This window comes from Ostrea edulis, chromosome 6, assembly GCF_947568905.1.
Source record: "Ostrea edulis chromosome 6, xbOstEdul1.1, whole genome shotgun sequence".
Taxonomy (NCBI): Eukaryota; Metazoa; Mollusca; class Bivalvia; order Ostreida; family Ostreidae; genus Ostrea; species Ostrea edulis.
Window position 1 is genome coordinate 29,326,210 of NC_079169.1, and position 108,839 is coordinate 29,435,048.

Here is a 108,839-nt window from a genome sequence, read left to right on the forward strand (position 1 = left end):
GACACATCATGCATCTTTGCGGGGAAATAAAGCACTCAATCATGTTAACTGCTCGAATGCATGAAAATTAATTAATAATTCTTGGCTTTTAGATTCTTTATATACTTCCACCACCACCACCACCACCACCACGCAATTACCGGTCGCATTGCTCAATGGTAGAGAGTTCGCTTCCTAACCGGGAGCTTATGAATTCCATCCTCCTCATGCCATGGCATCGCCAACCTAAGACGTAAACATTGGTAGTGATTGGTCCTCCAAATACACTGCATTTAAGGGTCAATCGGAAGGCCCTATGGCGGTAGGCGCCCTCACTGCTACGGATATAAGCACTAAGCATAGTATTTCATTTGCAAGTGGTGTATATAAGAGTGAAAAATTCTTGACGAGTCTTGAAATAACCAGCCAACTACTACCATCCACACCCTACCTACACTTTCGTTAACACCACATACCACAACCCTTATTTTCATTAACACCACATACCACCACTTATACACCACGTACCACCATCCACATTTCCATAAACACCATTTACACACAGCTAATGACACATCAGATGCTAACACTTGTGTTTTTAACACCGTTTTTTTCCCTACACCAATCACCCCACTACCTATACAGGTCTGAGAATTGATAGTTTTACATATCAATATCAACGAAATAGATATATCTCACATACTAACACCCAAATTTTCATTAACACCATATACCACCAAATATGTACCAAATACCACCACTTATACACCACATACCACCGCTCACATTCTCTTGAACACCATTACTGGCACAGCAGCTGTCACCACTCATATTTACTTTAACAACGATCTGTGTCTACCCTACTCTAAATTGTATAATCATTATCAGATTGTTCATTATCTTCACTTTTTCATGAAAACCCCCCAGATCTATAGAGAGCAACATGTCAACACATTTCGCAAAAATAAATCAAGTAAAACATCGTGTATACATTTCATTGGCACAATTCAATTGGAGGAAGTGATGATGCAGACTTGCAACTTAGATTACATTTTACCGTAAGCTGGTACAATACTCTTACGAATAAACATGTAGCATCCTCATATTGCCAACTTATTATTTTTTCTGATCATCCGACATTGAACAGTAAACTTAGATTTGAAACTTAATATTTTACAGTAGATCACGAATGAGAATTGTTATTAAGTGTTATTCCCCGATTTCTACCAATAAATTGGAGCATAAACCTAACGCGAACAAATTTGTGTAAACTCATTTTTCCATTTAATAAATGTGTAAACTTCAATAAAAAGTTTTTATTCTTAAAATCAATGATAAACTCTTTGCATGTTAACCGAATTCAGTTTTATAGAACTACCGAATAGCTGAGCTCATTGTTCACAAAACAACTCGGAACAAATCATAAATGTTTGCCATAAATGCATCGCAAGAACTCGTAATAAACCGTAAATGGCTCGTAAATACTCTTAAAACGTTCTTAAATAGCTCTTTAAAGTGTCTAAATCGTAACAATCTGTGTACATTTACGGATTTGTGGAATGCGTACATATAAGGATTCGTAACAATAATCCGTGAATGTGTAAGTACATATAATGTACCGTAAGCGTTCTGGCCCCCCAAAATAGGCTGAAATATTATCCGCGAATCTTTGAATGCTCATTTATTAGAATGACACTTACACCACAAGATACATGTGCACGGATTACACACCCAAGATAAGTCTTTCATACAAAACCATAATCAAAGCGGTGTATACATTTACTGTCAACTATCTGTTGTCAAATGAAGAAAGTACTTTGATGAAAGTTTAGATATTTTAAATGTTTTTCACATACACAATTAGTTATTTAGTAGCAATCCTTTTTAAAAGAACAAGTGTTATAAATGTCTTGCAAAGATATCGGTTTAAAAAAATCAGAAAATAATTGTTTTCCAAAGAAATTATATAGGCCTAGTTAGCACAAACACTTTTACTCCTCTGATGATTTAATGAATCAAGAAGAGGTGCGGGGGTTGAAACCCCACTGTTTTTGGTCGCGAAATTTTAACCAAAAATGTAATTTTAGGGTCTGTAACCTTCTATCCTTTGGTCGAAAATGGTACCATAGCCGGTTACAACCCTTCTTAGAAATTTGTCTAGGTCTGTCCCTGATAAATATATAAATATTTTAATAAATGACAATCAATGTACATTACAGCTGAAATCAAATCATAATTAAAAGGTACTTATCTTTCGTCCGAAAGTCCAGTACGAAGGTAACGCGTCGTCTGCCCGGTAACTCAGCGCCACAAAATATAATTTGACGTTAATACTGTCATCATAACAAATAGGTTTACCTTTTAATTTTAAGTTAACGTCATTTTCGGAGCAGACGGTAGAGTGAGTCACCAAACTGCAATTGATAGCAGCGATAACATTGACGATGACGCTCGATCTGGACCCAGCTTGAAAGGTCCCGAACCCAATACTATTATTTCCTGACAGCTTGAATTCAACGAGTGTCACCAATTTTGGTTTAGTCACATCACAACGTCCTTCTACCATTTCTGAAGATTTCATGTCTCTATTCGTATCGATTCTAAGGTAATACGAGTTTAAATGATCAAGGTCAAAGTATCAGGGGTCATTTGACCTTGATACCAGTTTGTATACTCTTTCCATTTTCTGAAGATACCATGCCTATGTCAATTCCGGTTCTGAAATTATTGCAGTTGATATATTCAAGGTTAATGTCGCTTGACCTTGATACTAATTTGTAAATTCTATTATCCTTTCAACATTTCTGAAGATCCCATGTCTGTATCATACCTGGTTCTGAAGTTACACCAGTTTTAAATGTACATTCCACGGTCAAAATTCAAGATCACTGGAGTCCTTTGACCTGGATATTAATTTGTAGGACATGATATTCTCTTCGTTTCCGGAGCTCCCGTGATGATCCGGGTTAGAATAGGTCCTCCGTATCCCTTGCATGTCATAAGAGGCGACTAAATGGAGCGATCCTTCGGATGAGACCGCAAAAACCGATGTCCCGTGTCACATTAGGTGTGGCACGATAAAGATCCCTCCCTGCTCAAAGGCCGTAAGCGCCGATCATAGGCCTAAATGTTTTGCAGCCCTTCACCGACAATGGCGACGTCTCCATATCATATGAGTGAAATATTCTCGAGGGGGACGTCAACCAATATACAATCAATCAATCGTTTCCGGAGACCCAACAACTTGATATTTTGTCAAGGTATATCTGTTGAATTTTGGAATTAATTTTCCCATAAAGTTCTATGTTAGACCCCCCAACCCCATTTGACCCCAACAAAATCTACTAAAACCCCATTCAACCTGAAAACAAACACATTTCTGCACAACTAAATACATTGGCCTATTGTATATCAGAATATCTAATACTTTCATTCCCGGGATACGGAGAACAGCTACGGAAAAGAAGATGGATGCATCATCACTGTGTACAAGCTGATGACGGTTAGTATATATTACGGTCATAACAAAATGGCAGCTGATCTCATCGGTAAGAATCTTATAATCACTATTTTAAACGATTGATTATTCATTTGCATCATTTACAATAATTATCAGTATCTAGTGCAGAATTCTAAATCAAATGTCAGTCACTGTAGTTTTCTCAAAAGCAATTTACGCTTATTTATCGATAAAACGATCTCCAAGTTTTGTAGTATGATGACCGTCAGAAGCAATGTTGATCTTCACTACCCTGCGATGAAATCCAGCAACGACACCTTTTTCGTACGAGTTATCATGAAGGCTTATTTCATTTCTTGAATCCCGTGGGGATCCGGGTTAGAATAGGTCCTCAGTACCCCCTTGCTTGTCGTAGAAGGCGACTAAATGGGGCGGTTGTTCGGATAAGACCTCAAAAAACTGAGGCCCCGTGTCACAGCAGGTGTGGCAAGATAAAGATCACTCTCTGTTCAAAGGTCATAAGCACCGAGCATAGGCCGAAATTTTGCAGCCCTTCACCAGCAGTGGTGACGTCTCCATATGAGTGAAATATTCTCGAAAGGGACGTAAAACAATATTCAATCAATCACTTCTTGAATCGGAGTATACGATCATCATGGATATTTGTACGGCATCATACTACAAGACTTGTCAAAAAGATTGTCGTCCTGGTTATTACACGACTTTTAAAAGATGCAGTGATTTTTTTTGGGGGGGGGGGCAAAATGCCACCGATATTCGGCTGTTTCCCCTCACTAAAATTAGCTATTTTTCCCCAATTATATATGTATGTTTTTCCCAATTTCAAATCTAGGAAAATTAGGCCATTTTAAAAAAAGGTTACCGTATATTGTTGACATAGAGTAAATACATTTTTTTCTTCAGTTTTATTCTCCAAACCACTGCACATGCAAAAGATTTTGTAAAGAGTATGTAAAACAATAGAGGCATCCATATAACCAGATATGCAGCGAAGTATATAGTTTCCAGATACACATTAAGTCATATTGTTGACAACCGCCATTATATGTAGGGTCAGGCTAATAACAGAAAGTGGCCAAAAGTATAGGGTTTTACTAAAATCCGAAAAATACAAACAGGAGAGACATTCTGGAAACTTGATTATTAATATAATATTTACAAGATTATGGGTACAAATGCTGATGAATTAATAATTTATTATTTTCTTTATGAAATTAGACAATAAGTATTTCTTAGAAAAAGTAAATAATATCTATACAAGGTGTGACTTCCAATACATATTTAATGTTAAATAATGATTTATTTTATGATTTTAAATCAGATCTGAAATAAACCTCAAACAAAAAAATTGTTATTTGATTATTTTATGCATCTTTACCATTTTAATTTACTATGAATGATTTTTCCCAATTTGAGGAAAGTGTCGCTATTTTTCCCAATACTTATCATTTCCATTAGTGGAACTCTTCAAATTAAAGGCGCGTAAAGTCGTGCTACTGGGACATCATACGTAAACATTACTTTAGGCATACGTAATATAAATTATGGTATCGAATACATATTATAACAGACTGCAAACCACGACACTGATTAAAATTCTAAAGGCAAAAGGAATTGATTATTCTTGCAAGAAAACAGACGAACTTATTAAACTATGTAAAGGAGTGCAGGTACTAAATCTGCCAAATGTGACCATATAAAGCATCAATCGCAAGAAGAACTGTGAAGGGAAAAACCAATATGCACATCCGATACAATAACTTTTCTTGTAATTAATGGGATTCATATGTTATTAAAATTATTCTGTCAGATTATGAAGACATTCTATTTTATCATACAATTTGGACAGGTTCATATGGCATGGACTTTGTAATCGTTAATGTACCCCCCCCCCCCCCCTCTCATTTTCAAATATTTTAGAATAAGTTATATACATGTATTTGCCAAACTGCAATTTTATTTTTAGACGTTTATAACACTAATTAACACAACAAATGCGTTTCTAAACTGCATGTAAGCTATTTTGAAAATTACAAAATATTGATTGACTTAGGACAGAGAAGATCGTTGTTTGGCATTTTTATAAAAGGTGTAGTAGAGTTTAAAAAAACATGTAACATCCTTGATAAACTAGTGTTAGAATATTTGTAAAATGCAGTTTGACCAATGGCTATTTTATTTAAAAGTACACCATGTACTTTAACTTTAAAAAAGGGGTGTGTGTGCTATGAACGTTTTCGTTTATGTCCCAGTAATCTCGCACTTGCTCGCGAGACTTGTGCATTTTCTTACCAATGACGCACAAGAGTCATCAAAGCGCGATAACTCTAATGTGCTGGTAATGAGAAGTATTCAAAAGGAGGGGTGGTAGTTTGAAAAAAAAATCACTGAGATGACATTTGTAGTAAGTCGTCGAAAACATGTCGATAAGATGTCAATTGTATGCTCAAAATAAATAGTTTTTGACGATATCTTTTTATCTAATCGACCAATCCTCTTAATAAAATTGGTTTTGAATGTCACGATTTGTCTTCAAAGACGGTGTAATCAAAATTGTTTTCATCCAATCATTTTTCATATTGGCATGATGGCGTAAAAGCTTGAAAACCTGGAGAAAGCACACGCATGTCAGTCACTGTGGGCAACCACAATCCGATCTGACCGTCAATAACGAGGATAGAACCCGGTTCCCAGAGATGAAAAATAAGTGTGTTTATTGTGACCATTGCGATACTCACATCCTAGTCACCGATCACAGCCATTAAGATTTAGAGCTTATCACATTGGGTGCTTACTCCTCCTAGGCACCTGATCCCACCTCTGGTGTGTCCAGGGGTCCGTGTTTGCCCAACTCTCTATTATGTATTGCTTATAGGAGTTAGGAGATTGATCACTGTTCGTTATCTTCACCTTGCATTATGAACACCAAACGCAGTGCGCTTTACGAGAACTAAAAACTACCATCGATAATCAAATTTGAAATATTTTTTCATGCATACTGGAAACAAATATTTCTGAAAGATATCCTTATTTAAAGTACTACCATTTAGATATTTAACTGTGCCTGAGTTGTCTTCCTTACATAACTTGCTGGAGAATTCGAATTCATATTGGATGAAAATTGTCTTCAGTGGTAAATGTCAAAATAAAATCAAAGTACTGAAAGTACTGAGAAGCGCTAAGCATTTTTATGTTTTAATCATCCCTTTGGATACTGTTAATTTTTTGAAAGAAGTTGAGGCTCTATTTTGCAGAAATACTGGTACTGGAAATGTTTACATGTTTTGGAGGTTAAATAGCTTAATGAATACCGATTACATTCAAGAAAATCAATAGCCTCAAGTAACATTTTCAAGGTGCAACAGTAAACCTAGTTAAATATGGTTTACTCATTGCTAACCTGTACAATGAAATTCATTAAAATCGCTGTGAAGCAGGGATTCCTCAAATTATTGAGCAATATTTTAATGCAGTATATAAGTGAACCTGGTAACTTATCAATTTCATGATAACTATGTGTCATGGTGATGCACTTTCAATGGGAAGTTGTACTAAGCAACAGACACAATACTGACTTCACAAAAGGAACATAAAATTTATATTACTGCTGTAGAGATAACAGAATAGTCAAGGGGACTTACATCTGCATGGCACTTTAAAACACCTCTAATGTTTTCAGGGGTTCTTATTTGCTCTGCTGTCATTTGTACTGATTAGTTGGACTAATGAATAGATTATTGGTTTCAACTTCATATTTAATTTTAGGAATAAAGTGAAATTGGAGCAGGAAGATCATTTACAGAACAAAATTCAACACATATACAAATAATGAGAGCAAGTTCTATTACAACATCTTTCAAAGCTTTCTTTTGTGAAAACAAAATAAGTAATGCAAAAACAAAAATGAAAAATTTTGTAGAAAAATATTTCAATCAAGAATCTTTTTATCCCCTCTGGATGAATTGAAGGACTGAAAGGGAAATTGAACAAGAAGATACAGGACACAAAAATTTCAAATGAGAACATTTTTAAGGAAGAAAAAAAATCACCAAAGTATGAAATATATTTCACTCAGGTTTGCTGACAAACTAAAATTATATGGGGATTTAGGTTGTTCTCAGCATAATTATGCCTTGATCTGCAGCAAGAAAGGAGGTGCTGCAAGAAAAAGGCAAAGAAAAAACCCCAACAATAACAACAAAAAGCAATTCACATACAATACTAGTAAACTAAATACATTCCAATCTCAAGCTGCAATGCACAGTTAACACACACAATACTAGTGAACTAAATAAAATAAAATCACAAGCTGTGTTGCACAGTTAACACTGCCAAACTACTCTGTACAAATCATTATAAAATTCACAACTTTAGGCAAATGCTACTACTTATTGAAAATGTCAAAAGGTGTCAATGATATTTATAAAATTGCATCAGATAAACTTTTATTGGGAAGAAAGGGGGGGGGGGCACCTTTGCAAAAACCAGTTGTGGAACTGGGGAAAAAAAAAGAAATAATCGTTTACTCATTTACACAACACTGAAAAGCGTTATTGAGATTGAAGCAGAACAATACTTTCTTCAGTTGTAATTTTTTTTACAAAGTTTATCCTAATATGAGTGTGAGTAAAAAATCTCTGCTCAAAGTAACAGTCAAATTCATGTTTAGTTGCCATGTAATTAAAGCTAGATGACTTGATTCTTTGAGCAATCTGACCAATATGAATATCTGAGTTTCTAACCTTAAATATCCATCATGTGAAAAATACTCCATAGATATAAGTATTTTAGAGTAGTAAAGAATTTACGAGGAGAAATATTAAAAAAATATTGTATTATAAATCAAAGAAGATGGCATTCAGGTCTACTTGGACAACCATAGTTTGGAGAAATAAGAATTTACATAATTTACATACAATGTCCTAAGAATATCAATAAATGTTGAAAAGGGTAAAATTGAAAACAATGTTTTACCAAATAGATTCTGAAAGGCAGGTTCAGAGCATAAATTAAGACATGTTCAACCCTTACTCACTGATACTAATGTATTGCAAGCATGTTTAAACATACTGAATATTCAACCCCATCACATCTGTTATGCATTAAATTCAAATTGAGGCCTTAAGGGGTTAAGTACCTGACAGTAATTGTAAAGCAAATTATTTTAAATGCCCAAACAAATAAAGAATAATAAGATAAATCCACTGATACTACCATTAATTCAAAACAAGCTCAAAAAAATGCACTCTCAAGTCTCAAAATTCTCAAATTTGTGTCATAGTTCTCAAGACTGACTCAAAATTCTCATTAATGTCTCATATAAAATCAAATATTTCAGAAAAAAATGTTATGTCAATAGTCGCTATGTATTATTCACAACTCACATTTCTCATTAAGACAAGAATGTTGTTTGATATAAATGTTGCTCTATATCTGATTTTCCAAAAGTTTTTCTCAAAATTCTCAAGTTATTTATATCTCATAAGTCTCAATATTCTCAAATTTGTGTCATAGTTCTCAAGACTGGCTCAAAATTCTCATTAATGTCTCATATAATATCAAATTGTGTCTCATTGATCTCATTATTCTAAATGTATGTTTCACCCATTACGAATTTGCTTCGACAAGCTTGTTCAAAATCTCGTACTGGCAAACTAGTTGACACCGTAAATGAACTAATATCAATTGTTCCGCCTTATAAATGCTTGTATTGACCTTTTCTCGGTCTGATGACTTCTTCTCCGCCTACTTAATTGTTCTTTTTAGTTGACACAGCTCTCAGGGTTACCCACGCTAAAAACCTCGCTCTCTGGTGTGTAAATAATGTACCACTCCGCGTAATACATTTCGAAATCGTATATAAGAGTTATAGAAAAAAAAAGAACATTAAATTTTTAAATAGTTTCACAAGAAAATGATTAAATAAAAAACAAATACAACATTTATGAGAAAATAAAGTTCATTAACACATATTTTAAGAGAACTATATTTCACCACGGAGCCCTTGCGTATATATCAGTGAACCCCATTTTGTTTACACAATTCTATCATGATCAATAGAGGGCGTTGTGAGGGGTGCGTTCAAGATCTTATCGGCTAGTCGGATTTCAAGTACAGATATGAATATTATTATCTTTATTCATAAGTTTACTACCTAGCTTCTATGTATGGAAATGCAGTAAATATTTCACGCTAGGTATCAAATCAACAATTAACACTTGGCATCAAATTAAATCCTATACACCAACCGAAAGTATTGTTTTCTCTCTATCTTTGCGTAAAATCTTACATATTCCTTTTTATTTGCATACTTTGTTCCATATACATATATATATAGTTATAAATGAGATATGTGTATATAAAATTAACACTTTTAGGACAGGCAAGCTGTTCTTCAACCCAGCTAGCATATATTTACAAAGTAAGCAGCTATGAAATTGAACGCAGCCCTGATATATATGGTCGCTAGAGGTCGTTGATTGAAAGATCATGGAAATCATCATGGAATCTGAAGATGCCCTATAAAGCGCTTGCGCATGCGTGCTTACCGCTTAAAAAAATGATAAGACAGAAAACATTTCATTTGAGAAAGTATTTTTAATATATTTTTTTTTTCAAAATGTAACAAGAGTAGAAGAAATTTCATACATCATTACTCTCTATAAAAATATCACAGATGTAAAGGTTTCAAATGAATTGTGTGAAAGTACATATGTAGTCCTGGAATAACGTTAGTATCACATGTTTGATAAATACATGTAGCAGGGTAATTGTCACCATCAAACACTTCCTGTCATAGAAAATACAGTGGAATGAATATATTTCGTGGGGACTCAGTTTTCATGGAGGACTTTATTAGCTTGTATACTATTTCCGTGTATACGATCCATATCCATAATATTACATGCCAAAGATATGATAAACTCTTGGCAAGACACAACAAATGGTTGCCACAAATTACAATGATCCCACTGCATTATTGGTCCACCTTCACAAACCAGAATTCAATACACACACACACACACACACAAACTGATAAAACCTTAGCTTCCCAAGATAGCTAGTCTTTTGGTGCTCTAAAAATTAAAAAGGGTTTTGTAAAAACAAAACTGAGTATCGTGTCATCTGTGAACAAAATGGAAAATGACGACATTAAGTCTATTTTTAGGCAGACGCAATATATCTATATGATTTGTTTGGGTTATCCATCATCATATTTGTTCTGAAGGTATGCAAGGGAAATGAACAAATAAACAACTACAGATCAGTCATGCAATTTGTGGACGGATTCTTATAAAAATATCGCAAAAATGCTTTAATACCTAAAACAGATGCACAAAAATAAATCATGATAAGTTAAAAAAAAAAAAGGACTGTTTCATGATAGAATAAAAAAAGTAAAGTTTCATTACATAATGAGTAATCTAGGTTAGCGATATATACAGCAATAAAACAGTCATTGCATTTTTATAAAATCAGTCCCTTTAAAAAGACAATTGTTCAATGTATTTGCATAACAATTTACACATACATATTGATACCACAATATTGATAAATTTTCCAACAAGAGGGTCATGGACCACAACACTTACCTGAGTTATATTGGCCTTGCTATTCTAAATCATCTGATATTTAATAGATAGCTTATACCCTTTTTATTCTCACAAAAATCAAACTAACAATTCCTGTTTTAACCCACCCCCAGCACCACGTGCCATGGTTAGTTCAAATATCAATCTACACTATATTGGAATGCTTGCAACTTAATCATAATCTTAAGATATATGATTGATTATGACCCATAATTCTTAAGAAAAAAGATTTTTAAAGAATTACTTTGCATTCTCATGTGAAATATCAGCAATAAGGGATCGACGTTTTACGTGGGAATGCTTAAAAAGTCTTTAGAAGTCTTTTTTGCAACTTAACCCATTGGTTCCGGGGAAGATAAAATCTGACTTCTCTACGACGACAATAACGAGGACGATAAAAGACAACAGACATATTTCAATCTAAAGTCAAAGTACATGAAATATAAAAAATATACTCTGTGTTTTGTTGAAAACTACAGTATTGGTAACACCCCTGCAATTGACTTCCATGAATTGTATATTATTTTTGCTAACTGTCTCTGTTATGTTTGTACATGGAAACACAACTACATGCATACAAATCAAGTGTTACTTCAGATATAAATAAACATTTTGATATGAGAATTGATTTCCTCATTGGGAAATCATTATGCTGGTAAGACGATGGAACCTTGTATGTCCTCGTAGTTCCCACCAGCTGCTATGGCACGGACAATCATGTAGACCTTAAGTCGCGAAGTACTGGTAACAGATCCTGGCATGATGAATGTAATACTGGTAGCACGTGTCTCTTGCCACTGAATGATGTTACTTCCGCCCAGTGAGGTCCCAGCTGACACTTCAAATCGCAGAGGATGCTGGGAACTAAAGATTCCATCCCATGATACAACTAATTCTTTGTGAGTATTACGCCATGTGACAGACAGTTGTTGGGATGCTAGAAATGGAGGAAATACACAATGTACATGTATAATAAAACTAACAAATAGGTTGTTTATTTGCTTCACAGGAGAAATCAATCATATTCCTACATGCATGTAACATTTTATAAAGTAAGCGTGATATAATTTGCCTTTGTTGATAAATGTTGTTACTGTAGTCATATGGACAAAATAAAATATAGAGGAGGAATTCAGATTGCTTTTGATTTAAATTCATCATTGTAAAATGTGTACTTGCCATCTTTAACTGGCTTAGCAGTGTCTACAGTAAGGTTGTAGAGGAGGGATTTGCTTCGCTCCAGCAGTTTGTTGATGGCTTGAAGAGTAACATTTACTTCTCCAGTACCGAGATCCACATTTCCCACACTAGCGAAAACTACCTCTTGTGAATCAGACAATAAGAGCCCTTCGTCATCCAAATTGTACTTGTTGCTTTTTACAGAAATCTATAAAGTAATGAAATATATGGTGAACATCATTATGTAAAGCACGGTCTAACTGGGGTATTCTATTTACACAACTGATAATCCATGTAGAAAATTTGTATAAAAATCGAAGAAAGACCGGAATTCAAAGAATAAGTACAAACTACGTGTTTTAGATGTAAGATAAGATTCACATTCAGCTTACATAGGACCCAACAGCTCCTAATTAACTCTCATTATATTGATTAAAGCGTCCATTGTATGATTACTCATATGTATGACGTACTTATTGTCAAGCTCAATTGCATATGGTTTACATAAAGGCGCATCTAGGGGAAGCTTCTGTAGGTAAATAGGTGGGAAAATGGTTATGAGTATTAATTAATTTAGAATGAAACCATATTTTTAAGGGGAAGGGGACTGGATCACTTAGAATACTTTTGATTTCCATTAGTGGAACTCTTCAAATTAAAGGCGCGTAAAGTCGTGCTACCGGGACAACGTAAACATTAGGCACACGTAATACGGCATTGAATACAAATTATAAAGAACTGCAAATCACAACACTGATCAGAATTATAAAGTTGAAATAAATAAAATTATGTTAACAAGAAAAAAGACAAACTTGTTAAACTATGTGAGGGAGCACAGGTACTGAATTTGCTAAATTTGACAGATATAAAGCATCAACTGCAAGAGCAAGAAGAACTGTAACGGAAAAAAACCAATGCACATCCAACATAACGAAATTTTCTTGCAAATAATGGGATCCATATGCTTTTAAAGTTATTCTCTCAGACTATGAAGATATTTTATCATAGAATTAGCGCAAGTTCATATGGCATTGACTTTATAAGTATACATGCACCCCCCTCCTTTTCCAATATTTTAAAATAAATTATCCATCTCTCAAACTGCATTTTAAAAAAATTGTTACGTTTATAACACTAATGAACACAACTGATATGTTTCCGAACTTCATCTAAGCTATTTCATAAATTACAACTGTCGATGGAATTCGGATAGAAAACATCGATTTTTGAAATAGATGTGATACATTATGTAGCGTTCAAAAACACGTTAGTTTTATATATTAGTGTTAGGTTTTTTTTAATGGCTATTTTACCATATGACACCACGTTTATATATATATATATATATATATATATATATATATATATATTTAAAAAAAAGGGGTGGGGTGGGGGTGGGGGGGTTATCAACGTTTTAATTATGTCCCGCTAATCTCGCACTTGCTCGCGAGACTTGTTCATTGACGCGCAAGAGTCATCAAAGCGCGATAACTCTGACGGGCTGGTAATAGGAAGTATTAAGGAGACCCCACGCAAGAGGCCTTTAGATAAACTTTCTCAAGAATTACAGAGACGGTAGCTTAATTTGCCACACCCGGTCGATCACTCGGCTTTAAAGATTCTGTTGCACAAACTGAAATAGTTGAAAGCGATATTCCCATTGAAGACATGCGATAATTGAGAAAGACAATCTATACGAACACAATCAAGAGGAACATCGTGACAATGGCGATAAGGATACACAGGTACCGATTGACATGATCATCTAACACATAGTTAACAATATATTTATAAAATTGAATGAACAATTTTCATTTAATTGACCATGCCCTGTTTTTGCACCTTTGATATATTTTCAAAATCGACATCCTCTAAACTGAAAGTAGATACAATTGTATACACTTGTGCAATTTGATGCATTATGCATTTATTTGATTAATTATGTGGTATTGTTCACTTACTTAAACCTACGATGTTTTTCTTAACACTACGCAACATAAAATCGATCAACATACACGTGATCTAAAACAACAACATCGATTTTTCATAAATCAGGCGAAAATCGGCGATATCATCATGTTAGAAATCTTCACTAAATTTAAAAAAAAAAAAATTTCGTTACGCAATCGTTTGTCTTTTTAGGCTTTTATATGTAAAACTTATACGGTACCAATTTTGATGCACCAGATGCGCATTTCGATAAATAATGTCTCTTCAGTGATGCTCAACTGAAATGTTTGAAATCCTAAATAACAATGGAATTTTAGAGCTATTATAGGAAAAAAAGCGTGCCAAAAAAAGTGGAATCAAATTCGTCTAAGAATAAGAGCTATGCATAAGGGAGATAATCCTTAATTTTGAAATGAATTTCTAAATTTTATAACAGTAATTAAATATACATCCGTATTTTCAAGCTAGTAACGAAGTACTTAGCTACTGGGAAGCTATATAGCTATATAGAAGAAAGTCCATTTATAGTGAAAATGTTACCTGTAGGAGTCCAATAAGTTGACAATTGCTGTCCATTATTTTTAATAAAGTACAGATACTGTCCGTTCTTAAAAATAATGGACAGTAATTGTCAACTTATTGGACAGTGCCAGGTAAACCCAATAACTTATTAGACGTCTACAGGTAGGCTGAAAATAAGAGAAAGACAACACATTTTTCAAAGAGATACAAAATTAATTTTAAATTCCCTACAAGTAAGAATCAACACAGATATCGGAAAAATCATTGAAACACTTAAAAACGATATTTCCCCTTAGTAGAATTCTCTGCTCCAACTTTAAGATTCACATTGTTTTATATTCCATTGGCATATATCGTATCAAACTCTAATTTGAAAGATATATTTCCATGCTGTATTTGAATTTCGATAGATCCAGAGGCACATTCCGAAACTTCATCACAACGCTTTTATATGTTTTCTTTATCAGCATATCCTAATTCTGAATTATTATTTTCACTTTCATGAATAATTGCATTGCATTCCACGAGGTGGGGGTATTGGGTTCTTTTGGCTGGCGTTATATATTCCAGGGTCATTATTCAAGTAAAACTGAATCTGAACTATCTGGGAATTTTCAAATGTTCATGTATTTCGATGGTAAACATTTGATTCCATATTGCGGCCCAATCATACCCCTGGAACATTCATTTCAACATACTTGCATGTTAATATGTCAGATCATGGCCCTGTTATTTTTGATAATCCGAATTAAAAACATTTCTCGTGTAAAGCCATCTAAAAATGATCACCTATTGTTACTCCACTTCCCCTCTAATCATATTTCATGAAAACTGTTTTACTACATGTATATAAGTACATTTAAAACTCTGATCATCTACTGTATCCCCTGTACTACCCATGGGGTCTGCAAATTGATCAAACTTAAAACAGCACATCCTGAGAGTGACTGCATATCAATGTTACTATTAAGGGAAAGATCTTTAGGATTTTCCGCATAAATTCTTTTACAAAAATGTATTCTGAAGTTGTAGTCCCAACATACTCTGAGTCTTTGACTTCCCAAACGGATACTCCGTGTCAACTTAGTTTGAAATTGTCCGAATGTTTCTTGAGAAGATGCTATTATGGAAAGTTCTTGAAAGCAACGACCACATCGTCATACAAACAAATTTTGATCAAAAAGGTTGCCTTGAAATTTTAGTTCAGGTAGGATAAAAAAAAAAACTGTTCAAACATTTGTATACAACAATGAGAGTGATTTAAATTTTCTCACTTCATTACATTGAAATGCATTTTATGTCACCTACACGTAACTGTGTTGGTGGAACAGTTGTAAAGATGTTTGCCACAGCAACATAAATCCATTGCTTAGATATGTGTTTCTTAATTTCAGTTAGGTCGTTAAGTCTACTTCAAACTTGTCCACCATCCTATAGCGTAGAAATCTGAAATACAGATGAAAATACCAAATCTTACTTTGTACTGCTGTACGCCAGTCCTGTCCTCCACTCCACTCCAAACAATCCTTAGATTGTTAGTAACACTCTGATAGAAGTCCAGGGCCGGGTACTCTGTTACAGACAATGGCAGTGTCCTTACAACAGCGGAGGCCATGGATGGTGGCTGATCATAAATTGTCACGCCATCAGAAGATGCACTGGCCAGAAGTCCCGCCTTATTCTCACACTGTATTGTTGAGTACACCGTCTTTCCCTGAAGTATGCTTGCATCAAAATCTTTGAATGTCCTTCTGTCTCCAATCTTAATTTTCTCAAAAATTTGCACTTCGATGCCTTTTGGTTGATATCCTAAAATGACATCGACTCTTCCTGGTCACATCATATCCTATATGCACGGTTATTATTTGAGCACAGTACCCACTACTTATATTTTGATTATGCTTTAACTCCACCATTTCTAACTACCTATACCTACATCACATTTGAATCGTGAAGATAACGAACAGTGATCAATCTCATAACTCCTACAAGCCAAATTTCACTCCTGAATTACAATTTTTTCATTCAATATTGATCCCTTTTAAAGCACAATTGCATTCTATTCTCCATCTAACCACGCGATGCACATCTTTAGAGATCTCATTAACAGACCCACTACTAATAATTCTAGTACTTTCTCCTCCCTTCCTTTTTCCGCTACCACAATTACTTACCTATTGCCCATTCACAATAATCCAATCCAGATTCATCATCCGTCACTTTCCAGTTGACATAAACAGTGTTTTCTTTCCAAAAATCGTTATCTTCTCCTGTAACATTAGAATTAATCAGGAAATTCTTAGTGATGTAATATAATACATGTATCCACAAGACAGGGACCAGTTTAATGGTTAAATATCTTACTTCAATATTGCTTGAATATTTTTCGGTTCATTCTATAGTTTCATAACCCATCAATGTGCAATAAACTATAAATATTTTATTGACATTTTCAAATTCAAAACAGAAGTTCCTAGACTGGTTTTTTTTCTATATTTATGCACGTATATATACTTATGTACCTAGGAAGTCTCCATCTAAAACTTCCTCAATGACGGGTGGGGTAAGGTCAACTAGAATTTTATCGGAGTAAGAAACACCCTGCAAACCAACAGAATTCTTGGCTACAGATGTGACGTAAATATACGTGTTATGCGTCAATGTCACTTTGGAATTAAAGGCAAAGTTTGACAGTCCCACACTCTGAAAGTTCTGTAGCTGCGTTCCTCCTCTTGTGAAACCTGAAGTTTAGAACAGATTTTGACAACTTATTAAATTTAGAAGATAATATGCGATTTCGTCACTTGGAAATACTTCTACCAAGGGCTCACCAACAATTGCATACATGTTGGAAGAATTGAAATCTATATCATGATTCAACTCAACTGAAGGATATAAGAAGGAACCCAATACTAGCACATACAACATCAGTTTTCTTTTGAAAGATGGCAGCTATTTTATGCAAAAGGGCACTATGATGCTTAGTTAAGTCGAATTGCAAATCCCTTATATTCCATAGGTTTATCTCGTATTGAAATGTGGGTTTAGTTACAGGTACAAAAAATGCCAGAAGTGGGAATTGAATGTTGAATAATAAATGTAGATAAAGACATGTAATTGCTTTTACCTATAGCCCACATATATTCGGTGATGGAGCTTACATCTTCCACAAAGCTCCAGGAACCATGGATGGAGCCCCATTCATGTAAAGAAACCACATGGGCTTGCACCTGTAAACCACTTGTTCCATTGTTCTTGTCCCTCGTTACATGCTCAAATGCTATATGGTCTACAAATATTCCAGTCTTGTCATCAACACTGCCTATTTCAAAGTTAGTAGATGTTTTCATTGCCGTAAAGTAAAATGTATGTTTGTGCCATGAAACTTCCTCCCTAACTTGAGAATTTTCATTGCCATCCCCTCTGTAAGCCTTGGTGTAGATGAGGAAAACGTGCTTCTTGTCTCCAAGTTGTATGAAACCTTCTTTGTTTGACTGTGTGGAGCTGCTAATGGAAAGATGGCTGGAGAAAAAGCTTACTCTATACAGTCCACCAACCACCAATCCATTAAGATATTGGGTCACACTTCCCCTGATAAATAAAAATGACCGTCCGTCCCTAGCCAAATTCTTCCCAGAGGAAACAACTGCAACACATCCTGAGTAGGATAAATTCCAACTGTTGGGTTGATAGTCCACAGTGATGTTGCAGATGTCAGTTGTATTGACAGCTGATGACTGCAACACATTTGAAGCTATTTCAAAAGATGGATTGGACAAAATGTTGCTTCCACTGTGTAAGAGATATTCAGGTTCTGGTGGGGTATGGTCAAGGGTCACACCATCAGACACAACGACACTTGATTTGTAACCAACATTATCAACAGCATATACTTTATTGTAGTAAATCTGACCTGCAAAATAAAGACCATGCTTTAAAGGGAAAGGCAACGCAAAGCTTGTTTTACATAATAAATGATAAGATTAATCATATGATAAAGATTTGTCATATTATTCTGTTAATACATGGTCTAGATAGGCCTCCGTACTAATTTTAAAACGTTAAAAATTAAAACTCCCGCCATCTATAGAAGGTTGTCATGAAGCGGAACTCTTTTGTATTCAAGACCACAAAAATCAATAATTTTGACATCACACCTTCTATTCCGGTTTTGATGAGATTCTATTGATTGAATATTATTTTACGTCCCTCTCAAGAATATTTCACTCACATGGAGACGTCACCACTGCCGGCGAAGGGCTGTAAACTTTAGGCTTATGCTCGGCGCTTATGGCTTTTGAGCAGGGAGGGATCTTTATCGTGCCACACCTGCTGTGACACGGGACCTCGGTTTTTGCGGTCTCATCCGAAGGACCGCCCAATTTAGTCGCCTCTTACGACAAGCAAGGGGGTACTGAGGACCTATTCTAACCCGGATCCCCACGGGATGATGAGATTCTAAGATCATCAAAGATGTGCATGTGGTAGAGTTTAAGAATATATTGTAAATAGGTGGATGCCTTCTTGTCAAACAGTTAATTACACTAATGCGAAGGGGAGATGTGAAAAAGGTGTTTCCCCCGAAATTCCTGACCCAACAAGATTATTTGAGAACAAAATACTATGTAAACTGTGGATCCATCATTTGCGTAATGACAAATTGAGATCTGAGACATGTACATACCCTGAAGCGTACTACTACACCACTTGCACGGAACGAAACGAAACGATTCTTGCACGGAACGCTGAACGCTTTGCACGGAACGAAACGATTCTTACACGGAACGGTGAACGGTTTGCACGAAACGCTGAACGCTTTGCACGGAACGATTTGCACGAAACGCTTCCCATTTCCTGAACGGTCTGCACGATTTGCACGAAACGGTAGGCGTGGCTTGCACGCTTTGTAAATGATTGTGAATGGTTTACATGAAACGGTAGGCGTGGCCTGCACGCTTTAATTATGACTAAACAGTTGATAATAATGATTAGTAAAATTAAGCACTAAAATTTTACATTTATTAGGTTTTGGTCATTTTTGGGAGGAAGTGAAAGTGGATTTTTTAATTCGTATACAATAATTAACGGAAGTATGCGTGAGATAAAAAGAAACATACAAACAAACAAAATATGGGATTTATCGAACTCCGGTAAATGTGCTTTGTATCAACATTTTATTGATGGTATTGATGTTCGATTATTGATTGACAAAACAGATATTAATCATGTATATACATGTACGTAAGCAAAGAATGAAAATTTTATCACCTAAACAAATAAAAATTAAAAATATCTTTACTTTTAAACACACTTTTAGAAAATCCGTACTTTCATTAAGAAAATAATGAAATAAAAATGTGCTCCCCTACCTAGAATGTCCATACTTCACATTAATAATAACACGATTTTTTCTAACTTGATAAATGCTTTATTACACGCATGTATTATATATAACAGCTTTTTGCCTTTATATTTTGTATACCATTACATAATGGTGATGAGATACAATAAATTGAATTGAGTACATGTAATTTTGAAATATCACAAAGTATACAGTTGACAACGATTGAAATAAAAACGTAGACGTTTTCTTGTTTATTCAGTGACTTACAAACTTGCGCATCTTCTAAATGAAAGTTGTAAAACAAACGTACTAGGTTTTGGTCAATTATAACATAATACGGGGGTAAAATGTATCTCATCTCCGCTAGCAATGGGTTTTGGGTCAACTGTGACTTCGTGGACGAATAATCTTGGCTAGCGAAGATGGAAAAATTTGCCTACATAGTCTGCTTGCATAAACATGTATTATGAAGGTTAAATCGAAAAATTATCCAGTAAATTCAATGATGTTGTAATGCATATAGCTTGTATTTATTTTATTTTTGACTGAGAGGGATATAGACATCTAAGCACGTAACATCGTTTTTAAAAAAAAAAAAGGGGGGGGGGGTCATGCATTATTCCTAACCCGTGTCAGCGGAAAAATTTAATGTGTAAAGAAAACAATATGGGACATTAAAAAAATATATCACAATGAAAGGGGATGGATAATTAATCAGAAAGAAATTGTACTTTCAAGATTTATACTGAACGTATTAAACTACCAGTATCTGGATACATTCATGAATATTATAATCAATGATTACCAATGCTCTCTCTCTCTCTCTCTCTCTCTCTCTCTCTCTCTCTCTCTCGCTTTCATTATCTAATGCAACTTTTTAAAATGATTTCATATAGCAATTAAAGATTTTAATAATCGATAGCGTATATGAATAAAAGCAAATAATCGTTAAGTCATTTCTGGTTTATATTGGTATTAGTCTTTTCTCATGAACTAGTTGCATTTGACACCGAGGTTTTACATCACAGGCACGTAGAATCGAAGACGGTGTAATATGAAAGCTAGGGCGACCTACCCACTGCGCGATTTAAGAAATTGAAGTCGGAAGGGAAAATTGAGACAGTTTCAGACTACTACCCCCCCCCCCCCCCCCCCCCCACACACACACACATGTACAGGTTTTCGTAATCGGACAAGCACCATTTTTTGTTGTTATCTTCTTGCTTGTCAAGAATTTTACCCAACTTAACCGGTAACATACTGATACATTGAAAAATAAAAAATAAATGTTTGTCTGGTTAGCGGTACGGTAGCGGTACTATGATGTATGACTATAACAATGACCTGTGTATAACTTGTACATTCCATGCAAATTCGAAGGGTTTTTCACCTCAGTAGAACAATTAAGGGTCAGTTAATCCGTGTATTTGAAATCAACAGATGCGCTTGTCTTCTTGCGGAAAGTGTGAAATGTATTGGGTCGGCGCAAGATACCCGTGATGTCGGCGCAAGATACCCGTGATCTTAGACTAGATCTGATATCGCGCCGAGCCAATATATTTCACATTTTTCATAAAAAGTCAAAACCCAGACTAGCTAACCGTAATTTAGTTATACTGTGACAAAGAACCTAGGAATTTGCATGGTAAATGTATATATACTTATTATACAAAAATCATTGCATTATCCAGACACTCCCGATGAACATTTTTTTTTAATGAAAACCTATATCAAAGTACATTGAGCATAAGTCTCGGTCAAACGTAATTAACTCGGGATTTTAAAAACAAATCATTCGATGGTTTGTATTTTTGCTTCTATTAATTATGTAATAAATTAATTCCAATTTGTTAATGAGAGAGAGAGAGAGAGAGAGCACATCGGTAATTATTAAATATCCCTATTACTTGTTGTACATGTACAATGTATGCTTTTCATTTACTGAACATACGAACTCACATTCAAAACAGGAATTAACTGCAAGTACGCATTATTTAAATATAGAAGTTAAGAATAGTTTAATGAACAAAGAAAACTAAAAAAAAAAAATATTTCAAAACCAGGTTTTCTCAAAAAAATAATATATAGTGTTTGGTATCGTTGGGATTGGCTCAAAATGCTGATAAACAATATAAGTATCAGGGGGAGGGGTATTAACATCTTCTTTTTTTAAAATTAAAATTCCACCCTTATCATGATTATTTGGCAGCGGTGTGTATTCGCAAATAACACACACCGTGGAACATAATTTTTTTTCGAGAATGTTTCGAATTTTCACAGTGGATAGTTCAGCTTTGTTTAAATTCAAAATAACTGATCGAATTCTGAGCGACAATCTACGTCCACCTTTCTTAGATGCTTTAGCGGAATGACTTGCACGATTCTCGGGGTGTGGCTTGAACGGTCTGCACGCTTCCGTAGGCGTGGCTACTGCACGAAACGTTTCTTGCACGGAACGATTCTTGCACGAAACGGTTTGCATGCTTTGCACGGAACGGTGAACGGTCTGCACGGAACGGTGAACGGTTTGCACGAAACGAAACGATTCTTGTACGGAACGGTGAACGATTTTCACGAAACGCTGAACGGTCTGCACGGAACGGTGAACGGTTTGCACGGAACGAAACGAAACGCTTTGGAGGTGTAGTAGTACGCTTCAGGGTCTGTACATGTATGAAGAAACGAGTACCATCTGCCTGGTCTGCGACTCGACTGAACGTTTTCTTTTCTTAAATTCCTCTTGTGAATGAACGGGCTCAAATCTATACGACTCCAAACTTAACTGTTTGTGACTTGTCATGTTTACAGTGCTGCTGATGAAATAATTCGGAACCGACGGTATGACGTAATGAAATAAACTTCACTGGCCGTTCTCTTAGCGGCGGGTAATTTGAAATATAAGATAGGTTAATATTGATTAAATTGTTAAGCAAGGATTTTTGCTGTTAAAGACTGTCATTTACGATATCAGTAAGTAATACTTTATTCATAAAGGCAACAATGTGGTTAGGGTTGCCTTTCCCTTTAAGTGTTGTTCATAAAAATCGCTACTTGAAACCACAACCCACACCAAAAATTAATATTTAATGAATATATAGTCTTAACCGCATTTGCGAGAAAAAAATTAATTTGCATAGATATAACTTCTAGAATCCATTAATAATCATTAAGTTTCAGTTTAAAACAGTTAATTGTGACATATTTGCAATATAAATACCTTCTTGAAGATAATTTAGGGCTATAGTGTTTTAGTATTCATAAAAGTCATATTTTTGTCATTTCCATACTCTGATTTAATGGAGTCTCCAATATTCTAGACACCGATGTATGCAATCCTACAGTCTCCCAACCACGATATATACACTCCACATCATCATGCTTCTTGGCAATATCACGGGTGGATCCAACACACCAGTTGTACAGTTTTACTCCGGAACCAATGTCTGAGAATCCATGCCAGTGTGCAGCAACTACATTTGACTTGTTTTGGAATTCAAGGTCGTGTAAACCTGTAATTAAGAACACATGGCTACATCATGTATGTTTTGCATCTACAGATTGTGGTGCATCTTCAAAACAACATAGTAAAATTACACACATGTGCTAGTAATATTTTTCAATCGTGTAATGTGGATATTGAAATTAGTTTCTTTGAACTATATTTCATTCATAATCAATGATCTATTAATTTGTCTGCAAAGATATATATATATATATATATATATATATATATATATATATATAAAGCACTAAAATGACCAACGACACGAACAACGAGATTGTCAAATTTTCGGGACGAACCGTCCCTTCTTAAGGACAAACGAAAACAATTACATAATGTGGTCAATATCAACAGAGCATAATAACAAAAACTACGGTTGTGAAGTTCAAAAAAATTAAAATAGATGGACTGATTGTAAACAGAATTGAAAAAAGAAAACAATGCGTTCAAAAATGGTCATAGTACCACTGTTAAGGACATGATCAGACAAGTAGGTCTAATGAAGCTTAAAATCTAGTAAGGGTTTAGCCCGTACTCATCCTGGTGAAGTCAGTAGGTTTGTTGATACCATGTGGTTCAAATGACTTCAACCTGTGCATCCAGAATTTTTCCTTCTGCTTTCTTTCGGTATCTGACCAACTAGGGTCATGATCAATAACCACTACTGTCATGTCCTCCCATCGGTGGTTATTGCCATTGAAATGTGTTGCTACTGGCAAATCTTTTTTGGTTCTGATGGAGGACCGGTGGTTGTTGACCCGTCTGCGAAGGTCTGTTGTTTCTCCTATGTTCCAGGGTTCCATTGGTCACTACGTATCATCCCGCCCTCAAGAACATCAACGGTATTCTGAAGAAACACCTACCCATTCTGCATGCCAACAAACGAATGGCTGGCGTTTTTAAGGAACCACCGATGGCATCCTTCAGGCGTCCCAGAAACCTGAAGGACATGATAGTAAGGACCAAGCTGGATAACCCTTTACCCAATGGAGGTTTCAAAATATGCTCAGACCTCAGATGTCAATTATGCAAATATAGCTCAGACACTGAGAGTTTTAGCAGTCCTGTCACGGGTCGCAGTTATAAAATATTGGGAAACGTTTCCTGCAAACCCAATAACTGCATCTATCTCATCAGTTGCGATTTCTGCCAGAAGCAGTACATAGGAGAAACAACAGACCTTCGCAGACGGGTCAACAACCACCGGTCCTCCATCAGAACCAAAAACGATTTGCCAGTAGCAACACATTTCAATGGCAATAACCACCGATGGGAGGACATGACAGTAGTGGTTATTGATCATGACCCTAGTTGGTCAGATACCAAAAGAAAGCAGAAGGAAAAATTCTGGATGCACAGGTTGAAGTCATTTGAACCGCATGGTATCAACAAACCTACTGACTTCACCAGGATGAATACGGGCTAAACCCTTACTAGATTTTAAGCTTCATTAGACCTACTTGTCTGATCATGTCCTTAACAGTGGTACTATGACCATTTTTGAACACATTTTTTTCTCTTTTCAATTCTGTTTACAATCAGTCCATCTATTTTAATTTTTTTGAACTTCACAACCGATTGCTTACATGTAAACCCATTTATCAGTTTCCGTGATTCTATGTTTTTCTTACACATCTACCCTAGACATGATCAGTACGGGAATGTCTGATGTTGATTCAATTTCCTGGGCTGCCTATTCTTTGTTTTTGTTTGGAGTTGGTCCATTTTGTTAACTTATTCAAACTTGTTGTTTACATTATCTTTCTCTCAAACTTTGTTCATCTCTTACTTCGTTTACATAGCTTATTTTCATTTATTTATTATTCATTTATTTTATTTTTTTTTTTGTATTTGTTACTTACTATTATCTTTTATAAATTATGCATGGTTAAAATAGAATCTCTCTGGGTACGAGTTAGCTTTACTATTTGTCAACGTAATTGGGTTAAATCGTTCCACTTGAGATTAATTAAGTTTATTGTTTTTCTTTTCGGACATTTTGGATCAGTTCTTTGGACGAATAAGGCATGTCCTAATTCGCTCCACTTTTAACATTGATTGGCAAGCCTAAAGACCAAAAACATGTAGTCTGCGTTGTAAATACGTTTGTAGATTAGTGTAGTTGTAGGCTAGATGTATTTATATGTAGTTTTTGTTATTATGCTCTGTTGATATTGACCACATTATGTAATTGTTTTCGTTTGTCCTGAAGAAGGGACGGGTCGTCCCGAAAATTTGACAATCTCGTTGTTCGTGTCGTTGGTCATTTTAGTGCTTTGTATAATTTTTTGTATTTGACCTTGTATCCATGTTGTGGATCCGACACTTTGAGGTGTCGGGTGTTGTTGGAACTTTAGTGCTTTTATATATATATATATATATATATATATATATATATATATATATAATAATAATAATAATAAAAGTCAAGAAACACAAAACTCGAATAACATTTCACTGTTAGCGCTTTCGGCTTTAATGGCTCTTCAGACAGTTATAAAATGAAGTAACTGTCTGAAGAGGCATTAAAGCCAAAAGCGCTAACTGTGAAATGTTATTCGAGTTTTGTGTTTCTTGACTTTTATTATTGGATGTATTTACTGTATCAAATACGAATTCTTTTTTACAAACTATATATATATATATATATATATATATTGGTTTTCAATTTTTGTATTCACCTGAGGATGGATGTTAAAATCCAGAAAGCGCTAGTGTTTTAATTTATTTTGGAACTGCATATTTTCCTGCTTTTTTATTCAAATATATATATATATATATATATATATATATATATATATATATATAACATACATTTGGTACCGTTTAAGTTTTACATTATGACCCCTGGGTCGAGGCCTCTGCTGGTGGACTGTTAGTCCCCGAGGGTCTCTACAGCCCAGTAGCTAAGTACTTCGGTACTAGCTTGAAAATACGGATGTATATTCAATTGCTGTTATAAAATTTAGAAATTCATTTCAAAATTAAGGATTATCTCCCTCATGAATAGCTCTTATCCTTGGACGAGTTTTGCTCCACTTGTTTGGCACGCTGTTTTTGGCTGTATTTAGATCTAAAACTTCATACTAATAGTAATTTCGGATTTCAAACATTTCGGTTGAGCATCACTGAAGAGACATTATTTGTCGAAATGCGCATCTGGTGCATCAAAATTGGTACCGTATAAGTTTTACATATATATATATATATATATATATATATATATGCATTTCGCAAATTCTATGGTCGTTCTAGCGATCTAGTTTGCCAATACAACCTATCATTGGTTAAATACTGTCTGACATGTTTCATACCGATTGTTAGGCCGTTCTTGACACACTGATTTTTAACTACGCATTATTTCGTTTAACTGATCAAGATATAGGGCTCACGACGGGTGTGACCGGTCGACACGGGATGCTTACTCTTCCTAGGCACCTGATCCCACCCCTGGTATATCCAGGGATCCGTGTTTGTCTAACTCTCTAATTTGTATTGCTTATAGGAGTTATGAGAATGATCACTGTTCATCAGTAATATTATTGATATGAACAGAAATGATAATAAACAAATTACATCTCAAATACTCCCTTTCCAAGATTAGAGGATATCTCTTTACCAACGAAGTAAGAACTCTTTATGTGTGTGTGTATGTGTTTCTATAAGTGTGTGTGTGTAAAAGCGTACACCCGGACACACCAGAAGTAGGATCAGATGCATAGGAGGAGTAAACATCCCCTGTTAACCGGTCACAACATCCATGAACCCTCTATCATGATTAAGTAGATGTAGTAATTCGTAGTTACATTCAGTGTGTAAAGAACGACATAACAATTGGTATGAAACACGTCCGTAGTCGACTCAGTGATGGATTGTATATGTAAATAAGATCCTTATATTGACCATATAATTTGCAAAATGCTGTTTTCAAAAACGATGTTAAAATCTTTATAACATTTATTTATTAGTCAATATCTTGCCTCGGTTGAAAACTTGGTCATATGCAGAACATGCTCTCGATTATAAAATTAGTTGAGAGACATCAACACCATATGTGAAAAGGATATATAGCTACACAAATATAGTAAGTTGACGATGGCAAAATGAAGTCAACCCGTTTGTCATAAAATAGGTGTTTTAGTTTGCAGTCAAGGTCTATGTTCGATAATACATGTATATCCAAATAGGAAGCAGACATGGGTGACTCTTGCATGTTATTTCAAGCTCACTGATATACATGTATATTCAATTAACATGAATGAATATAGATATTATTATGGACGGATAAACGTCGTATGTTAAATTTCGAGTTGATGGCCACAGCAAAATATTTTTCGTCTCGTGTAGAACTTTGGAATAATAAATATAAGGATATGAAAACAGGTCAGCTAACAAAAGAGCACATTTAGCACCTATGGAAATTCCAACATAATATTGTTAGACCTGTGCATCAAATACCATGTAAATATTGTCATTTATGAACTCCTAAAGCTGTTCAATATCATCTTCAGAGTACATGTAGACTGGTGTTTAACATGGTTTTGAATCACTGGTCACAATACAAGATACGATTATTTCCATGTCCCATTTTTTATATATAAAATTAAACGCAGCTGCCGATGATGTCAAAAGAATTGTCCTTGATTTATCTAAACGTTTTGTTGGGATCCATTTGATATACACCACTTCTGCTATATGTTGTGGTACAATACGTCATAAGTTCATTTGCCATTAACATCTATGTTCATTATAATATCCAAATATGAAGCAGTTATCAAAGACTCTGTGGTATGTCTAATTTTGACATTACACACAACTCTGATCTTACGCATACGTGCTCTTATGTTGATATGAAAAAGATGATGCAGTTTATTATTGATAATATCTACGTTGTTTTAAATGGACAAGTTTTCCCCCACAGTCTTTTGGAATTCCGATGGGTATGAATTGTGCTTTTTTATTACCCGAAATGTTTTATACTCTTATAAGGTTAGAATTCATCAAAAGCTTCTAAACAAGAGGAACAAATATCTCATCGATTTATGCTTTAAGAGATTAATCACTTTTCGTTATCTTCACTTTTCATTAATTCCAAATATGTTCATAAAAATGATCAACTTGTAGCAGGATTTCTGTACCTATTCCATCAAACACAATTCCTTTCATGGGTTTGGTCTTGTCTGGTTTGAAGCCGTCAGATGATTCTGTGTGATGAATATCTGAGAATCCATAGGCACGGACATTACTGTAGTATGTGATACCTGACAGCAGATCGGCGGATCGCATAATGTCGAATGACGTCTGAGTACCTTTCAGGTCCTCGCCAGTGTCCATAATGTCATGACCTTTAAAACATATCAAATTCATCTTATAAACCAACAAACAGTACCAAGAAAATGATTACTTTCGTTGTGATACTGCATTACATTGTAGGAAACTTAATGAATATCATAAGTTATTTTTTGTGTCTGTAAACAAGTATTTCAAACACGAACCTCCAGGGTATGAACTGATATACAGACGGAATGTCTTAATTGCATTCTCAGCATCCAGGAATTTATTCTTCCACTCCACCGTGAAAGGAAAGCCTCCCTTCATAAAATCTTGATCAACAAACTTAGTTCCTAACATTCTTTCTCTAACCTGCATAAAGAAGTAAATTCAGATATATAGTGTACACACATATTGTATTTTCACCACTACATGTTTTACATCAAAGATATAAGTGATGTCTCAATGAATTTCTGATCAAGACAGTTGTGACATCTGACAAGGACTGGTTATGAAACATTTTACTTTTTTCGATATTCCTAACACAGATCAATTTTGTTTTTATTTGTAACCTCAAGATACGAGTAATGCAAGGTGAAGATAACGAACAGTGATCAATCTCATAACTCCTATGAGCAATACAAAATAGATAATTGGGCAAACACGGACCCCTGGACACACCAGAGGTGGGATCAGGTGCCTAGGAGGAGTAAGTATCCCCTATTGACCGGTCACACCCGCCGTGAGCCCTATATCCTGATCAGGTAAACGGAGTTATCCACAGTCAAAATTTGTGTATCAAGAACGGCTTAAAAATCGGTATGAAACATGTCAGACAGCATTTGACCCAATGCGAGGTTGTACTGACGAACTAGATCGTTATAACGACCATATAATTTAGAAATGCTAACTTCAATCGAGACTGTTGAAACCCCTGTACCATCAACTTGTTTGTCAGTAGCTTACCTCGATTTAAAAACTGACAATACGCAGAACAAGCTCTTGCATATCGAATCAGTTGAGATATATAAACACCATATGCAGGTGATAATGGAACATTGCTACATAAATATGGGAAGTTGACGATGGAGAAGCTGAAATCATCCCGTTTGTCATACAGTTGAGTTGTCAGTTTGCCGTTAATGTCTACTTTCAATAAAATATCTAAGTATGAAGCAGAAGTGGACGACTCTGTGGTGTCCTTTATTTCGAGCTCACAGGGATATATCAAATCGACATATGAATGAAAGCTATTATTGTTATTAGACAAAACGTCATCGATATATCTAAATGTCGAATTGAAGGCCACAGCGAGAGATTTTTTCTTCTCACGTAGAAGTTTTTGAATAAATTCTGCTTCATATGAATATAGAAGCAAGTCAGCTAACAAAGGAGCACAATTCGTGCCCATGGGAATTCCAACAGACTGTTGGAAAACCTGATCACCAAAGACCACGAAGATATTGTCAATGAGGAACTCTAGAACTCTAGCATATTTTTTATTTCAACTTCAGAGTACTTGTGCGTAATATGATAAAACGTTTAGATTAAAGGTGAAGATACCAGATATCAGTATCTTTCCTCGACATGAAATTTTAAGATTCTGAAATGTATTGGTGCATAGACCAGAATACATGTACAGTGTACAACTTACCGCACTGCCTCTTATGTTTGTTACTGCAGGTTTCTGAATTGCAATAGTGACGCCGTCAGATTTAAACACTGCATAAGTATTTTCATCGTACCAAACTTTCAAGAAGAACGAATACTTGACGGTTTCCTTCAGATAAATATCTACAAAGATGATATCATATTTTATCTAAAACCTTGATATTATTATCAATTTGCAAGCCTAAAATTTAACGTTATAAGTATAAAAAAGAAATTGAGTAAAGGACTAAAGGTATCAGAAATCACAAAAGCTTCCTTTTATTAACTTGCTCGAGAACATACCATGTTTTGTCTGATATACTTGTTTCATATTGCGTGCAGCATCATGCCATATTCTATCAGTTGCCTGATTAAAAATTCCCTCAGGGTCTGATTTTTCTGTATACCCCACGCTCCATTGGTACCTATTGATGAAAATAGTAGGTATTTAGTTTAACATGATCAACTTTATTAGACAAATGCCAATTTAAGTACTCACTACTTTGAACATTAATCTATAAAAAGGCAAACCATAGAACCTTTACAGCAGTTTCGATCTATGATTTGTTTTTATATTCTAGTGTGAGGTTTCCCCCTATACTTTCAAATGATACAATTTCATTGTGAAGTCATATTAGGGGAAATCGATTTGAAGACATTTTTTGTTTTCATCGACGGCAAACATAAATATAAGTAATAAGATACAATGTAAAATTTATACGGTACCAATGTTGATGCACCTGATGCACATTTCGACAAATAATGTCTCTTCAGTGATGTTCAACCGAAATGTTTGAAATCCGAAATAACAATGAAGTTTTAGAGCTATTATAGGGAAAAACAGTGTGCCAAAAAATGCCCCATAAAGGGGAGTCAAATTCGTCTAAGGATAAGAGCTATGCGTGAAGGAGATAATCCTTAATTTTTAAATGAATTTCTAAATTTTATAACAGCAATTAAATATACATCCGTATTTTCAAGCTAGTAACGAAGTACTTAGCTACTGGGCTGTAGAGACCCTCGGGGACTAACAGTCCACCAGCAGAGGCCTCGATCCAGGGGTCATAATGTAAAACTTACACGGTACCAATTTTGATGCACCAAATGCGCATTTTGACAAATAATGTCTCGTCAGTGGTGCTCAACCGAAATGTTTGAAATCCGAAATAACAATGAAGTTTTAGAGCTATTATAAGGGAAAACAGTGTGCCAAAAATGCCCAGAGAAGTGGAGTCAAATTCGTCTAAGGATAAGAGCTATGCGTGAGGGAGGTAATCCTTAATTTTGAAATGAATTTCTAGATTTTATAACAGCAGTGAAACACACATGCTACACGATCAAATATACTAATATAGGATATGTTATGATCTTGTAATTAACTGCGTTCATATCCTAACAAAGTTAATATCAATAATAGCATATTTCTTGAATAAACCTGTAATATCACATGTTGATCAAAAAGATAAAGAATGGTAATGAATATCATAAATCCAAAAATGAAAACAATACAAAATAAAAGAGTAGGGTAAACATGGACACCTCAGGACTCCAGGGAGTAGTTAATTGCTAGGGCAAAATTTAGAAAATCATTTCAAAATTAAGGATTATCTCCCTCATGCATAGCTCTTATCCTTGGGCGAATTTGGCTCCAGTTTTTGGCACTCTAGTTTTCCTTTTAGCGTTTACAAGTTTATTGTTATTTCGGGTTTCCAAACTTTCGGCTTGAACATCACTGAAGAGACATTGTTTGTCGAAATGCATCAAAATTGGTACCATATAAGTTTTACATCAGATGCCTAGGAAGTGTAAACATCCCCTGTTAAATGGTCATTCCCACTGTGATATAGAACATCTACATGTATTTCATGGTTTTTTGTGTTTTCTGTCATGTGCTATTTCGTGTATATTTGCAGAAAACTGATACATTCTGTAATTAGTCCATGTATTTTCGGACCTAATGATGTGAAATGTATATCTCCCTTTTTGTCATACAAGAGAATCTTATATCAACATGAAACACCAACTCCCAACATTTTTGAACTTCTGCACTAGGATAGTGCAAGGCTACACTACATATCATCAAGTAAATACCTGGAAAACTACTTTCGTATCTTTTTTAATCATTAATGCATGTATGAAAAACAGTGAGCGATCTCAAAAATCCAATAAAGAACACACAATTGAGAGTAGCGCAAACACATGTTTCTGGACACACCAGGGATGGAATATGTTGCCTAAGAGGAGATAATATCCCCGCCGACTGGTCACATCCACTGTGAACCTCACATCCTCATAAGGCAAATGCATAATCCGTAGTAGATTGATGCTGATTTTACAGGAGACTGTTGAAATCTATGTAGCATCGACTTATTTGTCAGTAGTTTGCTTTGATCTAAAGAATTACACGCAAAACATGCTATTGCATTTCGAATTAGTTACTAGGCTTAGTTACTAGGCATAAACACCATATGCAGGTGATAATGGCATATTGATATACAAACATGGGAAAATGACGATGAGGAAGATAAATTCATCACGTTTGTCAAAGTTCATTTATTAGTTTCACATAAACGTCTTTGTTCAATAAAATACCCAAATATGAAGCAGTTATGAAAGACTCTGTGGTGTTTCTAATTTTGAGTCCACTGTGTTTAATTGATCTTGAGGAATGGTTGTGTAAAGGTTTAAAAAATCGTACATTTTGATGCTGTTAAATTTGGAAAAAAAACTTTGTGATTTTAAAATTACTAAGCCTTCTTTGAAAATTTTCGACAATAAACACCTAATTTACACAACTTTTCTCATGTGCTGTGGTACAATACGTCTGAAGTTTCTCCTTCACATCAGTTGATATTTTTTGAGGATTAAAGATAGGGTCTTGATTGATCAATTACTGGATCCTGGAAAGTATATCAGTATGTGATGGTTATGGTGAAGTTTGGAATCCAGAATAAGTACTCTAACTCATTTTCATTCACTCCATCGTCTGAGATGTCAAATGTGTTTAAAATTTAAATGTGATTTGGAGAATGTCGTCTTTGAAAATGAACTCAGTTAGATTACCAAAATGAGTATTAGTTAGATTACCAAATGAAGAATTAATACTACATTCGATTATGATACAGTTGGTATATGTTCTTTAGAAAGATAAAGGTTGCTACAAGCTTTGTCATCTGGAACCTTGACCTTCATTGTTTCATACATTACATATGTCAATATACATATATTTCGGCTTGAACATCACTAAAGAGATATCATTTGTCTAAATGCGCATCTGGTGCATCAAATTTGGTACTGTATAAGTTTTACATCCAACATACAGGGTGCAAGATATACCTCTATTAGTTATCAAATAACTTGAGTTTGAATTACATTTAAACTCTTACATACAAAATCCATTCTTGCATACAAAATCCATTTACCATTGTGGAGCGCTCCCAAAATTGTTGACGATCGCCCAGCGCCCCTGTAGCACTACGTTAGATGGAGTGTAATCAACGTCATCCGTTCCACTACCAGCTACATCATACACTTGTAAGATGTTGTTTCCATCTAAAAATAAGATATTGACAAATGAGTACCAGTGCTTGTATAGGTGTTTTTCATGAAACTAGAAAACTTCCAAAGTCAAAACTCTTACCTCTTTAGAGGGTCATTTCCCGAATTGTATACTTAACATTTGCCCATACGAGTGGCTACATACTATTTGATGATAGAGGAGTAACACCTAGCGTAAAGTTTCTTAAATGAAAATTCCACACACTCACTAAATGATAAGCACCTCTCTAGAAGGTCATTTTATTGTATACTTGACCTCTATACATGTGAGTTGCTACTTACTATTTGAGGATATGTCCTTACAAGCTGTTTGTGGGAGGTGACAGACTTTGTCCTGGGGGGCACAGACACAATGACCCTCACAAGTCACAGCTTCACATCGACGAATCAAATACAGGTCTCCTCCTGGGATCTTCTCAAACTGTGAGTGGATGATTGCACTGCTCAATCCAACCTATAAACATTCAAACATAATAAATACATATTCAGGGACATCTTGTTTCAATCTACATATTCAGTACAGTATTCTGAAGTTGAAAATCAAAATATACTGGGGTTCCTCATTGACAATACCTTCGTAATCTGTGATGATCAGGTCTTCCAACAGTCTGTTGGAATTCCCATGGACACGAATTGTGCTCGTTTGTTAGCTGACCTATTTTGAACAACGGCCTAACAATTGGTATGAAACACGTCAGACAGCATTTGCCCCAATGACAGTTATATTGGCAAACTAGATCATTATAACGACCGTAAAATTTGCGAAATGCTGACTTTAAACGAAACTGTTGAAACCGCCTGTAACATCAATGTGTTTCTCGGTAGCCTATCTAGATTTATAAACTGATCATACGAAGAACAAGCTCTTGCGTATCAAATCAATTGTGAGATAGATATACACACAATATGCAGGTGATGATGGAATAATGCTACATGAATACATGTATGGAGAGTTGAAGATGAAGAATCTGAATTCTCCCTATTTTCATAAAATTTAGTTCTTTTACGATATGACAACATATGTTTTGTCCCATGGCTGTTTCGTTAATCGCTACTTACCCAAAGGATTAGGCGGGGAATTTATAACAAGATATTCACAGATGAAAAGATTTTTGAATTGTAAATATAAACAATGAATTATTAGTTTTTGAAAGCTGTAATCTCATAACGCACGTTATTCAATTTGTATGCACACACCCTTGCAGTTATAAAACTACATCTTTCTAAACTGTTAATTCATTATTTAATCGATTGCACATATACAGAGATGTAGGCACTAACGTTATTGACCGCCCACATTTAGATATGGGAATACATGAACTTACTTGTTGATCGCCCATATAAAAATATGGGAATACATGTACCTACATTGTACTTGTTGACCGCCCACATGCAGATATGGGAATACATGTACCTACTTGTTGACCGCCCACATGCAGATATGAAAATACATGTACCAATTGCTGACCGCCAATATCCGGATATCAAGAGAAGTAGGTACAGTGTACTTAACTATCAGCCAACACGCATGTAGATATATAGGTAGTTACCTTGTTTACCGCCCACATGCTGACATATAGGTACTTCTGATTGGCATCATAGCTACTGGTCTTCACTTTAGATGTCTGCACGATGCCCTCATCATATTTATCATCTCCAGAGCTGGTGTATTGTACTCTCGTTTCCTGGCCTGGCTCCTGCAAATATAACAGCAGTATTGTTCTTTACAGAAAACACATTTTAGCAAAATACGCAGATGACCTACACCATGTACATTTGAGATATTTCTCTATTTACTGCTCTGACCAAATCTTTGTAGGATAAACAGAATTTATATCCCTAAGCTGGTGATATTTCAATGTCAGTGAAATATACTCATTGAGATATTTCACAACATTCAATCAACCTACCTCATTCAGGTCATTCCCCATGAAAGTTGATCCCACATTGATAAAGTAGTGGGAAATCTTAGAGTGAAGGTCAGCAAAGCCTAACCAAGCCAAATTAATGGCCGTTTTCTCCCACGTCATCCAGATATCACTGTGTCTTGTTAAATTGGCTGCATGATCAGTTTTAACAGCAAACATTCCTGTTCAATTTAGAACATATACATATATCAAAGACATTCAAAATAAATAAGGTTTTGTGGGAACTACCCAATGTTTGCTTTCTGACAACAACTACCTCGGAAAACGTGACTAAAGAAGAAGACTGTAGATAAGATTTTATCACATTTATAAGTAAGTCAAATTCAGTATACAGTTGTTATTGATGGCATTAAATAATTTAACTGTCATACTAATAAGAGAAATTGTAATAAATTTTAGATATTCAAAGTGATATCAGAAAATATATAAAATATTACATCTATTAGTAATATGTTATGAACTCAGTAATTTACTGGACATTGGCACCAACATCATCATGCATTTTATCAGACACACAACGATGTGACAGTTTGCAACATCTCCGATCTCCAATATCGTATGTACAACTCAGATGTACCGGTTTGAATTTGTTGCATACCTCTGGATGGCGGGGTTGAGTCCACCAGTGTACCTTTAGTGGTCGCAGTTGTGCAGATCTGCGCACCATTACAGGAAATCAACGTCACATAGTACGTCACACCATCATGTAATTTTAGACCAGTCAAAATAAAATCTCTGGCAATCCCATTCACCTGCAGAAAAATATAACCACTGTGTTTAGGTCATCACATAAGATATTGATAAGTGTCGACAAATAAAGAAAGTATATATGAAGAAATTAGCGTATACTGCGTTCAGAGAGTATGTGTTAATATTGAAGTATAGAACGTAAAGATAGAGAGACTAAGTGATGGATTTTTCTGCAAATTTGTAGACTCTTCCTTATGAACTCCGATAAGCCATATAGGAGAAGTGTTCAGAAACTATTTTACACACTCTACCTCAGAGATTCACTATAAACTTTTAGGATAACAATTAGACCCCACTTATTCTGACTACGGATTACTCCATTTACCCAATCAAGACATAGGGCTCACGGCGGGTTTGTAACCGGTCGACAGGGGGGGGGGGGGGTGTTACTTTTTCTAGGCACCTGATCCCAACTCTGATATGTTAAAGGGTTCGTGTTTTCCCAACTATTTATTTTGTGTGCCTTTTGGGAGTTATGAGATTGATCACTGTTTGTTATCATCGCCTTTCATCTATCAAATAAGCCATATACAGGAGACGTTTTCACAAGCTATTTTATATTCTCCATCTTTACTATATCCATTATATCTTTTAGGAAAATAATTGGATCCTCCCATCCCACCAATATGCACATTTACAAATGACAATGAAACATTGTACAAAGTTTCATGTCTCTCCGATAAGCCATGGAGAAGGAAAATCGTTCACAAGATTTTGCGATAGAGTGAAGGACGGACGGACAGAAAGTACAAACATCAATATATGCACCCAGGGGTGCATGAACCGAGTTGCATGGGATACATTGTAAAGTCAGGAATGATGTGGCATAGTTATAATTGTGAATATTCGGATTTAAACTTTTAGAGTTATCATGCAGATCCAGATATTTGTAAAATTTTCAATCTTTTTTCAGGACTGTGACCTTGACCTCTTTTCTCCAAAATCAATAGGGGTCTTCCTAACCTGCTATTCAACAATATAACCAAGTTTCATTTGATTCAGTTTTAAACTTTTCGAATTACTGTCCAGAAACCATATTTGTCTGAAGTTTTCAATCTATTTTCGGTCACTGTGATCTTGACCTTTGACCTTTTCCTCCAAAATCAATAGGGGCCTTGCTTTGCTGGTATCCAACAATATATCCAAGTTTCATTTGAATCAAATAAATATTTTTCGAGTTATCCTCCTGAAACCAAATTTTTTTGGAATTTAAAATCTATTTTCGGTCATTGTGACCTTGACCTTTGCCCAATTTTCTCCAAAATCAATAGGGTGTTCCTTACCTGGTACATAACAATATATTTAAGTATCATTTGATTCGGATTTAAACTTTCTGAGTTATCATTCGGAAACCAAATTTTTCTGAAATTTTCATTCTGTTTTCGGTCACTGTGACCTTGACATTTGACCTATTTTCTCCAAAATCGATAGGAGTCTTTCTTACTTGGTGTATAACAATAAATTGAAGTATCATTTGATTCGGATTTAAACTTTCTGAGTTATCATCCGAAAACCAAATATTTCTGAAATTTTCATTCTCTTTTTCGGTCACTGTGACCTTGATCTTTGACCTATTTTCTCCAAAATCAATAGGGGTCTTCCTTACCTGGTACAGAACAATATCGATAAGTATCATTTGATTCAGATTTAACTTTCTGAGTTATCATCCGGAAAGCAAATTTTTCTGAAATTTTCATTCTATTTTCGGTCAGTGACCTTGACCTTTGACCAATTTTCTCCAAAATAATAGGGGTATTCCTTACCTGGTACCAAACAATATATCAAAGTTTCATTTGATCAGATTGTAAACTTTTCGAGTTATCATCCGGAAACCCATTGCTGACGCCCAACCGCCCGCCCGCCTGCATCACCAAACCAATAACCGAGTTCAACTTCGTTGCAACTCGGTTAAAAACAATATGTCTCCCCCTGGAAGAGGGGAGACAAAATAAAGTGTCCAAACATTAAGGCATACTACAATCACTTGGCTGGGATAAAATCCGCGTAACCATGTGACGTCATAATTGAAATGAGTAATTCAGTAAGTATACATATTTTCGATTTTCTTTTCTTATCTTTGTTTTATCAATACACAAGATAAATTACTTTGCTACAAAAATCAAGAGAATTGCGAATGTCCTACTGATGTTGTGTAATTTGTTAATTGTGTCATGTAAATATCGATAATTTATCAAATATTAACAAATACACAATGGATTTCATATGTAAATCACTGATAATTCATCGATATTTCGAAGATATGTTGCTTTCATTCACTGACAATTTTGCTCAAGGGGGGTGGGGGGAATCCATGAAGCATGTGGATCCGACATCCTCTGTCATACAAATAAACTGCAAAAAGAATAACACTACGCCACACACTTTTAACGCCTCAATGGACACCGGGTGAAAGGTTATAAACTAACGTGCTTAAAACATCCGTTAATAAGTAAACTCTCAAAGGAAACTCTACAACACCTGCCAGGTGCAATTTGTAAAAATAAAACTAAGATGGTTTCCTGCAGAAAGTCTTCCTGAATGCAGTGGGATTTTAGTTAACTGTAACATTCTCGATAAATTGTGGATGTTTGCCATTGTTACTCCATATTAGAGTGTCATGCATTTCCGTTTTCTATTAAGGTAAGTTCAAAGTACATCTATAAACACCATGTGATAACTTCATACCGAAGCACATGCGCCATCTAGATAGGATACGAAATCTAATCATGTGGACACCCAGACAAGCATTAAAATGTTACCGTTAAGTAACTTCCTCTCTAATAGGACAGGTTTTAGAGACAACAATTTACAAAAATATATGTGGCATAAACTGTCTTCAGATACCTGTATAGTTTGTATTTTTGTGTACAAATTTTAAAAAAGCATTTTACGACATTTGTGTACTGTATTTAAACTTCATAACTACCGCTACATACGGTTCCAGTAATTACTCACAGTGTCATTAATTTCATAATCCCCATAACCATACCTGTATACTAGTCACAATGCACTGAAGTAAAGGGGGTTTTACTGAATTATATATATCATTACTTTTTAACCTACTCAACTCTATTTTACAGTCTAAAACGTTGTTGCAAGGGTAGAGAAATTCCTGATTTTTGGTAGAGGTCTACATGCTCTTTATACCAATAGATTTAGTTTTTCTTAAAACTTTGCAAGGGACAAAAAGACGATTTTTAAAAAATGCATTTTACTACGAGTCATAACATCCCATCCTAGAACAGAACTTTGACACAGAACCATGAATTCATACTTCTGGTAGAGGCATACTTGTTCATCACACCTACATGTACATGCACCTTTAGTCTGCTAGATGTCCCTGAGTAATTTTTCAGAAGAATATTTTTAAAGATTGTATAATGTTTTGAGATAATGGCCCACGTCCTAGAACATTATCTGATCCAGAGACTGAATTTCACAATATGGTAGAAACTTTCCTCGTCAGCAATTACTATGTAATCGGTTTGATTGTTTAATGTCCAGGAGTTTAGGGAGGGTTTTAAAGATATGCTAAATATATGCCATAAAAAGAAATAAAGACAGTGTAGTCAAATTGTTTAAAAAACCTAAAAAAAAAATATATGTAGAAGAAATCAAAATAAAACAATATATCTTTCTTTGACAGAAAAGTATGTATAAAGTAAACGAAATCAAAATAAAACAACATGTCTTCCAGTATTGAGGGGAATAAAGGACACTTTACCTTGGTGGATGCCAAATCAAACTCTCCTCCAATGTGAGACTTAACAGAGAGATACTGTCTCTCTATGTGTGAGTCAGCATCATTAACGGACCACTCCACTTTCATCAGAGTCCTGTAGAATTGAGTATCTTGTACAAGACTGAACACTGACGCAAACTTTGGATCGTTAGAAATGACAGGGGCAGTGATGTCTACCACGAATCCGTTGGACGTCGAATCAGTGAACAAACCTGTCATAGAAAATGTCAAGACATATATACACAAGTATATTTAAGGTAACTGATTGACCCGCTGCGACGTTTTGAATCTTTTGTATTCAGAATTACAACTTGTTTTATATATGACATATGATTTGCTAAACATGCTACGATTTAAAATATCAGACTTGCCAGCTTTGTTGTATGCCCTGACAGTAACATAAATACGCTTGCCAACCGGAAGTTCTGAAGACATATTGAAAGACATCGCTGTCATAGTAAGATGAACTTTCCTTTCCGACAGGATATCATTTCCTCCGGGGGAAGTTCCTGCCCACCAAACATAGTGGTCAAGTCCAGACTGCGGATCCACAAAACCCTGCCACTTAACTCCGATGTAAGTTCTGTAAAACGATTTGGTATCGTCGTTGAAAAAACAGCGAGGATGATAGTAACGAAAGTGTTACGTTACTATCATCATTCATTTCCGTTACTATCATCCTCGCTGTTTTTTCAACGACGAATTTTCTGTTCATATGAGCCGTATAAAAGATAAAATAACACATCATCGTAATTGTTGCTAGTGTATGATTTTCTTACTTACATATCATTCGCAAATAAACAATACAAATATATATATAATAAGTAAACGTGGTCTTTCCGGAATTTCCTTCCGCCATCTTAGGATGATAGTAACGATCGTTACTATCATCAGTTTAATACCAGTGAAATAGGAATGAAGACAAGATTGGAATTCATAATGAAAATGTAGTGACCACGTGTCGGAATTCAACAGATTAATTGTACATGAAATATTAGTCATTTATATAAAAAAAAAAAAAAAGTTACAGTGTCATCTTTGCTATGAATTGAGCAAATTCTGACAGTCAGTAAGAATCAGCATTTACATAAAATATATTTATGAATTTTAACCACTACCTGATGGACTGATATTCAGTGTCACGATCTCTTGTGCCATCCATCACCAAACCAAAACTGGGTGGACTATTGTCCATGATGACCCCATCAGTCAGCACAGTTGTACACAATTCTGCAGTATTACATGCTGTCAGTGAGGTATAATAAGTCAAACCAGCACCAAAGTGAACCTGCTCCAGCCTAAATGAATTCACTATTCCTAAAGCTTGTCTGCTAACAACGTCATCACAAGTTGGACAGGTGCCAACGCTGACGTAGTACACTTGAATGGCTGAATGTGGGTCAAAAACTCCTTCCCAATACACATTTAAAGCAGACATATCCGTCTGGAAGTCGATGTCAGCATGGGCAGTTCCTGGTACTCCATCATAGATGTGTCCAGCTATTGGAGGTGAAACATCAACTGTATAGGCCCACGAGGTGGCCAAAGACATCAAGCCTGCTTTGTTGATTGCCTGTCAAAAACAACAAAGTAAAAAAGTGCAGAGTATAAAGATTCTAAATGTTCTTGATATATGGTATCAATAATGTATGACACACATGGGAAAGCTGTTTTGAATGATATGTGCAATAAACTAAAATTGACAACTTTAGAAGTTACTTTATTTGGTGAAAGAGTCATTCTAGTAGAATGTAATACAGAAAATAAATTATTAATACTCACAATCTACAAATTAATAGTCAAATGTTAATCCTCTGAACTATCAAACAAGCACTGAATTCGAAAAGGACAATATTTTTACTATTCATAAATCAAACTCAAGATAAGCAAACATGGTACCTTTGGAAAGGTCTCATCCCAAGGACTTAACACTCAAGTTCTCTCATTTACAGATCTAACACTTTATATAATGATAAAGTTTTAAACAGTCAGATCACAAACATTTCAACTACTAAATATCAAAACCCTCTCAGTCATAGGTCAAGGCTATAAGCAGGTAATCAACGAATTTTTATGCTTTATTGATTTTTTCCTAAATATCAACACAATAAAAGCACATATATTTGTCCGTACTGAATTGTTAGATATAGGTGACATGTAGTCTTATATTATTCTCTGCTTATAGGGTCCGGCCCTGATTCAACACTATACATTTTTCGCAAATGTTTGTCCCGAATCCTCGATTCATTGAGTATATACGGAATAGAGCGACACATATAATAGTCCCGGGCTGTATAGAATCGTTCAGAACCAATATTACATAATCAATTGATGTGTGCATACTCTGTGATACCTTAACAGATATGTAGTAAGCATGGCCCTCTTTCAGGTCCAACGGGTTCCGTTTACTATTTTCTCCACACTCGCTCTCTTCTCTTGTGAACACCATGATGTCGTCAGATCCTGGCTGTGAACCAATTGCCCACATAAAGTAATCTACAGTGCTCTCAGGATCAACAAAAACTTTCTTCCAACTGTAATGAAAATGATTCAGCAATTTCCTAACAGCGGTGTAGAATTTCAACAACACTTGAAATTTTGGGAGTTTTCAAACGTATTCTTACCAAGCCTCTATTTCAGATTTGGAAACAATATGCCTTCCTGAAATTTTGATAGGATTATCAGACTTTTGTGGAGGAGTTGTATCCACGACTACTGGTTCAGATGTTACTGTGGTAATTCTTCCCGCATAGTCTTGAGCTATAAAACATTTGAAGTGTATCTAATATAAACCAGTAGGAGGAAAGGCGAAGATAACGAACAATGCTCAATCTCATAACTCCTATAAGCAATACAAATTAGAGAGTTGGGAACAAACACGGACCCTGGATATACCAGAGGTGGGATCAGGTGCCTGGGGGAATAAGCATGTCCTGCTGACCTGTGAAACCCAGCGGTAGGCCTATATCCTGATCACGTAAACGGAGTTATTCATAGTCAAAATCAGTGTACCAAGAACGGCAAAACAATCGGTATGAAACACGTCAGACAGCATTTGACCCAATGATAAGTTGTATTGGCAAACTAGATCTTTATAACGACCATCATTTGTGAAATGCTGACTTTAAACGAGACTGTTGAAACCCCTGCACCATCAATTGTTTTCAGTAACCTGCCTCGATTAAAAAAAAATGATCATGCACAGAACAAGCTCTTGTGTATTGAATCAGTTGAGATATATACACACAATATGCAGATGATAATGGAATATTGCTACATAAATATGGGAAGTTGACGATGGAAAAGCTGAAATGATCCCGTTTGTCATTACATTGAGTTGTTAGTTTGTGGTTTATATCTATTTTCAATATAATATCTTAAGAATGAAGCGGACGTCGACGACTCCATGGTGTCATTTATTTCGAGTTCACAGTGATATATGATATACAATGTATGATAATACATGATCTTTGATGACCGCTTGGTATGTAAATATTACAAAGCTCACGGTGGGTGTGAACGGTCTACAGGCACCTGATCCCACCTGATATATCAAGGGGTCCATGTTTGCCCAACTCTCTAATTTGTATTGCTTATAGGAGTTATGAGATTGATCACTGTTCGTTATCTTCACTTTTCATGTATTATGATTAACAATGTTCTCCTTAATTCTCACTCGAGGTCTTTCATATCTAAATCAGTTCTTACCTTTGACTGTAGCATAATAAGTGTGTCCACTCTGTAGAAACAGACCATGTAGAACAACATGATTCACTACCCCCACACTGTGGAAGGCCACCACGTCATTCCCCCCGATGGTGGTTCCTGTAAATGACAATAGTTATATTAAAAACATGTCAACACTTTTGTAAGTAACAGTAGAACCACAGGAACTATAGCAATGGTCATCTGTTTAGCTTCATACCGATGCCTAGTTGGTAATCTTGTATGCCTGATGAGTGTGTGATGTCGCTCATTTCCTCTACATCATCAAATGTATGCCAATTAATGTACATGTCGGTCGTGGATGTCTAGAATTGGATGTTAAAACAGACTCTATCATTATAATCTACTCAAAATGATATACACAACACAGTCCACAGGGTGCCTGACTAGCCATTCACAATCCACTTCTGTGACACAATTCACAAATTGTATGTGCAACCTAACATTCATTTTTTTTTTCAAAAGGACAGCTGGATTGCACATGTAATTTGTTACCAATACAAAATAAAAGATATGCATTTCTCACATTAGTCAATAACTACTAATTCTCAGTCTATTACTTGATAAAATCCACTTTATATTAGTGTTGATCAAATGTCACAACCAGGCAATCGACAAAGGGAGTTTACATTTTGTAATTCATACTTCTAATTATTCTTTTTATATTTACACAATTCAAATATGTCACATATGCTACATGCCAATAAATAGTGCCTGTTATGTTTTTGTCTAACCTGAAATCGTGTCCCCATAACATTTCCTATCCACACCTCTCTAGCAGTAGGGGGAGTGAGATCCACCACAATACCATCACTACATGTATTCAACTCTGGCAGGACCTGTGTCCATTCCTCAAATCTTATCTCTGTATACTCGGTATGGATGCATATTGTGTATCTCTGACCATGCACCAATTCCCCTGGGTTGAATTTAAAATTCACAAACTCTTGCTCTACAAGGAAACATAGTTTCATTTTAGCTATGAATCCAATTTTCCTATACGTCAATCTTCTGTGTTCCATTCCCCATAATGTACTTGAATGCACTTAGAAACAATTCTGGGATGAAATGTATTGTTCAATAATTTGATTTATATATATATATAAAACAATTTCAACTCTTCCAATAAATGGATTTGATTCAGTTGTATTACTACTGTGTTCAATATACACTTACTTTCTACTCTGGTACATTTGATAGCCTCGGTGTGATTACAAGGATCTGGCAGAGACAGTGTACTAATCTGCTTATAATATGTGGTGGCGTCCATAGACTTGGCATTCAGAACTGCCACCACATAGGCATTGTATCGGAGCTGTGGCCACACTGCAGAGAGGTAATTCATGTTTGGAGTGTAGTCTTTATCGGGAGTTGGCCAGCGGGCATTTTTTTCAAGGAACACTGGTAATCCATATCCATCTAATACAAAAATATAGTATAATTTAGTGTACGGGAACCATTTCCATTGATTTTATAGACTTTCAAATTTCATCACAAACAAGTAAATACCTCTATCTGTTTCACGTTTTCCCACGGCATCCAATACGTGTTTGGGTTTAATCAATATAGGATCAAATGCTTCACAGTTTTTAACGTCCACTGACACAGCGGACATCAGCTTGGCCTTGTTGTATCCACGGACCGCAAATCTACGGCACTTAGAGAAGTCAAACTCACCCATCAGCTCAACGTCAAATTGCATCTGCATCCAGAATACATCAATTATTACCATGTATCTATTTGACACGTGAATACCTACACGTGTATTAACTATAATATGAGCTGCATACATATATGTTCCCTAGTCATCTATTTGTTCATACATTTAGATATCATAATTATGTTGCAGTTAGACTCATTCATGGTCATTTCATTGTGTACAGAAAATACTCTTAAATAGCTAAAGCGATTAATGTGTTCTGAGTTTTGCATATTAGAAATCAACATATGTGTATATCTTAAAGAACTTTAAACTGCGTCAGATCATTCTGCAGATCACCACATATAGCTGTCAATCAATTGTATTTCTTGATATTTCATTTCCAAATTTTAACGGACGTAGCCTACCACTTTTCCTGATTGGGTCAGAGTAATCCCCACAACTTCTGTCCAGATGGTCTGCGTCCGCCCCATGTGTGAGTTGTCCGTAATGGCCCATTCATACTTATCAATAACATTATACTTGTCAACTTCATCCTCTGTGTCTGGGTCATAAAATCTATCCATATTGATAATTATCTAAAAAAAAAAAAGTACAAAAGAGGATGTGCACGTGTGCATTCATGGAAGCCCTGATACAAGAAAAATATTACAAGAAAGTTAAGATGATAATCCGTATTGACAAAACATTTTCCAATACTTCATCATTATGTATTGAATTTTGTTAATAGATTACTATAACATACTCAGTGAGTTTCTTATCTATTTAATTTCACATACATAGATAATACAAACCTTTTCTTTAAGTCCTGCACTTTGTGTGGTATTTTGGTGTTCCACAGTTATCTTCCCCTTAGCAGGAGGATTGGCCAGTATCATCACACCATCGCTGAACAGAGGTTCGTAACATGTCGTTATGGCACAAAGTTTGACGGCCATTCTGTAAGTCCTCCCAGGCTTTAGGTTCAAATTTGTCACTATGGCTTCATGATGCTTGCGAATATGTTCATATTCCCTGAAAGTGCTCCAAAAATCTAAGAAGAAAAAAAAGTAGCCCTACATTAGAAGTGCAAGTACTCTAAGTTCATGAATGTCATATGCAGTTTATATAAAATGTTAGATTTTAACGAATTTTCTCTACATCAATGTGAAGTACAGCTTCAATGTATTCGCATTATGATACTTAAGATTTCAGCCATTTCAACCACTGAATGCATTGACAGAAAGACAGACCATCTGAAATACATCATTTTCAAACCAAATGTATTCACAGATTTTGACAAACACAAATTAGATCACCCCAGCACATGACCTAAAATATCACTGACTTCAATCATCTAATAGATCATTAAAATTCACATCAGAGTTTAGGGAACATAAAAAAAAATTGGTCTAAAACCAAAAATAATGACATTTTATGTAGCATTAAGAATTTGTAGATATAACTGATTCTGACATCATACTTGTACAGAGAGACATGGAAATGAATTCAGGACACATTTATCCCTCTCTCTAAAAATTATTTCAATGTCCCTCCTTATTTTCAGGAAACCATGACCAAGTCAATCGTAAGATATGAACATAGGTAGTGATTGCTCCTTCCCCAAATACTTAGCACTTAGAAGTGAAAATCACGGGTATGCTGAATATAACCTTAAAACGGAAGTCTCATATCAAGACAGGCGTTGACACGTTAATGAAATCCCACTACTATGCGCCTGAGCGCTGAACATTAGGTCTAAATGTGTGGTACTTTACCTAAAACTGTTGGATCTCTCTACATGAGGGAAACTATTTTCAAAGGGACGTACAAGAAAGAAATAAAGAAAAAAACATAACAGGAAACTAGCAAATGAAAATCGAAATATACAACGCATACAGTTCTGACTAAAATATCAATAATTACAGACACCTCAAACATTGATACTATTATAAATGCTCACTTCCAATAGGTGACCTTTCTTCTATAGCAAAGTGGACATCTGGTGTATAAAGTGTCATGCTTCCAGGAATCTCCCAGTAAGCCTTCAAAGAGTTAGTGGAGGCCTGGTAGTCAATGTCTTCTTCACATCTCTTTCGGTTGTCCTACAGAAAACACAGGCAAGACTAAGAACTGAATAAGGAAATGGATCTAGGCATATTTCTATCCATATGATACAGCAAAATTATATTAAATGTAAATTCCGAATATATTTACATGTACTTACGTTGTCATGGTGTTTAAATAAAGTTCCGTTATCAACTGAAATGTATAATGTGGCTAGATCAGGTACACATGAAAAATAAATTACATTTTTTTTCATATCATAATTCCATCAATCTCAATTAAAATGCCAGTGTATAGCATTACATACAATTCAATAGCACAAAATCACAATAAACTGTTGTTACTAGTAACCTGTCATGTTACAATATTCTCCATCATTGATAACAATTCCTGGTAAAGAAGCAGATTCCTGAACAACTGTGACCCCATCAGAGGTCACGGTCACACTGCCTGCCAAGGTCACAGCCGTCACTGTCACGTAATAGGTCTGTAATCAAACAGCACAATTAAGTTGCGTGTACTATACATGTTCCACTTGTTTTACGATATCATCAATGTTCATGTGTGAAACTCAAACTGAAAGTGTTAAATGTTAACCATAACACGTGATTGAAAATTTTATATTTTACACTTTCAATGCTTGATTTCCTTTCTATTACCATTGTCCCTCTATGTATCATTCAAATACACGTATATCTAAAATCATACACCAGCAATATTGTTTTACATTATCCCCAGTGATTAATATCCTTCAGGCCTGGGTTTCTCGAGAACAAATTAAGTCCAAACTTGGACTTAAGTCTGAGAGTTTACTCAAATTTTGACTGCTCAAATAGAGCAAAACGCGAAGTTTTAGAGTTTTTCTAGAAACCCATGCCAGATAACCCAAACGACTCGACAGATGGAAATCTGAATGTAAGACTATACAAATCACTGCACCCATAGTAAACAGTAGTGTCTGCTACCAGAGATTTCACAAATCATCAGTATAATGTACCCTGACGCTATTACGGATATATAATAACTGCCTTGTTCTCTTTAACCATATCGCTTGAATGTCAATCAATTAAGCGAAAACGTTATATTGCTGTGCAAATGTGATGCATCTATATGCTTTGTAAATATCTCTTTGAATGTAAAACTTATACGGTACCAATTTTGATGCACCAGATGCGCATTTCGACAAATAATGTCTCTTCAGTGATGCTCAACCGAAATGTTTGAAATCCGAAAGAACTATGAAGTTTTAGAGCTAAATATAGCCAAAACCAGCGTGCCAAAATAGTGGAGCCAAATTCGTCCAAGGATAAGAGCTATGCATGAGGGAGATAATCCTTAATTTTGAAATGAATTTCTAAATTTTATAACAGCAATTAAATATACATCCGTATTTTAAAGCTAGTAACTAAGTACTTAGCTACTGGCCTGTAGAGACCCTCGGGGACTAACAGTCCACCAGCAGAGGCCCCGACCGAGTATTAGAATAAGATTCTTTAAAAATGCATTTTATCCTGCAATTTTCATCACATACCGTGAAAGTCTGCAGACTGAGTCCAGTTCCAGAATAAGAATCGACTGCTCCTACATCAATAGGAGATACCACATCTACACCACCAGGGGTGGTACCTGCCTGGAACTTGTAAGTTACATTCAGATGTGGGTGAGAGAACCCTTCCCAATGGGCTGTAAGACTGTTTCTTATAGTGGTGAAATCTACATCTTCTATATCCTGTCAATATTTCAAATGATATTGAAGCATAATTTGCATATCACTGCAAGATGAATAACATTTTAAAAAAAATGAATTATACTCACAGCAAATGGTGTTTCACTGAGGCTCTGAAAAATAATTGAGATTCAGGAAGACTTTCAGGTTTAAAACCATTCAAAAATGAAAATTTGCTGAAATCTTCAGCATATCATTACATATATGTAGGAATACATGGTGCATAAAGTGCACTGAAGTATGTCAATAATCAATCTTATTTCATAAAATAAATTATCATGATTATAGAAAATCCTATATACATGTACATTAGTAAAAAAAAAAACTTACAGATGCATAAATGTCGAACACAACACCCTCAGCAGCCAGTTGTACATCGTGGGTATAAGGGTCTGATACAGCATAAGTCGTAAGGCCAGCGGAGTTGTCTGCCTTGATTGTTACGTAGTAAGTTTGGTGGCCATGTAGTCGCCACACTGTGTTTGAGATATGAATGGCTGTGCAGGTGGGTGGGTTCCCCACTACACAAGTTCCACCACTCTGTAGTGGGGTGTAGGGCTGTACATCTGTGTATCCTGATGAACGCCCTGTTATTTTTAAAACATGCTTTTCAGTATGGTTATTACCCAAGTAAAAGTACCATTAAAGTAGTTTGATTTGATAGATTCTGCTCAGAAGTCTCTATAGAATTTCCCTAAAGAAACAAGCTTCAACGCAACACAAATGAAGAAATTCAAAATGTTGATAAAATATACATATTCAATTGCCAATTAAGGGACAAAATATGGTGAAGTATGAATACTACATGTACCTATAGCAAACTGCAAGTCTAGCTTGTATGGTTCCTGTTCATCAGTAAAAGCATCAGCTGCCCATTTTGCAATCAGAAATCCATTTGTATGAGTGACACTGATTGGTCCTGTAAACTGTGGGGCTGTGGTATCCATGAAACATGGACCAATGGACTGTAACAATAATAAAAAGTAGTCATGTTGTACCTTTACTACAAACTACCTTGTCATCACAAGAAATACGACCAGGTGTATACACAAATACAATATCAAAATAACTTTCAATGACAGTTAAAAGGATTCTTAATATTTTTCTAGATGATCAAGGTACACTGTATGAACTAAAATATTCTAAAAACTGTGTTAATGCACGCAGAGGATAATTTTTCGTTCAATTGCTAAATGATAAAACAAATCATCAGAGTACACATCCATGTGAAGCAGTACGTGACAATGTGGTTGCACTTAACCCTATGTTTTGCTTATTGGAGTCATGTTCCCATACTTCTGTCTTAATACTCTCTGATATAGACGTAAAGGTATAGGAGAAAATCCCACGAATCCGTTTGATGTTGGTACCCACCTGTATCGCCTCCACATTCGCTTTGCTGATGGTCTTGATGATAAGATAAAACTCCGCTCCATCTGGTATATCGGTGTGGAAAACATGGAGATGTGGATGTTGTTTCGTGCTTCTGAACGCCATGATTTCAGGGGCGGGGCTTCCCTTTGTCGAGGAGAATCCAACTTCATAGTCGTATACACTACCAGGATTATCAACTGGTAACCAGCTCAGAAACAACTAAAGCAAATGAAGATGTAATAGTCCGATAGCATGTCTTAGTGATGATATGCATCTGTATATGTAATATATGTATCATGTCATATCTAATTTCAAAAACTGAAGAAAGATACACTTACACCATAAATATGATGTGTAATATCATGTGTGCTTTGATTAAGCAGAGATTGTTGTAAAAGAATTAGTTGGCATTTCATTCCATTCAAATTTCATATAATATCTTTTTAAAAAAATTTCTTCCTCGGACAACATATAAAATTTAAAAAAAACAGGGTGCAATATCTAGAGATATAGTTTGCCAATACAACCTATCATTGGGTCAAATGCTGTCTGACATGTTTGATGCCGATTGTTAGACCGTTCTTGACACACTGATTTTGACTACGGATAACTCCGTTTACCTGATCATGATATAGGGCTCACGACGGGTGTGACCGGTCAAAAGGGGATGATTACTCCTCTTATGCACCTGATCCCACCCCTGATACATCCAGGGGTCCGTGTTTGCCCAACTCTCTATTTTGTATTGCTGATTGCCTCTGTTCGTAATGTTTGCATGTAGGAGTTATCGTTCGTGTGGGACGGTATATATGAACTTCCGGTAAAGAGTATACAAAGCACCCAGATACAAACATTTACATTTTATGGTATGGGTTCGTTTATTAATGCATTACAGCCTAGCCATTATCTCCTAACACTGCCGTTGAATACATCACAGATTTCCAAAAATTGCAAATACAAATATTTCCTCGAGTCATTTAAAAGTAGCATCAAACTCAAAGTTGCACAATGTTGTTTAAACGCGGGACTCGGCGGTCGGCTCCATTCTAACAGATAAACACATCAGACATTGGAGATTATACAGCATTTGTATTCAGGTTGGCCCAGGAAATCGAATGCATTTCCTAAATCAGATCCACCCCTTATGACAACCTTCGATTTACGGCGCAGGATTATTTTGCGTACAGTTAAAGTCTTATTTTCAAAATATCGCTGAAGATTGCATCGGAGGTCAAATTCTACAATAATGTAATATATATAAAAAAAAAATGAAATGAAATAATCTGTAAAAGTATAATAAAAATCACAACTTATTCTCCTCTAGCCCCCCCCCCCCCCCCCCCCCCCCCCCCCCCCAATAAACATTGTACGCTGTATGAAAAAGTAAATATCGATACTATAAAGTATACAAAAGAAAGTGTTTTTTTGCAAACACGGACCCCTGGACATACCAAAGGTGCAAACACTGAAGATCTTGTTTGTGAACACAGTAGTAATATTTAGTTAGTGGGGATGACAATGGGTAAATATTTGGTAACCAATTAGTCATACATTCTTTTGACCGATTAAAAGTAATTAACCAGTTAATCGTTAAAACTTATAAGTATCAATACGCCGGTTTCGAGATACGTCCGAGTTATTTCCCTTTGGAGAACTCTCGTACATAGTAAGGCGCGAAAGAATTTGTTTACTCGCGGGAGTGGGACAGATATTCATCACAGCGTAAGTGAATGTACTCAGTAAGTTTCTCATACGCTGTTTGATAACCCGAATTCGACTGATACACAAACTAAGTAAGTGATAAGTATTTAGGGAGTAATTAAATACATAGAATTCTTATCCTGTCACGTTATTTCGCTGGTCATAAGAACCATATCCAAGATATTTCTTGCAAATATGACATTGTTTGTATGTTTCCTCTTCGGTAAAACATTTTTTTCGATAGTGTTTAGTATTTCCCACATTTACATATTTAAAGAGAAGTCGCTTTTAATACATTTCATCGTCTTCCTCGTTGGCTGCATATCCACTCTGTCCCACTTAGGCATTTAAAGTTCCACTAAATGCACATCCTATAAGAAGAGTTCGTATCTCGAAACTGGCGTATTACTGTATTATTTTATTTTATTTTAGCTTCAGTTTTTTTAATTCACTAAAATACAGTATGATAAGTGCTTCGATAAATAAAGACGTGAACAAAAACCGCATGAAAGCAAGAATATTTGTAAAAATTCAAAATGTTCACTTTTGCAACGCCACGCCAGAATGGTACATCATATGATTATTTTCATTAAAAATTTTGGCTTCAAGTTTATGTTAAAGAAATAATTCTATTGTCTTCAAAGTTTTTTTTACAAGAATTGCTAAGGTGACAAAAATCTGTTCGGACGGCACAGGGCATTAAAGTTATTCAGGATGTGCGAGTGCGTTCTACATCACACAGCTGACATTTCACCTCTTTCTCGTTTAAGTATTACTATGCGTGAAACATTGGGAAGTGACTTAGAAATATGATTTAGTCTGACCACCATGATTTTTAGGCGTAACGCCCATCCCCTTCCATTTTTATTTTCATCGTCCAACTTTGTATAATATATCTTTCTCTGACCAAAAATGTACATGAATGTTACTTGTCCTCATTACCATATTATAATGGTACAAATCATTGAACTAACTATAAAATCCACGTGGAAATTATGCTGGCAGCGTCGACATTATCAGTGTGATACTAGTACTGCTTGGTAGTTTATTTTACTCATGCATTATAGAGCCTGACTGGGAACTTTCAAACAGGTTTTACTACAAAATGGACTATAATTATCGGTATTGCATGCAATTTTACTTTGAAGATTATTAAATCTGATCAGTCATTAAAAAAGTTAATATTTAAACATCACCTAGACTTTTGAATATTACAACAACAACCCCCCTCCCTTTTTAAAAAAAAAACCCCACATGTAATACAGGTACGACACTATTTCTTTACTACAAATAACCCGGCCAATCGGGTACAAATTTTCTAATCGGTTAGCATTTTTTCAACCGAGTATTCGGTTAACTGGATAATCGTTGTTATCCATAGTATTTAACGCATGGATATATATTTAAACCAACCGAACTTTGAATACATGTATACCGTCCCGCACGAACGACAACTCGTACAAGGAAGAATTACGAAAATCCGGAATATGAGTTATGAGATTGATCAATGTTCGTTATCTTCGCCTTTCACCTGAACTCATAGCAGCCTGAAAATGTCATATCTCACCATTGATGACTTAGACAACATAGGACTAAGATTTGCAGGGGACCCTGTCGAATTAGCACAAAATACACTGCCATTTACTGTCACAAAGGTTCCATTGTCATCATGCTCAGCTGGGAGAAGGTCAAGGTCAGACAAAATTGTAGCTTTCGATCTGAAAAAAAATTGATGTAAATAGCTATTGAAATGCATCGTACTACAGAAACTTACTATATCAGCTTATCAAAACCTCATAATATTCACTTGTTGTATGTTAAACATTTATGGATCGATTACTGTCAATCTAATTAAAATTAGATGTTAGATCCGCTCGCGTACTCGCGCCTCTGGAAAATTGAAACATCACAATCTGCATCTTTTCTTCTGTTATATAATACCCCTGTAAGCGGTGTAAAGTACCGTAATGAAATGTTATTTGTAGTCCGTAACGTGATAATTGGATTGATTGTAGATTAAATATAACCCGTTCTTAACTAACAAAGAACTGTTTTCACACCTTCTCACTCGATGTCGCATATGAGGTCACACATAATGGCGCGTAAAATCTTAATATGCATATAGCGATGTTAGAACTTTGTCTTTTCAAAACTCGAAAACTACAGCACGGGGAAAAAAGAGTTTTTTGTGTCTCCGTAACGTGTCATACATGTACACGTTTTAACATTTGTTATTTCTATTCAAAGAATTTCCTTGAAATATAAATATTGAAATATTGAAATATAAATAGGTCAATGTGTGCCACGTATGGCATTAAATATATACTATCGTCTGCTCATAGTTTTGTTTACAAGCCGCCTCTCTTGTGTTGGAAACAGGACACAATTTTTTCTCAACACTTTCGTGTTCTTACTACAGGCAAGATATTTAATCTAAAACAGATTCAAAATTATTTTTGGAATGAGAAGAATTAATGAATTATGATGTTTTGTAACATGCAGTATGTCCTTTAAGTGTTTGCTTTTGATAACCATTGAAATACAGCATCCTACAAACAATGTACTGTATCAGCTTACCAAAACCTCGTAATATTCACTTGTTGTGTGTCTATCCTTTCTATATAATTGTCTGTATTATTTAACATTCTGTATGTCTATCCTTTCTATATCATTGTCTGTATGTTTTAACATTCTGTGTGTCTATCCTTTCTATATCATTGTCTGTATGTTTTAAAATGCTGTGTGTCTATCCTTTCTATATCATTGTCTGTATGTTTTAACATTATGTGTGTCTATCCTTTCTATATTATTGTCTGTATGTTTTAACATTCTGTGTGTCTATCCTTTCTATATCATTGTTTGTATGTTTTAACATTATGTGTGTCTATCCTTTCTATATTATTGTCTGTATGTTTTAACATTATGTATGTCTATCCTTTATATATCATTGTCTGTATGTTTTAACATTCTGTGTGTCTATCCTTTATATATCATTGTCTGTATGTTTTAACATTCTGTGTGTCTATCCTTTATATATCATTGTCTGTATGTTTTAACATTCTGTGTGTCTATCCTTTATATATCATTGTCTGTATGTTTTAACATTCTGTGTGTCTATCCTTTCTATATTATTGTATGTATGTTTTAACTTTCTGTGTGTCTATCCTTTCTATATCATTGTCTGTATGTTTTAACATTCTGTGTGTCTATCATTTTAGATGAGCGCCTTACGTGCAGTCAGATGTGGGATCTTTTATCAGTCGGCGAAATCTGTTACTGGTAACAATCCAGAAGTTGGTCTTTGTTTTGTCTGTCACCAGGCCCCCGGTGATTGAAGCTCCCTCTATATTCACTTCCTGTACAGAGGGCTTTGTTGTAGTCACTGTCACTCCATCAGAACACACTGGCTCTGAGGGCTCTAAGGCACGGTTATACGCTACTACACAAATGTAATATTGTCCCTCTGTGGTGACTGTGTGGGTAGCATGCATAGAATACGTCTCAAAAATATTCCCCTGAAAATATAATACGTAGTATGTTGACAGTTCTATCATTAGGTGAGTGCAGCTATTACCTACAATCTCAAACATTTGTGGGATTTTATCTCATTTTAAGGTGGAAAAAGCGTTGCAGTGGGTTGAAAGAAAATTCTGTGCTACAGCCCCTATATGCTTTAGTGGAAATGGAGGTAAAACAGTTTTCGTTTATTTTGTTCCGAATTAGTTAATATTTCGTTGACGAACAGAGATAGGACGTAATAAACATTTACTGCATCCAGCAATATATGACTGTTTGTAAGGGTCTTTGTGAAGATTGAACAAGATATATGGCTCACAGTTGGTGTGACCGGTCGACAGGAGATGTTTATTCCTCCAAAGCACCTGATCTCACCTCTACTACATTGAGGGGTCTGTGTTTGTCCAACCCGCCCTGAGCCCTATATCCTGATAAGGTAAATGGAGGTATCCGTAGTCAAAATCAATGTACCAAGAACGGCCTAACAATCGTCAGACATCATTTGACCCAATGATAGGTTGTATTGACGAACTAGATCGTTATAACTACCATGCTGACTTCAATCGAGACTGTTGAAACCCCTGTACCTTCAACTTGTTTGTCAGTAGCTTGCACCGATTTAAAAACTGACCATAAACAGAACAAGCTCTAGTGTATCGAATCAGTTGAGAGATGTAAACATCATATGCAGGTGATAATGGAATATTGTTACATAAATATGATGAATCTGAAACCATCTCGTTTGTCATACACTTAAGTTGTCAGTTTGCCATTAATGTCTACTTTCAATAAAATATCTAAGTTTGAAGCAGAAGTGGACGACTCTGTGGTTTCTTTTATTTTGAGCTCACAGGGATACATCTAATCGGCATATGGATGAAAGTTATCATTGTTAATAGACAAAACGTCGATATATCTAAATGTCGAATTGAAGGCCACAACAAGAGATTTTTTCTTCTCACGTAGACGTTTTTAAATAAATTCTGCTTCATGTGAATATAGAAACAGGTCAATTAACAAAGGAGCACAATCCGTGCCCGCGGAAATTCCAACAGACTGTTGGAAGACCTGATCACCAAAGACCACGAAAATATTGTCAATGAGGATCTCTAGCATATATTTTTTTATTTCAACTTCAGCGTACTTGTGCGTGAAATCAGAGTAGTGCTTAACAAAGTAATTTTTTTGCATGACTTATCACTAAATAAGAATACTACCTTTGTCCATTTTTGTTGAAGAAGCAACTGTCTATGATGTTAAAAAATCTAGTCTTTAATTCATCGTGAGGAATGGTCGTGTAAAGTGTTGAAAAGTCAAAGGTTTTGTGTAAAGTGTTGAAAAGTCAAAGGTTTTGATGTTATTGATTTGGGAAAAGATTTGCGATTTCAAGTTCAGTAAAAGTTCTTTAGAATGTTTAGAACCCACATTTGATTAACACCACTTCTGGGAGATGTAGCCGCACAGTAAGGTTGAAGTTTCTCCTTCACGGCAGTTAATATTTTCGTGAGGAGCAAATATATGGGCTTGGTAGATCACTTACTGGATTCAGCAATGCATCTGTGTTTGTAAGGGGTTTTATGAAGTTTAGGAATCCAGTATAGGTACGGTAACTCATATTCATTCGACACATTGACTGGGATATTAAATGTGCCTGAAACTGAAGCATGGTTTTGAAGAATTTCATCATGCATTATTCGTTATCTTCACCTTTCATACGGTAACTCATATCCATTCGTCCCATTGACTGGGGTATCAAGAGTGTTTAACATTGAAGCGTGATGTTGACGGATTCGTCTTTTTATATTATTTAAATTTAGATCGACTGAACACAAACATACTGACTTTCTAAATTGCGTTTTACTTAGTCATATAATCGAGTTCTAAAATCGATTTAATCCTTAATTTCAAATACTTACAGTTTGTTGATAAATTACTAGTTTTACTTTGTAATCTAAGACTGGTGCTTCTCAATTACAACTTACTAATTTACAATACTGATTCATTTGAATTCAAAATTCGTCTGTATATTGTTTGCTTCTTTAATGCGCAAGGAAAAATTACAATCGACCAGGGGCGCGTTTTACAAAAGAACTTATTACTTACGACCAACTTTACATACTTGAATTTTCCAGTTTATTGTTAGCTCATTCACTCCAAATGCAAAATATTTTTTAAAAGATTGTTGAAAACTGAGCCTGAGAAAAGTTTTACTTCATTTATTTAAAGTAATAACTGTGTAATATAATTTAAGACTTGCGACTTTGTCGTAAGTTGTTTTGTAAAACGGGCCCCTGACCTGAATGAGACATATAAGTCTAGCCTCTAACAGATGTTGTTTACTGAATTACATGCATCTGGTCGACTAATTCAACAGCCATGGTTCTGGAGGGGGCTTAAAACAAACAACAAAAACATCTCAATATTATATTCTCGCCATTCATCATTATACACTACAGTGTATGGCGTGACTACGATAACCGTGACATCACACTGCCCTATATGATGAGATCGAAAATACTCCGAAATTTTTGTAGTTAATAAGTAATACCCTAATAGTTTAGGGCCTTACAATTAAAGATGGAACTAAAGAAAGTGTGGATCATAGATGAAATATTTGAATTATTGGTCCAAATGCTAAATTTCTGGTAAAGCAGTCAGAATCGGCGTTCTGCTTTAAAAATATCCACCAAATTAACGAATTTACAACATTCGATTTAGTTAAAAGTTTCTGCTTATCATATATAACAAACTTGAAATATACACCTACATGTTTGGGTAGCTTTTGTCGACATGTTGCATAAAACAAAATCTGTAAAATCGTGCAAATCTACATCATTTGATAAAAATATCCTTCCATGATAAAATGTAATTGTTTCCAAATCCCTTCAAAATCGGAATCTCCATGTTTTAAGGAGTAGATACATTAATATATTTGGACCAACAGAAAACGTTTTGAATGATTATTTACACAGTTATAGCATTCTGAGAGGTGGAGATAACTTCCTCAAGAATTAACGAATAATTCTTAAATTGCTATAAACTACTCAAATGTCCCACATATATATTAATACTTAAAATTCCATTGCTCTCTAAAGAAAATTTTAATTAGTCTAATGGTCCACAGTTAGGTTTCATTTATAATTTGATTGGTTGCAATAGAACATACTGTAAAGTAATTAAATGTTGTAAATTCATGAAATATCCTGCTCTTATTTCTTGTAATTTCATTTGTCACCTTAGAAAATAAGTAATCTAGTTTAATGTCCTACTTCAATTATCTACAATTTTATGGGTCTCAAAAGAGAAAACTGTAAACTAGTATAATGCTCAACGCATATGATATATGTCTTACATTGCCACTGGCTTCCAATGTAAACGCTGAAGCGGCAATAGGCTTTGTGTCGTATCCATACTGATAAAAAAGCACCCCACTCTCCCTGTCAAAGAATCCCTCCCAGTGGGCGTTCAGTGTTTTACTCTGCTGGTAGTCCACTTCATCCACTCCTGGAACTCCGTCCTCTACCACGCCGGTGTGGGGAGGGGATGTGTCTATTGTTATCTACAGGAAGAACAGCTGTTTTATAATCAAGAAAAACGGATACTCAGAAGCACTATCGCCCAGTAGCAAACAATACTTTACCCCCAAAACACTCTCCCTTGTTCATATATCGAAAGTTCCCTAACACCTACAGTCTTTATTCTCATCATCCCCAAGAGTAACAATAAAGAGCATCATTTTCAGTTTTTATAAATCAAATAAACCATATAAGTACAATATACATTTCACTCGTAGATTACCAGGAATGATTTAACTGACGCTCTTTCATACACAAGCAGTAACATTTACTTGCTATCAAGCTAATGTATGAAAGTCATAAATAAAAAATATAATTCCAAAAGAAGAGCAGTCCTAAAGGAAAATGTATGAAACAGCATATATCATCACTACATTTTACATTCACACAAGTTTCTATACTCCTAATTTTGCGCATGAAAATATATTCTACTTACTGTAAGAATATGGACTTTAGCCTTTTATAATTTTTTTCAAATTTCTTTCAAATTGATGATTGATTGATTGAATATTGTTTAACGTCCCTCTCGAGAATATTTCACTCATATGGAGAAATCGCCAGCAAACTTTATTCTAAGTTTAGCATATGACGTTTCTATTTATAAAGCAATAGCCAAGACATAACTTCTAACCCTTTTCTACCAGTAATCTTAACCTGGTTTAATGACCTTTTGATATGATTACGTCATTACTATAATTAATGAAACAACTGTATTCCAATTACACATGATAAGTAAATATTTGATCTATATTCCTGTCATCGTCTTACCTTTTTAGACAAAATCGTGGTTAGTTTGGCTTTATTAACTGCTGTCACCTCCATAAAGTAATCAGAATCATGCAGTCCTTTGTCCTTTCCAACCTTTAACCCTCCATCCGCCTTTATAGCAGGTATCACTTGAAAATGCTTGTGGTAGGCTCCCCAGAAAGGAGTCTCATAGCAGTTAGCTCCCCTGGCATAACTTCCGTATCTTGATTCACACTCTGATGTGTCCTTCACAAAAAGATTAATTTTCCGTAATCATAAATTTCCAAGTTTTTGAAAAGCACATTATTTCAGAATTACCTAAGATGAAAGATGAAGATAACAGTGATCAATTTCATACATCCTACAAACCACATCTATATTTCAAAAGAAAGGTGTCAACTATTGAATTTTATTTCATGTGTTTGAAAAGTGAAATGTATTTCACATTGACTAAATAATGAATAAATCTTTTCAAGAGTTTTGAAAACTGACACAAGTAATTAGAAATCAATAAGTTCAGTCTTGTTTGGCTCTGAGCTTATTAGATGAATCCATGTACTTTATAACCAACCTTAGTTATGTGTTATCCAAAATGTTATACTTTCACAATTTTTCAAAATAGGAATGGACTGTTAACAAGGGAATTCTGTTTCTCCCTATCTATTTAATCTTTGTGAAGAAATGATGGTATTTATGACAAAACAAAACAGAAATATAAAAGAAAGAAGAAATATACATTTACTTCAATATTTGTTGACACTGTAATTTATTTAGCTGGTGAAGAGAACAAAGCTTAAAAAGTTTTTATTATTTTTCTAAATTGTTGGGACTTAAGCCAAGTTGATACAAATTAAAAGTTTTATGGATTTGTTTCAAAGTTAACTCTACAAACACATTGTGTAATGAAACAGGAATCCAGTGGTCAAAAGAATCATTTACACTATAATTGGAATAACATATACTGCATGCCTAAAACATGGTACATTTAACTTTTGCCAATTGCCTTCAACGCATTAAAAGGAGATAAAATCTTGATCAAAAATAAACACATCTCAAACTGGAAAATACACAACCATACTTTTATCCAAACCCACTCATTCGTTTGCCCTTCGTCTAAATCTTGATAAAGAATTTGAAAACATTGTTTTAGAAATTGATATGAGATAACAATACAGGATACATTTATAAAAAACCAAATTCAACTTTCAAAAGAAGATCATGGTCTTCGAATGACAATTATCGAGGTCTATCAAATCTCCAAACCTAACATGGTTGAAAAAAAATATTTCATACAGATTCTGGTAGGGTTCATTAAAATCACAAAATGGAATTCTGTCGATCTGTCCCAAAAATACTAATAATAACATTTGAAATGTCCCAGATAGACGTTCAGACTTCCTAAGCATTATATCACACGACTTCGACTAAGGAAATGTGTACGTTGAGCATTTATGGTATACTTATAATAATAACATCATGATCCAGAATAAGCATTTGTTTTAAAAATCTATGTATGAAAAGGTTTTACTATTGTAGGTAACTTGTTTGATGGTAATGGTAATTTCATGTGTGGAAGATATTGTTGAAAATTTCTCTTAATCCCCTATTCACTTTTAATTTTACGAGGGAACAAAGTTTCCAAATTTACATTCTGACATTACATTATTTGCGTGATTTTAAAAATTCTGAGATAAAACTCCACTACAAGATCTCATCAACCATATTCTATGAAAATATTGAGAAAGAAAAAGAAAGGTTCTACAGCTACATTCGAGATATGTGTGTATTCACTTCAGTATGATAAACCAAAATATGAATTCAGTTGGACTACAGAACTCAAGTTGAAGGGGGGTCTTGATTGAAAATTGATTCACAAATATATTATTTAGTTTTGAAAGACACAGGACTGATATGGTTCAATTTTGAAATTCTTACTAGGGTCCTTGATACAAACAAGTACTTGTTGTTTTTGTTTTGTCAAAATCAAAGCTAATGATTAAAGTGTTCTATGTCAAATAGAAATTGAATCAATTCTGCATATTTTCGTTTATTGTCCAAATGTGTATACATCATGGTTCCATTTACATTACATGTAAAAGTTGATGTGTGCACAGTGATACTTGCAAGTCTTCCTAGAGATGATACAATCATTAATTAAATTGCTTGGCTAAATTTATCTTTCAAATGCCAATGAAAACATAATATTCGTTAATTCAGAATGCAAACGACATAGAATGCCCCAAACATTTGTTGCAGAATTTTATAAAACTATTTGCAAATGTTTTAATACTTCTAAACATCCATATTTACCACAGGGAGGTCCTACAAATCCATGCTTTTGTTTACACATACTTTTCAAATCTTTACTTGAAATGTTAATAAAAAAACATTTCTCGTAATAATGACCAATTTACATTGTTGCTTGATCAAGTAATAGAAAATCCCAGGTACATGTAAACATAGCAAATCTTTCTTCCTTTGATGCATTCAAAACAATTTGTTTCTTCTGGCCGTACGTACTATCAAAAGACGAAGACAACAGTGATCAATCTCATAACTAATATAAGGAATACAAAACAAAGAATTTGGGCAAAGACAGATCCCTTGCCATACTAGAGGTGTAATCAGGTGCCTACGAGAAGTAAGCATCCCGAGTCCACCGGTCACACCCGCCATGAGCCCTATGTATTCATCACGTAAACAGAATAATACCAAGTCAAAATCAAGTGTGCCTATGAAAAACGTCAGACAGCATTTGATCCAATGATAGGTTTATTAGAAAACTTGATCTTTATATTTTACACAAAGATTTTCACTGCGGATAACTCCGTTTACCTGATCAGGATACAGGGCTCACGGCGGATGTGACCGGTCAACAGGGGATGCTTACTCCTCCTAGGCACCTGATCCCACCTTTGGTGTGTCAAGGGATCCGTGTTTGCCTAACTATCTATTTTGTATTGCTTATAGGAGTTATGAAATTGATCACTGTTCGTTATATTCACCTTGCATACAAAGATGTCTGGTTGAAATAGAAATGTTTATTCAAAAATACCTCTGGTTTGTCCAAGGGTTTGTGTTTGTCGTTCTCTTAATTTTCTATTCTTTATAGAAAATATGAGATCAATCACTGTTTTCACCTTTTCATGTTAGTAATGATTTCACAATATTTTGTAATCATATCCAGCCATGATATGTGTAAGTTAGTGATGGTATGTTTGTTTAGAAATGAATTTTAAAGAATGGAAATCAACAATGTTTACATTAGCCATTCCTTGGGCCGGGATGTCCTCATGCCCATGCAGTATGTCGGTTCCTGTGAAATTATCAAACAATCTCCAGGCGATGCTGTCCAGACCGCTGTGAAAGTCGTATGCAATCCACTCCACCCTAAAAGAAACCGTATTTCTGACTGAAATCTGTTGAGTGAAAACATACATAAATCTAAGACAGGGTACATAGTAGATCATATCGAATCAAATATCACTCAGGTATAAATCTCAATATAGTTGTTGTTAAATGTTGCACTTGCAAATAACCATTACACAAAGTATGATCCCACGTACTCTTACATGTACACTTATGTTTGTTGAAGGTAGATTTGGATTCTTATACCACTGTTCACAGTCCCACCAAAACAACTGCATGGTTGTACAAAACACATATGTTAAGATAAAATACCGATACATGTGCTTTTACGAAACATATTCAGTTTATCTTAAGAGTTGAGTAGTTTTGTACATACAAATCAAAAGGCATATAATTTATATGCAACACAGTGAAGCAAACTTCATCGTTTCTGAAATAATCAAAGAAATACCCGCATTGCATACCGACTTGTAGGATAATTGGAACCAAACTTCTTTGTCCATCTGACTCGGATCAATATCAGTTTCTATTAGAATATTTATATTTTGAGGCTATTCCCCAATACAACTGACAAAACCTTCTCTCATTCATAAAATACTTACGTCATTTTTGTGAAATCTTCAATTCTGTGAACACTGACATTCAGTCGATCTCCTCTTGTCAACCAAAGATCTTCAATTTGAGGGGGTGTGGCATCTCTGTACACGGTTACAGACTCATCCAAATATTTGCCCAACACGTCAATGGCACGAACTGTAACCTCCAGTTTGTTGCCATCTGTCCATGGTAGATTCAGCTGGTCTCCTTGCTTTGAGATTGCGGACACTGAGGTGAAGTCCTGGTTATCGACAATGCTAGTTGCATCGGTAACCTTATACCACACTTTGTAATCTACACATGCTGTTGATGAAATAGAGCAAATTGGATTACATCAGTTATAAAAGTTCATGTAAACTATCGGATTTTATTGTATCTATCAAAGAAAAAGAATGTCCTATAATGAAAAATATTTTACGAGTTCGAAAATCTGATGTGTGAAAATAGCATTCATATATTCTGAAAATTTCAAAAGTAATATTTCTGATTATAAATTTTAGATATGTTTCAATCAAAATACTTTATGGAATGAAATTAAGAATAAAACAAATGTTGTACAGAATAATCTGTATTATAAAAGGTAACGATAACGAACAGCGATCAATCTCACATTTCCTATAACCAATACAATATAGAGAGTTGGGAAACACAGGCCCCTGGATATACCAGAGGTGTGATCAGGTGTCTAGGAGGAGTATGCATCCCCTGTTGACAGATCACACTCGCCGTGAGCCCTGTGTCTTAATCAGGTAAACGAAGTTATCAGTAGTTAAAATGAGTGATCCAAAAACGGCCTAAAAATGGTGTCTCCAGAGGTCCGGTGTTTGCCCAACTCTCTATTTTGTATTGCTTAATTAAGGATTATCTCCCTCCCTGATAGCTCTTATCCTTAGATGAATTTGACTCCACTTTTTTGGCACACCGTTTTCCCCTATAATAGCTCTAAAACTTCATTATTATTTCGGATTTCAAACATTTCGGTTGAGCATCACTGAAGAGACATTATTTTGTCGAAATGCGCATCTGGTGCATCAAAATTGGTACCGTATAAGTTTTACATTATAGGAGTTGCGAGATTGATCACTGTTCGTTATCTTAACCTTTCATTATAAGAATTATATATATTACACTTACATAAACCACGACGTGCACATGACGTACAGATACTGTATATAGCAGAAATCTCACTATCAAGATGTAAAGATAGAATCAGATAACCTACCATGAACATTTGGAATTTCAGCCACTTGTCGATCTCCGTAATGATCATCATATTTTGACTCAATGCCATAAGCTGAATCCACTTTGTTTAGCCACCGATTGGTTTCATGACGATAATTACGGAATCTGTCTTTCCACAGTACATCCACATATCTGGTATCCTTGGTGACCCATACATAATTGGTTTCTTGGGAAGCTGTTATGACCCGTGTGACCTTTGTTGGGTTGGCGGTGACTTCAGCTTTGTTATCATAAAGTAAGACTTTTCTGCCGGTCTTGTGGTTCCCTGCTTTGTCATAAGCTGAGAAATGAATTGCGTACATTCCTGGTACTGGCAATTCAAAAGACTCCTGCAATAAATACCAAACGTACATCAAAATGAGTGGTCCAATTTGTTGCAGCAAAATGTAAGCTCTCTGAGGAAAATACAACATTCCAATTTTCCAGTGAGCTACAATTCTTCAGCTAGACATTATGATGCTTGTTCAATACATTGATATAATTACAAGTACATAATCATCAATTTTAATAGCCAGTAAGCCAGGTTGATGCACAGTATTTTTATCAATTACATTAGTTACCCTGGGTACAACTGATGTGCAATACAGCTAATCAAATTGATAGCTTGCAATAACATTGAATATTACGATAAATTTTTTATCCTCACCCCAGTTGCTGTAAGTGTTAAATCCTTTGGACTTTTGATGAGTTTCCCTCGCTGCTCCCCCAACAGATTACCATCGTGTCCCAATTCATGTACCTCGTACTGGTATTTCTCCAGTCCCGACAATGCATCTGCCCAACCTCCCCACACCATGTTTATTGTTGGCTGTCAAAACAAGAATTTTAATTTTCCTCTCACCAAATTGAAAAACTATCATTATGATCTCAAATAATCAAAGTCACAGTGATACATATGTTGATTCTATGAAACATTCTGCTTCTCCATAAGTTTTCTTACCTTTTTTCTGACAATGATTTAATTGATATAATTCGCACTAAACCTAACTTTTATATTTATGTGAACAGCTATTAGTAGAGATTTATGGAATTCATTGTGTTAGCAATTTAGCCTCAACACACTTCAGCAAGACTGCGAAGTACCGTAGTCATAAAACGTTTGTGGGGAGAAACCATCTTACTGCCCGCAAACAAAATTATTTAGCTTACATTTTCTGTCAAATCTGGCACACTAAGAAATGGCGGATCATCTAAACCAGAAACCAGGTTATGATATGGTTTCTCTAAGTCCCAGTGGTACTCAAATTCACGCTCTGTGGTCTTTCCGACTAGGGGATGATACTCTATTTTATTGTTGTTCTCTCTGTTTTTCAATTCTACATATCCACCAGTCGTGGCTTGAAGATAGAAGAACACTCTGAAAAAAAATGTCCGGAAATTGAGGGTTTATTTTTTTTTTTACATACATGCTCAATTCAAGTTGAATATAATCTGGAATGTTAGACATTTTTCTTGCTAAACATTTAAGAGAAATTTGTATTTGTAAATGCAGTATTTCTTTTTATATGTACTATTATGACACCAATCTAAAGATAAAAGATGAAGATAACTAATAGTGATCAATCGCTTACCTCCTACAAAGAATACGAAATTAAAAGTTGGGCAAACACGAACTCCTGCATACACCAGAGATGGGATCAGGTGACTAGGAGGAGTAAGCACACTTTGTAAACCGGTCACATCCGTCCTTAGTCCTGTATCTTTATCAGGTAAACGGAGTAATCCGTAAACAAAATCAGTGTGTGAGGAACGGCTCAACAATTGGTATGAAATAGCATTTTACCCAATGACAGGTTGTATTGTCAAACTAGTTCGTTATAACAACCACAGAATTTGCGAAATGCTGACTTTAAACGAGGGTTTTTAAACCCATGTAACATCATATTGTTTGTCAGTAGCCTGCCTCGATTTACAACAAGATCTTGCGTATCGAATCAATTGAGAAATATAAACACCATAAGCTGGTGATAAAGGAATATTGCTACATAAATATGGAAAGTTTACGATGGAGAAGCTGAAAGCATTATGTTTGTCATGTAGGTGAGTTGTTAATTTAACATTAGCATCTATATTCAATAAAATAGCTCAGCAAGAAGCAGACGCTGCTATACAGAGGACTATGGTGTCTTTTATTTCGAGTTCACTGGGATATATCAAATTAATATATGAATGTAAATGAATATTGTTAATAGATAAAACATCGCCAATGTATCTAGATATCGAGTTGAAGGCCACAGCAAGATAATTTGTCCTCTCGTGTAGAAGCTTCTGAATGAATTCTGCTTCATACGAATATTAAAAACATACCCCAGGTAGATATTCAGTATAACATTTAGCATTTTAAACAAATTCATTATTATTCAAAGAGTATTGCTTTCTGTTACATGTAGATCTGCAGGCATAAAAAGGGCATGATTTTGCAAATTTACCTTTTTTCCAAGGGTTAAAAAATAAGTCGGCTAATTCTTAAACCAGCAAATTAAAAAAGACTGTTGTCCAATACCATTTTGAGAAAGTATACTGTGGCATAACATGTTAATCAACTATATTCATATGAATATCAACCAACCAATTAAATACCGTATTACAACTAAGCTAGATATTTATGAACATACTGATCGTCGTGTTTAAAGCCTGCCAGTGAGCTCCTGAGGTTATGGAAAGTTTTCTTGCAGGAGAAAGCTGTTACTTTAGGGGCTCTCTCTGAAACACCTTCACAGTTATGGACAAGTTCTGCAACTTTAGTTCCTCCTGCAAAACATTACTCTCTTAATAATTTGACAACATAATTTTTTATACTTTTGGAGATGAGTTTCTTTTATAGGATTAAACATTCTTTTTGAAGAATTTATCGATGTATAAACTCCGGACATTTTACTCACAAACTGAATAAAAGTGCGAAGCACTTTTATGTTAAGTTTGTGAGTAAAATGTCTGGAGTTTACACATCGGTAAATTCTTCAAAACGAATGTTTGATTCTTATAATTCCAATTCATTCACTTTATTAACAATTGCAAAAATTTGATTAGTTTCCCCGCACTGTTATTTGTTTTCAGGCGTGTATGAATGTAAAACTTATACGGTACCAATTTTGATGCACCAGATGCGCATTTCGACATAATGTCTCTTCAGTGATGCTCAACCGAAATGTTTGAAATCCGAAATAACTATGAAGTTTTAGAGCTAAATATAGCCAAAAACTGCGTGCCAAAAAAGTGGAGCCAAATTCGTCCAAGGATAAGAGCTATATATCGCGTTTCCGGATTTATTGATGTATAAACTCTTGTTCAGCTTTATTTTTGTCCAATCAAAACAATTGTAATAAATAACATTTGAATTATAAAAATATACATCTTTTTACATACAATATCTTATTGGTTTCAAAACTAAAGAGGTCCATGGTCCTCATAAATATGTCGTCGGAACATTACGAAAAATAGACTATACAGACCCTGACAGTGTTACTACACCTCCAGAACGTTATGTTGCGTTTCGTGTAAACAGAGCAACGTCCCGTGCACTCGTACAAGCTATTAAGCATTTCGTACAATCTGTATCATTCAAGATTCCATGCAAAAAAGTTCCTTTCAGAATGCTTACCTCTGACTTGTCGTAAAACAGTAGTTGCAAATTTAATTCCGAAATTGTAGTTCGTTATGTAATGATCCAACCCAGTGAGGTCAGGGGGTGTGCCAGGCAGCTGTAACAGGGCATCCCACTTTGTCACCGCCCTCTCCCAAATAACATTATTGGTCCACCTTATCGGCTGGGGTGGACCCTCATTCAGATCTGCAGGATTTGCTAGGATGGTTCCTCTTGGATCTTCTAGCTTGCACTCATTCTCCATAATCGATGCCTCCGTATCCACTGATCATGAAGAATTAATACAATCATGTTTTATTTGTAGTACAATGTATGGTCAGATAATAGATTATTATATGATGATTAAGTAGCACACTGTTGTACAATCCGGCAATACTATGTTATAGGAACAGGTTTACAATTTGTACGATCAGATAGTACAATGTAGTGTGACCAGGCAGTGCGGTATTGTGTGATCAAGTAACTAATGTGGTATAAGACAAAATGGGTAATTAGGTACAACGTTGAGTAGGAAATCATTCAGTACAATTTTTAATGATCGGGGACAATGTTTTATGGTTATGCACTACACTGTTGTGTAATTAGATGGTATAATGTTATGTTTTCGGTAGTACAATGCTGTGTGATTACATGTAGGTTTTCAAACAGTCTAATGTCAGGGTGAAGATAAAAAACAGTGTAAAGTAAAGGTGAAGATAACAAACAGTCTAATGTAAAGGTGAAGATAACAGTTTAATGTAAAGGTGGAGATAACAAACAGTCTAAAGTGAAGGTGAAGATAACAGTCTAATGTAAAAGTAAGATAACAAACAGTGTAATGTAAAGGTGAAGATAACAAACAGTGTAATGTAAAGTTGAAAATAACAAACAGTCTTATGTGAAGATAACAAACAGTCTAATGTGAAGGTGAAGATAACAGTCTAATGTGAAGGTGAAGATAACAAACAGCCTAATGTGAAGATGAAGATAACAATTAATATAATGTAAAGGTGAATGTAACAAACAATAGAGGTGAAAGCCAAGATAATAAACAGTCTAATGTATCTGAATCCACAAGATCAATCAGTTAACTGTGTGAGCTTACATTGTCGTGTTCTAACAGTGAATATTCTGGAGTTTTTTGTCAGACACGTAAATAAAAATGATCTGGATTTCCTTCGTGTTTCAATGGTAACACAACAAAAAACTCTGTGTTAATTCCATTAAAGTCGTATTCTTTATAGATTATAATTAACAATTTCAATTTACCAGTAGGAATCTGCCTTACATTTAACATTGTTTTATAATGAAATAGAAAATGAAATATGAAAATGATGTACATTGATCTTATCGAGCATAATAGAAAACAGTGTGTACATGTGTACTGGTCATGGTGTTCGATTATGGAGTGAGCACACAAATATAAGTCAGAAGTGACTTTCTAGATCTTAATTGGGCATTACAGAAAAAAGCTATAAAAATTATGTACATTTTTCACAGTGGTGGCCCGAGAAACCTGGAGAACATTGACATTTTGAGGCTAGTCCATCCGTGCATGTCCCGGGGAAACATCTCGTGCTGTCTGACCTCCAGGAACAAGCCTCTGAAAAAACATCAAAATTTTAATGAATTTTTAATGATATTTTAGTACAATAAACTTTGGGGAAAAAACATTTCAATTTCAACCACACAAAAAAATGCTCATTTCTGTCATCTATATTGAATATTTAAACCTTTGTTTGACTTAACCATGTTAACCCATCTGTAGAATCCAATTTTTTTATATATCTAAACTAATAAAATGTGGAAAGTCCTAATCGATATCTACGCAATTTTAGCAAACAGGATATGGATACACTCCCAGTCACTGTGTATTTTCCCCTTCCCTTGGTGACAAAACACCACATTGGCAAAAACATGATTTCAAAATGCATATCATATAAGAAGACAAATACAAAAGCCCTGTTTAACTTTACTGTACAGTACATAAAGAAACATGTGTGTCAATGATTCTAAATTGTACACCTGTATAGTTTTTCATAAAAATGCTTTTCTCATAAATCATTAATTATTGTATAAAAACGGTATTTCTGATTTCGACAGAACTGCATGTTATTTCAATGGTGATTTACATATTCATCAAAATACTGTACAGTAAATAAAGAAACATATATGTAAATGATTGTAAATTGTGTACCTGTATAGTTTTTCATAAAAATACTTTTCTCATAAATCATTCATTGTTGGTATTTCTGATTTCGATAAAACTGCATGTTATTTGAATGGTGATTTACATATTCATCAAAATACTGTACAGTACATAAAGAAACATGTATGTAAATGATTGTAAATTGTGTACCTGTATAGTTTTTATAAAAATACTTTTCTCATAAATCATTCATTGTTGGTATTTCTGATTTCGATAAAACTGCATGTTATTTGAATGGTGATTTACATATTCATCAAAATGAAAGCAATAAACACCTAATTACACATCAGAGAACTGGTACATGTAAGTCGGTGCATTAATACCAACTGTCAACTTGGAAATGTATTCTTTCTACATTTGTATTAAAGGAATGAGTGTTTTGGGGTATATATTTCCTTGGAAAAATTGTGAGAAAATAAAAATGAAGATAATCTAAAATTATAATGTAAAATCACATTTGTATTGAAAATACTAGTATTACATTTACTCTCATAGCAAAAAAAAAAAGAGAGAGAAAGAAAAAACATAATAAACAGACTGTTTATAACCAAAGCCGGTTGTTGTCGGTGTCTAATGATATATCTATGACATGTTGGAATGCTGTAGCCGTGCTTGTCTGTCAAAGTAGCCTTCATCATTTAGTTTCAGGAGTTACTATGATGCTTCTTACCAAAACTGCCCCATATTTTTATCCTGTTTGCGTAACTCGAATATAACCATTTTATTAGAAATATGTTAGTTCAATTTGGGGGAAAAACTCAATAGAATTTGCCATTTTCTTTTCCATGTTCTCTAATACAAAATGAACTATCAGATGTGGCTCTAGAGAGTCTAACGTCAGCTGAGTTTTCTTCTCCGAGCATAGGCCTTCACCGACGATGGTGACGTCTCCATATGGGTGATACATTCTGAGTGGGACATTAAACAATATACAATACAATATAACGTTCGTTCCACTTATCATTGCACAAAACACCCGTTCTAGAATTCTTAAAATGAACTTTATAATTGTTTTCTAAATTATGCATTAACACCATGATTCATAATGCATATAAGGTGAAGATAATGCATCTACCATGACGACCATGGGTCACGACATCCACCTGCGTCACCATGGTCCCGTTCTTCTTCAGAATGGGTCACAACATCCACCTGGGTCACCATGGTCCCATTCTTCTTCAGAAGATTTTTGAAGAATTTTATCGTCTTTATCCCCATGAAAAATGCTAACCTTATACCATAACCCCATCCTAGCCCCACGGGGTCATCACTTAACCACAACACAAGGGTGCTTACACTGATTTGGACTACAGATTGCTCCGTTTACCTGATCAAGATATACACATGTAGGGCTCACGGTGGGTGTGACCCGTCGACAGAGGATGTTTACTCCTCCTAGGCACCTGATCCCACCTCTGGTTTGTCCAGGGATGCGTGTTTGCCTAACTCTTTATTTTGTATTCATTGTGAGAGTTATGAGATTAATCGCTGTTCGTTATCTTAAGCTTTCTATATCATTATTTCTAACACGAGCTTGTCGTTCTGGAAATGATGTTTTAAAAAGATTGTTTTCGTATACAAGCTGTAGTCTTGTATTATGTAAAATCACACACACACACACACCCATATTAACCCCCAACCTTACTACAATATGGTCCATAATTGGGGGGGGGGACTAGAATCCACACAACCTAGGAATATTTGAATATCAATGTGAGTGAATGTTGGCCTTCCACTTTTCAACATTTTTTTCTTAATTCCCAATATATCCTGATGTAAAATTATGAATCCCTAGTTTAGCACCATTCTAGATATTCTGAGTATCTCATTATCAATAATTACAAAACTAGTGCGAAGCGAAACAGAGCAGTCAATTTCACCGTGTCTTGAATAGTATTTCCTCTATATTATTTATATATGACTGGAAACTATTTTAGCGATCTCGCTAACCTTTCATTAAAGGAATTGATGGATCACTACACAGAGGCTTTAGTATCTATTATTGATCGAATTTCACCTCGAGTGATCAAAGTGCGACCTACATGTGCCACAAAGCATGTACACTGTAATTTAGATAGTTTGCCTAATATCGCAACAGCTGTCAACTAGACAACCTAAAATTTAACATGACCATTGTTATATTAAGAAGTTACGTGCATCTCTTATGTGTTTATCTATGTTGTTAACGAAAACTCTGGGCAAACAATCGTATAAGACAGTATTCCTGAATGATGATGGTACATGTATTTGAATAGTTCATCAATGAAAATGTTTTACTTTTTATTTGTAGTACATGTATTAAGTTTTATTTTAGTTTTGAACTTGTATAAATTTGAATGAGAGATAGAGAGAGAGAGAGAGAGAGAGAGAGAGAGAGAGAGTTGAATACGTGTTGCACAAATCAGCTTGTAGATCCTAACTTTATATGGATTCCCCCATTATGTGAATAAAGTTCGTATGTTAGAAAATCTTGTCTACATAACACCGCGTAACAAAAGAAAATGAGAAAAAAAGAAAAATGCAGTTGCGACATCCCACATTATTCAGAGCAATTCCACGCCTCAGTTGCGAAGAGTAAGTTGTAAAATTTCATGACAGAGGTATTTTGCAATAGTTCCCTCCACTGGTGGATTTTGTCATAGCTAAAGATACGTACATGTGCATGACTAAATTAAGGGACCGCACCCAGATATATGTACACGACTAAATCAAGGGACCCCACCCAGATACATGTACACGACTAAATCAAGGGACCCCACCCAGATACATGTACACGACTAAATCAAGGGACCCCACCCAGATACATGTACACGACTAAATCAAGGGACCCCACCCAGATACATGTACACGACTAAATCAAGGGACCCCACCCAGATACATGTACACGACTAAATCAAGGGGCCCTATCCAGATCCCGTTCCTGGATATTGTTTGACAGATGTACATGTAGATTTTGAGTGTAACTTGGCTGTACAACAGCATTTCAGTATTCAAAATAGAGGGTGATCAATGAAATAATGAACCATTCTTTTCACCTTTGTTTCATCTCTGTGATATAAAGACTTTGTATTTTTGTATGGTATATTGTAAATATGAAAGTCGTTCATGCAGGTATCATAACGAAATTTGCAATGTATAAAACAGATGATAGAATTCTGAATGAGGGGAGAAGAGTAATGAATGGAGTAATGAATTGGCAAAATAATGTGGGACAAAAGCAATAGTAAGATGCAGAACAAAAATGTCTGAACTTTTCACCGTGAGGTGAGGTGACAGGGAAATTATTAGTATGTGTGTTTATAGCTTGTTTACAAGATCATGAGGGTGAAATCGATTTTGGTCAGAGGAAACGTGTAACCAATTGGAGTGTAAGAAATCAGTCACCAGAGGTCAAACATTTGTATATATTATTTACAAAAAAAATGAAATTAAAAATTATGCAAAACCTTACAAGTGAAGTTGAGTATGCAACACTAAATTATAGATTTTTCAAGGAAATAATTGTGTTGGCTTTGAGTTTGAATTAAAAGCCAATATCAATATTACAGATTATTAAGATATAACAAATATGGTAAGGAATTTTGGAGGATGTACGGGGGTATAAATGCGAGGAACAAAGACAAGAGTTCTTCAGTAGCTGAACAGAACTTTGTCTTTGGACTTTCATTTATACAGGTAAGATATTGAGTATACTTGCGCATTTCTGAAATAACTTTTCAATTTTTCAGATGGCTTCGTTAATTTTTGTGTGTGAACTTTTATATTAATGTTTGTAATAATTATTGTATATTGTATAATATGAATTATAATCAATAATTCTAATGATGAAATGTTTCTTTAATAAAAAAGAGTAGCTGAACAGAACTTTGTCTTTGGGCTTTCATTTATACAGGTTGGACGAAAAAGGGCTACTCCGTTCAGCCTGAGAACACAAAGATCCCGAAGTTAACTGGTACTTAGCCAGTATTTGCATATCACGCTTTGCGCCATAGCTGACTTAAAAATACTTCATCCCCAAAACTTGTATATGAGCTATTACGAAGTTCAAGTCAGATATGGGGCGAAATAGGATATGATACAGGTAACCACAGCCCATTTCCTCTATAAATGGTGAAATTCGGAATTTCATAGATATGTTACATAGCCATCGCATATTGCGCTAATAAATGCAGCTATTAGAAAACCAATACATGTACATGTAAAACTTATACGGTACCAATTTTGATGCACCAGATGCGCATTTCGACAGATAATGTCTTTTAAGTGATGCGCACTAACATTTGGTGTGTACAATTCCACTCAAAATTTTTAACATAAATTTTCTGTTAAATGTAAGGCCGGTTTTCACAGTTTGTAGGATTAGATTTTCTGATGACTTATCTTAGTTTTTGAAAACACACAAGTTGTGACCCTTTATTCCAATATTGGACACCGATGACCTCAACACGGTAACAGACGACATTAAGAAGGAAGTGTCCAAAAATACAGCACTGTGTACATACACAAGAAAGAAAGAGAGGTCCAGGAGAAAAGGAGAGGAGTAAAGAGACAGAAATTTCTATTTGCAACCATAAATGAAAAATTACTTCTAAAATTGTGTAAATACCTACAATCAATCACTGAGAGAGTACATCCCCGGGTTAAATGTATAAATAGTCTATCATTGTACTTATTCATTATCAAGATTGTGATATATATTCATATGAATTACTTGTGCATGCGTGTATATTGTTTTTGAATGCTTGTTTGATATGTTCTCTATGTTGTGTTAACATCAAATGAGAAAAAATAAAACTTCATACCATTCAAATTACTGGGCTTTTACATGATGGTTGGTTCACCACCGCTATCAATATATAATGTTTAGATTATCAATACATGTATGTGTATATAGCAGAGAGGACACCACTCAAATTTCTTCCCGTTAACAATGTACATGTAAATTCTCAATCAAATATATTATCAATTCTCGATCACCTAAAATAAAATTTCCCCAAAGACATCGTGATGACAATGAATAAACAAACAAAAATGATGCACAAATTCTAGTACATGTACGTTAGATACAGACAAAGAATCTCTCGATCGATCCTGCCACTATCAGTATACATGGGACATAATGTAATGAGGACTGAGACCAAACAGCGTAAGAACTCACGTTCACATTTCTTTTTACTGCTAGGGACGGGAGTGTAGGCCCTGTAGTAGTCTCTCTCAGCCACCTCCCCATCACAATACACACAGATGTTGTCCCCTGGGCCTGTACATCTACGGTGGTTACAGTGGTCAATTTTGGGGCAGACTGAAACAAAATCATATAATTTACAAAGGCATAATACTGTACATATGTTGTAATCAGCGACGGTCGTTACACTGTTTCTTACAGCATTCCTGTATAACGAGACATTCTGGGCACTGAACGCGGCCTCGTAAAAATGTATTAAACTTTGGTAATAATGGTTAGTCAGATGAATTACATTTTGTATTAGAAATCGTATGGAATTCGTACTTTTACACTTGGGACCGTCACCATAAAATCCGTCGTTGCAGTCTGTACAAATTTCTGGGGAGGAGCACGATCCTCCGCTGTCACGCACCACTGCACCACTACGCTTCCGAATACTGTCATCAGGGTAATTCTGAGTACAGGCTAGACCAGTGTAGTCTGTCAGACCGTCACAGATTGCTACAAGTGTAAGAAGTGCAAGATAATTCTAATCATTTCTATCATAAGTAAATTACACAAAGCAACTTAGAGTACGACATAATTTCATTAAACCAATCTATCGCTATTAGCAATATGTTCGATGATGATTATGAGAATAGTATTCATTACTCTTTACATTGTTTTGCTTTTACCTCTGAAAGAAATTATTTCTACAAGCTCACTGATTTGCAAACTCTTTTAAACGGAATCAAAGATTTGTCCATATATGTTGATTAGCAACGTTTGGATAAAGTAACTGTACATTGGATACCAAAGCAAACGCTTCCATTGAATCGTATTACTAGTGTTCAAATTTCTCACTCAATTGTTGATGAACTATGAGTGGTTCATCTTTTTTCTATTACTACCCTTTTCTCTTCTTCATTCTTTTTTAATTATTTTTTTTTTCAAATTCATGTTTACATTTTTAAATGGCGGATCAAAAGGTGGTTACGGTGGTTGTAGCTCCCTTCTTTTGTTAAAGTGATTTTGCCATTTTGAGGGGGGGGGGGGTTGGTCTTCAATCTCCCCCTTTTGGGGTGGAAAAGGTACAAACTTGGGTCGCAACAACCCTCTCTTTTGATAAATATTTAAGCTCCGGCACTGTTTTGTTGCATGAAAACTTGGTGATTATATGTGTGGAGAGGACGGTTATAAACGTATAGTCTGCTTCAAATTCCTTTTCTACGTTAAATGTTTAAAAATATATATCTAAAAACATCGATATGTGTAGCAGTCTCCATGATTTACGGACGTATGTATCAACTCAGCAACATTTTGGACAAAATTCGTCTGCAATGTTAATGTTGATTGTAATGTAAAACAAATTATCAATTTAACTCTCCTGAATCATGAGCCATTCGTGATGATATGATCTCTGCAACTGTGGCCATACAGCTAAAAGCACGAAAACCCAACAACACCCTACTTTCTTAAAGAGACACTACAGCTCATTTTGCGCAAAAATCATGAAATGACAATTTTCCCAGCGCTTTCTCAATTTTTGTTGCATTGTTAAAAGTATGAACTTTGCGAAAATAACACTTATCTAAAGTTAAAAATTATCGTTTTAACGTAAAAATTAATACTTTTTGATGGCCTGTACACAAACTATCGAGTCTCCTCCTTTCAGTCTTCAGACGCATGCGCATAGACAGTAAACAGTGCAGCATGTCGTCCAGAGAGAGAAATTGTACTTGATAGATCTAGAATTTGAAAGATTCTTTGAGAAAAGAGGTAAAAATAGCATGAGATAAAACTCATACGTGAAGTAAAATTTACCTTGGGATCAGTATGACCGTTGGAAAACAAAGAGCTCGGAGAAACACATGTAACTCAGTGGCGGATCTAGGATTTCCGAAGAGGGGTGTGAAAGTCAAAGATTAGCCAAAGTAATCGGCCATTCTGGTGCAAAATTTGGATTTTCATTCACAATCTGTGGGGTAAAAAGGGAGGGGGATCCTGGCCCCCTAAATCTGCCATTGAGACTAGCTGCGAAGACACCACGTTTAAAAGTAAGTGCTATTTTTATCTGAACACGACACGTGTTAGTTGTAAAAACAACGGTCAATGGGAACATGGAAGGTTTCTGTTGAAATAATGATTTGTAATTACTTATTATAAGGAGCAGGGGATAATCTTATACTTGAAAGGTGAGTGTGGACCCCTTTGAAGGGGAATTTAAATAATTTCCTACAGAACACCTTTGCTGTCATTCAAAACCACGTGATGTAAATAAGCATTCAAAAGTCCGAGTCAGCATGAAGAAACCTTTGAATTCCGAACGATCTTCAAAGCGCAGTTGAGAGTAAATTGATGCATCCCAATTGTTCAAAATTGTCAGTATCGATATGAAATTTATCATTTTATCAATACATGGTTTAAAAAACACTTTATTAAAATGTGGAAAATGAGCTGTAGTGTCTCTTTAATAAAACAGCAAAATATGTTCAAATAATCTAGCTTGATTACCGTATTTACAAGCCGTTGGGTCATCAAGTTCATTTTTGTATCCACTACAGCAATACAGTTTTTGTCTATGTGCAGTTCTGAAAAAGAAAACATTCGACAGAATATACAATGTATTCAAGCCTGTGCTTGTTGTATGTAGCTTTTACATAACACATCTTCCCAAGTCTTTTTACCCCAGTGGGAGGAATGTGGTGAATCATAAACCCTAGACTTGGGAGGATAGGATACATGGACCAACCAAGAGCTTTTGTAGATCAGCTAGCTATTTAGTACTGTCATAAAGTTTACATAAATTTGAATTTAAAAATTCAATATGATAATCAGTTTAAAGTCAATTGTACGTGTAGCTATAACTGGTCCAGCAGATCATACGAAGTCAGTGCCCTATTGGTCTATACCTTATAGTTAAATCATTGCTAGTCACCCCCAGAACACCTGATTAGGAGATAAAACAATATTTATACCGTTTAATGACAATCATGAATTTACCAGTTCCCAGCATATATCTTTGCTGGAATTTTTATATAGTGAGTGACCATGTGGTGCATCGGATTTCTGTCACTGTCAAATTTATAAAGATGTAAGTCAGCCATTCTCCAGAAAACGTTCAAATTGTAAAATGAAATAGTAGCCTGTATGTATTGGAATGGTTTTATGACTGACAGAATCGACTGAAAGCATGGAAATAGAAAAGTCTGACAGCTACACGAATTTGTTAGACTTTCTATACGAAAACTAATGCATATCGCTTTCTTTACCATATCTATCTTACTTGGATATCAAATTGACCAATAAAATCAACTAAATACCGTTGCAAATCCAGGGAAAAGCTTTGTAACATTAATATACAACGGTAAGATGGGTGAGATACGAGTATTACCGAATGAAAGAAAAACAAATCCAGGGAAAAGCTTTGTAACATTAATTTACAACGGTAAGATGAGTGAGAGACGAGTATTACCGAATGAAAGAAACACAATCCCAAGATATGACCATAAATTCGATAACTGGTAGAAACCGATCTCCACTGCCACAGTGAAGCAGGAAATAGGTGTCAAAGTTGAAAATTGTGATCACGTGTGAATTTGCTTTCCCTAAAGATCAAAGTTCAAATAAAAGAATTGGTTTTTTTTTTTTTAGATTATAGATTAGGAAATACTCATTCCAAATTCAAAAGGAAAAATAACAAAGATAGGATATGATACTGAACAATAGTCAGAGATCGACTCACTTCATCGATCGATGTGTTAAATGGGGGGAAATCTCCTTGTCTTTGGTTAGAATATACAGTTAGGTGTATTATGTGTAATAAGAAAGGTGACCTCATGATTACGAACAAGATCCCAAAATTACGATACAATTATTTCGTATAAAGTACCGTTTGATTTTCTTATTGGGGTATTTGCTCTTGTTACAACGAAATAATCATCTTGTTATTACGAGAAAGGATCTCACAGGATGCATTGTTAAACAAACTCTTTAAATATAATCAAGAAAATCAAATTTCCATATTTTTTGGACACAGTCAGTGGGTGAATCAAGGAAATTACGTCTAGTTTTGCATATTTCGGTACCTTATTCAAATGTTCCCCATGGAATATATTTTAATGTGTTGATGGGCACTTTAAATGCACATTACACGTAAAGTAATGAAACAGATATCAAAGGAGATGAGGATCCTGTCATCAAGTACCGACATGTATTTCAGTACCTTCATTCTAGATGATATAACAGTTTTTGATCACCTACATTCTTCAGGCAACATGCACAAAGCGTGAATAGTTGTATAGATTTAAAGAAATATAGTTCAATTTCTAATTTTTAACCAACCCTCCTTTGAAAAAGAGGGGACACATTGTTTTGCACCTGCCGATCGGTCGGTTTGCAGACCAAGTCCTGTCCACTCAATATCTAAGAACCCTCTACTTGACTGTTGCCACACTTGATACAGTGGTTGTCGCTAGAGAGTAGACGACTCCTATTGATTTTCATATTGCAAGGTCAATGGTCAAACTAAACATAATAAGATATTGTCCACGCAATACATTGAGAACAGTTTGCTTAGCAGACATTAAAGTTGGTGCACTGGTTCTACCCAAGGAGTAGATGACCTCTATCGATTTTGAGATCACAAGGTCAAACTGAAGGATGAAAGTGGATATAAAATATTGTCCTGGCAATATCTTGAAAACCAATTGTATGACAGACATAAGTCTTGGTACACTGACTTCTCCTAAAATGTACATAACACCTATTGATTTTGAGGTCACAAGATCAAGGGTCAAACTGGACAGAATAATATATAGTCTGGTCAATATTTTGGGAACCGTTTGGGTCAATGCTCAAACTTCTCTAGATATACGATATTTTCCACTCAATATTTAACGAACCATTTGCTTTACAGCTACCAAACTGTAAAGTGGTTGCTCCTAGAGAGTTGATCATCCTAATATTTTTTTCAGTTCAAATGTCAAGGGTCAAACTGAACAGTAAGATATGTTCTGCTCAATATCTTGAGAACGCTTTACTTGACCGATATCAATCTTGGTACATTGGTTCTACCTAAGAATTGGATTACCCGTATCGATTTTGAAATCACAGGGTCAAAGTGGACAAATGATAGTGTCCACCCAAAATCTTGAGAACCGTTTTCTTGACGGGCATCAAACCTAGTGTATTGGTGTTCCCTAAAGACACTGGTTTTCAGGTCACAATATTAAAGGTCATGATTCTAATGGCCGGTTATTTGAGAAATCAAACTTCTCATTAGGGTTGCTCTTCACTAGTATGTATGGAGATAACCCATATTTATTTTTCACTACAGACATTCTAAATGAAAAGTATATCATTTTCAATATTGCCACACGGCATGGGGGATATATATTTGTAAAATCTTTTAGTCTTTTTAAAGAAATTTCTAGATGAATGGCTATTAATTCCAAAATATGTTCTCGAGAAAAGACGTTCTTAGTTACGTTGCGTAGGTGATATTGATACACGTACATAAAACGTACGTTTTTCTCCATAAGTTTTCCTTTGTACATATATATATAAACCATATTGCTGAGTTTTTGAGAATCGAGACAACTTATTGTGGCAGTGTTTTTGTGTAATGTAGTATCAATACATATCATTTCTTAAAACTGTATAGTCCGAATTACAATATTTTTTTCCATCTCGTAAAAACGCAATTAAATCATCGCACGTATGTTGTTATGAGGCTGTATGACATATCATACATTATTTCACCTGTTTCAACCTAAATTACTTGATTTTAAATCGATGTTTACAAATAACTGCGTCACTCTGCCATTTCAAATGACAGTCACGTGACCAGTTCAAACTTTCAGATCATCGGTGGTCCTATCTGTGTAAAGCTGTGTATATTGTTACAACAGTACCGTGTCATAAGTTTAATAGAAATAAAAATATCAAATACCTCTTAGTAATTCGTTGTTTTATGCTCTTTCAGCCTTAAAACTAGACAGCTGCGTATGAGTTAATACATCATGTTGGGATTCCCCTGACGCGCGTGGGTCTATTTATAGACGTCTATTATGGGATGATTTATACATGTATATGTACCACACTTATTTACTTTCTAAATAATATTCTCGCTGTTTTCTTTTACATGCAGATGTTTTCAAGCATGTGATTAAGGGAAAGTTAATAACTTTATAAAGTAATTAATCTGCTTAAAGTAATAATGTACAAAAATAATACTTGGACATCGGGTCATACAGCTTTAAAAAAATAAGTGCTGGAGGACAGACCCCATTCCAACATGCCTAGAGTTATCCCCGCCTAAAATCTAATTAAACTTGAATATTACTTTTCCTTGATGCTGATCGGCTTCCGTAGGTTTGACTGTTTCCCATAAATACATGTAGTCAGAAGCCACACAGTCTCAGAGAGAGAGAGAGAGAGAGAGAGAGAGAGAGAGAGAGTCTTACCTGTAAGTTGTACACCGGCCCCATTTCCAGAACGAACACTTTCTTTTATACTTTTCCTTTTCTGTCCATGTATCTTTACAAACATTTGCGCTAAAAATATACAAAATATTAAAATCTTTAAATTTCTAATTGAACAACTATCCTATTACTTACTTACACAACTGTAAAATTTAAACAACATATAATGAAATAACAATACAAAATATATACAATACAAATCGGAAATTTATATACACTACAAATGTATGTCATACGATAAAAATGAAAAATAGAAAACACAAACGGAAAAAGAGAGTTTGTGGAAACCACAAGGGGTATGAATGATTGATTGTATATTGTTTAACATCCCACTCGAGAATGTTTCCCTCATATGGAAACGTCACCAGAAAGGGCCGCAAACTTTAGAACTATGCTCGGCACTTACGTCCTTTGAACAGGGAGGGATCTTTATATATACAGTGTATATATATATATATATATATATATATATATATATATATATATATATATAATCCAAATAGAAAGAGTTGATATCACACAGTCAAAATAATTCAATAAAAAAGCAGGAAAATATGCAGTTCCAAAATAAATTTAAATCAGTAGCACTTTCTGGATTTTAACATCCATCCTCAGGTTAAAATCCAGAAAGCGCTAGTGATTTAAATCTATTTTGGAACTGCATATGTTTCTGCTTTTTTATTGAATTATATATATATATATATATATATATAATCTATACACATGTAATTCATTGTTATTGTTGTGCATGCAGAAGGTGCATGGAGTAATTGTAAGTGTGAATGAGTAAATGTAGATTACAGTTGTATGTAGAAATGTGTCTTAAATACAAAAAAAAAAAAACATTAACAAAGGGACCGACCGGGTAACGAGAACAAAGGGACCGACCGGGTAACGATTACACCGACATCACAGGTAAACCACGGGAATCAGGGAGGCCGCTTCACAATTATCTTACCTGGCCGGCGGTTTATTTTATCACACCATGGCCGATCTTGACCTAGGTGACTCCCCCCGTCCAATGCGTTCTTGGTCGCTATTATGAGGGGAAAATACACTTGTTGGTTGCCTGATAAATGTTTAAAAGTGGCCGGTGTCAGGTTTTTAAGGGTGGATGGTTTATGAATAATTGTTAAGCTTAAAAATCGACCGATATCAAGGAAAGAGTGATTATCTGAGGAGCCGGTTTGGAGAAGCTTCACTGTATACCGGCAAGGTGACGTCTCCATAGGAGTGAAAAATTCTCAAGAGGGACGTTAAACAAGAAACAATCAATCGATCATCAATCACTGTACAAACCATTTTTACAAAACAGTTTAAAACCATTCTTGCACAGTACGCTGAACGATTTAATTGTCCTATTTTAATTATGAAATGATATATTATAGATTTCTTATCAGAATTGCTGTAGCGAGCTACTGTACTAGCGAACAATATTTTCATAATCACAAGCGTGAGAGTTTCACCAAGATCTGCGTTTGTTACCCTCATTTAAATTGGGTCAGTAAACACTCGCCGAAAGGTAGGTCTTGGTACTGACTGAGTTATCTCAATTAAATTCATTTTAAAAACAGGGTTGATTTTACGAAAACGGGAGTGGTTATGTTACTACTGAAATCAAACTGTTCATTTATATATATATATATATATTTAAAAAAAACCATGTATTTCTATATGTACAAATTACACAAAATCATCTAATCAGGGATACAAAATAATAAAAAAGGGGTAATGAAAAAAAGAATCGGACAAAGAAGGAAACTACGATCGGTTCGTCAATTACCTAAGTGATACCCTTAAGTGCCAGCTTTGCACAGCAAAAGGCTTTTCCGGGGCTGTTCTAATTTTTCACGAACTTTCACGAATTGGGACTTTCAAAAATCTCATAATTATCTGAATCAAAGTTGTTTTGTAGTATTGTCAATTTCTTTTTAGAAGTATATTTCTTCTACAATTTCACAAATGCATTTGTACACGCTAATGTAAAACAAAGCAACAATTAAATTAATACACGCTAATGTAGAACAAAGCAACAATTAACTTAATACACGCTAATGTCTTCTGACAATACAGATGTGAGCAAGTATAACATTCTTTATCGTAAAGAAATTAAAAATCTAAAAGAACATTCCGGAAATGTGTGTTCTAGAAATTGCATAAAATTGCAATTCAATTGAATTTAACCCGTAATTCATTATGTAAAACATAATAAGGACAGCGCCTATATAATCCTTCTCCTTTAAGGTACAAGATAAAGTCTACCTATAAATGTAATGATGTACACGTACATGAGAAATTACAATATATATGATGATTGGTGATATTACGAGTCTCAGTATAGATGGAGTAAATAGATAATATATCATTTAAAGTATAATGATGATAATTAGGAGTAAGATTACTTGATTTGTATAATAAGCTATCAAAAGAGAAATGAGGGGGTGGTTAATGAGAACTAAGAGGGACATGTGAAAGAAAAAAATATCAGATCAAGTAAATATAACGAAAGAAAAACAAACAAGTACAACAGAGCAGGATAAAATATTGAGGATACCGACTCAACAGAATGGGACAAAGATGCAATATTTCAAGACTATCTAAAAACAAAATGAACGTTATACATTATATCTATAAATTATTGGCCAAGAAACTAAATTTTTCATATCATATTTCATATTAATCAACATAGACATGATTAAGAATCGGTGGGGTGGGGGATTAAATCCACCAAATTAATAAATTACCGCGTTTGAATTACGGTACCTGGCCATAAGTGAGTCATCATTTTATTTTTTCACTATCACATACGTATTTCATTGAAAAATGACTTATAAAAAAACAACTTATTGCAGCATTACATGTAGATCATTTTCATTGATATTATATTTTTAAAAATACAGGACTATTTGTAGTTTCTTCACGTAATTTCAAAATAATTTTATCTGTAGGTGTTGCGGTCAAATCACACGTCAACTACAAAATTGAAATTTTACGGCACAAATTTGTTAAGAAATCATAGTATTTTGAGGTTAAAATTTTCGCCTTCGTGATCTTATAAACTATTCTCAATGAGTATGTTATAATAATTTGCTTAGCTTCATAGGAAAAGAAAAATTGAACAATTTTGCATAATAAATGGGGGGGGGGGGGGGGGACTGGACTAAATTGACCTCACAATGCCATTAAATAATATTACACAAAGTCAATCATAATTGTCATTAACTAAATACATTTATCAAACAGTCTCAACGTAGTATTGTTATTTGCTTTCTTGACCAATTCAAAAATAAATAGACCGAAACCACGTGTCTGCATGAGAAACTTGCATATATAACCGGCCTATAGACAGTCAAAGATGTAGACACAGATACACAGAAACAAAGTCTAAAGTGAACATTTTGAAGTGTATTGTTTTATATGAAACGTATGCACTATAAACAGAAATGAAGGAGTTAGAGTATTACATATGCTAAACGCTCCTGAGTTGGGGGAAATTTGTATGTTTAGAGACGCTTCTAGACAAAAATGTAAGTTTTATGAAAATGATGCATGTTTTATTTATAATTATGTGAAGGTGTATATGATATAATCTTAAAACAAATTACGAAATTATGTGAAATGATAAGAAAGGAAGAAAACAACTTACCGTCCATCTACGAGAAAAAGATGCAGGAAATTCGATATATCGAAACAGTTTGTATATAAAACGCACTGGAAAGTTATCCATAAATACACCGACAATTTCAATTTTTCCATGTTCTTGTTTGTTAATTCACGCACAATTGTCAATATCGACTTTCGCCGGAACTTAGATGGAAAATCCTGTTTCTACAACATAATGATAACCACCCATAGTCGCTACCGGGGCCCGTTTTGTTTACGGCTATTGCGTTCCCGTTTTTATTTAAATCTCCCGTTTCCTTGTTAATAGATATATAACAATAATTATAGCCAGGCCTGTTAAGCGAGGAATGAATGTCTTTGCAATTTCTTTTTTTTACCTACATAAAGATTTAAACACTACTTTATTAACCCCATATCAACACATTCTGCAATGGAAGACTGGCTTCCCTGTACCGTGGTGACCAGGATGAGCGACACGCATCCATTACCATGTTACTGTAACGTGGAGAAAATCAGATAAAAGTTTAATGGTTTTTCAAGTAAATATGGAAAGTAATGAAACGAAGTTTAAATGAATAGCTTTCAGAATGTTTGCCCTTAGTTCTTCTGAAATTACATTGTAGGTGTAAAACGAAGTTTAAATGAATATTTTTCAGATATGTTTGCCCTTAGTTCTACTGAAATTAGAGGTAGGACAGACAGTGACCGGGATCTTTCATCTACGACCAGTGACGGATTCAAAGGATTGAAAAATAAACCATACGGACCCCCTCTTTGAAACAAAAATAAACGATAAAGGAATAATAATAATAAAAGATTCGATTTTAATTTTGAAAATATTGTCTTGATTTGTTAATTCGCAATTCACAGTTCTGTACCAAATGTTTCCGCAATTACATCGATGCTTTCAATTTTCGATCACGATCACGAAGGAGGAGAATATGTGGATTATTTTCTAAAACAGCGGATAACGATTATTAGTAAAGGCCTGTATTTAGCCGGTGTATGAATGAAACTACCCAGTATGTTATGGCACATAATATTTTGTCAAATACATGCGGCCTGGATAGGATGATACATACATGTATACTTTAAAGGGGGTATTAACTGTCATGTTGTCATCAAAAATTATTTCAAACACTTTTTAACCTCAAAGCAAGCACATGAATACGTAATTTTTTATGATTAAATAGTATTGTCTTGCAAGACAATGATTCTTTTTTATGCATTTCTTTCACTAAAAGCGGTTTATCTAACGTAGTTTTATTCGGTTTCTCTTGTTTTTGTACAATTTAATTGCTTTTATTAGTCATTGATATATAGTCCTATGTCATTGAGAGATTTTGAGAGAAAAGGTTGTCATCACTTTCGTAGCTAAAAAAATAAAATAATGAAATGAAAATGAATTGGAATGCGATTTTACAAGCAAGTATTGTTTACAAAAATGCAATTTTGGTAAACAGCAATCTGATTTTTTAAAAACCCTTTTGGACTCGAACCCGAACTACAGATCAACAGTTGTCGGGCTAACCTACTCAGTTATGCAATAATATTTAAAATGAATAATAAAATATTTGCTGATATTTATATTTTCAGTCATGTTTTAAAAGGAAGTCAGCCATTATGAAGATGTAGAGTACCTCCTTAACATCAAAAGTAATCCCCCATAATCTTATCGACCACCTTTTTTATGTCACAAAGTCTGAGATTACGAGATGACGTAGCTACAGAAAATACAAACCCCAGACGGCTTTATCCTCATAAAAGACAGCAACCTCTCACGACAAATTTCCAGTTTCACTCCTGTGCATACCCGATCCTGTGATATGACATCTGGTGACATCATCCTCCACCTATCTTGTCTTAGGGTTAGTTTAGCATGGTATGCATGAAGAAGGTGAAAAAAATCAATCATGCAACTTAACTCACTATTACAGAAAAATCTGTTTCTGAAAAGATGTGACCATGATCAGCTTCAATAATCAAGTCATAGACGTTTGAGTGGATCTCAATATAGTATGTCTGAATAATAGTCTGTCAGGATGTGCTGTCAAACGCGATTCACAATATTAGTAGTAGGACTTCTATAGGAGTTCAACACACTTTTATCCAGTGGATGCGCCCAGTGTTGTATATAGTGACAAACAGACTATTTCAACATCATTTGTATCCCCTGTCTCCAGAAGATGAAGTGCAATATGAAAGGCATGATCATCTACACCAGCAACACTGGTCTTTGAGGCGAGAAGTTGTGCAGGAAAACCTTCTCAAAACCACATTCCAAACATGGGCATTGCTCATTAAAGCTTGATTCTTTTACCATTAATTGAAAATTACCATAGGTGGCTATACAAGGGTCTCAGCATTGATGCAACACAAAAAGTGCTGTAATTACCACTCTCATCGCTGGTTTCGGTATGGACAATTTCATTCCCAATCCTCCCCACAATTTTGGAAGTCTCATGAACTCTACAAAATCTTGTTTCATCTGCATTAATCATTTTTTTTGTTTGGCCTTTAACTTTGTATCAAGTATATCCATAAGATCGCCATTAGATTTAGCAAAGTACTAAATGCAGCACTAAGACCCTCTGGTTTACGGAGAAATAAGCATGAGTGTCAATCTCTGAATCCCTGCCACCAGTCATATCTTACGTAACATTTTCCTATCTGGGTTCTTTCTAACTGAATATGCAAGTTTACACACATATGAAATTGTCAAACCAAATCCAAGTTCGTCCATCTCCAAATATGACCAAGAATCATGGATAGAATTGTCCTTGGAATGCCAATTACCTTTATTAGATGCTTCGAACTTAGTGATTAGCCCCGTTTTGACACTATAACCAGCTTCACTCAGTGATGTTGTGTCCCCTTTTCCTTGTTTTGTTTTCAATTTAATCCATGGAGAGAAAAAATTTGATCCATAAACTAGATCATAAAAAGTTGATACTCTTTCAGAGATACATTGTTATGAAATAATATCCATTTTATATCACAGGAAACCCATCCAAGTGTTATTTTATGATTTTAAAAAATGCATTAACATAAAAAGCCTAAATGGAAAGTTTATATTTTAAAATACAAATTTCGAAGAACAAATTCAATACTGGTATTTGAAATACAGTTTCAAAATGACTATACTGTGCCAACTTACCCAACAATGGTAAATGATCACAGCTGATATTTGATCAATGTCTGTACTTATTTACGAAATTAGTCTAACCAGATTGATATTGTTTTGATTTTGATTTTATACAGCTTTGTTAATGCAATACGTAAATATAACGTTTGAACATTTTTTAATTGTGTACATATGTTAGTATATGTACATGCACATCAACATCCAAAAAGCGTAATGTGTATTTTTTTTTCATTATCACGTGACTTTCAAAATGGTAGTCGTAAAAAGAAATAGTTTCTGCGTTCCTCGTTTTTAATAAAAACAAAATAATATTGATGTGTAATTTGAAATTACATTTAAAACAAGAGTCAATTCATTTCAAATGCTAAGGCTTTCACAAACTTGAAATCGGGTATTTGACGTTTATAATCAAAATTAATGTATTCCTGGTGTTACAGGTAATTATTCTTAGTACATGTATTTACAAACGGTAGCCATTATTCTGTGAAGAGACAATCTGTTTGTATAAATGACGCAATAAAAACCAACTGAATATACATACAAATGCAATTAATAAAAATGCATTTATGTAAATACTCTATTCATAAAACTGTAGTTGACTTTTGATGTATGTTGACACATTTTATCCCTCCTTTACAACAAGAGCTTATCAGGGTTGATAACTCATACGTACTAGAATGTTCAAAGCAATCTATAAATATCTGTTCACATACCCCCAAGCGCTAGAAATAGAGGATGTGCGCACAAATAATCCTAGTGACTTTTGGAATAAAATTCAGCAATTATATTTCTTCAGACGCTAGAATACATATGAATTCCGTGACCAAGTGGTTAGAGCATCGCGCTCAAAATCTCACAGCCTCTCACCTCTGGTCGGCGCGAGTTTGAATCCCGCTCGGTGAAGAGTACAACGTGTTTCCCAAAAAGTCAGAATGGTGGGTATAGTTAAATGAATACTTTACGGATTACGGATACAACAGAGTGACAACTTATCACCCACACTATCCTCCGTTTTTATCAATGATCTTGTACTGGGCATTAACAAACTTAACCTTGGTCTGGATCCAAGAAGTAAAAAATCGTTGATGCTCATACGGCCAACATTGCGATTCTAGCGAAGTCCGAATGAGACCTTCAGTGCGTGTTAGATTGGCTTCATCAGCGGTGCAAACTGTGGAATCGGATGGAGAGTTGTTATCAACATCAATAAGTTAAAGTGAATTCACTTTGGGAAGGCCTACATCAAACAAACGGACTACAATTTTACTATTTGTAGTAACGTTCTAGAGACCGTTGAACAATAGGATTGGCATTTAGTTACAATTGCAGTTTTCTTAACAATGTTAATGAAAGGCGAAGATAATGAACAGCGATCAATCTCATAACTCTTACAAGCAATACAAACCGGGGAGTTGGGGAATACACGGACCCCTGGATATACCAGAGGTGGAATCAGGTGCCTAGGAGGAGTAAGCATCCCCTGTCAACCGGTAACACCCGCCGTGAGCCCTATATCTTGATCAGGTATTTAAACGGAGTTATCCGTAGTCAAAATCAGTGTGCCAAGAATAACAATCGGCTTGAAAAACGTCAGACAGCATTTGACCCAATGATAGGTTGTATTGGCAAATTAACTCGTTATAACGACCATAGAATTTGCGAAATGCTTATTTTAAACGAGATTGTTGGAACCTCTAGCTGCTCCATCAACTTGTTTGTCAATAACCAGCTTCGACTTAAAATTGACCATACGCAGAACAAGCTCTTGTGCATCGAATCAGTTGAGAGATGTAAACACCATATGTAGGTGATAATGGAATGTTGCTACATAAATATGGGAAGTTGACGATGGAGAAGTTGAAATCATCCCGTTTTGAGGTTTTAGTTTGCCGTTGATATCTACTTTCAATACGTTAATGTACCATAATCGTACACAGTGAAGGTAGTACATACAAACATTACGTAACAACAAAGAATTTGATTTCAAATCTTTCGAGAAACTTTTTACTCTTGTGTTGCCTCGGCTCTTCATTAAGGAGCTTGTTCGGGTTATAGTCAACATCCGGAACAGGGCTTACCTAAGATGCTTCTTGGGAGTACACAGATTAGCACCCACTCTGGATTTAAATCGTGATGTTGGATGATTTCCTAGTCAATATCGACGGTGGATCGATTTGGTGAGATTCTGGAACAGACAGGTCTGTTTAGGTAACAATCAGACAACAAAGGTGGCATTTAACGTGAACTATGAACGAAGTCAGGATAATTGGTGGGGTGCTACACCAGATCTGAATTGGACAATATCGTTATACCAAAACGGTCAAGGATTTAATGCTGGAAATAATTATTACAAATTACTATTCTGACATGAATGTACAGGATTTTAAAATTAAAAATTATGTTACGCTAAACTTGAACAAAGAAGAAAGATCACACATGGTCTAACTTAGGTCGGAAATCCTGCCGTTACAAGTCGAATCGGGGCAATACGCGGGTAAAGCACTAAACAATTCTGTGACCGACAAACTATCGCAGATGAACAACAGTGAATGTCCCTTATTCAATCAGTATCGAAGGGACATCCTCGGTGAACTGCTAGATTCCGCAGAACTTTCATACCGTGATAAAGAATACCAATGAACTTTAAACCACAACAATTGACAAAATTTATTTTGATTGAATATAAAATTCCAAGACTGAGAACAGGTTGGGTGCAGCTGTACAATCGATATCTATAACATATAAATATTATAATGTAGCATGGTTGTACAATATACATTGCTGCACTCGTCACGATAAAAAAATTACTTGCCCCCAAATATCTACTTAACCCAATTACCGATTGAAAAGGGAGGGGAAGAGAGGGGTGTAGCATATAGCCAAACTTTAATCTACTTTAAAAAATATTCAGAAGATGTGAATGCTGAAATATTTATTCAATGGGTTAAAGATTACCTAGTTTCTTTACAATATGAAATTGTTCTGATTTGCTCTCTATGAGGAAATAGGTCAATGCTATATGGAGATTAATATATATATTTCATATACCAGGCAGCTGGTTTTTTTTATTCTGGTTGATTTGCTGTCATTCATTAAAAAATAAGGTATCATTTTAGAATATTTATCGGGATATAAATACGAGTTGGTCACGTGATCATGTACCAACCCGTATTCATATCCCGATAAATATTTTAAAATGATACCTTATTACTTATATTTACATTTTTGGTCGGTAACATTGCTGAATTGTGTTAACAACACGTTTCCATACATTTCAAATTGTTGACGTCCACAATGAAGCGACATAGATGTTCAAAATGACGACAACACAAAACAAAGTTCCATAAAATGAAGAACTGTTTTAATTATTACGACGCTAGAAAGCAAGTATATCAACATATACTTATATATTAACCCGGGAGTATATAATGGAAAACTCTTCCATATGTCTAATTTTAGGGGGTGGGGGAATCATGATTTAAACGGGGGTGCGCAATGTTACACTTGCAGTTGCGATGCGCTTTCACTTTTGAAAAGTGAAGACGTTGAAGACCGACTTTGAAAGATATTCTGTGGATATTACAGAGTGAACAGAAGACTGAGATGGAGGAACATGAAGAACAGGGCGGCAGTCGTCAGGTGTAGGCAAATCATTTATAGACAGGACAGAGGATGCAGCTCAGATGAATCTCCGGAAAGAACTGAACATCGCAGAGAATGTGAAACTGCACGAAGGTAAGGGACGGTTTGGATTTGGACATGTAATTGTTGATAAATATGAGCTCACTGAACACTTCTTTTGACTCGATAAATTTCTGTAATAGGTTTTCAACGACGCCTCGCTTCTTCGATGTCCCGACATAAACTTGGAAACCGACATCAATCACCTATGGCTGCTGTGGCACGGAAGCAGTGTGGCGTGTAGGTCTTAGTGCACTTTGACGACTTATTAGCCATACATCCTGTGAATGACCTTTATGCTAAAGCCTAATTAATGTCATTGTCTAGCAGTAAGTACAATTCCGCATCACCGATGACCAGGGTGAAGTTGTAGCAGACGAAATTTTAGACATACAATAGTAAAATATTGTTTACAGAAATGCTTTTATCAATTATGGATTGTAATACAAATAAAACCGTAAATACATTTTGTGATGTTGATTTCATATATTGATAGATTTCTGTAGTAAGTGAGAGCGATTGCTAGATATGTATTGCCTTAGTAAAAGTAGTACCTGTTACATACTTTTAACAAATGTTCATACGCACAGCCGTGACCTCTGTTGACCCCGTAGTGGATTTATGCAGGGATAAATACGTATTGCTCGTAATAGTGTTATGTAGGAGAAAACAGTTGCAAATGTAAATATTACTTAATAAATTACCTATTTTATCTTTTAAACGGAGTAGGTTTTATTTGTGGGTGGCAGACAAACACACACACATATTTATATATATATCCGTTGTGTTTATTGATAGAGACTGTTCACTGTACATGTATAGATGGAAGGGTGGGTCTGACCCACACCCAATCGCCGAACATGGTAGAAAATAAATAGATCTGTCTATTCTTGATCACTTTTAAAAAATATTATGTGTTATTCGCGAAAAATTGCACGTGCTACCCCCGGAGAAGCTTCTGGATTCTCTTGTGTATCTGTCCCTGACGCTCGCACCGTCAACATACATGTACTATCATGATAAAATATGCCCAATTGAATTCGATAAACATGACCTTATTTTTTACCATTTGTTATGCGATCATCCATCCTTGAAACGCCGTTCGACCGATCAGATTAATGCGCGACCATACAGCCATCGAATAATGGGTTAAAAGTGTGCATTTAGCGTTGAATATTGAACCTATATTGATATTTACGTCTATTGTATAAACCGCACCAGTCAATGCTATAAATCTTATCGTTTTCAAACATCACGAATACAATCACATATCCTTTTATTTCTCACGTATCACCAGCATTTCTACGTATTCAAATCAAAGAGTCGATACTTATTGATTGAGCCGTTACAGAAATATTTTAAAGTCATCAGTAAATTGAATCAATCTGTCTTCTCCAGTATATATATATATATATATATATATATATATATATATATATATATATATATATACTGGAAACGAAGCGGATTATAAAAAAGCGTAAACTGACCCAAACCAGGTTATACTCGTATAACTTGCCCCAGAATTAAAGTCATTCCTTAAATAACTTAAACTTTGCTATGTTCCAACTTCAATTGTTGCCTATATAATATAGGGCAAGTTATACAAAATTTAAAACTGACAACACCTGTGGATTGTTCCTTTCAACACCTAAGTTATCGGGATATTTTTATATCTTAAATGCAAATAAGATATTATTCATGTTTGATTTCTTTTAAAAATAATTTTTTCATATCTATAATTATATCTACGTTAGAAGGCACGAATGTGCATCTATTATACATAATCATTTTGTAGCGCTATTGTAATGTTCACATGAACAGACAGAACTATGCAAATAAATCAGAAGTAGATCTAGTGTGCGAAAAGGCCAAGTTGAAAATTGTATTTCAAAATCAGGCTCCATAATCCATATTTTTGTTTTTGTATTCTCTGTCTATGTAAAAATTAAAAATGTGTTTCTAAAACAAAAATATGACAATACAACACAACTCAGGTGCGAGTTTCTAAGGCTGTGGTATTTCGCTGTACTTTTAAGGTTCTCGTTTTGACTTCGTGTAGAATTTGTCGGAATTGATTAGTCACTGATGGCAATCCTCATTCACGGTCTGGGGTTTACCAACACAAGGTGCACGTAGCGAAATATTTCAAAATACTCGTACCCGTTTTGACGAGATTTTAATATCAGCATTACATTGTCGAAAAATATACGCATTTTATCAAAATAAGTAACTACACATAATTGCGTTTTCATGCCTCGTGGTAGTCAGCAATTCGAAATATAATTTGTTTGATGTAATAGAGTACTCAATTCACCATGATTTAGTGATTGAACAATATTAGTAAGCACCCAGAACCAGCGACGAAACCGGTACCTCAGCTCGGAACTCATGTCATGCGATTCTATATAGAATTGTAGCTACATTCTAGTGCCGTTTTTCGTGATAACTTTAATTCACAATTTGACAAGATATCACGACAAACATATACATGTAAGTTTTATTAGATAATCATATCATCCACCAAACCACAGAAAAATTTGGACTCAAGATTCTCTTATTTGCAAATAGAACACTTTTTTATCATTCCGGGAAAAATCTCAAAAACTTGAGAGCTTGTAACACTTTTTCGATGATGAAATCATACTCCATAAGATCTTAATTTGTGATCTATTTGAAAATGTGGAAATGTTCATGCATTTGTTCTGCAAATGTATAAAATCATTTAGATATGTTTAAAAAATACAGTTTGATTATAAACATACTCATATATCATGAGAGGAAATATATACATGTAAGTTTTATTAGATAATCACCATGATTTAGTGATTGAACAAGATTAGTAAGCACCCAGAACCAGCGACGAAACTGGTACCTCAGCTTGGAACTCATATCATGTCATATAATATATATATAACATTTTTACTATGTAAACGGTACTTCAATATCATTGGCTGTAGCTATTTTGACCAACGGTGATGTGGATTGTAGCATTGCTCAAGGCATGGCTATCTTATTGTGATAACCAGATAGCAATTCGTCAAGTCATGAAAGTAGAGTTCTGTCGACATAGTGTGGAAGTCCTGGTGATTTGTTCAGAGAACTATCGTGACGTACCTTCACCATGTGGATATCAGAAATATGTCACCTTACCATAATGATGGAAATTCCAGTATCGAAATAGACAGTCATTTAACATACTTTGATAAATCGTTCGTGAAGCACACAAAGATTTTATTGATCTGACGTAGATTGAGAACATAAAAATATATTACAAAGAGATCACAAAGTGGTTTTTCCCTCAGTTGACATGACAGTGTTGATACATTCCACATGATCCATTGGAACCCTTTTCTAAAATTCATTAATGTCCACATAAACAGCTGTGATGCAGCGAAAGGAACGCACTACCAACACGGGAATTCATCTAAGCAATCAATGCATATCAATTTCTTTTAAGAACTTTAGTTATTAGTATTGGTTTAATTTTAAAATCAATAAAAACACATTAGAACACGATAACATTTCTTAGTATGAAGTTTCTTAGTTTTTCGTTACGTTTGAGGTTTTACTGAATCTAAAATATTTCTTGTAATCAACAATTCCCAAACGTTTCATACTTTCACCGAAGTCATGTAAGGTACATGTGTAAATGTACATGCACTTTATAGTTTTATGATCTAAATGATCAGAATACAGGTAACTCTCTGCAAACAAGACTGGAAAATATGAATTTCTCAGAGTACCCCAAGATTGATTCTTCTTCAAACTTTCAGTCGAGTTCTTAAGTTTCAATTGCACACATGCAAGTATCTTAAACTAACCAATTGAAAAAACAATGGATTCATCCCAGTGATACCTGTTTGATGTCATTTAGCAATGAATATACGACCAATTACAAACTCATTGTTCAAAATCACACATACAAATACCACTGTCCTACTCCCAACATCTCTTGAACTTGAGAAATTTTTAATGAAATGTACAAATAGCATCTGTAAAGGGTTTGACGATGACCTGTGACAGTAATGACACAAAGAAATATATACTTTGTTGTTTTATGTTTGTAGTGACCATTATTGACACGATATCAACTAATGTTGCAAAATCTTGGCCATCAATGATACATTTTTATCATTAACGAACTAATAGTACTCGACCTTCTGTCAATAATGAATTCCAGATTTATACCTCTAATGGTCAAAATCCATGTCCACTAATGATATTATTTAAAAAATCGTATTACGTGCAAGTACCGCCTTGCTCACAAATGATATACATTTTCATATTGCATTAGTGGATGCAATTGTAACCATTAATTGTTTGGATATCAAATATCGTTTTTAATTTTATCCGTCTTTCAATTTGTCTACTATACTAGTATATGAGAAAATTGGCAAACAAAATCTCATTTTGAAAACTAAACAATCGGCCATATTTGCCGACCAGAAGTGAATTTTGAAAAATTGGTAGACGCTACCCTTGAGATAAATAGTGTCAATAGCATATGTGAAAAGCCAATCAAACACTTGATTCATATGGGGACAAAGAAGACCAACAGAACAAAGTTTTTATCAAAAAAGCGGAAGTTGATGTTTTAACTTTCGTTAATTCTAACATTTTCTCAATTTCCAAAGGTGACCTAATCATTTGTTTCAAAAGCGACGGCTCTCATGCTTCATTAACTCCGTTACATGCATTTACTAATCAGGATGTTTAAATCTGTTACCGCTTTTTTTTTTCGCGGACAAAAATCTCTTTAAAAACAGAAAATCGGCCATATTTGCTAACCAGAATTAAAATTTGAAAAAAAAAAAGAAAAAAAGATTAAACAGTGGCCAGAGATATCATCATTTTCTATTGTCCCTGATAGTTTCAAGTTTATCGAACTATCTCTAAGAGCCGATAGGAATAAATACTAATATCGAGCATCTTTTCATACATAGATAAAGTTATACCTTGTTACATGTATATACAATATCATCTGTATTATAAGACAGAGTAAATGTCTTCTTTTTTTGGTAACCATATATACAGTTCATTTGCACCAGGTCCATGTATAACTGCTGCTGTACTTAACTTAATGGAATTGTTTAGTTCATCTCCACAACCACGAGGGCTAAGCCCGTTTTGGGCCCGAACTCTGTGATACCATAAATATAGAAAGGGGTCTAACTCTGACACAGATAAAAAAAACTAACCACTCGCTTCAAATGCCTACACAAATCTTAAACTAGGTAAGCTATGCATAATTTGTCGTTTTCCTTGCATATATAAATGTTTTAACTACTTGCATGCCAAATTTCAAGTCACTGGTTCTTAAAATAACAAAGATATACGTCATTGTTCTCTCGATTTCACTTGTTTATTTTTACTAGGACATTTACCGGTCCAGGTCACGGAGTCGTTTCTCGCCTATGACAGCAGCGAAATTCAGACTAGTATGGAAGATTTCGGACCTGTCAATTAAAATTTCACATCAATTATACGCTACTTACTTCTTCATACTTTAATAACGTTCTTCATGTAGACGTTACACGACTTATTTTTCCTCAGCAGCATCAACTGTTGACAAGATCTGCCATTTTAATGAATACACTAAATACCCAAAATGTCTAAAACTTTAAAGAAGGGGAAAATGGGTAATACTAATCTAAATGAAATAGAATAAACAAAAACAAAAAATTAAAAAAGCCAAGAAATAATGTTCAATTTCCTTCTCTAAGTGCAATATCACAAGAATAATGTTTTGATCAGTTTTAAGGTATTCGAGATTTTAAGTTTATCGGGTATTTAGTGCGTTCATTAAAACGGGAGCTCTTGTCAACAGTTGATGCTGCTGAGGAAAAATAAGTCGTGTAACGTCTACACGAAGAACATTATTAAAATATGAGGAAGTAAGTAGTGTATAATTGATGTGAAATTTTAATTGACAGAGTTAGACTCCTTTCTATATTTATGGTATTACAGAGTTCGGGCCCAAAACGGGCTTAGCCCCTGTGTCCACAACCAAAAGACTTAGTTCTCTCTGCTCACCTCGGATGGCGCCGAAATGATACGGTGTATCATACTTTGTGACCTTATTTGTTCGCTATCTTGTTTTGATGCTTTTTGATTTGTCATCTTATAGCGTAGCATTATTTTCGTTATTTTGTACTTTGAAGGGGGGGGGGGTAAGACTTTGGGTAATTTAGCTTTGCAGGTACTTTGGTGTAGAATTGTATTAGCTGACCCCTCCCCCCCCCTCCCCCCGAATCTTCTGTTGAAGATTTCTTTCGTCATTTGGTAAGTAATAAATGACAATTTTCAATCTCAATCACTCTTACAATGTATATTTTTATTCAGATATCAGATGACAGCAAAACGAGCTACGGTGAGCAGAGAGTTTGGGTGATAGTTGATAAACAGAGATATTAATATCGAGCTGCAAGTGCGTTGGGATGCAAACCCGAATGTCCCAGAACACCCTCCTTTGTCGAAAATGAACCCCGGTCAAAATATTGATACTAGAAACGAACTCGAGATTCTCAACTCGTCCTAGAATCTAAGTTGAAACCCGATAAAGTTGATTTTTTGACAGTCAATTTGTAATGATTGCCATCTTGAAACATGAATAGAAAGAAATACTGATGCTAGAAATTACTTAAGACCCCCAAATGACCCCACAGAACCCGAATGTAGATATTTTCAACACTTTGAAATAATTCCGAGTATGGCGGTCATTTTGAAAATGTAATAATAGGACAAATTCAGCACTAAAAGAGAGGAATATTAATAATATAAAATATTATTATTAAATAATAAAGTAATGATATAAAATATATGAAAAAAATAATAAGAAACGGAGAAAAAACAATGTCCCCGATTTATAATACTTCGTTTTGGAAAGTAATAAGGTATTTTGAGTGTATGTAAAAATATGTCGGTGAAAAAAAAATCTGACTAGACGTGACATGAAGAAAAAATAGAACGAAAGAAAACTTGCTCCTAACAATAAGCTAATTCACATACAACAACAGCTAGTGATTTAGTAGTCTCATTTACCGAGATCATGCTGAACGCTGCTAAATGTATGTCAGTTTATTCAATTCTAACAATAAGAAAGTGAAGGTAACGAATAGCGATCAATCTCATAAACCCTATAAATAATGCAAAATTGAAGGGGTAAATAATGTTTCCCCTACAATTAACTATTGTATGGTTTTCTTTAAAAGAAAATTTCTAAATTCATAAAATCGTCAACATTATTTATGCTCTTCTTTTTTTTTTTTTTCTTTTGCAGCACCGCGGTAAGTCAAGATGTATTTAGTTTTTTGGCCTAAATGGTATAAATCCGTCAACAAACCTCATGATTTTTTTTCCACATCACCCTACGAATGGTCTTTGTTCAAACTCTCAGCTGGAGTTATCAAATTTCAATTACCCGTGCAAGTATTTATATTTTTATTACCAGTGGATTCATCTCAACGATCACGTTTAACAGTGAATATTTCAAAATACAACAACAGCCAATTACAAATTCATTATTCGAAATCACAAACACCACCGTCCCAATACTATCTCTTGTAACTTTGATATTTAAAAGGAGCACATGGTATCTTTTTAATGTAACAATTGACCTTTCATGAGTTTGACTATGAACTGCGCACATGACAGAATTAACTGACATAGGGAGTGGTGCTTTATTTCATGATGTGACTAATTTACTAAATTGGCGCAAAAGTATTTCATGGAATTTATGCGTGTGTTGTCGTGAAGAATTGAGATACGAAGTATGCACATATTTCAGCTTGTCTGTAAATATATACCGTCATCTACCCCCACCCCTACAGGGGTGGTGATATAAATTTTCAAAGTAAATTAATGGTCTTTGATACACTGTAATTGTAAGTGTTGTAGCAATGTAAAGACCAGCTCATGTTGCTTTGATTTATGTAGTAGGGAGTTTTTTAATCCGGAATTCTTATATAGATATACAAAGGTACATGTATCGAACGTAACACTCTAAAATTACCGCTGCCCAACTTCTCTTTTTCTTCCTGCAACCATTCGAGTGGGTCTGTTAATTAAAAGTGTACAGTGGAGAAATTTGAAATATTTTTCATTGGAAAGGGAATAAATTGTTCTAAAATTTTCTATAGTTCGTGGAATGTAACAACTTTTTTCTTAAATGAAAATACAAAGAAAAAAAATCCTTTTTTATAGAGTATATTTCAATTTGTAATGTACAGTACCTGGTCATACGTGAGCCATCATTTCACGTTTTGAAAATATATTTCATTGAAACAACAATTTCAATAAAAAAAATATCGTGAGGTCAATTTAGTCCCAATTTTCATGGGGTTTTTTTCCACTTACATGTCTTATGCAAAATTGTTCACCGTTTCTTTCCCTTTGATGCTAAGCACATCGTGATACCATGATAATCAAGAATAGTTTCTGAAATCATCAAGTCAAAAAAATATAACCCTCAAAATACCAATAGATAATTTCTTAACAAATTTGTGCCGTAAATTTTCAATTTTGCATTTCATGTGTGATTTTACTGCAACACCTGTAGAGAAATATGTATAAAAAATATATATATATTATATCCATAAAAATGATCTAGAAGTAATGATGCAATAATTTTTATTTTTTTTTAAATGCATAATGAAAAATAAAATGACTCCCTTATGGCCAGGTATTGTACAGGTGATATCTAATCTCGTTATATTGTACTTACAAACTATGAAATATATTAGTAACACTTGAGTAACAAAGTTGATTTTTTAGATATACATTTCATTAATGAAAAAGTGAAGATAACGATTAGTGTCCAATCTCATAATTCTTATCAATACAAAATTAGAAGTAGGACAAACACATCACAGGTGGGATTAGGTGCCTAGGAGGAGTAAGCATGTACTGTTGACCGGTCACACCTGCCGTGAGCCCTTTATCGTGATCAGGTAAATGGAATAAACTGTTGTCAAATTCGATATGTTATTGTTTGTTTTATGTCCCGTCGAGATTTTTTCACTTATATTGAGACGTCACCAGCTGTAGGTGAAGAACCACAAATTTAGACCTATGCTTATCACTCAGGGCCGTAGCAGTAAGGGTTCTTTATCGTGGCAACGTCTACCGCGACACGGGTCATATCCGAAAGACCCGTGACTCTCACTTCTTAATGCCGAGCGTTTGGCGAAGGAGCAATCACTCCCTATATTAACGTTTTAGGCTTGATGCGGCTATTGGACGAGTAGGGCTCGGACTTAGACCTGGTTACGAAGCGAATGGTCTAACACTGAGTTACCGTGACAGAACAGTCTAACAATTGGTATAGAATATGCTAGACAATATTGTAACCCGCGACAGCTTGCATTTCCAAAATTGTAAACAAAAATATCATTTATAATAACCTATAGATGATCTCATACTCACACTATACACGTTGTACAATCCATGTCCAATTTCAATACTGCCCAAGCGAGGTATCTCTAAATATAAAATCGTCTGATCCAATATGAAAAGTGAAGATATATATCATATTTCAAGTGGTAAAGCAAAGTTTACTTTTTAAAAGTGTCTTTTCTCCCTTCTCTTATCTCATAATCGGGATCGGGAAAGTGTCCCCTTGAAGGTAACTACTGCCCTCTGGCAGGTTAAAAAGAAAAAAAGTAAAATAAAGGAAATTCTTCTTTTACAGAGTATTTTTTCGATTTTACAATTTCATGTGAAGAGAACGAACAGTGATCAATCTCATAACTCCTATAAACAATACAAATTAAAGAGTTGGGCAAACATGGTCCCCTTGATATACCAGAGGTGGGATCAGGTGTCTAGGAGAAGTAAGTACCCCCTGTCGACTGGTCATACCCGCCGTGAGCCCTATATCTTGATCAGGTAAACGGAGATATCCGTAGTCAAAATCAGTACATGCCAAGAACGGCCTTACAATCGGTATGAAACAAGGCAGACAGCATTTGACCCAATGATAGGTTGTAATGGCAAACTAGATCGTTATAACGACCATAGAATTTGCAAAATGCTAACTTTAAACGAGACTGTTGATACCCCTACACCATCAACTTGTTTGTCAGTAGCCTGCCTCGATTTGAAATCTGATAATACGCAGAACAAGCTCTTGCGTATCGAAGCAGTTGAGAGATATCAACACCATATCCAGGTGATAATGGAATATTGCTATATAAATATGGGAAGTTGACGATGGAGAAGCTGAAATCATTCCGTTTATCATGAAGTTGAGGTTTTCGTTTGCCGTTAATAACTATTTTCAATAAAATATCTAAACATGGAGCAAAAGTGGACGACTCTGTGGTGTCTTTTATTTCGAGTTAAATGCAGAAAATGTAACAAATGTAACATGAGGCATGTATTACTACATTCATGTCATTCATTCAATGTTAAAAGACTTATGTGTAGTCCTTGTGCAACTTGACAATTCCTGTATTAGTAAATTCCTTAGACCGCGTGTTGGTGTTTTGATATTATACATTACCCCTGGGATCATCAAATTTACAATTTTAGTAAAGGATTACCTGCTCTTTTTAAATATCTATTTAGTTTCAATTTAGTATCAATAGCACTAAAGAAAATGTTATTTAAGTGTTTTACGAATAAACACCATATACCAAGTTTGGTCCCACCCTGGGGTCAAAACCCCTACCCCGGAGGTCACGAAATTTTAAATTTTGGTAGACGCTTCCTTGCTCATCATTACTATATACTCACTTTCTGTGCTAGATGCCCAGGAGTAAAGAAGATGTTTAAAGAAATAAATTAATTTTACAGTTTTTACCCCAAAATTGAAGTCCCTTAGAGTGAGGGATCATGAAATTTACAATTTCCAGTCTCCTTCACCTACAGATGCTACATACCAAATTTGGTCAAGATTGGCCCAGTAGTTCCAGGGAAGAAGTTGTTAACGGACGACGCACAACGGACGACGACGGACGCAGACCAATAGCAATATGTCATCTGAGTGACTCGGGTGACCTAAAAACATATACATGATTTTAACTTACCTTTGGACGTCGTAAAACCCTTATCACGTTCTGAAATACCATCATGGAAACTACTAAAACCCAAAGTAGACACATATCACTTTTTGAAATTAAAAAAATCTTAAATAAATTCTGTTGTTTTCAAACAAAAATTAGTGGAATTAAAACAATACAAATATTCTACAATTGATATTCATACAGACGGTTCAAAAGACCAAACTAAAGTTGCTGCTGATGCAGTTATCCCAAACGATGTTTTCTCTGCACGACTTCCGAATGGAGCAAAGGCTATTCAGCTTGGGTTTGAGTACATTAAAATTTCTAATGACGAACATTTTACTATATTCTCAGACTGCCTATCATGTCTACAAGCAATAAACGACATGGATATTGATCATCCATATATTTTACATACTTTAAACCGGTACAATATTTTAACTAATCAAGGTAAAATTCATGTAGTTAAGTTCTGCAGAATCCCAAGTCACATTGGTATCCATAGCAACTCCAAAGCAGACAAAGCGGCAAAAATGCACTTCAAAATGATATTGTACACTTCAAAATTCCCTACACTGATTTGAAATATTTCATAAAACTATATGTTAATTCTCTTTGGCAAATCTATTTCGATTTCTGTGACACAAGTAAACTTTATTCTATCCAAAACAAAGTAAACAAACCGTGTAACATCGCAATGAAACGCCAAGATGAAGTGATTATTTCAAGAATACGCATCGGGTATGCAAAACTGACACATTCTTACTCACTAAACACAGAACTTCAGTCTGAATGCATATCTTGTGACTGTCCATTAACTATACATCACATTCTTTTAGAATGTAGTGATTTTACGCCCATAGGAAATATACTTTTTAATAATGTGATAGCAATGAAAGATTTTTTTTTTTTTTTTTTTTTTTTTTTTTTTCCAAATATCGACAATCATTATATTATACAATATTTACAAGAATGCCATTTTTACAACAACAATTTTTAAAAAAAATTTTTTTTATTACTACCATATTCATTATTAAAACACTTTACACAAACAATTGATATACAATAAGTAGATGTACATATTGATTTTTGATACACTTACATGTTTTATACATCACTGAATTATAAGTACACGTATTCAACACATAAATTAACATATATTATACACAAGCACTATACATCAGGCATAGACATACCAGTATTATACATTGATTTACGTGTCTTCTACACATGTAGGATGCAACACACATATTCAGAAAGAAATACAAAGCATTTTTATTTTTTCAAAAAGATGTTAACTAATCTTAGAGAGTATCGTCATTGAATGTCATAATCCCACCCTCTGAGGGGGGCTGCCCCTCAGTTGAAGATCAAGAGGATACTTTCATGGACTATTAATAATTGTGTATCCTCTTGCATATGTGGGCCTTTCAATTAATTCTAATATTACTATTGTAGCGGTCAGCCGGGTTCGATCGCCGGTGGCCAGATAGCTCAGTTGGTAGAGCACCTGACTAGAGATTCAGGGGGCCCGGGTTCGAATCCCGGTTTGGTCCGTTGCATTTTCTCCCTTTCCTGTTACATTTGGTGCCGTGACCAGCCCCTGGAACTGACAGGTGAAAATGCCTGCCAGGGGAGAAAGATCCTGGGTTGATGTCTTCAGGGTGTGAAGACATTTAAGGAGGGAGGAATGTAGCGGTCAGCCGGGTTCGATCACAGGTGGCCAGTTAGCTCAGTTGGTAGAGCACCTGACTAGAGAATTAAGGGGGCCCGGGTTCGAATCCCGGTCTGGTCCGTTGCATTTTCTCCCTTCCTGTTACACTATCATCACTAGCTACATTTGTACATTATGTTCTTATTCACCAGTTCAACCGAACATAAATCATTTATAAAATAAAATACAAACACCTGTATGTAGGATGAGCTCGCATGCACTAGTGCAACAGACTTTTTTAATAAATACATATGTACAAAACCAATCTTTCATTTGACTTCAAAAAACCCGTTCTACGAAAGAAAATAGAACAAGTAAATCAACAATTCTTAAAGTTAAAGTTAAAACGATATGCATCAATACTGGGAGGGATGGGGGTAGTCTGTTGCAAAGTAGCAGCGAACTTCGAATGATTTGAAAACGCCCGAGATTCTACCTTATACGTGGCTACCTCATGCGTAGCACGGACTCACCCTATTCACCCGTAAACACTTTTCAAAAATAGCCAATCGATCTACCGATACCCAAAACACCCACACCGAATACAAAACAAACACACGTGTTTCACTGTCACTTTTATAAATATATATATAATTATAAACCTATAACAACAAAAAATTTAAAACTTTCATAATACAACTGTTTATATACCGTACGCAAAATAATTCTTTAAAACTTGTTTCTGTATTTTTAACTTTCTTGTCCGTCGTATGGGACGTTAAAGGGTGTCCCGTGTCAAGGATCACACTCCCCTTGGCACGCAAAAAATAGTTTCCCTGAAGTTTGAAAAAAAATGGCTCACGCTCAAACACTCACAGCCAAACATAGTTCAATTAGTTATCCGCCGTAAAATGGCTGAAATATTGCCAAAACGGCGTAAAACCTCAATCAATAAAAATTTTGTCAGAGGTACATGTACACGGTAAACATGTACATTTTATGTCCACTTTCAATACTACACAAGCGAGGTAACTCTAAATATGAATTGCCTGATGCAATATACCATTTAGATTTCTAATGGGAAAACATACTAATAGTATAGCCCTAAATATCTACAGATACAAGCAGAGTGGCGCAGTGGAAGCGTGCTGGGCCCATAACCCAGAGGTCCGTGGATCGAAACCACGCTCTGCTAATTTTTTTCTCCGGAAAATTCAGACAACCGATTCATTAAATAATATTCTTTTCGTTCCGATAGGTTTAGTACATGTGCATGTGTGTACAAAACACGTTCTTGCAATAAAGTATCGATTTTATTATCATCATCATTATATTAATTTGAAGTATTATGCGATACTCGTTTCAAGGCGTACATGTACGTAGGTTCCTATCAAAAGCATAGAACTTGACGACGCTCTGCATATTTTGTAATGATTACGCAGATAGTTGGTACTAAACTAGTTTGTAACAAACATGTATTCAATGTCTATGATGAAAGCAATATCAATTTGAAAAGAAATATAAGAGAAACGATTCAGTGAAGGTAAACATATTCTGTTAAATGTAAGTTTTTGTACATGAATTCCCCAAAGTTATGAGCAGTTCGACAGTCATCTGTTTCTAAAAGTAACGAAGAAATACGACCTTCTACCATGCATTAGGGGGGAATTACATGTAATTATGATGGACATACCCCGATTTAGACTTTATCATGATTTGTCTTTTTCTTAGTCATACATGTATGACAAGTGACATGTAACCGACCATAGACACTTGATCCCATCTCCTATGTTTCCAGGGGTCTGTCTCCATGCCCTAATCTCAATTTTGAATCTTTTACAGAACTTATATGAAATGGATCACTGTTCGTTAATCGTTACATTCAATCACTTGGAATAGATTTTACAGATTCTAGAAAACTGAAATTTATATATGATGTTGGAACAAAGATGAACAGACGTGTCTTTAATTTCTCATAAAAAGAATAAAAAAAAAAAATCAAACATATTTCAATAGCTTTTCATAATATAAATAAACATACAATTTAACTTTCATCCTTACATTCACACAGTTGGGAAGAATAATAACATAAGTAGCATTTTGAAATAACAGCAATTGAATCATTTGAAAAATGAAGTTATTCAAACAGATATTTCCATTTTGACCACCTTTTCATAAAGACATTTGTGTTTTTTAAAAGACTTTTTTCATGTGGATAGTATAATTGTAAATATGCTAAAATATCATTAAACGTGAAAGATAAACCTTTCCGAGAGAATGAAAATATACATCTCTTGACCAACATAGTAATAAGATTAATAATATTTTCATGTTCAGTCAATAGGCCAAATATTATTGTTTGTGAATCAAATTGCACTCTTTTCCCTGTCTTTTGTAATATCCAAAAAGGTAGGCCTGACCAAATTCTGGCAACAAATGGACAGTAAACAAATATATGTATAATGGTTTCTGGTTCTACCGGACAGATGGAGCAAACCTTGTTATCTAAATTTTTTATCTTATGCAGATAATTATTCGTACATGTACCTATAATTCGGTGT

General features: G+C 34.9%; 1 protein-coding gene and 1 non-coding gene across 2 annotated transcripts; one reads left to right on the forward strand and one right to left on the reverse strand.

Moving 5' to 3' along the window:
- Positions 1-10,042: 10,042 nt before the first annotated feature.
- Positions 10,043-86,924, reverse strand: LOC125647098 (uncharacterized). The gene is made up of 53 exons (XM_056141853.1): positions 86,815-86,924; positions 83,151-83,240; positions 79,198-79,274; positions 77,029-77,205; positions 76,678-76,821; positions 70,800-70,913; positions 69,329-69,595; positions 68,343-68,478; positions 66,877-67,084; positions 66,374-66,535; positions 65,708-66,056; positions 64,491-64,788; positions 63,783-63,909; positions 60,541-60,765; positions 59,550-59,756; positions 55,913-56,196; positions 54,249-54,399; positions 50,981-51,199; positions 50,418-50,571; positions 49,937-50,193; positions 49,696-49,719; positions 49,412-49,609; positions 48,232-48,367; positions 48,041-48,075; positions 47,777-47,918; positions 46,629-46,867; positions 46,242-46,412; positions 45,684-45,876; positions 45,351-45,593; positions 44,909-45,126; positions 44,374-44,479; positions 44,157-44,273; positions 43,073-43,208; positions 42,802-42,982; positions 41,567-42,021; positions 40,820-41,031; positions 40,431-40,660; positions 36,555-36,708; positions 35,939-36,117; positions 35,579-35,725; positions 34,311-34,482; positions 33,893-34,022; positions 30,774-30,895; positions 30,475-30,614; positions 29,045-29,192; positions 28,688-28,894; positions 23,335-23,556; positions 17,831-18,616; positions 17,226-17,444; positions 16,878-16,973; positions 16,181-16,512; positions 12,232-12,439; positions 10,043-11,989 (listed from the first exon to the last, which is right to left on the reverse strand). Exons 1-53 carry the CDS (start codon positions 86,922-86,924, stop codon positions 11,700-11,702), a joined length of 10,344 nt encoding a protein of 3,447 aa, XP_055997828.1. The 3' UTR covers positions 10,043-11,699.
- A 20,477-nt stretch (positions 86,925-107,401) lies between these two features.
- Positions 107,402-107,473, forward strand: Trnam-cau (transfer RNA methionine (anticodon CAU)). The gene has a single exon. It is a non-coding gene; the product is annotated as a tRNA-Met (tRNA).
- The last annotated feature ends 1,366 nt before the right edge of the window (positions 107,474-108,839 follow it).

Bases quoted from the DNA above. Each gene is read 5' to 3' on its own strand.
- LOC125647098 (XM_056141853.1), bottom strand. From the start codon at position 86,924: ATGGAAAAATTGAAATTGTCGGTGTATTTATGGATAACTTTCCAGTGC. The intron at 77,206-79,197 runs GTAATCAAGCTA...TTACACTTGTAG, and splicing joins CCCAACGGCTTGTAAATACG to CAATCTGTGACGGTCTGACA. The intron at 43,209-44,156 runs GTAAGAACTGAT...AATGTTTTATAG, and splicing joins TTATTATGCTACAGTCAAAG to CTCAAGACTATGCGGGAAGA.